The sequence below is a fragment of the Nycticebus coucang genome, chromosome 22 (assembly GCF_027406575.1).
Source record: "Nycticebus coucang isolate mNycCou1 chromosome 22, mNycCou1.pri, whole genome shotgun sequence".
NCBI lineage: Eukaryota > Metazoa > Chordata > Mammalia > Primates > Lorisidae > Nycticebus > Nycticebus coucang.
The window spans coordinates 6,385,349-6,527,719 of NC_069801.1; the positions used below are offsets into that span (position 1 = coordinate 6,385,349).

The 142,371-nt window shown below is 51.5% G+C and overlaps 1 protein-coding gene across 4 annotated transcripts; it reads left to right on the forward strand.

Moving 5' to 3' along the window:
* The first annotated feature begins 11,724 nt into the window (after positions 1-11,724).
* Positions 11,725-76,692, forward strand: SPSB1 (splA/ryanodine receptor domain and SOCS box containing 1). Of its 4 annotated transcripts, none has more exons than XM_053576144.1 (3): positions 11,725-11,931; positions 68,313-69,155; positions 76,288-76,692. In XM_053576144.1, the coding sequence occupies exons 2-3, from the start codon at positions 68,462-68,464 to the stop codon at positions 76,413-76,415; spliced, it is 822 nt and encodes a 273-aa protein (XP_053432119.1). In that variant the 5' UTR covers positions 11,725-11,931; positions 68,313-68,461; the 3' UTR covers positions 76,416-76,692. The 4 variants fall into 4 exon arrangements, with proteins under 4 accessions (XP_053432119.1, XP_053432117.1, XP_053432118.1 ...); XM_053576142.1 differs by having other exon boundaries at positions 11,725-11,903; XM_053576143.1 differs by lacking the exon at positions 11,725-11,931 and adding an exon at positions 42,363-43,569.
* The last annotated feature ends 65,679 nt before the right edge of the window (positions 76,693-142,371 follow it).

The window sequence follows — 142,371 nt, forward strand, 5'->3', positions numbered from 1 at the left end:
GCTCTGCAAACATCCTCCCCCAGCTGTAGAGCAAGGGCCAATGGCTCATCCCCACAGCCTCGCCACGAGGTCACAGCCGATGCTCCCCGAGTGCCTGTTGACTGAGTCAACGGCTGAATCAGAAACGGTTTGTCAGGGCTGCACTGGCCCCAGTGTGGGGTGCTGCCTGTGGGCGTCTCCTCTTCATGTGTTTTCTGTCAGCAGCAGCAGAGGCTGCAAGGTCCCCATGTCCAGCGGCTGCCAGCTCCTCGCTCTGCTCAAGCGCTGCCCACACAGCCCGGCTCTGGCTCACACAGGGCTCCTGCCAAGAGCAATTTCCTCTCAGACCAAGGCCTGTCCAAAACACGCCAGGGATGCTCAGCTCTGCCTGGGGCATATTTTCTGCCCTCTCTATAGGATGAAAGGAGCAAGGACACAGGGTCCCTGTTGTCCTTGGCCTTTAGAGGACACCTGGAAGGAGACAACACCTTGTAAGTGTGAGAGTTGGACTCTGAGTCAGAAAGGTCTGAGTTCAAATCCCAACCCTCCTGCTTAGCAGTGAATGGCCCAGGGCAATGCCACCTCTTTGAGCTCTACTGTCCTACTTTGGGAACTGGAATAATAAACCCTGCTTTCCGGAAAGGAGGCTTCATCGTGGTGCCCACAGTGAGCCAGCCAGGTGGTGGTCACGCACCCCCCCCACCCCACCCCAGATCTCAGTGAAAGAGACCCAGGGCTCCCTGCAGTGGTGCAGGCAGAGGGCAGAGGGCCGGGCTTGCATGTCCATGTGCCTGCAAGGCAGCCCCACCCATCCACCTGACACAGGGCTCTTGTGCCAGGGGCTTTGTCTTATATAAGGATAACCAAGACATGGCCTTGCACTCAGGCAATGACAGACAAGGAGTGTTCGCCTTGGAGTTGCAAATATCAAGGGAGAACTTGGGATGGGAACAGCAAGGCTGAGCAGAGACAGGTGGTTCTGCTGTACAGAGCATACGGGAAGCAGAGATCACCGTCAAGTTGACAGCTGAAAGGTAGACATTCAGTGAAGCCATGGACTGACTTCACATCACTCTCCAAGTATTTATTGCCCACCTACTGTGTGCCAGGCACTGCACTCGGTGATGGTGTGTGTGGACTGTAGGGCAGAGGAAGATGCCACTCCAGGGCCCCAGATCTGGTGGGGAAACAGACCAGCCCCCCGGACAATGGTAGCACCATGGGGCCAGGGCTGTGCTGGGCAGGGGGTGCTGTGGGAGCATCTAGTAGGGGCAGCCACCTGCCTTGGGGAGCAGCACAGAATGGGATTCCATCCTGGTGGAAGAGATGCTTCTGCTGGGAGAGGACGGATGAGAAAAGCTGTGTGGTGTGACATGGAGCCAGCCACCTGCCCTCTCCGGGCCTCAGTCTTATGACCCCCGAGCAAGGTGGAGCTGCCCTTTCAGGTTCTGAAAGCTCTGAGGGGATGTAACTCCTAAGCCAGCCCCAGGGGCTAAGATTTACTCCTACTTAAAGACCTGGAAGCCTGTTGGAAGCTCAGAGCTCTGTCAAAGTAGGAACTGTGGCTTGTGGGGGTGGATTTCTCAGCAGGGGCGCATGTCCAGAACCCCCAGCCTGGCCAGGGCCTGCTCAGTCATCTTCCTCTGCACTTGCAATGCCCGTGTGCCTGGGTCTTGCCATACGGCATGCTCACCACCCAAGGCAGAGCCCCACAGTCCCCTCCTCTGAGGAGCTTCTCTCTAGGCCTTTGCTGTCCTCTCCAGATGCCCCAGGAGCCAGAGTGACCCCTGAATTGCATGATCACCTGTGCACCTCACCGCAGTCAGCCCTGCTGGGTACAGAGGCCACTGAAGGCTGGACTCAGGCACACAGGCTGACGGTCCTGGAGCCAGCCCTGGCTTTAGGCACCCCAGATGCCGCTTCCAGACAGGGTTCAGCCCACTCCTGGTAAGTTCCAGCTGCCTGGGTGGTCCGGTATCAGAATGAAATCCAGAGGCCAGACGGAGCCCAGGTTCAAATTGCCACCAATTTCCTGAAAGTTCCTCTGGAGCTCCAGGCAAACCCACCAGTTGAGTGTGGAAAATAACAGACCCCTCACTTAAAACCAGATGTCAGTATCTGTCCTGAACCAGCCCAGGGAGACAGCAGAGGCCCCCCCACCCCTGCTCTCTCCCTTTCCTCCTCTACCTCCCCCTGTCCTCATTCTGCAGAGGCCACCACCCAGCCACACAGCAGACCCTCTGCAGAGGAAGCAACTTCTTAGCTGACACCTAAAAATATTGACTTGTGTTTTTCTTTAAATAGAAAGGAAATTCAGTAGCTCACTCCACCCCAGCACCACAACGTCTGGATTCTGAGTGGGCACCCTGGGGCCTCACCAAGACTCAGCTGCCCCCACCCAGAGCTACCAGCTGGGAAGGATGAGTGGTGTCAGGATGGAGGACAGGGTGGGGCTCGCCGCTCCTGAGAGGCGTCCTGGGAAGAGTGGCAGCAGAACTGAGCTGATAGCCCAAAGCACCATCCATCCAGAGAGGGATGGTCTCTGATCAGAGCACAGGGCTTCTCCGTGGCACATATAACCAGATAATCGGGGTTGGGACCTCCCATCAAACAAGGAAGGCAACAGGGAGGGGCTGCTGCTCAGCTACCAGGTCCTCACTCATCCTGGTGGAAGAGATGCTTCTGCTGGGAGATGAGAAAAACTGTGCTGTGTGACATGGGGCCAGCCGCCTCTCCTCTCTGGGCTGAACTTGCCTTCCCCCGCTTCCCTACTGGGCTGGGAGGGACAGTGAGAGTCAGTGGACAGTGGCTAAGGGCAGGAGCGTCTCCCTCTGGGGTGGGCACCACAGCTCTGAGTTCAGCCTGCGAGGAGGGGCTGCCAGGCCCAGCAACTCTTCTCCAACATCTCTGTGGCTGGCTTCATACTGGTCCTTGAGGAACACGGGGAAGAGCTGCCCCTGGGCCACCTGCAGCCAGGAGACCCTCTTGATGACAAACCACAACTGTATGATAGAAACTAGGGAGAGGCCCTGCACCCTGATGGGAGCTGTCTGCAAAGCAGATTCCTAGGGCAAAAGAGGCAAGAGAGACACCATGTATGGTGAGCAGCCCGGGGGTGGGGTACTTTTGGAATGAATGACCCTTTCTTGATTTGATTTACATTTTATTTTTTTATTTCCATCTTTTTTGTTTTGTTTTGTTTAGCAGGCCCAGGCTGGGTTTGAATCCACCACCCCTGGTGCTCGGGACTGGCGCTCTAACCACTGAGCAAGGGCACCCAGCCTCAATTTACATTTTAACTAAAATAATGCATGCTGTTACGGTATGTTTGTGTCCCTCAAGATGCATGTGTTGAAATCCTTACCCCTAAGGCGATGGTATAGGACGTGGGGTCTTTGGGAAGAGCATAGGTGCTGAGGTTGGAGCCCCCGTGATCAGATTTCGTGCTCTTGGGAAAGAGGCTCTAGAGAGACCCCTCGCCCTCCCACCAGACAATAAGCTGGCCCTCACCAGCTGGGGAATCTGCCAGCTTCTTCCTCTTGAATTTCCCAGCTCCCAGAACTGTGAGGAACAAGTGTCTGTTGTGTATAAGCCACTCGGTATATGGTGTTTTGGTATAGCAGCCTGAGTGGATGACAATACATACAAATCACTTTTTTTAATATCAGAGTGCAATAAGTAACCCCCCCTCCTGCTTTGCCATCTTCCCATACCCAGTTGTACCCCAGAGGTGACAACTTGCAATCTGTTTAGCCATTCTGATATTTACTGCCCTATTTCCCAGTTGCCTGCTTATTCTTTTGTTTTATAATTTTTTAATTTTTGACATTTATCCGGAGAGGGATAGTCTCTCATCAGAGCATGGAATGCCTTTGTGGCACATATAAACCAGAGGAGGAGAGACCACAATTTAGGCAACTTAGAATAATGGTTAAAATGCTGACTTTTCAGACAGACTAACTGGGTACAGGTTCTGCCATTTACTACCCTGTTTCCCCGAAAATAAGACAGCATCTTATTTTAAGGTGTGCTCCCAAAGATGTGCTAGGTCTTATTTTCAGGGGACGTCTTATCTTTCCTGTAATAGGTCTTATTTTCGGAGGATGTCTTATTTTCGGGGAAACAGGGTAGCAGGGCAGCCCTGATCAAGTCACTTTTCTCATCTGTGCCTCAGTTTTCTTATCTATAATATGGGATAGTAGTACCTGCACCGTAGGGCTCATGTAAGGATTAAAGGAGTTGACAATGTAAGTGCATATTCTGTGCCTGGAACATAATAAGCTCTCAGTTAAGTGTTGAGAGCTTATTATTATCTTCCATGTATGAGAGATGAGGCATAACACTCTTCTCCTGCCATCTTCATAATATAGTTATAAAACAATTTGGGGTTAAATCAATATTCATTGTGTAAATGTTGTTTATACATAATGACTATATAAATATCGTTCACAGCTGAGCCATGTAGTGTACTATGACTATATTTCCTTTCTGGTATTTCTGTCAATTCTGGTTATTCTATTTCTGTAATCCATTCCACAGTAATGGATTATTCTCCCTTGATGTAGGAGGTCACAATTTTGCTCTTGTAGTGTTAACCACCCAGTAGCTGTGAGTTGCTCACACATGGGTGCTAACAATGTGTGCCAACAGGAAGGTAAGGGAAGCACCCAGGGATCACTCGCAGGTCATGCCTATGGGGCCAGTGTTCCTGCAAAACCAGCTGGTTGTTGTCATGGTGATAACCTGAGCCAGGAGATGGGAAAGGCCTACGAGGAGCTTGCCACGGTGTTCTTCTGAGGTGTTCTATGTTCTCATCCCCATCTTGCAGGTGAGGGACCTAGGGCAAAGAACTAGAGGGTCCTCCTAACATCCTGGTCGACCTGGAATTCACTGCCAGCAGATGGAGACCTGAGCCTACTTGGCCTCCCGGCCTTCCTGTGAATCACCAGTAGAGCATAAATTATAATGGAAATAACAGACTCCTCTGGGGCTATGCTGAGAGCTCACTCTGGGGGAGGGGACTGCCCTATGTGACTTCTGGGTTTGCTGAGGTGTCAGTGGCACAGAGGGAGACTTCACACACATTTCTGTTTCTAGCCTTGGACTGCAAATCTAAAGTACTAAGGATAATTCCTGGCTTTTGTCACCTGCTGGTTTTGAGCCCTTGAGCAAGTCATTTAATGTCTTCATGCCTCAGTTTCCTTACTTGTTCATCAGGGATGTTTCTCAACCATCCCCTCTCCCCTCCAGTGTGCCGAAGTTGGAGGATTTGGTGATTTGAGGCTGCTCAGCTAAGGTTCCATACAGGTAAAGACAGTGTTAGCCCACCCCTGCCAGCCTTTGGGGAGGGATCTTAAAGTAACTTTCAGACCATGGGGACATCTGGTTCTCTTGTCACAAGGAGCAGAGGAGACAGTAGTCACTACTGGTATAGGGCAGGCTGGAGAACACATCACTCTTGGCTTTCAGCTCTCAGAGGCACAGCAGCCAGGGTGGATGGGCCATGCCTGGGAAAGGCGTGATTAGGGCAGAGCTGATGGGAGCTGTGAGGATGGTGAGCCAGAGGGAATTTTGTTTCAGAGTCCCCCTCTGTGGCCACTGGCAGGGTTAGCACCACTCACCCCACAGTGAAGGGGGCAGGAACCCTAAGTCTTTCCATGGGAACTGAACACTGACTTTTGCAGTGTGCCCTGCAGACACCTTCCTGAAGGTCACCTCCCGAGGCCAGGGGCCTGGGGTGTGTCCAACTTGTAAAGCATCCAGGACCCTCCTTCAGTTCCTCAGCTGCCCCCCAACCCACCCCGCCTGCTTCTGTTTGACTAAGTTTGCTCAAGCAAATGTCTCCATTTATTCAACAAATATTGATTGAGGTTGGCAAGAGATTAGATTATTAAGAAAATATTTACTCCCTCCCACCCCACACTGGGGCAGTCAGTGTTCTCCTCGGCCACCGGAAAGTGAGCACTGGAGACTCGGGCAGAGACTTAACATGCACTCACTCTCCTGGGCTTTCCTTCCTGACTCCCCTACAAGTACCAGGAGATGAACATCTCTACTGCCCCTTCAGCCCCAGCCTCAAGACAGCAAGCCAGGTCCCTGCAGCTCTGTAGCCCAGAGCACAGTTGCCTAGTCAAGCCCAGGGGGGCCAGCCGACCCCTGCCACCCTGCAGAAACGGGAGTGAGAATAGAGGACTGATTTGAAGCCACTGAGTTTGGGGTTGGTTTGGTTCTCAGCAATGGATATCTGATATGAGGGCCTCTATGTGTATTAATATGTACCAAGGGCTGAGGTAAGCTTTGGGGACTCAGTGGGAAGCAAACACAGATCCTCATGAAATGTACCAACTGGTAAGATGCAGATTCAGCAGAGAATCAGACAAGTGTAAAAATCACCCCATGTCAAGTGCAGTGAGGGAGGGGTCCACGGGAGCATGTGAAATAAGGGGAAATGGGCAAGTCAGACCTCCTACAGCCCATGGGCATGCTAAGATTTCTGGGCACTATTTTAAGAGCAAAGAGTGGGGGTCCATGTGAGATGTATGTACATTTTGCAATGGTCACTTCTGCTCCTTGTTAAGTGGGAAGAGATTGGAGGGGTCATGAATGCAGGGAGGTGGGTGAGGAGGCCTGGCAGTCATCACTCCCTGGTGAGGGGTGATGGTGACCTGTGTGGCCAAGGTCAAGATCAAGGCGTGGGCAAGACCATGCTGTTGCCCAGGGCTCTGGGAGTGGATCCTTCATTGCTACTTCCAGCATCTGATGGCTGCTGGCCATCCATGGTACTCTGTAGCTTGGAGGTGCATCACTCCAGTCTCTGCCTCCCTCACCACATCTGTGGGTTCTCCTTGCTGTGTCTCTGTCCCAATCATCCTCTTCTTATAAGGGTGTTTGTCATTGGATTAGGGCCTACCTAATGTGGAAAGATGCTATTTCCAAATAAGGTCACATTCACAGGTTCCAGGTGGACATGAATTCTAGGGGCACGCTATTTACCCCAGCGCAGTGTGGAATAGATAGAGGTAGACAAGGTGATGGGGGAGGGAGGGGGTTAATGGGTGAACACTGTTGGGAGTTGCTTAGGAGGTAAGATGCATGGAACATGGATCTGGGCCCACCTGTGATGCCTCCTCTTCTCTTGACTCTCCACCACCCCTCCACCTGACCACAGAGCCACTTCTTAGAGCTGGTGTCTGCTCACTTCCTGTCATGTGGTCAGGCTTGTCTCCAACTTGCACAGGTATTCTGTTTGGCAGTTATTGCCCATGACCCCTTCCAGGGGCTGGGAGAGCAGTACTTACCTTTTTCTTTGCCACTTTGGTGCTCCAGATGCCTGGGTTCTTAAGGGTCACACTCAATGTGAACTTGGCCAACATTCAGCTTGGGCTTTGAGTAGCTCTGGGTTCAAGTCCTGGCTCTACCACCTTACTGTCTTGGCAACTCTGGGAAATCTGCTTAACCCCTTTGTGTCTCAGCTTCCCCACTGTAAAATGGAAACAGTCATAGTACCTACCTCACAGGAGGGTCACACAGGCTAGTACCTGTAAAGCACAGAGCATGGTGGCTAGCACAGAGCAAACACTCGATAAATGTTAGCTTTAAAAACAATCTATTGTCATCATGTGGGTTTGAGTGCCTTAATTATTTCTTCTAATCTGATACCTATGGAGAAAAGGATTAACTGAAGAAAAATCCCTGTGCAGGCTCTGTGCAGCAGTGTGGTAGGACTGATGCTCCAAATCTGGGAGCAGTGAGGCAGAATGGGAGCTGATTCATTCTCTCTCCAAACTGGCCCCTAATGGGATCTACACTAATTTTGCAAGCTCCCAGCACAGAACAGGGCTTTCTGCTCACAATCAGTAAATGCTTACTGAATGAATGAGGCAGCTGGCCCAGTAGCTGGAGACTGGGGAATCCAAGACTGAGGATGGAGCAGAGAAGCTGGATCTGTAAGTTTGCACTCATTGCCAAGGTGTCCACCAAACCAGCAAGCACTACAGTGGGGGACATGCGGGAGAACTGTGTCCCTGACTATTCAAGGTCTCTGATCTGTTATTTGGGACAGAAAGGCAACCTTTCTACAATATTTTTAAATGTATAAGGACTTAAAGATAGAACTGAAGTCACTGAATACAGGTCTTCTCTCCTCCCCACCCCCCTTTCTAAGTTAAATAAAAATAGACCACAGAGCACATTTATATAAAATGGCTCTGTGTTAACACTATTATTATCTGAAATTGTCTCATTTATAGCTTATTATCGGTCACTCTCACTTAAATGGAAATTCTTTTAAGGCCAGGACCTAGTCCATTTTCTTTTTTTAACCACTCTCTCCAGCATACAGAACAGTACTGTTCAGTGTTTATACATTGGGGCTTAAAATTATGTAAGAATATATATAATACTCAAGATGTCCCATGGGAAAAAAATATACTGAGAGACTGTTAAAAACATCTGGTGAAGAATTAAGTACCAAAAATCACAGCTTGCTCACTAATACATGTATTTAACTGGAAGTGTTTTTGAAGAACTTTGCAATACTTATTGTCAGAAGACCAAAATAATATATTTATTAATTTCTTATCAAAGTAATAGGACATTTCCCCAAACCTAGTTATCACCCAGCATTTCATTTTAAACTACTGAAACTTCACTCAGCTCTTTTCCTTTATTCATGATCAGCAACGTCTGATAGAGCTATAGTGCAATCTCATAATCGGCCAGTAGGTGTCACTGTCTAACAATAGGTGATTTCATGTGACCGCCAAAACAGGTTAAGGCCAAAGAATTTGAAACGAATCAAGGTACTAATTAGTGAATGCTGTAAAATCAAAATTCTTAACATAAAAACTGCTCTACTTCAGTTTAATTCCATGAGATCAACATATCTTATTCTAGGGATGCATTGTGGGTCTAAATTTTAGTAAGATGCCTTAGTACTCTTTCTGTTCTGGTGTATTTTACTACAATTATACATTATGGATCCCATGCTTTTCGAGGAAACTGCCTTATTTTAGCATTCCCCCAAACCCTTTGATTTAATTCTAACACAATGCCTTGCACATGTTGTGCTCAATTAATGTTTCTTGAATGATTTCTCCCCCTTTCCAAATCTAGAGAAACATGTAGAGTTCTGCAGTTTAGAAAACAGAATCTGAACAAGGTTAAGTAACTTGTTCAAGGTCACACAGCTAGTGAATGGCAGAACTGGAGTTTGCATGAGGCTTGTCTAATTCCAAATCCTTTGCCCATTCACTCCACTCAGCAGAAGGGACTCAGAGAAGATGGAAGCCTAAGACACTTGTGAGGGCAGCAGGATTCTGCTTTAAGGGCCCAAAGGGTGTCCAAGACATCTGAAGACAGACTCAGAACTATTATTAGAAAAGTAGCCGATGCTAATTTGTTATCTAACAATTTCTCTTTGTCATGTTTCCTTAGACAGATTAAAGAAGTGAGCAAGTTGTACTCATGCAAGTGATGCAATGTCTGAGGGAGGTGGGGATAGAGTTGGAGAGATTGGGGGTGGCACCACTGGGAGCCCAAAGCCACCTCCCTACACATTTCTGTACATACTTGGTTTAAGACTCAAGTCAGTCTTCAAATTCCTGGATAGTGTTTATCAGTGAGTGTCAGGATGTTGCAAGATTATGTATCTTTTTCACAAACAATAGTATCAGCACTGATACAAAGAACCTGTGCCCTCCCGCACAGTCTGGCCTCTGGGATTGCTCAGCACCACTCTAGGCATCTGTGGACATGCATGCCCCGCTTTCCATATCCGCCTACCTGCTGAGTGTCCTGGAGGAGCAGAAGGCTCACTCCCCAGGGGTTCTTCGGGGGAATTTGGGTCAGCAGGATCTAATTATCCAACTGGTTCAGAGCTGAGATTTCGAGATTAATGCTGAAGGGGGATGAGGTAGGAGGGGTGCTGAAGACTTGTAATCGGAAGCTCTTTCAGAGCACTCAGATCTAAGGTGAGGTCTTCAGCTCCAAAGTAGCCCTTGCTGCTGAATGACAGGAAATGTGCCCCATTCTGCCCTGGGAGGTGATGCCTGGAGGAGTTCCCCTTAGGAAAGGTGACAGCACCATGGCCCCAGGTCCTGTGGCTCAGCACCAGCCCCATGAGAAGATGGCACTTGGAAAGGAACACACACACCTCCTGAATAGCACACCAACAAGGCTGCTCTTCCAATGGGGGGTGGGTGGGGGAGGAGGGATATGAGCCCATCAGAGGGACCTGTGATTTCATCATTAGGCTGCCCTGGAGTGTACCAGGAACAGGGAAAGATCTGTTACTGCTGTCCCAGAAGTTCCCACAGGTCTCCCAAGTGCCCTAACATGAACAGCAGTTCTCAAACCGCAGAGTGGCTTGGAGGTGCTCTTCAGAGCAGAAGCCCCCCTAGGTTGCTGACAGCGGCTGCCCATTTGACCAGCACCGGTTTGATGTTCCCACATCAAACTTGAACCTAGAATGTCAGAATGCCTGTTCAGACTCCCCTGCTCAGGGCAGTCAGTGGAGCCTCGTTTTATTCTGGGTTCAAAACAAAGCTAAACTGATTATCAGCACAGCGAGATGAGAAGACATTAAACTTTGTAATCGAACAGTCCAGTTGGGTTCCAAGCTCTGCTACAGCAAGTGTCTGGCCAGTCACCGCTTTCTTGCATTTACAATAACACCAGTCCTGCCCTGGTAGGGTTATGGTAAAGATTAACTAGGAAGCCACATTAGTACAACTTCTGAAGGAATACTAATTCCCCACCCCCTCTTTCGGGGGGCGCTACACACAGCAAGGAGTGTAAGCATATGAGATTTTGCTCTTAAAATCTTCACTGTCCCAGTGACGGCTCTGTTGGGAGCAGGGAGGGAAATTCCTTTGATGAGCTAGAGCCACAGGACACTATGAAAGTGCGCAGGGGTTAGCTGGGCGTTGTGGCGGGCGCCTGTAGTCCCAGCTACTCGGGAGGCTGAGGCAAGAAAGAGAATTGCGTAAGCCCAAGAGTTAGAGGTTGCTGTGAGCCGTGTGACGCCACGGCACTCTACCCGAGGGCGGTACAGTGAAACTCTGTCTCTACAAAAAAAAAAAAAAAAAAAAAGAAAGTGCGCAGGGGTTGAGGGGACCCGCCAGCCATCTCACAAGCCCTCTGGGAGGGGTTTCCTGGCACTGTGTATGTCCCAGGGATGCCTAGAGAGCCAGAGACCCCCGTCCCCATCGTCGTGGGCACAGGAATGTGTCGCGAGCGGCCCACGTGTGTCATTCCTGAGCCCCAACATCTGCAGAACTCGAGGCGATTGAGCGTTTCAGAGGAGGCAGGCGAGGCCTTGCTCCTGAGGTTACAGAACAATCCTCTCTCCCCACCCCTACTCCAAGGCTCGGCACCGCCGCAGACCTCCTGGGTTGCAACTCCGGCCTCTCGCCCGCGTTTCCCAAACACGCCCCTGGAGAGACCGAAGCTTCAGGCGGCAACACCAAGGCCGTGGTCTCCGGACACCAGGGCTGGAGACAGATCTCGGCCTCGGGCGCCCCAGGCGGCCTCCGGGAGAGGGCGGCGCCGGGCGATGAGGCGGACGAAGGGGGCGGCCCAGCAAGCGCCGGGCACGTGACGCGCCGCAGCCCCGGGCCCTGCCCGACCGCGCCCGCGCGCCCAAGCCCGGGGGCGGGGCGGGGCGGGGGGCGGGGCATTCGGCCCCGCCCACCGCGCTCCCCGCTCCTTTTTTTTTTTGCACTTTAAAGCCGTCGGTTGCTTTTTTCTTAGCACACAAGTCGCGCTCTGGCAGTCCGCGCGCTCCCAGCAGGAACCAGCTCCAGGCGCTGGCGCCGGGGCCGCGGGGAGGAGGCGACTTCGCTCCCTGCGGCGGGCGCGGCCCGGGCGCCCGATCGTCCTGGGCCGGGAGAGCGTCGGTGGCGGCGGCGGCCTCCCTGGGCGCGGTAGGCAGTGCCCGGCACCTGGGATCCGGTGGGTGTGGGTCTGGACGGGGTGGGCGCGGGGCCGGGGGCCGACGGAACAGGACGCGGGTATTGCGGCACTGGGGACCGAGTGGGTACCGTGGGCCGGGCACTGGGGGCCGGAGGGGCGTCGGGGCTGGGGACCCGGGGGGGCGGCGGGGCGCGGGGCGTGCGGCCCCTCCCGCGATGGCTCCGGGAGCCCTTCTTTCGCTCCTGTCCCGGGAGAGGCGGCAGGGCGCGGCCCAGCTCTGCTGCCGCTGCAGGCGCGAGCGGGTCCTGGCGGCTCCCGGGTCCCACCTGCGGGGGCGAGACGGGGCGGGAGGTCTGGGCGGCCGCGGAGACCGTCGCGCCCGCAATTGAGCCTTGGCGGCTCCTGACTCGCGGAGGGGCCCTGGGGCGCGTTGCAGCCCCAGCCGACTTTTGATGCCCTGGCCCTCCGGGGCGTTCCCGCGACTGTCCCCGCGGCCAAGGCAGCGTGACCCCACTCGGCTAAGTTAGTTTCGCTTTTCCCGCCGGTCGCGGTAGAGATTTGCAGCGCCGCCCGACGGGCCCCCTCCGACCTCCCCACCCAGCCTGCAGCGCCGCCCCCAGGGAGCCCGCCGGGCGACACCCGGGCGGCGCCGCCTTCCCCCAGCCCCGGAGCCGCGGCGGCTTCTCCCGGCAACCAAGCGAGAGCCCGAGTGTTATGTCAGAAAATCGATTAAAACAGGAAAACAAGAGCAGCCTGGCCCGTCCGTGGAACCGTGGGGTGGGTAACCCCGCACCCGGGGTGTGTGCGGGGACTTGGTAACTGTCTGGTTCAAGTTCAAGTGATGGACTGAACGGGAAAATCTCCCAGTGATGACTCCGTGGGCCGCTGCTGGTTTCCCAAGTTGTGCGTGTATCTTTGTGAATGTGTGCACAAGTGTGTTTCTGTGAGTGTATTCGTGTGGTTGTCTGTGTGTGTCTTGATGTGTGTCAGTGTGAGTCGGTGTATATGTGTGTCTGAGTGTGTGTGTATACTGTCTGCGGTAACTCAGCAGTGGGGCTGTTGCTTCCTGAGAATGCCTTAACTTGATTTCTTAGCTTGGTTCTCCAAAGCTGGCTGCGCTGGACCAGGGGCACCCAGAAGCTGGCCTCTGCTGTGCCAGCTGACAGCAGGCTCTCTCTCTCTTCCTCTCTCCCTTTCTCTGAAAATGAACTATGCAGTTTGGGGGTGAGTTGGCAGGGGCTGCTTCCTGAGTGAGTAATATTTAATTAAACACTTCAGCCCGTAGCATCAGAAACTGGTCATGAGTTGAGTTTTAACAGGTGTTGGCGGTAAAAATGCCATCCCCGGTGACTAAGGTTTGGTGTCCCTGGAAGAATTTCCTCTCTGGGGGCAGGACGGTTAGTGGGGTGTGGGGCCCACTACTCGACTCCATCCCTAGTTGTTGGACATGAGGAGAGCTCCAGGCTAGGATGAAGGCAGGGGGTTTCTCCTTCTCAAGCCATGTCTTCCTAAGGCTAGGTTGAGCATTAGTGGCACAGATGACCGTCTTTCCCCTGCAGAACTGTAGGGTCAGGGAAGCCCTATCTTGCTCACAGGGCATCCCTACCTTTCCTAGCAGAGGCCCAGAGAGTGTGGCTGACTTACCCAGATTGCACAGCCAGGGCTGTGGATCAGAGTCCTGGTTGTTGCTGTTGGTTACTGTACCGGCTCTGAGGTCATGGGCCAGGCACTTCATGTCTCCCCAGCTGTGAAGTGATGGGCCGGATTAGATCATTTTAAGCACTCCTCCTTTTCTCTTATAGCTCTTTTCTTCTTGGGAGCACTTTACCCAATAAATGGAATGAGCATGTGAGTGTGTGTGTGTGTGTGTGTGTTTGCAGACGGGAGGTGTGGAGTTGCCTAATGCAATAACCTTACAAGTCTTCCTTTTCTTTCCCAGCCTGGCTACTACCCTAGCAGCAGAGAAGACAAAAGTGGTAGCACTTAGGGCCTAGGGGCTCTGACCACCCGGGCAGGCAGCAAGCCTGTTGTCGGCTTCAGGGAGGTTGAGCGATAAGGAGAATCAGTGGATTTCTGGTCCTGCCTGGGGCCCTGGGTGATGTCACTTTGGAGCTGGGTGAGGCTGCGTTTCTTAGGCTGCTCTGGGGAGACTGGATCCACCCTTCAGTGGGTTTCTTGGGGCTGCTGCACAAAACTCACCCCCTTGGAATCAGCACAGATGTTTAATTTTCCAGCAGAGTTGGGGAGTGGGGTGGGGCCCAGCTAGTGGAAGCCAGCAAACCCCCCGCCCCAGACGTCATGCACGCTGTGCTCTCTGGCTGTGCCTGTTCCTCTCTAGCACCTACCCCCTCCTCCCGGGTGGATGGAAACTTGCCTGCAGATGCATTTTCGAATTTAGCAAAACCTCAGATTCTTACGGTGTGCATGAGTTTAGTTTGGGTATCTGGCACCAATTCTTCTTAAGAAATAGGTTATGACTGGGGTGTGTGAATCAATTTATCTTTTTGTTCTGAAATGTTTTATCAGATAGACACACAAAGGCAAGTCAAGGTGTGACTCAGTCTGCCTAGGAGTGCATAATCCTTTCCTCTCCCCACAACCTAGATTGATGAAATCCAGACTTAAAGGGCTTTGATTTGGACTTTCAATGTGGTGCTGTCCCCTCTCCCAGCTATCTGATAGCATCTTTCCCAGTCTAAAGTTCATGTATAGCCAGGTGGCAGTGCTGCTACGCGCTCTGAGGGTGTGACTTGTTTGAGTCCTAATCATAACAGTGGGGAACAGCTTCATGGTGCATGCTAGTACCCGGCTCTGATTTGCGTCCTTGACACATTCACTTTTACACGCTTCCTAAGAACCCTGGGAAGCAGATTCTCCCTCTACCCACATTCTCCCGTGGCTTAGAACAGGCAGGTGACTTATCCAGAGCCTTGCTGCTACCAAATCATGGAGCCAAAACCGGAATCTGGATTTGGCACCCAAACCCTTAACCAGCACACTTTGCCACCTCCCCTGCTGCAGCCTTTCCTTCAAGAAGCACGTGTTAATTTTTTTAATGAACATTTTTATTATTATGGAAAATGTCAAATATACACCAAAGTGGAAAGGACTAAATGAGCCTGCAGGTGTGCTCGCCAGTTTCAAGTGTCAGCACATGCATATATATGCGTATGCCCACAGGCTCGTGTACTTACACATGCACACACAAATACACATGTAAGATATTTGGTCATCTGGCACTACTTCCTAAGAAGCAGTTAAAGGAAGAATCAAGTGTCAGAGAGGTTGACTGTTACTCTGTGTGGGGATGAGAGTCCGGGTCATGAATCCTTTTCTGCCTCGGAGCTGCTCTGACTAAAGGAGATGGCAAAACCCAATGGCTCATTGGGGGATCTGGCTTGTTTCCACCCTCCCCATCCCAGAGACTTTGGGATGCCCTTGTATGTTTTGCATTTCAAAGATTCTGTTGGCTTGGCGCCTGTGACTCAAGTGACTAAGGTGCCAGTCACATACACCTGAGCTGGTGGGTTCGAATCCAGCCCAGGCCCGCCAAACAACAATGATGGCTACAACCAAAAAATAGCTGGTCATTGTGGCGGGCCACCTGTAGTCCCAGCTACTTGGGAGGCGGAGGCAGGAGAATCGCTTGAGCCAGGAGTTGAAGGTTGCTGTGAGTTGTGATGCTGTGGTGTGGTTCTCTCAATGCCACGGCACTCTACCCAGGGCAACAGCTTGAGGCACTGTCTCAAAAAAAAAAAAAAAGATTCTGTTTACTGGCTAGATGGTCGCTCACACCTCCTGTGGGAGACCAAGGTGGCAGGATCGCTTGAGGTCAAGAGTTCAAGACCAGTCTGAGCAAGAGTGAGACCCCCTCTCTACCAAAAATAGAAAAAATTCATCAGACATGGTAGCACATGCCTGTAGTCTCAGCTACTTGGGAGGCTGAGGCAGGAGGATCGCTTGAGCCCAGGAGTTTGAGGTTGTAGTGAGTTATGGTGATGCTCTCTACCCAGCAAGACTCTGTCTCAAAAAAAAAAAAAAAAAATGAGTCCGATGATCATGAGACACACCACATCAACAACAGGCTCGGGCTCTCTGCACCTCCTTTGGAGATGGGGAGAAAACCCACCAAGGCACAACCCGACTTTGCCTGCTATCAAGGTCTGGGCCTTATGCAAAGCAGGCTGGGATTTGTGGCAGGACTGAGCACTGGGGTGTGAGAATAGTTTGTCAACAAATATTAGCTTGGACCTAACCTCAAAACCAACCCTCTGGAATTCACCATGGTGGAGGAGTCTCGGGGCCTCTGCCACCCACGAGTGCCTCTTGGAAGATAGGGAAAATGGTGGGTGATTTGGGCCTATGGTGAAAAGATTGGGCTGTGAACCCCACATCCAGGAAAGGATTGCTGAGCAGGAATATGTGCTGAGGACTCAACAGGTGCCCCAGTGGTCAACATCCTTGCCAGATGGGCTGCATATAGCTTGGTTTGGGGGCCACTCTGATTGTAAAAACGCATGTTGGTATTGTGCACAGCCGTTTTTTTCCCCACCTGTGGTTGCTCACACCCTTTCCGAGGTGCCAGGGGTCTTCTCATGTCATCTTACAGGTGAGGCCTACAAAGTGTGACCCATGAGGAGGTGTGCTATACTCCAAAACAACTGCTTGAGTTTCCTGATTTGTACAAGCAGAAATCCAGAGAGCACACGTGGGAGTGGACACAAAGGGTGTGGGACAATGGCAGATGGAGTGTGAAGCTGGGTCAGGCTGGATTTCGTGGTGCAGCTCAGGGACTTAAGAAGGGACCTGGCAGTTTGGTTGGTGGCTGCATCGCCTCTGGTTTAACGTGGAGGAAGGGATTCAAAGGCTTAGGGAGACTGGAACACTAGAGTAGATTTGTCACTCAGAACTATTCACCCACACCGCAGGGGTAGAAGATGTGTATTTCCCACCAACACTTTGAGAATTGGATTGGTGAGGGGAGCCTGGCATCACTGAAGAGCTCAGACTGGTCTCCCTGAAGAGCTCAGACTGGACCTTACAGTGGGAACTGCAGTAACTCAACTAGAAACCTTAAATGTAAAGGCAATAATTGGATCAGGGGTGGCAGGGGCCAAGTGGCACAGGCAAGGAGGGTGTGGCCGCCATCACGGACAGCAGAGAGAAAGCAGCCGCAGAACTGTCTGCCCTGTGGCTCCATGGCGCCGGCTCGCTCATCACGCTGCTCCTGGAAGTGAAGTAAGTAGGAAACCTCTCCATTCTTACTTGGTCTGTATGAGCAGAAAACTTGCAGGCCAAGTGAACCAAAGCCTAACTTGAATCATAAAAACAGAGAGTCACAGCCCCTCACATTCCCACGTTCGAGCCAGTTCTCACCCCCTGAATGAAGGGGAGGCTGAGTCCCCTTGAAGAAGGACCCTGGGACACTTCTGAAAATATATACTGTTCCTCTTCTCCTGAAGGGACCTATGGCCTGTCACCAGGGTAATCATGCACTCCGGAAACTTATCAGACCTTTGGGGGCCTGCTGGATGCTGGCTCTGAAGTGACATTGATTCTAGGAGGCTCAAAACATCACTGTGGGCTCGCCCAGTCCTGGTCAGAGTAGGGGCTCATGGAGGACAGCTGATCAATGGAGTTTTATCTCAGGTCCCACTCACAGTGGGTCCAGTGGGTCCCCAACCCCATGCTGTGGTCATTTCTCTGGTTGCAGAGCACATGATTGGGGCACTTAGTAGCTGCCCACACTGATTCCCTGACCATTAGGGCAGGAAAGGCCAATGTAAATCACTTGAACTGTCTCTACCCAGGAAACAGCACATCAAAAGCAGCATCACATTCCTGGAGGGATTGCAGAGATTAGCACCACCAATCAAGGGCCTGAATGATGCAGGGTGATCATCCTGCCACATCCCCTCTCTGCTGTCCTATCTGGCCTATGTAGAAGACAGTGGACTATCAGAAGCTTAACCAAGTGGTGACTCCAGTTCTGGCTGCTGTACCAGATGTGGTTTCATCGTGTGGGCAAATGAACACATCTCCTGGTCCCTAGTATGCTGTTGTAGATGTAGCAAACACCATTTTCTCCATACCTGCCTATAAGGCCCACCGAAAGCCACTTGCTTTCAGCCGACAAGACTACGGGTTCACCTTCACTGCCCTGCCAGGGGTGTGTAGCATTCTCTAGTCCTGTGTCCTGAGTTTGCAGGACCTTTCTCTCCCACAAGATACCACACTGGTCCATTCCACTGATAACATGAGCTGAGTGGACCTAGTGAGCAAGAGGTAGTAACCACTCTGGACTTATTGCTAAAAAATTTGCATGTCAAAAGGTGGGAAGTAAATACTACTGGAAATTCAGGGCCTTCTACTTCAGTGAAATTTCTAGGGGTCCAGCAGAGTGGGGCATGTCAAGATCTCCCCTCTAAGGTAAAGGTTAAGTTGTTGCATTGGCCCCACCTACAACCAAGAAGAGGCCTCCGGGGGCTTAATCAGAGCTTGGAGGCAACACCTTCCTCATTTGGGTGTGTGACTCCAGCCCATTTACTGACTGATCGGAAAAGCTGCTGGTTTGGGGTGGGGTCTCTGCAGCAGATCCAGGCTGTGCCAGCTACTGTGCTTCTCGGGCTACATGCCCCATCAGACCCAGTGGTGCTTGAGGTTTCAGTGGTAGACAGGGGTGTCATTTGGAGCCTTTGGCAGTCCCCTGTAGGTGAATTGGAGTGTAGGCCTTGAAGATTTGGGAGCAAGGCCCTGCCATCATCTGCAAGTAACACTTCTCCTTTTTTTTTTTTTTTTTAGAGACAGAGTCTTACTTTGTTGCCCTCGGTAAAGTGCTGTGGGGTCACAGCAACCTCCAGCTCTTGGGCTTAGGCGATTCTCTTGCCTCAGCCTCCTGAGTAGCTGGGACTACAGGCGCCCACCACAATGCCCCGCTATATTTTTGTTGCAGTTTGGCCAGGGCCACGTTCGAACCCACCACCCTCGGTATATGGGGCTGGTGCCCTACTTACTGAGCCACAGGCACCACCCAACTCTTCTCCTTTTAAGAGAGAGCTCCCGGCCTGCTACTGTACCTAGAAACTGAATGTTAGAATGGGCCACCAAGTTACCATGCAACCTGAAGTGACCCTTCATGCTGTGAAGTGGGGCATCTATGCAGCACTCCTTCATCAAGTGGCCTGGGCCTGAGCAGGTGGCCCAAATGTCCATGGTTCCCACTGCTGCCTTCTCTCCCCCAGCATATACCTGTGGCCTCCTGGGGAGTGTTCCAGGGTCAGTTGATGGAGGAAGAGATGACTTGGGCCCGCTTTACAGATGGCTCTGTACCAAATGCCCACACCACCCCAAAGCAGACAGCCACAGCACTATAGCCCCTTTCTGGGACATCCTGGAAGGATGGTGGTAAAGGGTGGTCCTCCTGGGCAGAGCTTTGGGACGTGGCCCTGGTTGAAATGGCCAGATGAGCAATTCTCTATTGATTCATGGGCTGTACCCGTCGTTTAGCTGTATGGTCAAGGACTTGGAAGGAACATGATTAGAAGACTAGTGACAGATTTGGAGAAGAGGTATATGGATAGGCCTCTCTGAGTGCGCAAAGAATGTGAAGATATTTGTATCCCACGAGAATGCTCACCAAAGGGTGGCCTTAGCAGAGGAATTCTAACAGTCAGGTGGATAGGGTGGCCTGTGGTGTGGATACTGGTCAGCCTCTTTCCCCTGCCACACCTGTCATTGCCCACTGGTCTCCTGGCCACACTGGCTGGGGTGGCAAGGATGAAGATTGTGCCTGGGCTCAGAGCCATAGGCTCCCACTCACCAAGGCTGATCTGGCCGTGGCCACCCCTGTTGCCCAGGCTGCCAGCAGCAGAGACTGAGCTTCTGATGTGGCACCATTCTCTGGGGTGACCAGCTGGCTACCTGGTGGTGGGTCGGTTACATTAGGCCACTTCCCTCCTGGAAGGGGTAGTATTATGCCTGTACTGGAACAGACAATAACTCTGGCAGTGGATTTGCCTCCCTTGCGGTGCTTCTGCCAAAACTACCATCCGTGGTCTGCCATCATGGCATCCCACACAGCATTCCTCTGACCGAGGAGCTCACTTCACAGCCAAAGACATGCAGCAGCAGGCTCACACTCGCAGGATTTGCTGATCCTCCCATGTTCCCTAGCACCCTGCAGAGCTGGCTTGATGAAGTTGCAGCTACAGTGCCATCCAGATGGCAATGTCCACCAGGGCCGGGGCAGGGTGCTTGGGAGGGCTGTGTGTGCTTGGAATCTGCATCCGCAGTACAGTGCCATTTCCCCTGTAGCAGGATTCCCAGGCCCAGGAAGCAGGGGTGAAAGTGGGAGTGGCACCATCACCATCACCTGCAGTGACCTGCTAGTGACATCTTTGCTTCCTGTTCTCATGACTTTACGCTCTGCTGGCCTGGAGGTCTTGCTTCTGCCAAGAGATACAACAATAATACCACTGAGCCAGATGTTAAGATGCTACCTGGCTGCGTGGGGCTCCTCATGCCTCTAAGTCAGCAGGCCACGAGGGGAATAATGGTGTTGGCCCGGGTTACTGATGGGGCCTGCCAAGGGGAAACTGGGCTACTGCTCTACAGTGGAGGTCTGGAACGCAGGAGATCCCTCAGGGCAGATCGCTCAGTATTACCGTGCCCCGCGATTAAGTCAGTGGGAAATGACAACAGTCCAATCCAGGTAGGACTAAGAATGACTCAGATTCTTCAGGAATGAGCATTTGTGTCACTCTGCCACATAAAGAACCACAGTTGGCTGAGGTGCCCACTGCAGACAAAGGGAATCCAGAGTGGGCAGCAGGAGAGGGTAGTTATAAACACCAGCCTTGACCACATGACCACATTGACCACATGACCAGTTCCAGAAACATGGGCTGTACTTGCTGTGACTATTTCCTCCCTATTTGGTAAGAACATGGTTGGTGTATATCAATATGCATTAAGCAAGTATCTTGGTTTTCCCTCCGCTCTTATTTCTTACTATATAACATAAGATGTATTGAGCTTCTATCAGTATTTAAGTATGAATTTTACAGCAGAGTATGTAAGTTTTTTATTGTATACCTGATGGTGTGTGCTAGGCAGAATTGCGATGCTGTTATTATTTTTATTTGGAGATTAAGTATGGTTTAAGGAGATGCCCATGGGTGCCAGGTTGACAAGGGGAGGACTTGTGACAATGGATTTCGGATGTCCACTTGATCAGGATGCCCTGATGGCTGGTGAAGCATTAATTATTGTCAGGACTTTAGCACACATTGACCCTGTTCATCTTCTGAACGGGAGGGAGGCCCAGGTAGATTAGAATTATTAGGCTTCCCCCGTTGTCTCGAGCATGTTTTAGGAGGAGATTCGTGTTTGGTCAGTAGACCCAGTGGGGACGATCCACCCTCTGTGTGTGGGCACCACCCAGTTGGCTGGGGGCCTGGATAGAATAAAAAAGGCAGGGAAAAGGCAATTTCTTCTTTCTCTCCTGGAACTTGGATAACTTCTTCTCCTGTCTTTGGACATGAGAACTCCAGGCTCTGTGGCATTTAGATTCCAAGTCTTACCCCAGCAACCCCCTGGGCTGTCAGTCCTTAAGCCTCAGATTGAGAATTATACCATCTGCTTCCCTGGTTCTAAGGCTTTTGAACTTGACCTGAGCTGCTCTACGAGCATCTCTGGGTCTCCAGCTTGCAGAAAGCCTGTCATGGTACTTCTCAGCCACCATAATCACAAAACCAAAGCCCCTAATAAATCCCCTCTTGTTTATCTCACTGTAAGTTCTACCCGCCGTCTCTCCGGAGAACCCTGACTAAAACAGTCTTGGATGCCTTAAGAATCTGCCAGGAAGAAGGCTAGAGCCTGAAGGCCTGGGAGGCAGCAGACCCCTGCGGACTTTCCATTTGGGATGGATGCTGGCGGCATTTCCAAGATAGAGTGCACGTTGGGTGTGAGAGTATAAGGAGGGTAAGGAATTACAGACGTCTCCAAGGTTCCTAGCTTGTGTGGGGGTCATAGTGGATGGTGACCCTACAGAGAGGTCTAGACTGGGTACTTAGAGGTGCTTTGAACCTATTGCAAGTGTAAATGTTCCGAGTGAATGTGTCCAGATGGGAGCAAGGTGTGGGGCTCAAGAGAGAGGCTTAGGAGTTATTATGGATCATTTGCTAGTCATTCTTTCATTCAAACATTTATTGAGCGCCTACTATATGTAGCCAGTCTGCTGGTGCCGAGGATACACTCGCTCTCAGAGACCTCTCTGTTTAGTGGGAGAGACAGGCCTGTCTCTGGTGGTGATGTGCTCAGGGTCTCATGGGAACACTCATGCGGGGGGGGAGGGCAGTGGGCTGGTATGTGGCCGAGGTGGGCTGAAGAGGCAAGGGCACCTGCAGGCCTACAATGGGAGAGGGCTTGGTGCTTCAGAGAGCTTCCTTTGGCATGTTGGGGGAGAGAGGAGCGGTTTGGGGAATCGGAAGGCCAGCTGGATCATGATGCTCCTGCAGAGGGGCCACAACACCAGGACCCTGGCGGGGAACTCCTCAAGGCAAGGGCCGAGAGCCTCTCAGATGACTGCTTGTTCTTGGCCTTGGCCTTCCCTCTTCACAGCCCCGGGGCAGGACAGCCAAGTCCCTGGGTCTCCTTTGTGGTGATGGCACACCCTGCAGCCACTTGCTTAGCACTTTTGCACCCTACAGTTAGGTTTCTGGCATGGAGATCAGTACCCCACATCAGCACTGGAGGGATAGCCTCTTACCTTCTTAGCCCTGCCTGAGGGAGGAGGAGGAAGCTGTGGGAGGGGCATGGCCTGGGGTCAGTCCATGGTGGGGACAGCAGATATAGCCACCAGCCCAAGGCTGGCATGTGCAGGCTTCCAGGGGTGTGTGTGCTCAAAGTCATTCAGTCTTCACGATGTCAGTGATGAGGACCATCCCATTTTACAAATGAGAAAACCAGGCCAGTTCAGAGCCTCCCAGCCAGAGAAGGGAAGAGCTGGGAGCTGCTGGGTCTACGCCCTTAGCCACCGTTCCCTGCCACAGAGAAGGAAGGAAAAGGAAATGAGTGATCTGAGACGGGTCAGCAAAGCCATGTCCCCTGTGGCCTGATAAATTATATTCAGCGGGCAGGAGAGAGTCAGGAGTGTCCCCCATTGTGTATGGCTCAGTTTCCCCGAAAATAAGACATCCTCCGAAAATAAGACCTACTTACAGGAAAGATAAGACGTCTCCTGAAAATAAGACCTAGTGCATCTTTGGGAGCACACCTTAAAATAAGACACTATCTTATTTTCGGGGAAACGGGGTAGCTGTCTGATGTCAGTGGAGAGTGAGCAGAGTTGGCCCTGGGGGATCCCCGAACGCATGGATGTGCTCTGCCTGCACGTTAAGTATTTTTTTTTAATTGAGGTGAAAATCACATAATATGAAATGAGCCATTTAAAGTTGACAATTCAGTGGCATTTAGTACATTCGCAGTCCCTTCTATCTAGTTAAACATTTTCCTCACCCCAAAAGGAAACCCCGCAGCATCAGCCATCACTCCCGGCCCCTGGAAACCACCAATCTGCGTGCTGCCCGCACAGATTTGCTTATGAAAGTTTCATTTCATATAAGTGGAATCACACAATAGGTGGCCTCCTGGGCCTGGCTTCTGGCTAATTAAGTTTCATGTGGCGGTTTGAGCGTTTCCTAAGTGGAAGCTGGGTTTCCCTTCCTGGCTTAGTTATAGGCTGCTTGTAGGTGGGAAGAGTCAGATTCAAACAGCTTGTTTGAAAGTTTGGCCTCAATGGCAGACACCTGCCTCTTCACCATGTCCATTGCCTCAGAGACCCAGCCACCTCCCCTTGCAGCCAGTGATCTTTGTACTTACTTTTATTTTTTTCCATTGATCTTTTACAAATGAACTCCTGATGATGTCACCTCCCTACTGAAAGCCCTCCAACACTCAGGGTGAATTTCCAGACCTGCATTGTGGTTCGTGGGTCCACGCGACCTCATGCCAGGCCTATCTTGTGCCCGCCCAGCCCATCTCAAGCAGGGATGCAAGAAATGTCCCCAGGGGACCAGCTCTGAGGCAGGGGGTCCGTGACCCGAGCTTCTCCTTCTCTCCAGGGGCAGGAGCCATTTCCAGGCTTGGTTGCAGACAGAATTGCAATTTGCTGCTGCCTGCAAATCCTGCTGACCCATCTGGACCCAGAACTTCAGCTTTAGCAAAACCCTTTCTTTTCTCTTTTCCTTCTGGTATTTTCTAAGACCTGACTGTCAGGCCCTAAAGGGGGCAGACTGTCTCATTTGACCTGTGACTGAGAGCTTCCTGCTAAGGCTTTGGGGGCAGTGATGCAGTTGCCCTGACCCTTGTCAACTGGCAAATGTGCCACTTGCCCTACGCCTGGTCATGGGTACGCCAGCAGTGGGTCCTGCATGCTCAGAGTCCCTTGGAGCCATGGCGCCCTGACTGCGGCTGGTGGGGACAATTTGTAGAAAGGAGACTGGTGGGTTACTCCAGGCATGGTGGAAAAGCCAAGCTGTCTTCACCTGAGGGATCACAGGCCCCTTCATCGTTGGAATTCTGATGGATTCTGAATTCCTATCTTTTCCCTCCTGTGCCTGGGCCAGCATTTTGTTCTAGGCATCTCAAATCCCCTCTGCTCTGCTCTCAAAACAGTCTTAACCTTTATCCATAAAGTGCGTGCCACTTGCCCAGCATTTAGCCCTTTAAACGATCCTGCGATTTGGATCTCACCTCCTGGTTTACAGATGAGAAGAGGGAGCTTCAGAGAGGTTTTCTAAGTGGCAGGAGTTGGCCTGGTGGATGGTAGAAGGTGGCCCTGATTCCCCAACCTGTGTTCCTTTTCCGTGACTGTCCAGCACAGCCTGAGAGGTGTGCAGAGCAGCCCAGGGCCCCCGGAGGTCTGTGGCCCTGCAGGTGTGTGCTGGGAACATCAGCTGACTGCCAGGGGGCTGGGCTTGCTGTGTTGCCCAGGCTGGACTTGCCCAGATAAGAGAGGGCATGGACAGCCGTGTAGGACTGGTCAGGAGGGTTTGTCCCAGTCTCAGAGGTTCATGCTGGGGGTGCTAGGGAGGCCGCACAGCTGTAGAGCAGACAGGGTGTCAGATGCCAGTCCCCAGGTCATCAGTGGGTACAGGGAGTCCTCACGCCCTCTCCCACCCCATTCACCTCCAAAGTTGCTCCTGGAATGTGTGGCTAAGCTAGAATTGTTTTCTCTTGGTTCCCTGCTGCTCCATGCATTCAAATGTGGCAACTGAGCCCCAGCCAGTCTCCCCTAGGAGACCCGCGTTGACTCCCTGGTCCTTCTATCTGGGTGGCTGCCTTTGGGGTTCGCCCAGCCAGACCATCACCATCCTCTTCACGATTTGGCTGTGGGTCTGACTGAGGCACCAGGGGCTCTGGTGGAGGTTGGGGGGCTGCTGTGTTGCCCTGACTCTGTCCCCATGTGGGATCTGGTGAGGAGGCCCCTGTACCTGCTGGGGGAAGGCCACGGAGGACAGGGCCGGGCTGGGGTTGACCCCAGGAAACCGCCCTCAAATTGGAGATTAAGTAGGCGATTCAGAGAACAGCAGTTTTGGCGAAGGGCGAGACACCATGTCAAGGTCTTAAGGCGCCTGCCAGGATTTCTGGGGGATTTGGGAGTCAGAAGCTTATCCCGTAAATCCTCTGAAGATGGGTCCAGGAGGAGACCTACGAGCTTGTTTCCTTATCTGAGGGTCTTCTCTTCTCAGTTGGGAGGTTTTAAGAAAGCTCTAATGAGAAAAGTCGCCTTGCCTCTGTGAAGCTTAGAAGACTCATCCTAAGGGGACAATACCAGTATTCCATTTATTCTAATCCTCCATAAATTATATACATAAATAAATGTCAGGGCTCCTTTAAAAAGACTTCTTCGTCTTTGGAGAAAGACAATTTTTAAAAAGATAACCCCCCGCCACCCATCTTCGAGTGGCATCCTGTGAGCTGATTTTGAGCTGTTCTGCATGAACAGAGGCTTGTCTTCCCCCACCTCTTACCCTCCAGGCTCCCTGGGAGCCAAGCTTTCCTCACGCCCAGCCCGCGCTCGGGGTGTCTAGACAGCTCGGGATAAAGGTTTTTTTTTTTTCTTCTTTTTAAAAGAAATCTCTTCATCCTTGGGCCAGTAGTCCCTGAATGCCCGCTCTGTCCTGGCTGTCTCGGCCGAGTCCCGAACGATGACTGGGGTTTCTTTCTTCCTCCTAACGTGTCTCACTCGGCTGAGGCTTTGCTCTGCTGTCAGTGTTTATGTATATTTTTATAATGGAAAATTTCAAACACAGGCAAGAGCAGAGAGACTGATAACTTGAACCCCTCATCCCTGGCATCCACAATTATTTGCTCATCTCTCTAATGTGCATGGGACATCCTCTTTTCTGGAAAGATCAATCGGGATTACGGATAACTTTGGAGTCCTAGAAGGGGTCAAATGAGCTCTTGTGCTGTGGGTGGAAACTAACCCGGAATGCCTCATCCTCTGGACACTGCACTCCCTGGTCCCTCACTTCCTGCAGGGCCTCAGAAATGTGGAACACAGGCCATTTGGACCAGAGCAGTCCCACTCTTATCTGTTGGCTTTTTCCCCTCCAGAGACAGGGTCTTGCTGTGTTGCCCAGGCTGGACTTGAACTCCTGTTCTCAAGTGATCCTCCCGTCTCAGCCTCCTGAGTTGCTAGGACTACAGACTTAAACCACCATGCCCTGCTTTTTGGCTTTTTTTTTTTTTTTTTAAGTGAGTATGGGTTCCGTACAAGATTTAACTTTGCAGGGAAATGATATGAACTGTTGGGAATAAGTTTGGAGACCCCTCCCCTAGAGGCTGACTGTGAGAGGTTGTCTCCTACCCTTCCCTGCCTCTGCCGTCTCCCCACAATGCTTCTGGGACATGGGCAGGGATAGAGAAGGGTTACACCCAGGGCCTAGCAGGAAGCACCTGAGTGTTAGGCAGGAAGTGCCACGTTTTAGGTATTTAGGATGGGACCTCTATTTTCTTCTGGGAAGGTGGGTTTGGAGTGTCCTTGGAGAATAAGGTTTTTCTCTGTGCTCCTGAGCCATGCTTCAGTCCTCAACAGGTGGCAGAGCCTTGCTTAGACAAAGTAGAGAGATGGCTGGCTTTCTCCTCTTAAGCTGTGACTACGTGTTGAGATATGGGAGCACTCAGAGGCCGAGGTTTTCATCTTGGTGTAACTGTTTCCCCTGCCTCTTTCTCACTCTTTTTAAAATTAAGATAAAGCAGGTAGAACCCTACCTTTCTGAATGTTGCAGGCAGGGGGGTACCGTGACTTCTGGGCTCAGGGTGTACACAGGGGGAGCTAAGGCAGGATTCACATCCTTACTGAGGTATAACTTCACAGCTGCACAGTTCACCAGTTACAGACATGCACGGAGCTGATATTTAGTGTGCGGTGCAGTCAGCAGCCCTCAACCCCCTCCTGGAACTCCTTCCTTCCTGCCGTTTCCCACATGGGTGGCAGCTGTGAGGAGGGTGTGGTTGTCCTGAGTTCTGATAACGGCGCAGACAGGTGCTACCACGGAGGTTTCTTGGACAGCAGCTGATGAGCTGAATTTTGTGGCAATGTTATGTTGACTTATCTCATTAAAGTGGCACATTTTTGGAGAGCACCAGGGAGGCTGTCCAGGTAGGGTTTGGGACTGTGTGGGGATCTATGCATGTGTACCACCTCAACCCCATGTCCCCCCATTGGCTTTAGAAATGAGAGCAGTTGGCTCGGTGCCTGTAGCTCAGCGGCTAGGGTGCCAGCCACTTACACCAGAGCTGGCAGGTTCGAATCCAGCCTGGGGCTGCCAAACAGCAATAATAACTACAACCAAAAAATAGCCGGGCGTTGTGGCGGGCGCCTGTAATCTCAGCTACTTGGGAGGCTGAGGCAAGAAAATCGCTTAAGCCCAGGAGTTGGAGGTTGCTGTGAGCTGTGACACCACGGCACTCTACTGAGGGTGACATAGTGAGACTCTGTCTCAAAAAACAAAACAAAAACAAAAACAAAAAAGAAATGAGAGCAGTTCGCTTCGTGTTTACTGAGTGCTTGCTCAGAGCCCATTCACTCTAGGCGCTGTCCGTGCCTTATCTTGTTTACTGTGGCCCAGAGCCCCGTCGACTGGATGATTGTGCCCATTTTACAGATAGGAAAACCAAAGTTTAAAAAAAGGTCAAATAACTTGTCGAGGGTCACATAGCCAACAAGTGAAGCTGGACACAGTCGCAATCAATCTGCAGTCTGCACCACTGCCTGCATGGCCTCTGATGGGACAGGCTCCTGATCTGTGACGTGGGCACAGAGTGGCAGGCAGCAGGCCCCACAATGCCACATGGTGCGAATTCTGGGATGGGGTGAGCCTGGGCTGCTGTGGGGGGTAGGGCAGCTTTCTGATGGAGGGAAGCCTCAGTGTGGCAGAGGAGAGGGCCCGGGAGGGTCCCCAGGGAGGAGCATGTCCGGGCTGCCCACTGTTGTTTTGGTGGCCAGCCCTTAGCAGGTGCTTGGTGAAGGCTGAAGATATCACTAGAAAGGCAAGAAGGCAGCAGATCCTGAACCCTGTGCTTCCGTCAGGGGCACCAATTGGTTCTGGGCTTTGTGGCTAAGATCAACTACCGGAGTGATCAAGATGACTGGAAAGGGATCCAAATGGTCTAGTAAATTACATAAAGAATTTCAGAAAATGACAGCCTCGTTCCTGGGTGTCTCTTGGCCAAACTCAGACCTAAGTCTTTTTACATCATCTTATTTCTCTGAGAAAAATCAGCCTTAAACATTAGACTTTAATTGCCTTCCCAAGGGACATTTCCTGTGGATATTTCTAATGGCAAGTGGCCAAGGTCACTAAATAAAATTATGGTTTTGCTCCTACATAAAATTAGGGTTTTGAACTGGGTCACAAACTCAGATACCCCGAGAGGCTAGGAAGGGGCCAGAAATGAGGGCCACAGTCAGAGGAAGTCTATTGGGCAGGGGGAGGAGTATGGCCAAGCAGGACAGACGTGTCCTGTGTAAAGGAGTTGGCCTCTCTGGGCTGGAGGAGAGAGCCCATCAGCAGTATAATGTCCATTCCCCCTCCTCAAAAGAAGCCAAGAATTCAGACTTTTTAAATAGTTGTCAGATAATTCAAAAATAAGGCACTACTGGTTTAAAATAAAGTGTGAGGTGGAACTGCCCTCCCTGTAGAGATGAGGAGGTGAGAGGCCCCAGCCGCAGAGCCTAGGCCCCAGGGGCCTGGCTTGGACCTGGTACCTGGCCCACCACCCACCTCACTGTGGGTGAAAGAACAGGGCCGGAAACCATCTCAACAGATGCCACTGCTGCAAGAGACCCGGTGCTGGCTCTGAGAGACGGAGCCCTACGGCAGTCCCTCTGCCCACCTGGGCTGTCCAACAGCACACTGGCCATCGTCAAGAGTTGGCCTTGGGTGCCAGGCACAAAGGTCTTAGGTAGATGGTCTCTTGTGATCCTAACAACACAACACATGTTTCTGGCGGATTATCCCCATTTTACAGCTGAGGAAACAGCTGGAGAGGCTCAAGCGACATGGCAGGGTGGGACTCAATCAGAGTCTGATTCCTGAACCTGCTCCCACCCATTGAACAATTTGCACTCTGAGGCTCGCATCACCACCCTAACCCAGTGCCGGCCCACTTGCCCTTGGTGTGTGGCTGCTTTCTCATTTTGACCCACTCCGGGGCATCGCCTGCAACCCAAGGACAGCTGCGCGGAGAGCGATGGGGGCTGCGGGCGTACAGGCAGCCCCACCTACGGAGGGACTGCGCTGCTCACAAGGTTGCTGACTAATTCTCTTTGCAAACGGTTCAGTTTCACATGCTTGAGTTTCCAGTAACTATGTGGGTGGATTTGTTTCATTTAAGGGGAAAACAAAACAAAACAAAACATGGAGGGGGTTTTCTTTCCCAAGAAGAGGGCTCGCCAATTATGGGTTTAGCGTGTGCGGCTCCGGGCAGCCTGGTGCAGCTCTGCAGCCAGCGGGCTCTTGGCAGACGGGCTCCGAGGTAGAAATAGCTTAGTCATCTGCAAGCTGGGACCAGGTGCCGGAGATCAGGGAGGTGGAGGGACCGTGAAGGCACAGGGGCCACCAGGTCCTGCTGAGGGAACCACAGTTGCCCTGTGCTCTTTCTGGCTCAGCCTTGTCACAGACTATGCAGGGGGAGGGGAGCTGGGTGACAAGGAAGGTGCCAGGTGAGGCAACTGGCCTCACCCACTGTATGGTTCACAGGCACCCCCAGGCGACCTGGCCTGGCGAAGAGACACTTCCTGCTGGCTGAGCCACCTACTGCGGGCTGAGTCGAGGACAAGGTATGCTGAGACATGCTAGACTCTGCTGGGGAAGGGGTAGCAGACAGCTGCTGGGGGATGGGACCAGGGTGTGCATGTCATCCCACAGGCTCACCCAGTGACATTAGCACACTGGTTTGGTTCAAATCCAGACAAATAGGGCAGATGGGTGCTGGCGTAGGGCACGGTCCTGGAGGCTCTGAAGTGTCAGGCAGAGCCCCTCAGTGTGCTGGATGGTGAGGAGCTTGGGGAAGAGGCTGATCGATAGGGGACAAGGAGGGGACTCAGGATGTTACTTGTTAGCAGCAGGGATGGGAGTATTTCTATATCTTGGAGTCCGTCAGTTCCTCTGCCCAATGTGCAGACGCAGGTGGTCCATCTGCAATGTCTCTGGAGTGTCTACGTGGAGTGGCATGGTTCTTCAGGACAGCAGGTCCTGCTCTAGACAAAGCTGCCTGGGAAGCATTTGGTCTGGGTGGTGGGGGCTCCCAGCCTGGCTTGGGAGTCCAGGTGGCTGGAGTCCAGCTCTAGTATTTCCTGCCTCTGTGTAACCTCCTTCAGCCTCAGTTTTCCATCTGTGAAATGGGGGTATAACAGCACCCCGTGGGGCTGGGTGCAGTGCCTCACGCCTATAATCCCAACACTATGGGAGTCTGTGCTAGGAGGATTGCTGGAGGCCAAAAGTTCTTGACCAGCCTGGGCAACATAGCAAGACCCCAGCTCTACAAAAAAATGAAGAAATCAGCCAGGTGTTGTGGCAGGTGCCTGTAGTCCCAACTACTTGGAAGCTGAGGAAGGAGTGCTTGAGCTCAGGAATTGGTGGTTGCAGTGAGCTATGATGACATCACTGCACTTCAGCCTGGGTGACAGCATGAGACCCTGTCTTGATTTAAAAAAAAAAAAAAAAGAGTACCCTAACAATGGAATGAGGTGATACAGGCAGGCTGCTGTGCCCTCCTGATCACTGGGCCCCCAGGCCTGAGGCAGTGCATCACCCATGTACCTTCCTGCTCCAACATGGAAGCATTCCGTGGAATTTGCAATCTTGAATTCTGGCCATTGAGGGTATGTTTCACAAGCTATCTGGAAGGGAAGAGATAACTCACAAATAATATATTAGGCAGAGGTGATTAGATCCCAGAGGATTTTGATGGGGATCAGAGTTGACTCTCAGCAGGTGAATCTGAGAAGGCTTCATGGAAGAGGTGACCCTGAAGCTGGGCCTTAGGCTGGGTAAGAACTGGAGAGGGAGGAGGGAAGGGGAGGCAAGGAAGTCAGTGCAGGAAGGTGGTGTGCGCATTCAAGACCACCAGGAGCTTGGATGGTACCCGGCATATAGTAAGTGCTTAATAAGTGTCATCACCCAAATCAATGTGACTCCAGGATTTTCAGTTTGGGTATCTGGGAGAAGCGGGTGTATAGGCTTGGCAGAGATTTCTAGATAAGAAAAGACAGCACCAAAGCCATATGCAGGTGGTTTCCTGTGGCCAGGAGTTTATTAGTTTTATTTATTTATTTTTTTGAGCCTCTGCAGACCAATGGGTAGCTTAGGTGGGAGCTTTTTATTCTCCTTTGTCCAATTGGCTTTCATTCATTCCATGTTTGCTAAGGGCCCTGCGTGCCAGGCTCTGCCTGAGAGTTCCCCTCAGCCAGAGGAAGCTGAGTGGACAGCTACGGGCTTGGTGACAAACCTGGTGGGAACAGGAAGCAGCTGCCCTCACTCCCCTTCCTGGACAGGTTGGGGAAACACAGCAGCTGTTCTGGGAAGCTGCGATATGGGAAGAGATAACATTTCCCGTGGCCCAGGAGGGCGGGGTTGTGGGGTCCTGGCACAGGGTGAAGATGGGCTTGCACCTGGACACCTGGGGACAGAGTAGTGATAGGTCTTCCCCCAACTTGGGTCTCTGCCTGTCAGGGCATCCCTGGCTGTTCCTTCTCTCTGGCCTCTGCCTCCTTGCCCCTTCTCCCCAGCAGTGTGGACCTTGCCTAAGCCACAGCGTGCTGCCTTGGGAATGGGGACAGTGTCCTGTCCTACGGCCCACAAAGCACTCCTGCCATGTGCTTCTGTCCCCAAAGCCACCCTCCTGCCTCCACCCCAGGTGGCCAGTATCCAGGGAAGACCATGAGTTTTGGTGCTGCCTTCTGACCTGGATCCTGGACAAATTGCTCAGCCTCTTTGAGCCTCGGTTTGCATGTCTATGACAAAGGGTGTGTGGCTCATTGTGCGAATCTCACAAGTCTACCCGAAGGCAGGCAGTGTGGCCCCATGGGCAGTTGTTTGCATCATTCAGATGTGTGTTATTCCCACTCGACGATTTGGGCATCTCACACAGATCAAGGCCTCTGCCAGGCTCTGGACAATCTGCAGGATAAGTCAGGGTCCCTGTCTCCAAGGACTCACTACCCATGGCAGGTGACAGTCACTTCAGCTGCTGATCATAACATGGCCTGGCAAAGGAGAGTCCCTGCCCAGGAGCCCAGCCTACAGGGGTGTCCTGCAGTAAGTCCTAAGGAGGTGTAGAGCCTGGGAACCCGAAGGGCAACTTCTCAGGAGCTGCAGGCCAGTCAGTGTGTGGACATGTAAGCCACCTCAGCCACAGCCTGTCATTCACTGTGGCCATGGACCACACCCTGTCATTCACTGTGGCCATGGACCACACCAAGCCCCAGGGTTCTTCCTCCATCTTGGACTAGATGGCCCCACCGCTCACACCCCTCCTCAGGGCTTCTGGCCGGCTGCTGTTCCCCTCTGAAGCTATGGAGGAGGCAGGGTACCTGCTCAGGTCAGGCACTTGGTAAAGTCTCGCTGCCTGTGCCTGCATCTCACTGTGGCTGGGTTGAGTTATGGATGACACCAAGGATGCCACAGAAGGTCAAGCCAGCCTGCCGTAGCCCCAGTGAGGGCGGGGAACTGCAGGGCTGGCTGGGAAGGGGTTTGGGAGGCTGACTGAAGTGGCAGGGGGGCCTGGTCCTAGGAGCCTTCCAGGGAGCCCCCACATCTACATTTCTGTGGTTGCTGAGCTTCTTGACCTGCCACCCCCACTCCACGGCTGGCTTGAGGTGGGGAGCTGCCTCACTATCTTTCTTGTCCCCAAGCATCCAGGCCAGACCTCCTAGGAGGACCTTGGCTGGGCTTTGGTCCTGAGCTGGCCACCTGCCTACCTTATCTCTAGGGCCCTGGGATCAGAGGCAGGACCTCTCCTTCTCAAGGGGGTGAAGGGGAGCCCACACTTTCGAGTCCACTGAGTCAGGCGACCTCTGCTGTGCAGCTAGACTCGCCTGCTGCGGACAGGATCCAAGCCCCCGCTCCAGGGACTCCAGATATCTAGGTGTCTGTTCCTCACTGTCTCTAAACACCCTCCCCCCACTGTTTCTCTCTGCCTCCCTCCTAAATTTGCATGTAGACATATCCTTCTACAAATGTTTGCAGAGCACCCACTGTGTGCCAGGCATTGCTCTAGGCAGGGGGGAGCAGCTGGAGCAGGACAGACCACAGTGGGGTAACCAGCCATCACATCTCTTGGGCCTGGGTTGCCCCGGCCAGATGTCTTTAACTTCCAAGGGACTTCACTGTGCTCACCTTTTCTCCCTGTGCCCTACCCCAGGTAGGTGCAGATGCGGAGACCCCTGGAGGGCCAGGAGAACCCCTCTGGTCTTGGGGCTCCTCAGCATGCTGTTGTTGGGTGTGAATTGCTCATAGCATCTGACTTCTTGAAATGTGGAGAAATTTTGCAGGTCTGTCAGGCAAAGCAGCAGGCCCAGGTCACTGAGGAAGCTGGTGACACAGAGCCGGGCCTGCCCTGGGGGCATGTTAGAAGTCCCCACAGCACTGTGGGACTCCAGGTGCCAGCCTAGCACAGTGGGTCCTCAGGAGGAGTCTGGGAGGATGGGCGGGTGGATGAACAAGGGAGCTAGCCTCTTCCTGCATCTGTGACCCAATCAGCTCCTATTCCAGGGTGTCCAATGACTGTGTCTTTCTCTCCTTGAGGGCAAGGGCTCTGTCCACCTGGTCCTGCAGCCCCTGTGCCTAAGATAGAGTCTGGGATACAGTGTACAGGTTGGGTCTGTTGACATAAAACAAAGGACCAAATTAGCTGATCATCTTCTAGCTGTGCTAGATCATCTTCTATGGCCCACGATGGGGTCCTGAGTGCACCCCCAGCTTGCCACTCCCTGCTCAGGTCAACCACCACCTTCCTTTTGAAGGTGCTCTGGAGTGTGAGCTTTGTGTGTCTCGTGCCCTCATGGGGGACTTTTCATTTATGTCAATTGTGGTTTTGAGGCCACTAGCTGGGTTTGGTGGGATGGAGTTACAGTAAGGTGTGGTCACAGAAGGTTAGTGTGATGGGGAAGGGCCAATCCCCAGGCTCCAGTGGAAGATTCCCCCCATTCTTTTTTAAAATAAGCATCTACCTTCTTCTCTGCTCCCCCACATCACTGAACTCCTGAGTCTCTGACTCCCACTCCCCGGGCCCCGGCAGTGGCGGTGACCTTGCTGAGGATTCTGGCTGAAAAAGGCAGCCGTGTAATTACAGGTACTGGAAATAGTCCCATTTCCCTTTTAACCTTCTCCTTCTATTCCCGTAGAAAACGAAAACAACAACAAAAATCCCAAAAAAACATTCAGCTGAAAAAAAAGCTCTTAAACCATCTTAGTTTAGTCTGCAGAGGCGTCTGGGCGGTGGGCCGTATGCATTTGCATTCCTTTGGAGTGTCGGGTTTCTGGGTTAGTGGTACATGGAGGGGGAAGAAAGACCTCTGCACAAAGCCATGTGTGTGCACAGTGGAATTCCAAATATCTCGGATGGCACGGGGTGGGTGCCCGGCACCGGGGCCCATTCCTAGGAGACAGCAGATCTTGTGTGATTTGAGCTAAATTTGCCCTGACTTGCTAATTGTCACCGTGGCATCCGACAGGAGAGTTTCAGCAGCCAATAAATACTTCAGACCTTTAGTGAACACTTACTATGTGCTGAGGATTCGGCCAAAATTAGGTAAGAAGGAGTTTGAGAAACTCACGAGTAGGTAAGGGAGGTGGACACTGGGCAGCTCATTAATGCGGTATTTCATCACATCTGAGACCGCTGAAAATAAGGTTCGCCGTTTTTATATGGGCTGGTGATTGTCTCTGTCATGTGTTGGTGATTCTAGGATTCCAGCCCAATGGCAGAGAGGTTAAGATGCGAATTACGTGACCCTGAGTCAGTGAGAGACAGAGGATGGTGGACTGGTGGGAGTACCGCTGTGGTCACGGGGGAGGTCGTCCAGTGGCAGAGGGTATCTGAGTGGTGTTTTATGGGCAGAGTGGGGTTGGGGGGAAACCGCAGCAGCAATGTTAATACCAGTAAGTGCTGCTGACATGTGGCCCCTGTGGGCTTTCAATGCACCTCTAACCCTATGGGGGACAGCTGTGATGTTTTGTTTTATACATGGGCCAAGGCCGACCCAAGTGATGCATACCTGGGAATTGCACTGGGCAGGTGATTTAAATGCTTGTTCTCTCTGTGCTCCCATCCTGGAAGGGGCTTGGTTGGCTCTTTATTGACACCCCATATCCGTGGGACTGAGTCCCTTGAGACTCAGGCTTGCTCCTTCTGTGTCTTGGACCCATCTCTGTAGCTTCTCATTAGCCAGTGCTTAGTATATACCAGGCATCCTCAAATCATCCCAATGAGATGAGGTTATTATCCTCAGTTTTCAGACAGGAAAACTGAGCGTCATAGCCAGCAAAGGATCAGAGTTGGGATCGGAACCCAGAGTTGCCATCTCCAAGGCCCTGTGCCTGTCTCTCAGGTTTGCAAGAGTTTTGCGGAATCTCATTTGTCATTCCTGTCTGGAAAACTACCTGCTCACCTCCGATCTGTGTCACCTACTGAGCTCTTGGCAAGAGGGATTTAAAAGTCCTAATCTGATGGTGGTGAGATGTTTATTTATGAAGAGGGTCCAGGGCTCACAGCCCGTGAGTTTTCTTTAAACCTATGAGAAACAGAGTCATGGCCAGGCAGAAGGTGGAGGTGGACTGGGGAGAGTCTGCCTAAAGGGGACCATGGTTCATTCTGGGGAGGCCAAAACCACCTGCTGATTCTACCGTGGCTGAAAATTGGCAGACTATTCCAGAGGGTCCTGGGTCCCTGCCCACAGGTGGCAGGTGGCAGAGAAGGATGGTGGCCTGTGGGTTGGGCCTTGCTGTAACCACTCTGACAGTCAACGGGAGGGAGGCGCCCGTCATGGAGGGAAGCACCATATCAGGCCACCAGACACCTCCAGCCCCTCGCCTGCCCCACCCTTCCTGATGTGCTTCTCAGCCCCCTCCTTTTGTTGTCTGGCTGCGTCAGACGTCTGGGTTTGCAGGGAGGTTCCTGAATGGGCCTTAGAAATAGCTCACTCCCTTCCCGTGCCGCCAGCACTGACCCAGATGTGACCTTCCCCGTGGTGACAGTGTCTGGCTGTCACTCTTTGATGCTGGCACTGGACGGGCTGGGCGGCCAACTCTCCAGCTCTGGCCTTCGAGGACTTTGCTGCTTCAGCAGTCGCCTGCTGGACTCCCCTTCCCTCTGCCATGTTGGAAAGGGGAAACGCATTCAGCCTTCCCCACTCCCAGGAAGTGCCCCGGCTGAGCTGGCAGCTCTGAGTGTGGGGATGGAGCAGGCCAGTTCCTGCTGGGCCAAAGCCGGGTGGGGTGGGGGGTAGATCCATTGGTCTCTGTCTGCCCCTCTCGGCCCCCAGTCACTTCCCAGGGTGCTCAGCCTCCATACAATCCTGAGAATCACTGGGGATTTTCCACTCCTACCCTGGCCTGCATACAGAGCCGCCCCCCCAGGGCCTGTTGGCAGAGATCTCAGTGGGTCTCAGAAGATGCTCTGTGGAGCCCAGGCACCAAGGCTGACCCAAAGGCCAGAGGTCAGTGGTGGACCGTGTGTCTGCAAAGGGTAGCTTAATTGCACATAAGTAATTCAGATGTGAACAAAGTAGAAAACGACAAACACCAGACTGGGCACAGAGGCTCACACCTGTAATCCCTGCACTCTGAAAGGCTGAGACAGTTTATTGACCCGGCGGCTCACGCCTGTAATCTCAGCACTCTGGGAGACCAAGGTGGGTGGATTGATTGAGCTCAGGAGTTCTAAGCCAGCCTGAGCCTCAAGGAACAAAAAGACTGAGTCCCTGTATCTACTAAAAATAGAAAAATTAGCCAGATGTTGTGTTGGGCACCTGTAGTCCCAGCTACACAGAAGGCTGAGGCAAGAGAATTGCTTGAGCTCAAGAGTTTTAGGTTGCTGTGAGCTATGACACCACAGCACTCTATCCGGGGCATCAGAGTGAGACTCTATCTCATTAAAAATAAATAAAAGACAAAACAGCAGACCCATCTCCCTCCAAAGAGATGGTCTCTCCCACACACGGCTGCCCTTGTGTCTCTGGGCACTGAGAGCCATGTTGGGCAGGTTCTGGGGAGATGGCCTTTGCTGGTCCTCCAGGGGACGGGTCTCTGAGGCCTCAGTGAGGCAATGCCACATGCACACCATTGAAAATTGCTGCTAAATTTCTACTGTCACTGTCCATGATGGCAGGGCTATGCCACATGGGGGCCCGGAACCAGGGCTTTTCTCCTCCCTCCTTCCTCTCAGATCCTTTCTGTCCTGCAGGAAAGAGAAGCAGGGTACAGACCCCAAGGAGAGGGGTCACTTGCCATGATGCACACATGCCCTTGGCCACCCAAAATCCAGTTGCAGAATCCCTCCTCAGGGCATCTGGGTTGCTCAATCGTGATCACAATTCCCGGGTGTTTTAGACGGTGCCAGAGTTGGGAAGCTAATTGCTGGCAGATGATGCAGCTGGAATGGGCTCCAGGTGGGCAGGACTCTGTCCTTATCACCCTGGGGACCCACCGCAGTATAGACCTGGCATGTAGGAAGACTCACAACCACTGTGTCATCGATAAATTGCACCTCAGTTAGCTGCTGGGGTCATCCCATCCGTGGAATGGGAACAGCTCTGAGCCGTTCCACAGAGCTCCTGGTGCTCAATGCATGGAGGTCCTAAGTGAGGCTTTGATGAGGGTGTGGAGGTGCCTAGTGCTGGGGTGCACATCCTTTGCCATTCTACGTGGTGTCTCTCTGTGCCCAGCTTCGGTAGAGTCAGCTTGGAGGACTGTAGGTCCTGGACTCGGTGTACCCGACGAGGAGGCCGGCTCGGGCAGGGATGGGCCAGAGGCAAGACAAAAGCCTGGTTGTGCCCTCGGAGAAAACCCAAACCTGGGTTTCCCTGAGGCTGAAACTGCCAGTGCCCAGCCTGTCTTGTTCCCATAAAGGGGACTTTGTGTGTGGCTCCTGGTGGAGGAGGCGGCCAGCCAGCATCTCCTGGCGCCCAGACTCTCTGGGAATGGGCGTGACTGCCTCAGAGCCGCAACTCCCTGCGACGGTAACTCTCATGACCCCTGACTTCTGAGAGCCGACGCCAGGCCAGACGGTCGTGCTTAGGACAAGTCTGTTCTCCATGCCACGGGGTGGCGTGGTCTTATTGGATCCAGACCAGACACATTCTTTCTTGGAAGAGCGAGTGGGGTGGGAGAGCGAGATGCCTGGGCAGGCTGGCGGACGGGAGGTGCCTGGTGAGGGGTCTGTGCTGGGAAGCTCAGCCATCCTGCTGGCTGCGCCCCCTGAATGGATGGCCTGTGTGTGTGGACACGGCGTGGCAGCCCAGGATTCCCAGGGCTCGGCACAGAGGCGCTGATGGAGCCTCCTCTGCTCTCGTGCACCCTTGAGTTTCTCCCTGCGGGGGACACTGGGCTTCCAGGGGGAATCTGTGCTCTGTCACCCAGCTTGAGCTAATGGCCCTGCTTTGACCAGGGGCCAATGCTGCTCCCTGCTTTCCAGGTGCCAGCTGGCCCTGAGCATTTGGGATTGTTGGGCTGTGTAGTTCAGCTCTGGCCACACTGGGGACTAGTTCTCAAGGACTGAGAGGCGTGGAGGCCAGGCGTGTGGCAAGGGAGCTTTGGATCCAGCAGGGGAGCTTCTGCCGCAGGTCAGGGACAGACAAATGGATGGCTGACTGCCCCTCCAGGAAGGAGGCATGGTTGGAGAGCCCTAGGCCCTGCTTCCATGGGAAGGGTGTTTCTGTGGAGCATGGTGGCGTGGGCAGGTAGCATCATGGAGCAGAAAGAGTTGCTCATTGATTCAACAAGTGTTTATTGAGCACTTACTATGTGCCAGGTACTGTGCCACGCTCTGTCTAAGTCACAGGGTGAGCAAGACTAAGCCCCTGCCCCCATGGAGCAGGTATTCTTACAGGACGACGAGTCTTAAGCAGACAACCAATTGAACATCATTGCAAAGTGCCAAGGAAATGTGCAGAGCAGAGCACAAGGGCAGGAGAGCTGGGCGCAGGGACATTTGCTATCTTAAGTAGGATGGCTGGGAAAGGCCATAATGGTGTAGTGACCTCTGCACAGAGCCCTGAGGAAAGTGGGAGAAAAGCCTCCTGGGCACTCAGGCCCAGTGTACCCAGAGCCAGGCAGAGGCCTTGGGAAATGCAAAGCCCCTGGGGCAGGAGCTGAGCATGTACCAGGGACAGCCAGAGGCTGCAAGGAAGGAGAAAGGGCAGTGGAGGGGAGAGGAGGTGACAGCGGCAGGTCTGGGGGTCACCGTAACTACTGGCTCTTCCTCAAGTGGGGCCCCAGGGAAGGCTGGGCAGAGGAGGGATGAGAGTCCACTGGGGATTGAGACTGGGCAGGAAGGACGCCGCTGCGGTCACAAGGTGCCAGGGGCTGGTGCCGGACCCCGGGGAAGAAGCAGTGAGGTGATGAGGGCGGCCCGATCCTGGATAGATTAAAGGCAGGCCTGACCAGGTGCGCTCCTGGATAGGCTTGGGTTTCTGCCCCATAACTTGCACCTTGAAGGAGGGGGCTTCCCTCTGGGCATTTATCTGGCATCTACCATGTGCCAGGCTCTTGGCCTCCTTCCAGCAGGAAGACAGGTACGAAAATCAATGGTCATAACGTATCTCCTGCTGGGCCAAGCCCACTCGGGGACGGGGACTCTGGGGCTCAGCACACATTTGAGGGCGACTAATGGAAAGAATGCACAGGCACAGAGCAGCTTATCTGAATGAGGCTGAGCAGAGGTCAGAAGACTTTCCAGAGGGAACCAGAGCCCTGTTTCAAAGGCTCCGTGGGACACATCTTGATAAGGGAGCAAGGACATTCCAGGGAAGAAGCTGAACAAAGAAGCGGTGTCTTTAGAAAGCTTGACTTGCTGCTGGTTTAGGACTCTTCCAGTTGCAAGGGCCAAAAAATCTAGTCCAAACATGCTTAAACAAAAAAGAGCCTGGTTTGCTGAACTGTAAATAGCTGAAAAGTCAAGGGGTTTCAGGCATAGCTGAATCCAGGGGCTCAAACCCTGGCATCAGCAATCATGCGTCTTTCTCTGTTTAAGCTTGTGGGGGGTTTTTGTTTTGATTTTTTTTCTTCTTGGCCCCTTTCTCAGGATGTCATTTAAGTGAAAGTCCCAGGATTTGGCTGTTATTGGTCCTATCTCCTCACCGTCTGGGGGGGGGGGTATGTGACATTCCAACTGAGGTCATGCCTTCCCCCTGGAGAAGAGGGTTATCCTCAAAATCAGAATTGAGGTGCATCACCAGAAGGAGACCAACCAGGTTTGGGGGCAAAGGAGCCCTGAGATTCGTGAAGGGACACTGTATTTTCATAGGGTGGTTGTGTGTCTTGTTGGGGGAGGGCAATAGCAGGGATGGGGTGGGGAATGAGGCTGGAAAGGCAGAGCCAGGTCATAAAACGCCTTTATGTGCAAGAGTCCAAGGTTGTTCTGCAGGTGGCCAGTGCTAGTGGTAGGTAAGCAGGGTGTATTTCTAGAAGCAGTCAGTTGCCCAGTAAGGCCGCCTTTCCCTTGGGTGGCCCTGCCTCCTGAGCTGGCACTAAGTTCCCTGCGGTTGAATTTTTTTCTCCATAAAAACTCGAGGGGAAGCTGCAGCCAGGTCCCAATATCTGCCCGGAGTCTTCCTCAGGAGCAGAGAAGAAGCTGGTTCCTGCACCCCCAGGTTCTGTCAGGATCAAATGTCATCATGGTGAGGAGGGGTGGTCAGCCCAATAGTGTCCTGGGGCCTAAGTCCAGGACAGAATGTCCTGGGTCCTGGCCAGAAAGACTATGGGGTCCATGAGGTCAGAGTGACCTGGCGCCCTCCACCTCCTTTACGCTGACTGTCCCTAGAAGCGTGGCTGATAGAACGTTCTCAGTGGGGCTGAGTTTACCCTTCTCTGCCTTTGGTTGATTGGGCCTTTGGTGCTCCTCAGAACACTTCTTGAGTAAAAGAGTCACCCTGTGGGACGTTTGGAAAAATCTGAGTTTATTCTCAACATCACCCCAGGGCTGGACATGTCACTTTTCCTAGCCCCAGGCCCTCTGTGGGGTGGACACTTTTGTGGGTCACTGACCCTGTGGAAGTACTTGGAGCCACCTGGAGTGACCACAGAAAAGTCGGTGGGTGGTATCCAAGCAGTTGTTCCAAACTGCCCCTGGCACAATGGCCAAAGCCATGACCAGAAGGGATATGGTGGTGGAGGGTGGACCTTGCTATCCCCCAGTTTGCTGTCTGCATGAGGCTGAATGTTCTCCCTGATGGGTGGGCTGGCCCAGGAGGCTGGTAGCCCAGAGCTGGGAGCTGGGTCCATGAACCTGAGAAGCTGGGACTCCCACAGGCCCTGTGGCAGCTGCCAGGCCCAGCTTCCCGAGGGAGCCGCTGGGGCAGAGTCCTCCTTGCTCAGCTGCCTCTGGAGCTAAATAAACCCCAGCCCTATCCCCAGCCGGACAGACGTGGTAAGCCCGACTGTTTCCAAGGGGCTTTCCTTGTTCCCGTAGTTTAGTCTACACTGGTTTAGTTTGAGAGACTTATTGCCTCTGAGTCAAAACACAAAAATCCCCCTGGATGCACCATGGTGTTTGCTGCCAGAGGAGCATCTGGTGCCTTCTCTGGGGTGGCGGGGGGGGGGGTGTCCCTAATCCTTCCTTTCCTGGGTGCAGCCCTCATCCAGTCCTCCAGGTCAGGGAGGCACCCAAGACCCCCAGTCGCCCCCACCTCAGGACCTTTGCTTTGTGGCGGGTGCTCTGCCAGGGTCTCTCGGGGATGAGATGAACACCCCGCCATGCCTGAGTGCAGTGCAGTTGAGCCTCCCAGGGTGATCCTTTAAGCCAACAGCCTCCAGAGTAGCCACTTGTGGGACGGCCCACTGGGGTGTCGGGAGAAATCACTAGTTTTATTTTTCTCTCATCTGATTTCATTTCTATTTGTTCACCTTCTGTTGATTTGGATGCGTATCATATGCACATCTTTCACAGGATCTTTGCCTCCAAGGTGATTGCCAGGCAGGTGGATAACCAGGAAGGGATGGCAACTGCTAGAAGTGAGGTTTGTAAAGGGAGGGGGTGCCTCAGGGGGTCCAGGGAAGGCTGAGTGGGGGAGTGCGGGGCTTGGGGCAGGCAGGCAGACAGCAGGTGTCAGCGCTGGTCTGTGCTCTGGGCACAACTTATCTTCCCACAGTGCACGGAGGCGGCGGAGCCTGCTGGACTGGACTCTTGGCAGAGTTTGGGAGAGAGGTTTGGCCCCTGTTTCTCCAGTGATAGACACCATTTCTTAAGGTCTCAACCAAGGGTCAGCCAACTTTAGGGGCCAGATTGTAAATATTTAGGCTTTGTGGACCATACAGTGTCTGCTGTAGCTACTCTGCTCTGCCCTTGTGGCATGAAAGCAGCCACACACAATTTGTAAGCAATGAGCCTGGCTGTGTGCCAATAAAACTTTATTTACAACAATAAGAGGCTTCGTTTGGCCCATAGGCCATAATTTACCTAACCCTGGTCTAGATTTGGATGGGCCCCGATGGCATTCAGAACCAGTTTCCCACCAAAGTGTAAGCCCCCGATCTTGGATTCATGAATGGGGTGCTCTAGTCAGACTATACCATGGGAGACTTGAGGGGCAGAGTGTGGACCCCACAGAGGATTTGTATAGCTGGAGCAGGTAGGCAAACAGCCCCTTACGCCAGATGGGGAAACATCTCAGCTCTCCAGCACTCTGTACACCCCCCTACCTTTAGTGCCATATAAACACGGCCGTGGGGGAGGATTCTGTACTGGAGCCAAGGGAGGAGGCAGGCCCAGCTTGTCACAGCAGCTGAGCCAAAAGAGATTCAGAGGCCCTCCAAACTGGTGTCCCTCAGCACATTGTGAAAAGATAAGCTTCGGGAAGAATGTCCCCTTCTCTTCAAGTTTGGGAACTGCTAAAATTAAACAGAACCCACAAGCTTCTGTCCTGCAGGACTTCTCAGAGCCTTTAAGGTAGGCTTCGTGACTCTCTAGGAGGGGATATAATATTTCCTTAAACTGAGAAATAATTTTCAGGTGCTTAAGAATCTGTTGCACTCACTTTGGGGGAGAACGGATCTCCACTGCCTCCTCTTGTGGCTGAGGGGTTCATGGTAGGTGGGGGGGGATGAAGCTGGAGAAGGAGGCACAGGTGATATCCTGAGTGGGTGGACAGTGCGATCAGTCACTCATCTCTGGAAGGCAGTGATGGAGAGCTCAGGGGAGGTGATGCAGGGCGGCAGGTAGGAGGACCTGAGGAAGGCAGGGCGGGGAAGGGCGTTTCGGGAGAAGGCTCTGACCCTAGGCAGAAGTTAGTGCTGGAGTCCAGGATCTTGGCCTTGGATGAACAACAGGTGGGACCACCGTCAGGCTGGGCGGATGGTAGGCTCTGCTCTGGTGTGGACGTGTTAGGGGCAGCTGGAGAGAATATTCCGTGGGTAGCGTAACTCTATAACATTTTATTTCCCAAACTTTGATGCTATGAAACTCTTGGAATCTTTTCGGGGACTGAGTCCTGGAGTCCAGGGAGGGAAATTGCCATGGATGGTGGGACAGTTAGTTCAGAGTGGCCCAGGAGGGGTGGCCACATGTTTTGCACAGAGGAAAAGGGAAACCTGACCCTCTGAGTGGGTCTCATAATGCAATTCCGGGAACACAAGGAGTCTCTTCTCATAGACGTTTGTTGCACATTAGCAGCTTAAATAATTGCTAGGTGCGTGATCATGGTGAGGAATCGGAATGATGCACAGTGTGTAAACACCAGGAGTACAAACTGCCTGGCTCCCGCCACCCAGGGAGACACACTAACATTCTGACAGCCAACCTCGTCCTGGGGGCACACATGCAGGTTCCGAAGTTTACACAGACACATTTTGTCTGCCACCTCCCTTCTCCCTCCCGCTCCATCCCAAACCCGTGCTAACCTGGAGTGTGTTCTTCTGAACTTGTTTTAAAAATTGTGGTGAAATCCACATACATATAAAATTCACCATTGACTGTTACTATATAGGTCATAGTGTTAGGTACATTGCTGGATCATATGATAATTGTATTTTGGATGGTTTTAGGAGCCACCATACTGTTTTCCATAGTGACTATACCATTTTGCATTCCTACCAACAGTGCACAAGGGTTCCAATTTCTCCACATCCTTGCCAACACTTGTAATTTTCTTTCTTTTTATTTCAGACTTTTGTAAAAAACATAAACCTTTTATTGAAGGACATTACTCCCAGAATAGTTCCACACCTCCCTACCAGCCCTGGCATATATGTACGTATCTGTGAGGATGCCATTATTTTATTATTATTATTCTACCCTGCTCTGTTCCCTAAATTCCCTGGAAGTGTCTCCAGGCTCACTGATATGGTTCTTTTAATTTCTGGCTAATGGTACAGACATAACAGAGCCATCCACCTGCGTGACCTTCCACCGATGACAATACACTTCATTTGGAGTTGCAGAAAACGGCCACTTCTCTGTGATAAACATCCTTTTATGGACATCCTTCTGTGACCTGGTGCTTAGTCTTAGGGGCTCAAGTACCCAGGAGTGGAATTGCTGGGTCAGTTGCCTGATTTTTTTCCCCCCAGAGATATGTGATTCAGAGTCTCCCAGCCACTCGGGCCCTCATTCCTCCCCTATCCCCATCAGGAGACGTCATCTCTATTATCAACCCACCAGCAGAAATCTGGGAGGGTGCAAAATAATGTGTGATTATGTCCCTCTGTCTACTTGGGAGGTTGAGCATCTTTGCATATGTGCTTATTTGCTGTTTGCATTTACTATTTGACTATCATGCAATAAAAGGATCCAAAACCTATGCGACAGACTGTTCACAGTTGTTCATTTTGAGTGTTGAAAATATGTGACTCTTTTGTACATGTTTGAACTACAAATTTTCAAGATTAAAAAAATATATATCTCAATGAAAGTGTTTTAGGAAGATTAGTTTGAGTGGGCTGGGGTCACAGAGGGAGACCAGTTTGGAGATTCTCACAGCAGCCTTGCAAGTGATAATGACTTGAGCAGGAAGAGTGAAGGCGGCTTTGAGCGATGATGGGGGCAGGGTGGGAATTTACAACATTCTGCACTGAGGTTTGAATCTGGAACGCTGGGAGGGAACTTTTGAGTCTCTGCGGGGTGGGGGGTGAGTGGTGGACAGGTCAAGTTCAAGAGAAGACACTTTCTGCCACAGCACAGGAGCCAAGGAGGGGGCATGTGGAGGAAGGGACCCTGGAGAATAGGTGTGAAGGGCAGGAAGAAGAATGGGCAGAGGAGGTGGGAGGTGCCTCGTAGTACACCGTCACCAAGACTACGGAGCCTTCCAAGTCAAGGACATGGTTGGTTATTTTCAGACATGGCTGAGAGGTAAAGAGGATGCTTTTTTTAGGCCTGTTCAATGTATCGATTAGAAGGCCATGACTTTGGAAGAGCAGTTTCCCTACAGGGGCTGTTTCTGCAGCCTGAGTGCGTGGAGGGTGACAGGGGCCACAGGAAGTGTGTTAGTGGCAGCAGGAGAGGACATTGGCCATGTGCGATATTGGTACCCCAGGCTCTGTCTCGGGCTCTGGGACGCATTCTTGGGTTCAACACTCTTCACCAGCAAGTGTGGGCTGTGCCAGGCGCCACCAATCCCCAGGTGTCTGAGAATCGGCCTCCCAGATTCACGGTCCATGGGGGAAATGGCCACAAACTCGGAAAGCACCTTCCTCCGAGAACCTCTGTCTACCCAGTTCAGCGTCTGCTCCTAGAGCAGACCCCAGGGAGCGGCAGACACATGAGTCATTTCCTGGACAGCAACCTGTCCCCGCGTCTTAGCCGTTTTAGGTTGGTCTTTTCTACATTTATCTTCTTTTTCAAGTCCACTTCTATTTCCTGCCAGTCTGTCTCTGTGTCAGCTCTGTGAAGCACCCGCTGGGAGCGGTAGCTTGTGAGTGCACCACACCACGTCGCCGGCCCTGGGAAGAGGGCGGCCTCGTTTCTATTCTAACTGAAAAGAAAGGAGGTTGGCAAAGAGGCCCAAGGAGCCCAGTAGCCAGACCAACGGTGACATTCTCCTCTGCTGGGCAGTCCTTCCCTTCAGCTGGGCTCCTGGGGAGAGAGCTCGGTCAAGGGATAGACAGCTTCGGAGGTGGCTTAAAGAGGCAGACAGGGCAAGGCCAGGTGGAGCAGCTGCCGCTCTTAGCTTTTTTTTAGCATTTGTTCCCCTTACCATCAGGTTAGAAAGACTCAACTCCTCTTTCATCACTTAATTTCTCTATGCCTCAGGTTTTTCTTCCTTTAATTTCATATAAAACAAAGCATTTTTTTTTATCGTGGCAAGTAAACATAGCACACAGTTTACCATCTTCGAACCATTTTTTTTAGCGACAGAGTCTCACTTTATCATCCTCAGTAGAGTGCCGTGACGTCATAGCTCACAACCACCTCCAACTCCTGGGCATAGGCGATTCTCTTGCCTCCACCTCCCGAGTAGCTGGGATCATAGGTGCCCGCCTCAATGCCCGGCTATTTTTTGTTGCAGTTTGGCTGGGGCCGGGTTTGAACCCACCACCCTCGGTATATGAGGCCGACGCCTTACCCACTGAGCCACAGGCGCCGCCCTTAGAACCATTTTTAAGAGTTCAGTTGACTCGCAGTAAGTACACTGATAATGTTGCACAGCCATCACTGTTATCCATCTCCAGAGATTTTTTATCTTCCCCAACAGAAACTATCCCTGTTAACCACTAACTCCCTGTTCTAACTTGCCCCAGGCCCTGGCAACCACCATTCTACTTCCTGTCTCTGAATCCGATTCCTCCGGGAACCTCACATGAATGGAATCGTACACTATTTATCTTGTGATTGGCTTATTGCATTTTGCATAATGTCCTCAGGGTTTGTCTGTGTTGTGGCAAGTGTCAGAATCCCTTCCTTTTTAAGGCTGAGTAATATTCCAATGCACGCACAGACCACATGCTGTTTATCCATTCTTCTGTCAATGGACATCGGGTTGGCCATTGTGAATAGTGCTGCTGTGAATGTGGCTGTACCAATATCCGTTCAAGACCCTGCTTTCCCCACATGCAGATGGTGGCCTGGGTGCAGAGAGAAGGGAACACTTTTGTACTCTTGCTGGGATTGCAAACTAATATAACCTTTCTGGAAAGAAGTATGGAGAATCCTCAAAGAGCTAAAAGTAGACCTTCCATTTGATCCAGCAATCTTGCTGCCAGGTATCTACCCCCAAGAAAAAAAATCATTTATCTTAAGGACATTTGCACTTGAATGTTTACAGCAGCTCAATTCACAATTGGAAAGATCTGAAAACAACCCAAGTGCCCGTCAACCCATGAATGGATTAATAAACTGTGGTATATGTATACCATGAAATGCTATTCAGACATTAAAAAGATGGAGTCTCGGCCTGGCACCTGTAGCTTAGCAGCTAGGGCACCGGCCGCATACACTGGGGCTGGTGGGTTCCAACCTGGTCAGGGTCTGCCCAACAACAATGACAACTACAACAAGAAAATAGCCAGGCATTGTGGTGGGCGCCTATAGTCCCAGCTACTTGGGAGGCTGAGGCAAGAGAATCACTTGAGTCTAAGAGTTTGAGGTTGCTGTGAGCTGTGATGCTACGGCACTCTACTGAGGGTGACATAGTGAGACTCTGTCTCCAAAAAAAAATTAATAATAATAAATGGAGTCATTTACCTGGATGGAGTTGGAGAGCTCCTCCTAAGTATCTCAAGGATGGAAAAACAAGCACCCCAGGTACTCAGTACTTATGTGAAACCAGTAGACAAACAACTACACACCCACACAAGAGGAAAAACACAATTAAATTCAAGAAGAGCGGAAGGAGCTCAGTAAGCCCCACCTAACGAGTACATGACACACCTTCTGGCTGAAGGACCCAACTACAACTCAGAACTTTTCCTAACAAACCGCAAACAATGTAACCTAATCTTACGTACCCTTAAATTACTCCGAAATAAAAAAATAAAGACCCTGCTTTCAATTCATTTGGGGGTGTACCCCAGAAATAGAATTGCTGGATCATATAGTAATTCTGGCTTGACTTATTTGAGGAACCATAATACCGTTATCTACAGGAGCTATACCATTTTACAGAATGAAGCATTTTGATTGGGTGATCTTTTTTTTTAAACTGTTTATTTTTTATTTTTTTTATTTTTTTGAGACAGAGCCTCAAGCTGACGCCCTGGGTAGAGTGCTGTGGTATCACAACTCACAGCAACCTTCATCTTCTCGGCTTAAGTGATTCTCTTGCCTCAGCTTCCCAAGTAGCTGGGACTAGAGGCGCCCGCCACAATGCCCAGCTATTTTTGGTTGTAGCTGTCATTGTTGTTTGGCAGGCCTAGGCTGGATTCGAACCCACCAGCTCTGGTGTATGTGGCTGGCGTATCTTTCTGCCTTAAAAGAATGTTGTGGTTCTGGCTCCGTGCCCATAGCTCAGTGGTTAGGACGCTGGCCACATATACCAAGGCAGGTGGGTATGAACCCGGCCCAGACCTGCTAAACAACAATGACAACTACAATAAAAAAATAGCCAGGCATTATGGCAGCCTCCCAGCTTCTTGGGAGGCTGAGGTAAGAGAATTGCTTAAGCCCGAGAGTTTGAGGTTACTGTGAGTTGTGATGCCCTGGCACTCTACTGAGGGCAACATAGTGAGACTCTGTCACAAAAAAAAAATGTTGTGGTTCTTTGGTCAGTGGCTGGAAGATGATGTTTGAAGTTAAGATTTGAACATTTGATGTCCTGTGAATAGCCATCACCTAACCCATTAACGTATGCCAAATAGAATGTGTTTGGCCGTGCCACACACACAGTAGGAGCCCTGCGAGCATCATTTGAGGACCTATCATGTGCAGAGAGCTGTTAGAATCTTCATGAGCATTCATAACCTCTTTGATTCCCTCTGCATTCTTCCAGAACAAGCATTTTTTGCTCTTCTCTTTCTGCAGATGAGAAATGAACAATGCTTTTTGGTGCGGTTAGTTCCGAGTGTTATTTCTTGGGCTGTTAGCTCCCTTCACATTTTCTGTACACCTAAAAAACCATTTCTAATTCTCCTTTCCTAGCCCTTTCCCCAACTCCCCAAAGCGAAAGAAAGAAGGAAAGAGAGAGGAGTGGAGGATTATCAGCCCCAGGACTCAAAGACGTGTCCAGGAGCAGGAGGCCCCCAGCTCTGTGTGCTGGTTAGTGAGGACGGGACTCGAGGCTGACTCCAGCAGACCCCTCACTTTGGGGCAATGAAAAGGCATCGGTTGCTGTGTTTGTGAAACCACTGCCCTTTTCATGAGGTAGTGAAGCTGTCGTTACTCTGTGCAAAGAAGGCAACATTAGCTTTCCATCTCCATTTCTAGTTCTTTCTGCTTTCCCATCTCAGGGGGCTGCCCCCACAGCACCAGGTCTGAACTTGCTGCTGTGGCATGCAAGGCCCTGGACCTCTGGCTGCAGACCATGTTTCTAGTTCTCTATGTCTCTCTCTCTCTCTCTCTCTCTCATTATGGCCCTGAATGCTCCAGCCAACCTCTCCATCAGTTCTGCTTGTTGTCCTGGCATGGGATGAGATGTTGAGAAGGCTAAATGGGGGCTGAGGGGCTTTCTGGAGGTTTCTGGCTGGTTGTCCTAGAAATGTTCCATTTACATTCCCAGCACATCAAGGTCAAGATCGGAGATTAACTCATAGTAGTAACCAGCCACTTGATCTTCCCTGTCCCTCATAACTGGGTCAGAGGGAAGGCAGGCTTGGGCCCCAAAGTCCCTCTAAAGACAAACAAGGACTATAGCCAAGACAGGAGGGTGGCAGTGGGCTCCTCCACCACCCAGAGCAGTCCCCTCCCTGTCCCTCACCTCCCAGGAGGACAGTGGCCCCCTGGCCTGTGCCTTGTGGAGCTGCCACTGCTGCTGTGGCACCATTACTGCCCCCAACCCCTGAAGAGCAGGGCCCAGGCAGGCCCCTCGCACTGGGCCAGCAGCCAGTCTGCCTGGTCAGTGAGGTTATTGGCTTTTTTTAACTCCAAGAGCTCCCTGGTTTAGAAATAGGAAACCCCCTGTGGGGAGATTGAAGAGCTGCACCCCAACCTTCCTCCCCACCCTGGCCCTGCACCCCAGCCCTCTGGCAGCTCTTCCCACCTCCAGTTGTGAGCACTGAGCCCCGGGCCTTGCTCAGGGTCAGGCCCCCAGATCTGCTGCCAATAGCAGTTTCGGCTGTGGAGTCCCTGGTGGGAACGGGCCTCCACCCTCCCTGCCTCCCGTTCACGTGCCTCCGTCCCTCCTCCCTTTCTCACTCTGCTCCTCTCTCCTGGGAGGTCTGTGCAGCCAAGGCAGCGTCTTCCTAGCCGAAAACCAGCGTGGCTCCAGTAAGGCTCAGGAGAAACTGGCCCAAGTGTGCCTTTAGGGATGGGGCGAAGTTAAGGGGGTGACAGATGTCCTAGGGGCTCCTCCTGTGTGTGGGTGAGGGGACAGAGGAGGATGCTGCCACCTTTCCAGTGAGGTACAAGGAAGAGCCAGCCGTGGCTTAAATCAGTGCCTGGAAGACAGGAGAGCTCAGAAGGGGGCGGGGCCAACACCTGTCCCTGCAGGGGGCAAACTTGGAGGGGGCTGGGGGTGGGGCTAGGGCGTGTCAGTCAGCCCCTCCCTAGCCCGGTTCCACTCAGTATTATCCCCAGCATCTGCTCATTGGGATCTTAGGACGCAGGTAAGGCACTGGGAGCTCTCTGAGGGGTGCCCCTGCACCAGCAGACCCCATTCCCAGGGAGGAGGTGTGTGGCTCTCTGGGGGTTCCAGGTATGCTCAGACAGGCTGTGCCCCGCAGGACAGCACTTGGGGGATGGCACAGCTGGGTGCTGTCCTGGCCTCTCTCCAGCCAGCACAAGCCAGAGCCTGAGGGAGAGGGTTTGCTCCCTTGTTGGAGAGTTTCTGTTCCTTGAAAGGTCAAGTTGCTTGGGGACCAGAGAGTTGGTCACAGCTGGAAGAGGGCTTGGGAAAGGGCTGAGGGACAGTGCTATCGTGGAGTCTGCCACCATGGAACCCACTGAGGTCTCCAGTGACACCCTTTTGAGGTCTTATGCAGGTGCCACCTCTGCACAGCTTGGGGCCCCTTGTAGTTCTCAGAACTTGACTTCATGCCTGTGAAACATGGATGGTGCCTCTGGCTTGGCTTCTCCAGAGTCCTGGGGTTCCTGCATGGCTTTGCTCTGCTTCCCTGAACAGAATGAGGGAGGGTGTCCGGGTCTCAGGAGGGGCGCAGCAGAAGGAAGGGGACCAGTTAGGGACAGGCCTCCCCTCCACTCTGGAGGGCTTTTAAAAAGCGCTGATTACCTCGTAATTGTTCCCAGCAGTGAGGCGGGAGTCTGGACCCGGGAGCGGCCTCCAGTGTTTGTTTTGCCTTCCGTGTTCTCCCGGCCAGTGGTAACCAAGGGCCGCTTCCCCTTGGTGACGGCGGAGCTCGCGCCGGCCAGGGCCAATCCAGCCCGGGCAGGGCAGGCCTGGGGGACCCTGCAGGGAAGGCGCCCTGCTGCCGGGCACCACCGTGCTGCCTTCCATCATCTTCAGTTCTCCCCCCGTGGTGAGGACCCACAAGCTGGCTCTCTCCCTAGGCACTTGCCTGGAACATTCCAGAACTCTGGATCCTCTGGTAGGTGTCTGGGAGACTGTGAGGACACTGGCCCTCCGCATGTAGGCAGGTCTCAGGCAGGGGTGTAGACTTCAGCTGGGACTTGGCAGCGACTGACTGCTGGTCTAGGTTCTGGCAGGTAACTCTGGGGGGCAGTTTGGAGCAGAAGGAGATGTGTTCCAAGACAGCCGCAGTCGTGGAGACCAACCAGGGAGGGCTCCGCGACAGAGGGGGCCTGGGGAGACAAGCTCCTTGTCAGGAGGGGTTGATTGAAGTGAAAAGAACGTCATTGTAACAGGTGTGGCTCCTGGGGACGGGCAGTGCCGGAGTGGAAACCGTGTCTATGGGATACTTGGGGAAGTCACGGAAGCCAAGAGGGCTGGCTTGTCAGGGGCTTAGAGGGTGGACAGTGGGGAACCCATGAGGAACTGTGAGCAGAGGAGGGGCCTCAGAGTGGGAGGCCATGTCCTTTGGATTCCCAGACCCCCGAAGTTGTAGAGTTTCTAGAAGGTCTGCAAGGGAACCAACAACTCTGTTCATGTGTCCTCCTGCCCTCTTGCTGACGCATGTTTTCCTCTAAGCCTCTCACCTCGGGGAGGACCCCCTCTGAAGCCCCCACCCCTGTGGGTGCATGGGTCACCTGGGGATCTGGTGCCAATGCCATTGCAGGCAGTAGGCTGGGTGGGGACTGAGACCCTGCATTTCCAGCCAGTTCCCAGGTGATGCAGCCGCTGTGCGGGCTGCCCTGGGTGTCAGGTGCAGGGCCCCCTGGGCAAACTGTTCCCTCGCTTCTTGAGGGGCTGTTCTTGAGAAAGGAGACAGACTGCCCCACGTGCAGGTCCTGGCCCTGTCTGGCTTTCTGTTTGGGGGCCTGGAACAGGGTTGCCGTCCATCAGGAGAGGTGAGGTATGTGGGGCCGGGGCCGCTGGTGAAGCCCTACTTTCACACAGACTCCTGCCACCAGCCCAGCTGCCGATACTATTAGAGCTCAGTGATTCATTGTTGTGTGTTCAAGGCGAGGCGTTGTGTTACAGAAATGCGGGTCCCAGGGGCTTGTTTTGCTGGCAGGTCTTGCTGCCTCAGCAGAAAAGAGGAGCGTTTGATATGGGAACAGAGATCGGGATAGCCTTGGAAACACTCAGCGTGCTGGATGGAGAGGGCCCGGAGAGGGCCCAGAGAGGGCCGTGGCCCTCCTGCATCTGCGGAAACGGGCCACAGCAGTGGGGGCGGGGAGGGGTCCCCACTCCCGGGTCTGTGGGCTGAGTTGCCAGCTTGCACTGTGATGTGCCAGGCCCTTCCCTGCCACTGAGGGGCATGGGATGTGTCCATCCTTTGCTAGCCTTCCCACCCAAGAAGGTAACAAGCCGCTGTTTTCATTTTATGAAAAAGTCGACGTGCAGGGCAGAGGAAAACCCTTTCTGGACGTGGCCTGTCCCATGCTGCAAAGCAAAGTGCACTGGCCATCCTCACGTGTCTGGGGCGCGGCAGGAGCCAGCCCTGGGCCTGCTTTTCTTTCCGAGGCTGGGCTGGCTTTGCCAGGACAAGCAAATGGCTTCGCTCTTGTTCCTTCCTCCCTCAGCCCTGATTGCCATCCTGGTAGGGTCCATTAAATGGATATTGAGCCAATTTCCCTTTTTTTCACTTCCCCCTTTTCCGTTCTCAAAATGTGATAAAGGGAACAGAGTCACCCCAGATCCAAGTTGCTTTCCTGAGAAACTACGCTGTGCACTCAGGTCCCAGCCACCTGGGCTCAGAGAAAGCCGATGGCGGGGTACACCCACCTCTCCCCATCCCGACACTGCAGACCTCCTGCCACAGCTGCCACCCCCTTCTCTGGGCCACGGTTGCTGGGGGAGGCACCAAGGAGGAGTCCAAAGCATCAGGGAAAGGCAGCCTTGGCTTCACAGCACCTGAGAGCTTCCGGAAAAGCTTGCGATGTGGCCACAGAATTAAGTGACAGGTACCCCAAAACACTTGTTCTTTGCTGAGCCTGCTGAGTTTGGGGCAGGAAGTGGGTTTTAGGATCTGCAAGGCGGCTGCATTCCACCCCTGGGAGACAATGAGATACCCACTTCTCAGAAAACCGACCCTTCCTTCCCTCCACCTTTTCTTCCTCCTTTCCCCTCACACCACTAAATTACAAATACGTTGCCGGTGCTGGGTGTTTATCACACGCTGCGCTTTCTGGGGAATCCTCATTTAATCTCTAAGTAAGCCAGCGAGACTGAACTATCATCACCCCTATTTCAATGGGTGAAGAACCTGAGGATCAGAGAGGTTAGGAAACTTGCTCAAGGTCACTTAGCTTGTAAAGCTGAAGTTTAAAGTTTAGGCCCTGATGCCCCAACTCCAGCCTGCACATGTCGTTTCTGCCTTTGTAGGTGCTTGGTAAATGGGTGCCTTCATTGATCCTGTTTCAGTTCTAAGAAGTCTTAAACAGAGGCAGTTGACCTACCCATAAGAGGATCCCAAAGGGGCAGGCTGGGTCCCTGAGGTCACTATGGCCCACCCAGGCATGTTTTGCAGGTTTGGAAACTGGACCCTCCCCCACCCCAATGTATTCAATGCTGATGCAGTTTAGAGGTATCCACCAAACTCACGGGAGACTGATGTATAAACCTAGAAAAACTGTTCACACACAGAAGAGTGACCTGAGAGAAAGATTTGCATTCACTCTAAAGGTGACAAATGGGAGGTGCAGAGCCAGAGCTCAGGGAAATCAACAAGGGGCCCTGAGGACTCATGCCTCAAGTATCTCTGTTGTCACCATAGGGATATACCTTAAAGAGCTGGAGTCCTTGGGCCTATGGGTTAGGCTGCCATCTACCTGAGCTGCCATCTTCCTGGGTCCTAAGTCTGTACCACACCTTTCTGAAGCAGCACTTTCCTTTAAGCGAGTGATAACATCACAGTTGGGTGATAGCTACTTCTGGCTACATTCTGGGTCCTGCTGCTTCAGCCTACCCTAGTCCCCAGCTGGTCTGCCTCCACTCTGGCTGCGGACAGCTTGTTCTTAGCACTGCAGCGGGAGAGATGCTGTTAGATAGAAAGTTGGACCTGGTCCTCTGCCTGCTCAAAGCCCTCCGCTGGTTTCTCCTCGCACTGAACATAAAAGCCAAAGTCCTTACTGTTGCCCACAGGGCTTGCTATGCCCTACCCTCTGCCTGTCACTCACCCTATCTCCCACAGCCTCTTCCTCCTTCTGCTCCTGTCACAGGGCCTCTCTGTTGTTCTTCTGCCTCAGGGCCTTTGCACATCCTGCCTCGAATATTCACATGCTTTTCTCTCCCCCTCCCAGGTCTCTGTCCATACTTGGCTGCATGAGGGAAGCCTGCCCTCACCCCCCTCTTATGTCACTTGCCCTGTCCTCATTGTTTCATTTTCCTTTGACACATTAGGTATTTATTCATTCATCACTTGTATATTGGGCAGCTACTGCGTACCACACACTGTTCTAGGCACTGGGGCAACCACAGTGCACACACAGCAGATGAGCACAGCAGTTGCATCCACTTTTCAAATGACTGTGTTTTCTGCCTGCCCCATTGGACTGCAAACCCTATGAGGGCAGCAAGTTCTTCCTGTTCTGTGTATATAGTAGGTGCCTAGTAAGTACTTTTGAAATCAGTTCCAAACCTGAGGCACGTCATTTGGACTTGAGTGTTTGCTGTGTGTTCATCAGCTAAGCATTTACAGACAATCCCTCTGGTTCAGTCACTTCTGCCAGTGACAGACTACAGGTGCTGTCTCATCTATTTGGTTCGTTCTTACCAGTTCCACTTAGGGACAATGTTTTCTGGCAGTTTAGGGGGAGCCCTAGTCTTCTTCACTGAACACGGACCGTGGATAGTCTCTGTTTTTGAACTGTTTAGCCTCACTGCGGCACTCAGGGACTAAGATGCAAAGGAAGGATTGAGAAGCCGTGCTATCCGTCTCAGGGCTCAGCAGATTCTCGTGGGATGGGTGAGTAAGCCACTCAAGCACAGTCCTGCTGGCCAACCTGCCATGTTTCATGTGAACACAGCTGGCTAGAAAAGGATCTGTGGATAAGGGTGGCACCTGGCAGATGACACCTGGGTCGTACCAGGTCTGTGCATGTGAGCCTCGGGATAATGCAGAAACTCAACCCCTTCCAAGAGGTTTTCTTGTGGCAACAAGTCCAGTTCAACTGTGCATTAACCCGGGACCTCCTGGTCATGGGCAGAAGCTCTGTGGTGTGGCATCCTAGTGGCAGCCAGGCCCTGACGTCATCAGCAGGGGCTCTAGCAGGATCACAGTGTCTGGGATGGTTTCCTGATGTCAGGAAGTAGGGCCTTTGCCATTTGGAGCCGCTGCAGGATATCGACCTGCTCTGCGAGAAAGTGGTGACCCAGGAATCCAAGTGCGTCTCTCCCTCCTCATCCTGACTCGTTCCCAGAGGGGGGAGCGTTTTGATGAGTGACCCTGGACATGGGTTCTCCCACATCCTCCCGCCAGCAGGGCCTGAGCGTGTGCTGGTCACCCCTCCCCAGACTGCAGTGGGGGCACAGGCACGGAGACAGAGGTACACATTCCAGATTCCTCCAGAGAAACTTGATCTACAGGTGCTGTCTCAAGGCAGCGAGGGCTGCCAAACCACAGCTCTGTGCTTTTTCCTTTGGAGAAAAGAAAGGGGAGGGAGATCTGGATTGCTGCAATTCTGCTCTCGAAGGCTCTCCACTCCCCACATCTGAACGTCATTAGCCATGTCCTTGTGCATAACCCTGGCTAACAAGCCCAGCCCAGTCGGCCAGGTCTCCCGAAGCTGCTTGCCTCTCTGCTCTACTCTCCCCTACACCCACCTCCTGTCCACGTGGACTTTGGAAGGGTGGACATTTTTCATCCATTTATGTTCATTTTGTTTCTTGATTATGTTTCTATTTATGGAGGTAAAATACACATTCACCTTTTTTTTGTTTTGAGACAGAGCCTCAAGCTGTCGCCCTGGGTAGAGTGCTGTGGCATCTCAGCTCACAGCAACCTCCAACTCCTGGGCTTAAGTGCTACCTTGAGCTACAGGTGCCGAGCCCACATTCACCTTTTTAAAAACACAATCCAGGGCGGTGCCTGTGGCTCAGTCGGTAAGGCGCCGGCCCCATATACTGAGGGTGACGGGTTCAAACCCGGCCCCAGCCAAACTGCAACCAAAAAATAGCCGGGTGTTGTGGTGGGCGCCTGTAGTCCCAGCTACTCGGGAGGCTGAGGCAAGAGAATCGCTTAAGCCCTGGAGTTGGAGGTTGCTGTGAGCTGTGTGAAGCCACGGCACTCTACCGAGGGCCATAAAATGAGACTCTGTCTCTACAAAAAAAAAAAAAAAAAAAAACACAATCCAGTGGCATTGACAATGTTGTAGAACCACCACCTTGGTCTTGCCAAAAAATATTTTCATTACCCCTAAAAGAGGTTCAATCCCAAAACATTTCATCACCCCCCAGAGATCCTCCTCCCTCCCGCCCCCCAGTAACCACCGGTCTGCTACCTCTATGGATTTGCATACCTGGCTGTTTTGCTGCAGTGTGACCTTTTCTACCTGGCTTCTTTCAGTTATCGTGGTCTTTGAGGTTCAACCCCGTTGTAGCATGTACCCGTGCTGTCTTCATTTTTATAGTATTCCGTTGTGTGTGTGCACCACAGCTTGTTTATTCATTCATCCATCAATGGGCATTTGGGTTCATCTGTTTATATTTTTGTAACAATTACAAAACATCAGTGGAGAAGTTTAAAAAGGAGAACTCAAAAGCTCATCAATCTAAAGCCAGCAACATTTTCATTTTTCTGGGTTCCTTTCTACCTCTATCCCCCTGTGTGCTGGTTTAATATTTTCTAGGTTTTAGTCTCCGGGCAGATACAATTGTGTCCTTCGTTCCGCTTAACATAGGGAACCTTCTTCGTTGCCTCTTGTACAGAGATCTATTCCCCTAACATTTTTGACAGCTGAGTAATGAGAGGTTGGACAATTAAGTTCACAAATTCATCGTAGAAAAAGTGCTACCTATCTCTTTGCTGAATAGCACTACGGTCATTTTCAAGGTACTCCCCTCGGGAGGTTATGCACTGACACCAGTACTTTGTCCTCCCTTCAAAGCAATTTTTCTAGGATGAGTTTATGAACTTAATTGTCATACCTCATGTGACCACAGCTCTGATGGCCATTCCAGAAAAAAAGTTAGAGTCCCATTGCCCTCAGCCTAGCTCACCATAACCTCAGATTTCTGGGCTCAAGCAGTCCTCCTGCTTCAGCCTCCTGAGTAGCTGGACTATAGGTGCCCACCACCATGCCCAGCTCATTTTTCTATTTTTAGTAGAGAAAGGGTCTCACTCTTGCTCAGGCTGGTCTCGAACTCCTGAGCTCAAGCGATCCACCTGCCTCGGCCTCCCAGAGTGCTAGGATTACAGGTGTGAGCCACCACGCTCCACCGTATTGAGATTTCTTATGAGCATGTGTAACGTGAAATATTTCCTATCAAAATAGAACAAGAAATTTATTTAAAAATATGGTATAAGTATAATCCTTGCAGTTTTCATTTAAGATGGATCTGAGATTCTAAACTGTTGAGATAATTTCTTTAAACCATTGGTTCTGAAACTTTAGCATCATCCGAATCCCCTGGAGGGCTCATTAGAACACAGGCTGCTGGGCCCCACCCTGAGTTTCTAATTCAGAAGGTCTGGTGGGGCCAAGAGTTTGCATTTTAGCAGTTCCCAGGTGGTGCTGATGTTGCTGGTCTGGGACTCCACATTGAGAACCACTACTGTAAACCTGATTACAGGAGAACGTCCCTGCAGGCCCTTCCCCCTCTGGGAAATTTACAAGCCAGCTGCCCCTGCTTCTGACCTAAAGGGCCTTCCTGTCTCTCACTCCCCTCTGCTGGCCTGGCAACTGGGGAGGACCGGAGTCTGCCTTAGCATTCCCTGGCTGAGCACTCTCCTGTACTTGGCATTCAAGATCCCCATGCTCTTAGGTGTCCTCTTGTGTTAAGGAGTGGCAGGAAGAGTGCAGGGAGCATTGTGTATTAAGCTCCTACTGTGTGCCCACTAATGCACCAGCTGCCTTAGCCAGCTGATTCTACGTTGAATTCTTGAGCTCCACCCTCTTCCTCTTCTTACACCCTTGATGGTTTGAGAGCATCGACCTGGGTCTGCAGGTGGGACAAGTGGACCCCAGACCCCTCTAATCCCCTGCACAGGTGAGAGGGTAGCCCCTCGAAATTGACGGGAATTGATGCTTCCTGAGGCCTTAGATTCTCTCCTGGTCACTGTCCTGCTCATTATCCCTGGAGGGACATGGGGGTGACCCAAGGCCCACTCCCAGAGGTGACTTTTGCCAGTTGGCACATCCCACAGAAAGAGGTCTAAGCATCACCTACTCCCATTTGGGCCACCTTGATGGAGGGAAATGGAAGATCTAGGCCTTCTGCGGGAACAGCCTCCCTTCAGAGTCTCCTGGGGAAGTGAAATCACAGCCAGGGCCACCGGACTCACCCTGTCCTCCGCCTTCCTGGGCAGCTGGGGGACAAGGAATAGCCACAGTCTCTGAGCCTTTCTCTGGGGTGCACTAGAGGTGGTCACAGGGTTGCTCTCAGGCCACCCTCTGCTCTTTGGGGCACCCCCACTCCCTTGTGGACCAGGCAGCCCAGTTTGTGACAGACACCCACAACCCAGGCTGGGTGTCATGTGTGATCCACAGACTTTGTCCCCACAAAGGTGCATCTGCCATGGTCTGGGTAACCTTTTGGGAAGGTCACTGTCACCAGGGTCCCTCCGAGAACAGGCTTCTCTTCTGAGCGAGGCAAGGCCCATTGTTCTCCCCACCCTGCCGAGGTTCCAGCCGAGGTTGACTTCGTTTTCAGTCTCTGTATGAATGTGATGCCGGTTTCCCAGGGCCAGGGCTCAACTGCTTTGAGCCCTTTCCGAAAGTGCTGTGAGTAATCTGGGTCCTTCCGTAGGTGTTTAGCAGGTACGCTTTTGGTCTTTTGAGGTCAGAGGCTAGAGCTCTGGACCATGTGGGATTTTCTCTCCAAAATCGCTTGTCAGAATTTTCCAGAAGAGTCCAAATCCCTTTTGTTGCTTCTAAGGGCTCCGACCTATTTTTATATCCCTGCTTAAGATATTCCTCCTCAAGTGGGCAGTTGGGGTGGGGAGTGGTAGCCACATGTCACAAGTCCTGCTGATGGTGGCACCTTCGCCAGGGGACGATGGCCTGGCTTGGTGCTCCAATCACTGAGCCTGGCCGAGCAGGCTGTGGGGAGCACGGAGCCCTAATGTGCAGGCAGAGCCCAGGTGGCTGCTCTACCAGGCTGCAGAGCCTGCATTCTTATATCACGACAGATTGCTTAGGGCACGTTTCTCTTGCAAAATCCTGGGCTGCAACCACCTGTGTGTGAGTCTGGGAGGTGGAGGGAGGGGACGGATGTGATCTTCAGGTGAAAGGAGGCTTTATAAATAGGTCACCTTGTTCCACATCCTGAATTTCATTCTTTCCCCACATTGGGTCAAAACAATGGTGTTACTGTTCTGGAGTCAGTCAGACACACCGTGGGGGAGCTGAGCTTACAGGGCTCGGGGTGCGTCTGCCATCCTGGCGACCCCCCCCCCCCGTGTGTCACCTACCTGCCCCCACCATCCATTTGTACTTTGGACATGTCTTCAACAGAGAGTAGTGCTCCTTCAAAACACCTTTTCTTATTAACACAAAAGGGTCCTTTTCAGTGGAAGTGGGGCTCCAGGGCCAGCTGATCGGGAAGCACTTTAGGGGAAGATGGGGTCTACAGGGTTATGGCTTTAACTGAAGGGATATCATTGGGTTTCAGGCAGGTGCCATGCAGGGCCTGCTCTCTGGGCCCTCCTTCCTCACTCCCACCTCTTCCCCAGAGTGGGTCTGCTGGGCCGTCTGTCTTCCTAACGGGGCAGGTTGTCTGGCCTTTGCCAAGGGCAGAACCACTGTACAGCCACCTCCTGGGTGGGCTTGGGGATGGAATAGCTGGTTCTCTTCTTGTGTTTTGGACCAGCAGAGACAGACAGTAGCCCTATTTTCACTGAGCAAATTAAAATTTGTGGTTTCCAAGCAGGGTGATTGGGAGTCTTAGGAGCAAATCATTATAGAAATAATGTCCCTCTTTGAGACGGCCCCAGAGTTTTCCCAAGCATTATTGTCCTTTATTTTAAATACCCTTCTGTCCATTATGAACCCTTAGCCTGTATCTTCATGGGCAAAGCATTCAGGACCATCTTGCTCCTGCTTCTGCTTTATTAAGAGTAAAAGTGGAGACCATTAGCAGCTGCTTTGGGGACAACTTGTTCTTGAGAATCTAGTGTGTTAAATCAGGTCTCTAAGCTTTCGATTCCCTTTTTTTTAATGTGCTTAAAAATTTTTTTTAGTTCCCTGGGCAGCGCCTGTGGCTCAACTGAGTAGGGCGCTGGCCCCATATGCCAGAGGTGGTGGGTTCAAATCCAGCCCCGGCCAAAAACTGCAAAAAAAAAAAATATTTTTTTTTTTTAAGATCCAAATGTAACAGAGTTTTAAAAAATTATTTTATTTTATTTTTTTGAGACAGAGTCTCACGATGTTGCCCTGGGTAGAGTGCTATGGCGTCACAGCTCACAGCAACCTCAAACTCTTGGGCTTAAGTGATTCTCTTGCCTCAGCCTCCCAAGTAGCTGGGACTACAGGCACTTGCCATAACGCCCGGCTATTTTTATTTTTTATTTTTTGTAGTTGTCGTTGTTTAGCAGGCCTGGGCCAGGTGTATGTGGCTGGCGCCCTAACCACTGAGCGATGGGCACCAAGCTTTAACAATTTTTCAATTCTAAAGTATGTAGAATGAGCACCCATTTCCTCCCATCCCACTCTCCAGGATTAACCATGGTGACAGTTCTGGTGTTTATTCTTTTAGATCAGTATTTTTCAACCTTTTTTTATCTCAGCACACCTGAAGCTATAAACTCCTGCCGCACACTAAAATTATGTTGATCAAAAAAGAAAAAAAGAGTAAAAGAAAGAATAGCCTTACATGTGCTTTGAACATCTTCTGAAAATAACTGAATTAATGCTCTTTTAACAATTTTCACGGGACACCACAGTGTTCTATACCTCTCTGTGCACCTGCCAACCGAGAAGCACGCACAGAGAGGAGCTTCAAATACTGTCCTTTCAGCAACGGGATATCGTTCTGCAATTTGCTTTTGTAGCATTGTGCTGCATTTTATGTTGTGTCAGCACATCCAGGGGCTGCCTCCTCTCCAAGGGCTGCATGTTCCCCTGAGTTGCCAGGGTGACACTCATGCCACCTGAGCTGCTTCATCCACATGTCCCATGCAAGACTGCAGGGTTTCGTAGACAAGACCCCAGGACAGGCAATTGCTGGTTGACTGCTGGGCATTTTGCACCTGTGTGGGGACTGCCATGTCGCACTGCATGCCAGGAAGGTTGTCCCAGTTCGGGGTCTGTCTGCCTTTCTCTACAAGCACCCCCACCTGTGCAGAGTGGCCTTTCCCTGCATCCTTGCCAGGCCCAAGCCTTTTTTTAAGCGCGTGCATCCTGCAGGGCTGTCTGGTCCTTCTCTCACAGACAGTGCTCTGCCCAGCTTCACTTTTCCCTAACAGCAGGTGTATCCAGCAGGCGTCCTCCAGACACGTGCCCATCTGTCTCTCCTACCTCTTCAGGGAGAACGGCTATCTTAGATCATGAAATGCTTTGGGTTGACAGGTGCCCTTCTCCTGTCCCAGGTGTAGGACCCCACACCATGCACTTTGGGGTGCTTTTGAGTCTCCCCAGCCTCTGGGCTCCCTCTGCACCTGCCGATTCATATTTTGGCTGCTCCCTCCCCCCACCTGGAGGGGCCCCTGAAACTGTAGGGAAGTTGGTTTGTGGGGTTCTTTTCTTCCTCCCTGGGGAGCTCTGTGGCCCCTGGCAAATCCTGTCCAAAGCAGGCCATCCTCTTATGAAAGCAATGCTGGTCCCTGGACCCTGTGCAAAGACCCCTTTAAGAGGCCAGCCATGGGAGGAGGCACCCCTGGGCGGTCTCCTCTGCTCAGAGCCTAGGCTGTCACCTGGCTTCCATTATGACATGTGGCTTTGGTGGGTGTTTGGAGCCCAAAGACACCCCAACCCTGTGAATACTATTGGGGACACTAGGTTTTGAGGGCCTTTGCCCCTTACAGAGCCTAAGAGATATCTCCTTTAGGGCGGCGCCGGTCCCATATGCCAGAGGTGGCGGGTTCAAGCCCAGCCCCGGCCAAAAATAAAAAAAAATAAAAAAAAAAAAAAGAGATATCTCCTTTTACCCTGGTGAGGGTTACGTGTGTGTAGCAGGAGTCAGGGACAGGGTTAAATGAAGCTAAACCACAGAGCTCAGTGTCATCTGGCGTGTCCGCAGACATCCCTCACCTGAGAGCTTTTGATCTGATCTACTCTGTTTTTAATAAGTACAGAATCCAAAAGGCCTTGCCAAGCTTGGTGTGTTTATGTGTGTGTGCCCGTCTAGGCACTGTTCATGGAGCCAGCGTCCAAAGCCGATGTCCTGCTCTCTGGCCCTGGGGTCCTGGCTGTGGCTCTTTCTTCTGTCCATTTCATGCTCCTCTCTGCTTCCCCTACACCAGCCACACCCCCACATCTTGTGTGTGAGATACGAAGCTCCCACCATGGGCCTGGATTTGACCTTGGGTACGGATCCTCCTCTCTCTATCCCCACCCAAGTGTGGCTAGCTGCAGGCAGAGCTGTGCCAGGCCAGGGCAGGGTGAAGTGAGTGGGAGGAGGGCCGCTGAGCTGTGACCAGAGGAGCAGAGGAACATGGAGTGGGAATGGGCTGAGGCCTGGGTGCCTCCACCATGGACGCTCAGCAGCACCCGCAAATTCGATGACCAACAGTGAGGTGGCAGCTTGCCTGCCATCCCTGAGGAGGAAGCTCCCCCAGGCACGTCCCGAGCACACACACACCCCCAACGGCCTGCGATCCCGCCACCAGCATTGCCTCTTAGGCCCCAAGCAAGATGCAGCTCTATTTCGTGACCCTCAGTCGGGTCAAGAAGGTCCTTCCCCTCATAAGCTCTCAGCCCAACCTTCTGTGGTGACTTTCTACCTTGTCCCTTCTTGATCTTTACTTTAATCTTATTTTACCTGTAGAAAAATGTTGCTGGAGGTTCCCAGCTCAGCATGACTGGCCATCTCCCCACAGCTCCTGTGGGAAGGATGGTCCTGTGGTTACACACGCACACACATATATATGTGTGCATGCTTGAACACACACGTATACACACACTTGCATGTATATGCATAACACCACACTCACATCGACACACACACACACACACACACACACACACACACACACATGTTCTTTCTCCCGGTTGAAATATTCACCCTGCTGCCCCCGAGGCTGTGATGTGGGTAACTGCCCCCACCGAGCACTTGAACCCCCTGCCACCTGCCAGAGTCTTGCTTGTGTACGCCACAGCCCTTTTCCAGGGGTATCCTTGATCTTTGCAAAGGATCAGGCACTGGGACCCTACCTGTGATGATTGGCCCACACAGCCCTGAGGACTGAGGACAGTGGGAACTGTTCATTGTTTGGGGCAACCAGAGTTTGGCAGGGCAAGAGTGGTACAAACCAGGAATTTGTCTCGGGGTTGGCTTGAGAGACATGAGGAGGAACGGACAGATGCAGGCTTGGGGACCCAGTAGCTAATGTGGGAGGGTGCTTTCTGGAAAGGGAAACTTCCAATAAGGGGGGAAGAGCAGGTGCCGCTGGCCAGGGCACTGCCTGGACTGTCACGCCTCTGTCCTGCTCGTTAGCCATGGCTATGCATGTGGGGATGTGTTTGCATGTGTCCACATGGAGGAATGCGTGCATGGGACTGGTGGGTGGTGGCAGTGGCCCAGGGTCACCCCTGTCCTCTGCTGTCCGGTTCCATCCTCTCGGTCACTATACAACCATGTCCTTCACACCCTTGGTGGCTTTGCTTTTCCTGAGCCGGAACAAGGGTTGATTCCTCCCACCTCTTGGAGACTCACCAACCACTTGCTCAGCAGTCCCAGGCCTTGAGGCTCCCATGGCCCCTCAAGGCCCCACAAGGGGCATTTGCATTTGCCTCTCAGACTGCAAGAAAAGAAGGTGGTCCCAAGGCCAGGACCTCTCCTGGTCTCCTGCCTGAAGTTTGGACCTAGTGATACCTGTCTTAGTCCAGTGCCTGTCACTCAGCACCTGAAGGAGTGCACCCTCCTCCATCCTGAGCACCATATCCAGGCATTTTGGTGATAAATGTTAGCAGCTTTGCACGGGTTAGAACAGAGTTCAGCAAACTATGGCTCCTGAGCCAAATCTGTTTTTATAAATAAAGTTTTATTGAAACATACCCATGCCTGTTCATTTATGTATATTCCAGAATAGTTACTATCTGGTGCTTTACAGAACAAGTTTGCTCATGCCTGGCTTAGAAAGGACCTTAAACTTCTGCTCTAGCCCAGCCTTCTAAGCACTTGAGTCTTGGCCCAAAGATAGAATCCATCTTTAGGGCCAGGTCATGATCTGGAAGACTAGAGGATGGAGATTTTTGTTCAGTGAATAGAGCACAATCTAGAAAAATAGAAACAAAAGTAAAAATGCCAGTTCTGCCAGACCCTCTGTGGAACATTGTCTCCATTGAGTGTTAAGCCTGGGATACACAGGTGGCACCACCTTACAGATGAGCAAACAGAAGCTTAAGAGAGCAAACGGTATGTCTTGGTCAGTGGCTCAAGTCACTGTTGTGGTGTGTGAACTTGAGAGCCCCAGGAATAGGTTGAGGAGCCCCCACCACCAGCCTGCAGCCCCAGGGAAGGTGGTAAGTGGAGGAGTGCCTGGGGGACTTGCAGGAAGGGTGGATCTGAGCAGCCACATTTAAAAATAGAAGGCAGAGGGCATCTGGATGGCCTTGGTGTCCATGCACAGCAAGGAGGTGGCTAGGTGTGGACAACAGGAAGCTGAGGAGAAGGAACTGTCCTCGTTAGCCATAGCCAGGGCACAGGGTGGGTGACAGATGAGTCAGAGTGTCCCTGGGGTCACCACAGACACCAGGCGGTGACTCAGATGGCAAAAAGGCCCAGAAATGGCCAAGTGGGTGGCCCACATCCCTTGGCTAGGCCTTGGAGTGCCCTTGTGAGGGAGTCACCCCACAATGCTGTTGGCACCTTTACTTGCCAGCCCTGCCTTCTCTCAAATCCTCCCTCCCACCGTGGGAGTCGGCTGCTGCCATGCCCAGCCTCTCCAAGAGGGGCCTCCATCTCTGACATATCCCACATGGGGGTGGGTGTAGGAAGGGAAGACGCACCATGCAGGATTGATGTCAGTGCACCTGCTGGGCCTCCATGAGCTGCCCAGACAGTGGACACTCCACGTTGAAGTGATGCCATCATTTCTGCTGGCTCTTTCTGAGGCCGCACCGACCTTGCTTCCTTGAGATTCCTCCTGACATCAATCTTATGCCTGCTGCAGCCTTCACAGGACTGTCTTCAGTGGAGTCAACATGCAGGGCACTTACCTAGCTCAGGCAGTGGAGAGGTGAACTACAGGCCAGCCTGTTCTTATAAATAAAGTTTTATTGGGACATGGCCATGCTCATGTATTTCTATATCATTTGTGGCTACTTCCATGCTGCAATAGCAGAGCTGGAGAGTTGTAGAGACCCTCTGGCCCTCAGAGCCCAAGATATTTGCTATCTAGCTCTTTACAGAGAAAGTCTGCTGATCTCTGGTCTAGCTGAAAGAGGAGCTCTCTGTACGTCGAGGCCCAGTTTATTGGCATGAAAACTCTCCTTCTCTCACACCTCATCACCCCTTCCCCCTGACCCCACTCTCCCTGTTAAGGCCTTCTCCATCTGCACCACCCCCTGCCAGTATTGGGAGGACCTGTCCCCTCCTCCCCTGTCCTCTCCCACCTCCCCCACCACTGTATCTCCTTTCCCCTCCCCCAGCCTTCTCACTTTTCCCACCTGTTCCCCTATGTGTAGAGAAGGTGGATTTTCCATGACAGATGACATCCTGGGGGAAAAGGTCCCTCTCATGGTGACCATAGAGCTGGCAGAGAGGCTACGGGATGCTTCGAAGTAAGAAGCAGTAAAATGAACTCTCTTAGAAAGTTAATTCCCTTCTTGCTCTCCCAAGGAGCGGTTCCCTGCCTCATGAATGCTGAGGTTGGGAGCCACCTTGAACCAGCCTTCCCATAGCTCAGAGAGGTGCTCAAATGGAAGTGGAGGAGATGAGGGGGTTCAGAGAAGGCTGCGGCCATAACATACCAGACCCCTAGAGCCATGGGTACCCCCTCAGCAGGGCACAGAGGGGGTCCTGGAGGTTGGGGGGCTTCTGGGAGAGGAGATGGGACTGAAAACTCAGGATTAGGGTTCCCCTAGGGAGATCCAGGACGTGAGGTGATGGTGTCCACAGACCTTTCCAGAACCAGGACAGCACTCTGCCTCCCCCTGCTGCAGAGGGACACCTCAGCTCTGCCCTGGCTTTGCAGACATGAGGAACTAGGAGTCCCAGCTTGTCTCTGAAGAAAGGAGTGTGCCTCTGAAATGAGGGGAGCTCTCTGTCTCACCCGAGACAGGAGAAAGCTGGGGTTTGTGTCTTTAACAGCCTCTCGGGGCCCCACTTCCCCTCCAAACTGCCAGGCAGGGGCTCACGCCTCCCTCAGCTTTAACCAAGAAAATGCCCGCTGCATCATGCTGATTCCAGCTTCAGTGGCATCGTGGCCTTCTGCCCCATAGAACCCCAATGAGCCATTTTGTGGGTGTCAGCTTTCTGTCACTGTTCGCACAGGTGAGAATGACACCTGGCCCCCAAGCCTGCCCCTCCATGAAGACCACCAAGTGGACAGACAGCCCCTTTCCTTTGTGGCAGTGTAGCCATGAGGACGGAGGGACATTTCATGCTGTGCATAGGCTCCCGCCTGCCCGGATCAGGTGTGGCAGGAGCTCCGGCATTGGCCACTGAGATGTGTGGTGCGGTCAGATCAGCCTTGTCCTCCTGGGTAACCTCCCACTTCATCCTGCAGCCCGCTCACCGGCCTCCTGTTTCTCTTTCCATCCGTTAGGCCATACTGGACGCTCCACAGTGCGCAGAGGTCTCCTAGCAACCTCCCTTAGGAGTTCTCTCCAGCCCCAACTAGGAAGCTGGAGACGAGGCCCTGAGATTGATGAGTTTGACTTGGGAGCCGCTGAGAAGCTGAAACCAGGGCCGAACATGGGTCAGAAGGTCACTGGAGGGATCAAGACTGTGGACATGCGAGACCCCACGTACCGGCCCCTAAAGCAGGAGCTCCAGGGCCTGGATTACTGCAAGCCCACCCGGCTGGACCTGCTGCTGGACATGCCCCCCGTGACCTACGATGTGCAGCTGCGGCACTCGTGGAACAATGATGACCGCTCGCTCAACGTCTTTGTGAAGGAGGATGACAAGCTCATCTTCCACCGGCACCCGGTGGCCCAGAGCACAGATGCAATCAGGGGCAAAGTCGGGTACACGCGCGGGCTGCACGTGTGGCAGATCACGTGGGCCATGAGGCAGCGGGGCACGCACGCCGTGGTGGGGGTGGCAACGGCCGATGCCCCCCTGCACTCCGTTGGGTACACGACCCTCGTGGGGAATAACCACGAGTCCTGGGGCTGGGACTTGGGGCGTAACCGCCTCTACCACGACGGCAAGAACCAGCCAAGTAAAACATACCCAGCCTTTCTGGAGCCGGATGAGACGTTCATCGTCCCTGACTCCTTCCTGGTGGCCCTGGACATGGACGACGGGACCCTGAGCTTCATTGTGGATGGACAGTACATGGGAGTAGCTTTTCGGGGACTCAAGGGCAAAAAACTGTATCCTATAGTGAGTGCCGTCTGGGGCCACTGTGAGATCCGCATGCGCTACTTGAACGGACTGGATCGTAAGTGTCCCCTGTGCTGTCAGTCATTGGAATTAAAGTGTCTTTAAGTAGATATCCCAATGTATTCTGACCCTCAAAGGCAACTTTTGCCTACATCTGATTAAGGGATTCTAGCCAGTCTACTAGATGACCTGGCTATGACTCCTGAGTGCATAGAGGGTGAGTGAGGAATGGACAGATGGATGAATGAGTGTTTGGGTGGATGGATGGATAGATGAATGGAAAGGATGGATGAGTGGATGGATAAATGAATGAATGGATGGATGAGTGGATGGATGGATGGATGAGTAGATAGATGAGTGGGTGGATGGATGAGTGGATGGATGAATGAGTTTATGAATGAGTAGATGGATGGATGGATGGATGAGTGAATGGATAGATGGATGGATGGATGAGTGGATGGATGGATGGATGGATGGATGGATGGATGGATGGATGGATGGATGGATGAGTGGATGGATGGATGGATGGATGGATGGATGAGTGGATGGATGGATGGATGGATGAGTAGATGGATGAGTGGATGGATGGATGGATGGATGGATGGGTAGATAGATGAGTGGGTGGATGGATGGATGGATGGATGGAAAGGATGGATGAGTGGATGGATAAATGAATGAATGAATGGATGAGTAGATGGATGGATGGATGAGTAGATAGATGAGTGGGTGGATGAATGGTCTTTTTCTCTGGTTGACCTGCCTCCAGGTTTGATCTGTAGTTGATCAAACTCTAGCCCAGCAGCCAGTCTATGATTGAGCCAGGTTTGCAGCCTTGGGGATACAAGGGCTTCTCAGATAAATGAAAGCCAATGACCTCTCACTCATTAGATAGGCTTAGGGTCCTTTCTCTCCTGCTGTTGGAGGCTTCTGAGTGGGCTCCTTTGGGACATGGTCCGGAGAGGGGCTGTTCAGTCACATTCCCAGGAGACTGTTTGGGAGGAGCACTTGGATTAGAAACAGGCTTAGTCAGCATCTATTTCTACCTGTCCTTTGAAAGGGGAGTGGCCTTTCACAGTGCAGTGGCACTGTGCTGGCATGGGAGTGGAAGGCTCCCAGTTGCCCAGGTGGGAGCCTGTGATAGCAGGAGGTCCTGGTGCTGTAGAATTGTCCACCTCATGTTCACCCTCCTTCCCATTGCTCCCTGCCTCTCCCCTTCCCCTTCTTCTCCCCTCTTCAACCTTCAAATGATACTGGAGAAACGTTCAGGGCGTCAGCATGAGTGAACACTTAAGCATTTCTCTTTGGAAGCTTCTATGTCCCTCTTTCTCTGCTCTGGCTGTCACTGGGTATGGGGGGACACCAGTGACACCAATGGTAATGACAGGAGCTGACAGCTGCACAGGGCATCTCATGCAGGTTCCCAGGGATGCTTGGTCCTCACCTGTGCAGCCCAGCACCCCTAGGTCATGGGGTTCCTGCCTGTGTCTCTCTGTGCCCTCCCCTCTTCCTAGATGGGACACCAGCCATTGGATTTAGCTCCCCCACCCCCCAGTCTAGTATGACTTCACTAGAGCTGAGCACATTTGCAAAGATCCTTTTTTTTTTTTCTTTACCCTACCCTACTCTCTCCTTCCCTTCCCTTCCCTTCCCTTTTCTTTTTCTTTCCAAGACTGAGTCTTGCTCTGTCACCCCAGGTCAAGAGCATTGGTGTCATCATAGCTCACAGCAACCTCAAACTCCTCCGTTCAAGTGATCCTCCTGCCTCAGCCTCCCAAGTAGCTGGGACTACAGGTGCCTGCCACAGTGCCCAGCTAGTTTTTCTATTTTTCATAGAGATAGAATCTTGCTCTTGCTCAGGCTGGTCTTGAACTCCTGACTTCAAACAATCTTCCTACCTTGGCCTCCCAAGGTGCTAGGATTGTAGGTGTGAGCCACTGTGCATGACCTAAAGACCCTATTTCCAAATGAGCCTCCAGGTGAACATGTAAGGGGGGGCAGCACCACTCAACCTGCTATGGAGACAGCAAGTGAAGACCACACACACGAGGCTGTTCTCTCCCCACACTAGCGCTCCCTTATGTCACCCCTACGAACGGTGGGGTGCCCACTGGCTGAGGTAAAAGGCTGCCTAATCCTCCATCCCAGGAGCCCTTGCTTTGCCTTCAAGGCAGACAAGCAAGGGGAATGGTAAGGTGAGACCTAGTCCCATCGTCTACCCAGGGAACAGGGCATGGTGGGCAGAAGCTCTGGCCAGGCCTGGCTAGATTCATCTAATTGGTGTCAGGCCTATGTCAGGCTTTGCTGTCGCCATTCGGGATGTGGTTTTGCTGCCTGGGATGTCTGGAAAGTCATTGGTGTCCCCCCCATACCCAGGTATGATCTCAGCAGAGAGCAGCTATTTGTAGAGAGAGTCAGCCCGAGGCAGCCTAAGTCGCCTAGCACATGCGCCCTTCCTGGGATCTTCAGAGAGCCCAAGCCATCCTGTGAGCCCAGTTTCCTGCATGCCAGGGAGACTTTCCCCAGCAACATCCCTGCTAGTATGCTGGGCCGTGGGCTGGGCATGCCGGGCCAGAAGCAAAGGCAGTGAGTTTTCAGCCATCTCTGACTACAGCCCATTTGCTGTTTCCTCCTGAGACCCCTGAGCTTAGGCTACAACCAGGGGTGCTGCTGTGTCTTTTCTGGGGGGAAGGGTGGAGATGGCCATTGCTGAGGGGGGAGGCAGGGGCCAAGTATGGCCCCCAGGCCTGCCCATTACCCTCCCTTGTGATGCAGAAGGAAAAGGCCATTTGCAAGCAATAGGCTGGCCATCACTCCAGGGGGACCCCTGACTTCATGGGTCCTCCTGCCCCACCCCCATGCTTCTAATGGAGTCTCCCACCAAAGATGGATCTTCCCTGTGTTCACCATTTAGAAAGTCCTCCTCTGACAGCTCCTGCTGAGCTTGGTGTGGTTTGTCAGGGTTCAGGGCTCAGGGAGGAATCAGCTCTTTCCCTTAGGAGGGAAGTGGGGTGCCCCACCCTGGTGGTAGTTCCTTCTGCATCTGGCTGGGCTGTGGGAGGAGCCTCTCATCAAGGAGACTGATCACCCTGCCCTGCCAGGGGTTTCCTTCTGCAGTGGGAGGCCATGGGAGGAAGGGGTGTTGTTCTAGACCTTTCCCCGAGGAAGCCTGGTCCTATGAGGACAGCAGAGTCAGACTCAGAGTCAGGGGGACAGGAGACAGCAGGTGTCTGCACCACCTGGGAGGACCTCAGGCCTCCTCCCCTACCTGACAAGGACAAGGGGTTGATGTTTTGTTTGGCTCTTTTTTTTTTTTTTTTTAAACTGCTTAAGGTAAAGGGAAAACATACACACATCCCTCGATGACCATCCCTCCCCATAACATTCTAGAATCTATTTCATGGAGACTCTAAGCTGCTCGTAGGAGTCAGCACAGGCCAGCATGACATCCACACAGGTGATCAGCATGCACATGGCTGAATCCGGGGCATTTCCTGACCCCACAGACCTGCCACTTGCTCATTTGGCCTCTGATGTGAGTGGAGAGCCACATTCTTGAGGCCTGCATTGGGTTGAAATCTCTCTCAGAACTGCAGGAGTCATGGGCTGGGGCTTTAGGCTGTACCTATTCAATTAGGGCCGCCAGGTCACTGTTTCTCATGGAAATGCAGAAGTCTGCAAGAACTATTCCAGTTCCTCAACCTTTTGCTCCTAGAAATACCACCTGATTTACTTCCTGATTTCTTAGCGCACATTTAGCATCACCCCCTCTCTCATTCATATGAATTATTTAAATGAATGAGTGCCTCAGCTTCCCAGGGATGGGCATAGTGGTCAGAGGTCCTGGACAACACAACCGGCACTCACTAGCTTGGTAGCATTTCATTGGGCACCTGGGTTTGTGTGTGGAACCGGATGCAAAGACCACAACCCCGAGTCTGAAGTACTGAGGTGGGGGAGACCTTCGCGGGGGTCCTAGTAGTAACCAATCAAAATGAATGGGATGGACATTTTTCCATGGCACAGTGCCCCGTCTATTTCTGTGGCCAGTGCGTTCCCTAGCCTCTGGAAAGCAATCAGAGTGTGGCCCTGTGCACCACCATTTTCCTCCTATCAGGGTGGTGTGACCTGTTTGTGTACTAATGTCCAGAGAATAGACCCGTCCATGGGCTGCTAGGGTGACTCTGGTCACATCACCACAGCCATTAGAGGCCACCTCTGCAACCAGTCTTAGAAGATGCCAGGACCAGGCAGTGCAAAGGCCTCCTCTGAGAACTGCTGTCAGCAGGGATGGGATGAGGTCATGGTCGAGCCTCAGCCCTTTGGAGGCCTTGGCTCTCAGACCTTGGACCCCTTGACTTTCACCTCCCTGAGACTATGTTCCCATAGGTAGGTCAGGGCCACCGTTTCTGCCAGGCACACAGTGGGCACCACGTGGACCATGGCTGCCCTGAGTGCTATAGTGTCAGCCCCCTGAAGTGAGGGGCTGGGTGACACAGGGCTTGCCCAGGCCTCTAAGATTTCTTCATGAGGACATCAGAACTAGACCTGGAACCAACCCATCAGGCCGAGAGGGTGGTGATGGAGCTCCCTAACAGCCCCCACTGTGACAGCCTGGCTCATGGGCCACATTCCGTGGTTCTTGGTGCTTTCTCAAGTGCTGTCCAGCCCACAGGGGAGTCTTCTCCACCTTTAAGATGTGGGCTGATCCTTGTCCTCCAGGGAGGGAGCTGGGGCAGTGCAGGCCCTTTGGCCCAGAAGAAGGCAGATGCCAGAGAGCTCCTGAGCAGAGACAACACAGCCCAGGGTCCCCCTATCAGGCAGAAGGGCCACTTGTCCACAGCCAAGTTGTTTCTGGCTGTAAGGATCTTAGCTGGACAGAACCTCAGGGGAGAATCTGATCCAGATTCCTCACCTTACAGATGGGGAAATTGAGGCTCAGACAGGGGGAGTGATCTGCTCTAGGTCAGACTGCAGTGCAGGGCAGACATGTTGAGCCAGGCCTGGAGTCCAGGGGGCAGCCCTGCCCCATCCCCTGGGGGTCTGTGGGATCCTTGACCCAAAAGGACCGGGGTCACGCAGTTCCTCCTCCTGCCTCCAAGCAGGCTTCCTCTTAACCAGCCTAAGCTGTCCCTAAAAGGCCCCATTTCAAAACTTTCCATTAAAAATATTTACCCTTTTAGGCCGAGCATAGTGGCTCATGCCTGTAACCCTAGCACTCTGGAAGGCTGAGGCAGGAGAATTGCTTGAGCTCACGAGTTCAAAACCAGCCTGAGCAAAGGCGAGACCCCATCTCTACTAAAAATAGAAAAATGAGCTGGGCATTGTGGTGGGTGCATGTAGTCCCAGCTACTGGGGAGGCTGAGGTAAGAGGATTGCTTAAGCCCAGGAGTTTGAGGCTGCTGGGAGCTGTGATGACACCATTCTAGCCTGGGCAACAGATTGAGGATCTGTCTCAAAAAAAAAAAAAAAATTCTACCCTCCTTTCAGTCCCTTCTCCGCCACCTGTGTCTGTCACTGTTCATGGGGGATGATGACACTTGTCCCTTTTTTAAGGCCTGGAATTTAGTGAATGTATGATCCAGCCCAAGGTTCATTCTTTTTTTAATAACAAGTTTATTGAGCTATAATTCACATTCCATACAACCATACAATTCACCCTTTTAAAGTGTTCAATGCAGTGGCTCTTCCAGTAGTGAGAATTGTGCAACCATCACTACGATCAAGGTTAGAATATTTTTATCAGCCCCCAAAGAAACCCTGTACCCATTGGCAGTTACTCCCCATTTACCCCCAATTCCTACCCCAACAGCCATGAGATTTGATTTTTAGTAATTGAGTTTTTTAAATGCTGTTTTTTAATATTTTTGAGACACATTGATGAATTTTAAAGAACTTTAATCCACTTTTTACCAGTGAAGTAGGGTTTGGGGTTTGTGTGCGTCTGACCTTTTTCTTGCTTACAAAGGGTCTCAAAGTCTAGGGAGACCGTGAAATCATTCATTTGAGCCCTTCCCATCTCCAAACACTGTAGGGTGGTCCTAGCAGTTTCAGGTGTGCCCACCTGTAAGTGGCTTCTGGGAAGAAGGCAGAGAGAGGTCAGGGCTGGGGAGGCAGTGTGGGCAGCCCCCAGGGCGCTTGGAAGCCTTGGAAGGTGTGATTTTCGGAGTCTTGAAATCTGGAGCTGAGAGTTCATCTGAGTCGCAGGCTGAATGAACAGAGCCTCCTTTGTAGGAAGGCAGGGCCCAGGCCCTCTGGGGACACAGGACCGAGGTGCCCTGCAGGCTGCAGCGAGGAGCCACTCTCTAGGGCTGGGCCTGAGGCCACCCTGTAGTGAGCCCCCTGGCCGGGATGCCCCATGGTTCTCGGAGCAGCCTTGGGCAGTCAGGGATGGGGGGAGGCTGGGCTGGCATTTCCATCCCCCCAGCCCGGACTCTCAGCTTAGCTGTCCAGCAGACAGAAACACTGGGCTTTCCCCAGGTTGGTGTAGCACCTACATGGCACTGCCAAGCTGTCGGGCCGTCCAGGCCTGTCACCTGTGACTCTGGGCTAGCGTTTCTTACATTTCACTGGCAGCATGTTTGGTGGGCAGGGCCATGGACACTGGGCCCAAGCAGCTGGATTCACATCTCCACTGTTAGCCCTGGCAATTAGGTGTCCCCTCTGTGTCTAAGCTGTAAAAGAGATGAGACCAGTCCCTGAGAGAAGTTGGTAACCCAGAATGACTCCCTTCCTAAAGCCCATGTGAGTTCAGGGCTGCGGGGGTGCCCTGGAGAGCTTTTCCCACGTTCCTGGTCCATATGGGCAGAGAGGAAGTGGGGAAGAGTGGGACATCCCAGGGCAAATCCTAGCTCTGGCTTCTGCCAGTGGCACGCCCTGGGCAAGAGATTTAGACTGTGTCCCCAGCATCCTTACCTGTAAAATGGTCATGGCACGTCTCTGTGACTATTAAATCCTTCCTAAGAAGGCTGCAGAGGGCTTACCACGGTACCCAGTCCAGAGCGGGGCTGTCTGTGTTAGCTCTTCATATGAATTCAAAATGAAAAATCAAACTGTTGAATTTTTAGTTGCCTCTTCATTTATCAGAATGACTATTACTCAGTGGTGGTGATGGCCCCGTGGTGAGTGTGCTTTGCTGCAAGCCTGCCCGCACTGTGCTGACCTGCCGTTCTCTCTCTCTCGGTTTCCCCCAGCCGAGCCGCTGCCACTCATGGACCTCTGCCGCCGCTCCGTGCGCCTGGCCCTGGGGAAGGAGCGGCTGGGGGAGATCCACACGCTGCCGCTGCCCGCATCCCTCAAGGCCTACCTCCTCTACCAGTGACGCGCTCCCGGGGACCGCCAGCGCGACAGCCACCTGGTGCCAACACACTGAGCCGCCGGCCACTGGGGCCACCGCACCCCGCGCCTCCGACCAGCGTCCCCAGGCAGCCGTGGGCAGAAGTTCTGCTCTTACTCTCCACCTGCCTGGCTGCTCCGCCACACCAGGACCTAGGGCGACACAGGCTCCTCTTCCCATTCCTGACACTGGCAGAAGGCAGTGTCCCTGCATGCCGTCAACAACACTCCTTGACAAGATACACCGAGAATAAACGTCTACGCTGAGCTCCCGTCTGCTCTCCGAGTGGAATGTGAACTCCCCACACCTCCAGGAGAAGGCGGGGGCCACCTGGGGGTCCCAAGGTCGTGCCACCACTCTGAGAGCAGGTACCAAGAGTGCTAACCGGTGCTTAGACAAGGCCATGGGTGCCCAGCCCAGCGGGGCCGTGCCACGGCAGATGAAGCTCAGGACATCAGAAACTCACCACGGACACCAAGGCAGAAACTAAGTTGGACCTTCCACGGGCAAACAAGCACCCAGCATCCATCCCAGCTGCCGGTGCCCCTGTACCCTGTATTTATTCTTTTAACAATAACAAAAGCCATTTATTTATTCCATTTAGAAAGGAAACGTTTCAGTCACTTCTCTCTCTGGCTGTGTTCCGTTGCTTCCCTCCCATCTGTACCCTCCTTGGGACGTGTGTGACTCACCTGTCCTCCCTGGACCTTGCCTGTGGCACACGCACGCGGGCACAGGCACAAGGGTGTCTTTGTTTGGGTCCCCTGAACTGCAGTTTCCAGAGGGCTCTGCTCCGAGTTCCCGAGTGGGGCCCTCAGGGAGAATTAGCCTCACGTGCAATATGGTGTCTTAGGGAGCCCCCGGAAAGGGTGGTGGCAGTCCCCCTTGTCTGTGGGTGGCCACTTACCTCTCATACATCTTTGCACATGGTAGCATTTTTTTCGTCTTCTACGGAATTTTTTGTGTGGGTTTCATTTCGCTTTTGCTTTTCTGACTGAAATTTCCCAAGTGCATCCTTAGAAACTCTGGGTGTGTCTCAAGATCCCCACAACTGAGAAGGGATGGGGAGTGGATCTCTGTCCCCCAAAAAGCCATTGGCAGGGCAGGACAGGGGTGATCGGGGACAGAGAATCTAGCATCACAGAAGCCAGGACAGGTCTTTTCTTGGCACCTTGAGGGGGAGCAGCCCCAGGTCTTCATGACTCCCACAGAGCCTCAAGAAAGGTGGCGTGGGCCACCAGCAAAAGAGCAATGCCCTGTCCCCAGCACCTCCCCCAGGAGCATCCCCCCAGCCCCTGCTACCCCCTTCACCATTTTCCTTGATCTTGAAGTCAGCTCTCCGAGTCTGGCTCATCTCTGTCTGCACAGGTACAATAAATGACTTTATTTGCTTAAAATGTTTAATATATACACACATATATATATATATTTGTCCTTAAGAATTATGTTTTAAACAGCTGCTATAAGGTACCTTTTGAACAAAAAGAAAAAAAAAAGATCTCTTCCAGTGGAGTATATTTTTTAAAGCACAAAATTGGTGCCAAGACTGGATGAGAAATGTAAATGACCTTCTTGTTATTCTGAGGGGTTTTTTCCCCCCCTTTGTGGGCAGGGGACCTTACCTGTAAGACTGCAGGGATGTCCCTTGCCCCTGCTTCAGGGTGGATCACATTCTAATGAGGGAGGGAGCTTAGCACCTTGACCCAGCCGGCCCCAGGGATGCCGTCAGATGAATCACGAGCTCTCTCCCTGTCTACCACCCTGAGTCTCCAGGGCCCGAGACCCCACCTTTCTTTCCTATTAGCCCAGAGCCTTATGGCTTGTACAGTTTTGAAACTCCCGTTCTATTTTATGATGGTTGATAATAGTCAGTAATCTAATAAATAAAGGAAAGTTTTTAAAATATAAAACCACTTTGGAGTCCCTCCTTTGTGCCGACCCCTCCTGGGTCTCTCCAGCTCCACAGCCTAGTTTTCAGCAGATGACGGGCTGACCACCTGCCACCCATTGGCAGAGGGTGACATGCCAGGTGAAGGAGGGGTCCTGGAAGGATGACATGAGAATATCGCCATCCCCTCGTCAGAGGGTAAACCTGAAAGTCCCTCTAAGGGACCTTGCTAGGAGAAAGTGGCCATGCTCATTAGGGACTGCCTCTGGTTCCTCTGTGCAGTTACAAAGCTTGAGTTGACCCAGGGCTCTCTAGGAGCAGAGTGTGAGCCACTGTGAGTGTCCATGGAGCCCAGGCTCTGGGCACTTGGGGAAAGGGTCAGCCCTTTGTGTCCCTGGTCCCAAGTGTGCAGTGATGCTTAAAGAGCCTTGAATGAGTGAACCCCTTCTTCTAGCTGCTGTAGGAGGGCCCCCAGCAGAAAGGACAGGAAATCCTGGCTTATTCAGAGGATCAACAAGTGATAAAATGAACAGTCAAGAAATTTACTAAATGTGACCCTATGCCGTGACAAGTTTCCAAACCATCAGCAAGAGCACATTCAGCTTGTGGTAGGGATGTTTCCTTCTAAAAAGGCAGGATCTAGTGGTGGCGTGGAAAGTGCCTGGTTTGGCTTGGCACCTATAGCTCAGCAGCTAGGGCTCCAGCCACATATACCGGAGCTGGTGAGTTCAAACCTGGCCCCAGCCTGCCAAACAATGACAACTACAACCAAAAAATAGCCAGGCGCCTGTAGTCTCAGCTACTTGGGAGGCTGAGGCAAGAGAATCGCTTAAGCCCAAGAGTTTGAAGCTGCTGTGAGCTGTGATGCCACCGCCCTCTACTGAGAGTGACATAATGAGACTCTTGTCTCAAAAAAAAAAAGAAGAGTGCCTGGTTTGAGGGCCCAAAGTCCCATCCCTCCCTTTTTTTTTTTTTTTTTTTTTGTAGAGACAGAGTCTCACTGTACCGCCCTCAGGTAGAGTGCCGTGGCGTCACACGGCTCACAGCAACCTCCAACTCTTGGGCTTATGCAATTCTCCTGCCTCAGCCTCCCGAGCAGCTGGGACTACAGGCGCCCGCCACAACACCTGGCCATTTTTTGGTTGCAGTTTGGCCGGGGCTGGGCCTGAACCCGCCACCCTCGGCATATGGGGCTGGCGCCCTACTCACTGAGCCACAAGAGCATCCTAGCCAGCTGTCCTCAGACCACCTCTCTCAGCAGCACCTGGGAGAGGTTGTTAAAATTTAGATTCCAGGGTCCCACCTGAATAGGACCAAGTCAACATTTCTGGGGCCAGGCCCAAGAACCTGCATATTCCCAAACTCCTCCAAGTAACCTTGCCTAAGAGAGTTTGAACACCAGCGTTGGTGACTGTGTCAGCTCTTTCTCTCACAAAGTTGCTAGGTAAAAGGAAATCATTGCCACGTATTGGTGGGTTGGCCTAGCAAGGAGCACACAGACTCCTGAGTCAGGCCTGGGTTCAAATACAGGCTTTGTGGCCTTAGACATAAGGACAGGCCTCCAAAAATGACAGTTGTCATGATGCCTATCTCCCAAGAGGGAGCCAGGGTCAGAGGAGGCTCCCAGAACAGGACCTGGTATCTTTGAAAGAATGCAAACAAATGCACTTCTGGAAAATGGCAGTTGCTGGATTGGGACTTAGTCTTTGAGGAGGGACCTAATATCTCTAAACTAACCTCCTGATAAATGTCCTTTTTCCCCAGGTGAAGTCTCCAAAGGTCAAAGTAGGTACTGGGAAGAGGGTCCCCTGGGTGCTTTTCCCAGACACAGTGGCGGGGGATCTGAAATTATTTTTAGGTTGGGGTTCATGTCTGGGTTGAAGTTGCAACTCCTCCTTCCTTTGAAGGGGGCAGCAGGGGAGTAGTGGGGTCAGGTTTTGGGGTGGGGGGCACAGGGAAAATCAGGGCCTTTGTGCTGCCTGGAGACTTCTGGGGGAGCAGGGTTGTGTGCTGAAGGGAGCAGTATTAATAAAACCATCTGTGCAGACTTGGCCCATGTGGTTGTAATTAATCCCCTGCCTTTAAGCAGGTAGCAGACTCTCAGGGCCTGGCCATAGATGGGAAGAGCCGTCCCACCCCACCCTGCTGCACACAACCTCCCTCCTGCCTTCCCCTGCTCCTAGGCGGGATGAGGAATGTGGACTTTACTGAACCATAAACTATGCCGGGGGAGCTGGGGAGGGGGCCGAAGACAGAGCCATTAGTTCATGCTCCAGTCCAGACACCCAAACATGGTTGGATTCCAGCTGCAAGGAATATTTGAAATAAATGAGCTGCCCAGGGCCAGGAGTTTGCTGTGTTTTCTGTATGGGGCCATGGCAACCAAGGAGGAAATCGTGAGCTAGGGATTGGGCTCTAGAATCAACAAATGATGTCCTGGCCGAGCAAATCCAGAGGAAGCCACTCATGGCTCTCCTAGGGTTTCTCAGACTCGGCTGCTGGCGGGCAGGACGCGCCCAACCATCCTCCTGGCGCACTTAGACCTCCCTGTCCTCTTCTGTGCTCTGATTTTTTTTTTTTTTTTTTGTAAGAAAAAAGAAAACTAACTCTTCTCTAGAACCTTTCTTCTTGGGCCAGAAAATAGCTGCTGCTGTTGCTGCCAGTCTGATAATGATTTTCCTGGGCAGAGGAATATTGTCAGTGGAAAAGCCCGGGCTGGGGGCAGCTGGCCAGGCAGAAGGTACCCCTGACCTTGTGCTGGGTCTGCCTTCCTGCTCAGACCAGCTTGCAGCCTCCTCTGGGTCTTTTCTAGGGAGAAAAGGCAAAGATCTCCCCCAGCTCCCTGATGGCATTCAAGCTGTCCCCAAAGATGCATCCTACGAACACAGATCAGTAACAGGACCTCACTCGGGGTTTCCAATTGGAGTTCACAGATGCATCCCCTGCATCTGAATCATCAGGGTAACTGGGGACAGGAGGGAGAAGCAAAGAAAGACCCTCCCACAGGTCCATCCCCTCTGGAGCTCTCGTGGAGTTTCCCCAGGACCTCAGCACAGCATCGGGACAAGGGCATCCACCCAGGACCGTGCCTCTCCCCAGACCATGCCTCCCCACAGCCTAAGAAACATTCCATTCCCCCTCCCACCTTTGAAACATTCCATTCCCCCCTGGGCCCCACCTTTGAAAGATTTTTTCAGCCTTGCTGATCCTAAGGCTTCTGAAATCCACAGGTGGAGTAAACGCCAGCTGAGGAGCAAGGGACTCTTGGCTTCCAGTCTGGTCCACATGTTGGGGCTTCACGGCTGAGAAGGGGCCTGGGCTTGGGGTCAGCCTCCTTGCCTTACTGCTCAGGGGCCCTGCAGTCTCCATCTGCGAAATGGGAACGGCACCTTCCTCCCTGGTGCCACTGGTCTCAATCCAGTGAGTTCCCACCCTTCCCTTAATGCACACATCAAACTCACCGTTATAAAGTGTGCACTTCAGTGGTGGTTTGTACATTCCTAGTGCCATGTAGCCATCCCCTCCATCTAGTTACAAAACATCCAGAGGGACCCCACACCCAGTGAAGGGCCACTCCCGTCTCCCCCTCCCCCCAGCCCCTGGCAACCACCCATCTACTTTGGGTCCTGCTGGATCTGCCTAATCTGGACACTTCACAGTCAGTGGGACGGAACAAGCAGAGCCTTCCGTGTCTGGCTGCTTTCACTTTCAGTTGGCTCTTTTAGGAGAGGTGTCCCAGACGCCCTCCCCCATTACTTCCCTATGTCTTCATTTCCTCAACTGTCAAGTGCAAAGAATATTTCCTCTTGTCAGGACTGTTGTGAGGATTGAGTGAGCCATGTCTAGTGGTAGAAAGTGACTAATAAAAACAACTGGTGCAATGCCTCCCCGCTCCCTGGGCACCCAGGACCCTAGCTTATGCTCCTAAGAAGCCGTCTTGTCTGTGAACCACCTTTCCTAGGAGGGCATCTCTCAGGGACATGGACTGGGTCTAGGAACTTTAGTCTCTCTTGATAGTCCTGGGTAGTTTGATACCCAGCGGTAGCAGACAGCAGGGGGTAGGAGCTTGCTCAGCCAATCTGATCTTGTTTCCACATTGTGTTAATTTCCCTGGGGCCGCCACAACCAAGTATCACCAAGTGGGTGACCTGAAACAACACACAGTTACTGTCTCACAGCTCTGGAGGACAGAAGTCCAAACTCAAGGAGTGGGCTGAGCTGGGCTCCCTCTCGAGGCTCTCACGGAGGGCCATTTTCTGCCTCCTCCAGCTTCTGGTGGCTCTGGGTATTCCGTGGCTTATGGCCACATCACTCCAGTCTCTGCCTCTGTCTTCACATGGCCTCCTCTCCTCTGTGTCTCAGTGTCCTTATGAGAACACAGGTCATTGGGTTTAGGGCCCACACAGATCATCCAGGATTATTTCAACCTGAGATCCCTCATGATATCTGCTAAGACCCTTTTTCCGAATAAGCTCACATCCCAGGATGAGGCCACGGACATATTTCACAGGGCCACCATGCAATACACCACACACACTTTACTCCTGGGGGGGCCAAAGACCAGGGAATGATGCAGGTGGGAAACAGAGTCCAGCGCCAGGCCTGTGGTCGGTGGGTGCTGCCAGGCAGGCCAGGCTTCCCATTGTCAGTAATGATGCACCATCCTCCTCCTGCCCTGGCCCCTTACACGCAGTCTCATAAGACCAGATTTGCTCTAGAATTGATCGATGTTCTGCAAGGTGAGTGCCCTGGGTTTGCTTGGAAGCCACAGGGCCAAGCCTAGGCCAAACCTGTTAAGGACAGAGGAGTTGGATTGTCTCTCTTGATCACCCCGCCCCTGCCCTCCTGCAGTAAGTAGGTTTCAGGCCTAGAAAGGGTGGGCATTGCTCAGGGGGCACTGGAAAGGGAGCTGCGCCTCAGACGTTGCGTCCCGAGTGCCAACCTCCCCACGGAGTCTCAGCGTCTCCCTGCCACTTTTGTAGCAAGGGCTGCCCTGAGTTGATCGTACAAGGAAATGGAATGTGAACCCCGGGCTATTTAAAGAACAAGAGAGATGGGGGCCCTGGCGGGGGCCCAGCCAAGCAGGGGTGCCTCGGGTAGGCACAGGGCTCGTCTGTGCACATGGCTTGATTTACAGGAGGGCCGCAAGCAACTCCAGCTTCAGACAGAGAACTATTTGAAGCAGCTGCCAGATGTTGTGTCTGAGTTGGGTTTTTACAACTTGCTTACTGGTTAGCAGCCTGCCTCCCGCCAGAGTTCAGCTTACCCCAGCGGGTTCAGGGCCCTGGCACTGGCCCATAGGCCTCTGCTGAGCAGCCTCGCTGCTCCCTCCACTCAGGCCGAGCCTGTTCTCCCTCCAGTAGAACCAGGGTGGGACTCTGATTTCCAAAGCTTCCACCCTACCAGAACAGCAGTGTGGCCCTGATTTGGGGATGTCTTTCAGGCACCCTAAAATTGTTTTGGAATGTTTTGTCTGAGCTCACTGCTGGACCCTCTGGGAAGGGCAGAGACTTCACAGCTTTGCAATGAGGCACCCCTTAGAGCAGACTCCAACATACCAGGGCTATCCCCAAGCACTTGTACGTAGCATGGAAGGTGAGCTAGAGACTGACGATCCTGTTCTTCTATCCTGGTCACTCCTGTTCACGTTGTTTTGGCCGTAGGAGACCAGGGTTGGGACTACATCTCAGCCAAGAGCTTCTGAAAGGTTCCCAGCTCTCTGGAAATCCCAGTTAATCAGGGAAGTCCCAGGGAGGCACCAGTGGGACCATCCTGTGGATAGAGGCCACTGTGTCAAACCAGGTCAACCCTATCACAGTGGGCAGGGCTGTTCTAGCACAAGATTGTTGGGGTTCACTTAGAGTTGGGGGGTGTTTCTCAGCCTCTCCCCCCACTGCTGGAAGGGCCACATGGCAAGAGGCACATGACTCAGCTCACTTCCTGAGGCCACTTGGAATGGACTTCTCAGAAGGTTGCTCTGGGGCAGGAGGGGTGACCAGGGAAGGGGGCAGGGCAGGCGAGGCAGGCGGGGGAGGTTGTGTAATTAATCTTGTTGCATGTGAGAATGCACTTGTGTCCGTCCAGGAATCCCGAATGCGCCAAAGTGGACAGAGTGTTCAGTCCCCTCCTGAAAGCGCCAGAAATGTTTTGTCCACTGGGAAGGAAAACATCCTCTGCTTGTGCGCTAGAATTTGGCTCTGCCCTGCGGGAGACGCCTCAGCTGGCCTGTGTGGGAGCAGAGGGGCCTGTAGGCTGCTGAGCCGGGGGTGGGAGGGGTGCAGCCAGCCCAGGGGACCCTGCCTCCGTGAGGTGCAACCCATCAAGCCTGCATGCTTGGCAGTCCTGAGGAACTCCACTTTTTGCGCCCCCGCTCCCGGCCCCCAGCCCCTGGTCCCTTTTTCTGCTTCTGAATCCAACAGAAAATCAGAAAGAGGAAAAGATCACAAGCCCTTTCCCTGGAGCCCAGAAAAGGTTGTGGAATTTGGAAAGTGCCCAGGCTGGCCCACTGCAGGGGTGACACTGTGGCAGCCTGCACAAGCTCACACAGATCCAGGTCAGGAGCTCTGGGGGTTGGACTCAGAACACCAGCTGCCGCCACAACTGTGGACCAGTTGCCTCCTTGGGGAGCCTCTACTTTCTCTTCCACGATGTGGGAGTGATAATGCCTTCCAGCCAAGCTCATTGTGTTTTGAAGATTACAAGAAGCCAGGTGTAGGCAATGCACTGAGCGGCGGCAAAGCCCACACATGCCCAGGGTCTTATTACTATAATATTTACTTATGGGAAAGCGCAAAAGATAAGTGTCCTAGAAATGCCTCCCCGTCTCAGAGAGACCACTCCCTCTGGCCCAGTAGCTTCTCCTCCTGGGTCTCCTGCAGCCATCCCTGGAAGCTAGGTCCTGCCTCTAGCCATTTCCCACACCTAGCTTCCCAGAAGGATGAGCTAAGGGTGTTCCAGAGGGAAGCCACGAGGCTGAGGCAGTAGCCCAACCCAGATTCACCTTTGAAGGACGGGCCCTGGAGGACAACCTGGCCATCTATGAGACAAGCAAAAACTTTGGGGCAAGTTCCTGTAGGGGTGGGAGTAGAAGTGCTGATGCATACCCATAGCCTCTGTCATCACCTTTGGCAAACATATCTTGACTCCCGCGCTGTGCCAGATACATGTGGATACTAAGATTCAGACTCAGCAAACAAGGAGTCATCTGCGTGGGCCCAGACCAGCAAGTGCAGGAGATGGGGCTTCAAGTGATACAGAGGAGGGAGCAATGGACTCTGCTAAGCAAGCAGGACAGGAATGCCCTAGCAGGATGGATAGGAGTTTGCCAGGGAAAGAAAGTGAGTGTATTTTTCTGGGTTCCCCCATAAAATGAGGGCCTCGTCAGATGAATCTTTTTGTAAGATACTGAGAACAGTAACATTCATGTAGTATCATTTAAGGGTTGGGTGGATACAGTAATAATATGTCATCTAAGGCCACTGCCTCTCTGCCTCCCATGGGCAGTGCCTGAAGGAACCTTAAACCCAGAACTTCAGGAATTCGGGGTCACTTATTCTGTTTGTGTGCAGAGGTCCTTCCGCCTCTAGGCAGCTCCTGGTCCAGGCTCTGAATTCCCACTGGGTGCTCCAGTTTTGAAATCCACCGGCAGTCTGTGTTCTGAGTGCTTTCCCTGGAGAGGCCTGCCCCAGCCTCTCGTGAGAAGAGACTGGGCCGCTCTGGGTGGCTCTATCAGTTCTGGCCTTTGGTGTCTCATTTTCCTGGGATCAGGCTGCTCACAGTCCACTCAGCACAGTGCAGACAGCCAGCCCAGGAGTGTCCCTGTGCCTGACGACCGGCCCTTGGGGCACTCTGGGGGTGAGAGTGGGTCAGCCCAACAATACTGTTGTCACATAATGGAGCCTAGTGGGGGAGACACAGGCCTGGGACCCCTAGGCTCCTGAGTGGCCATGAGCACATTGAGACTGCCTTCCTCCTAAAATTGTTTCCTGGGCAGGAGCCCAGGGGAGCTGGGGTTCACTCCTCTTAAGGATGATAGGTTTAGAAAAGAATTCTGGTAGAAGACCCTGACCCCAGGTGGACAAAGGCTGCAGCTCCGCCATGGATTTGAGATCCTAGGAAAATGCCCCCATTGCGCGGAGCCGCCATACACCCCACACACACACACACCATGTGGGCATGATCAGATTTTCTAGCTCTTAACAATAAGGCAGTCCTGACAACCACCCGGGGCCAGCAAAAGCACTTTGTGTACGTGAATGAGTGGAGCCCCTTGACCCACCCTATGGCGGGTGCCTCTGTGACTGCAGAGGCTCAGAGAGGCTCATTCGCTTATGCTAGGTCCACAGCCAGAAGGTGGTGAGGCTGTTGGTGAAACTTAAAACCAGATCCCCGGCACCCAGCTTGTGCCCCATGCTGCCTGCCTCCCTGGGTGAGTCCGGGGCCCCTTGCAGAAGGTCAGGGCTTCTTGAGAACTGGCAGTCTTGTTCTCAATCATTCAATGGGCACTCCCCTTGCTCCATGAAGAGCACTGTGTTGAGCCCTGAGTGTGGCCCCTGGCAACAGAGTGAGCTCTGCCCTTGGGGTCTCCTGCCACCAGAATGACCAGGTCTGACCAGGTCAGTGTCCCTCTCTGTCTGCCCAGGGCTGTGTCTACACAGAAGCCTTAAACTGCAGCTGCTTTGTCCCTTGGGAAGAGCTGGGTCAAGGCCACCCTCGCTGCCTTCTTTCCTTTCCTTTCCCAGGAATTGACATTTCTGTTTGGAGCTGAGGCCCTGATCCCCTGAGAAAGCTTAACGGAGAGGGGGACTTCCCAGCCACCCTCCCACTCTTGCTCATGCAGTCAGCAAACATTCTGGGCTCATCCACCCCAGGTCAGGTTCAGTGCCAGGCTCTGAAGTTTGGAAGAGGAAAAGTGAGTGACTGAAGAACCAGTGAGCTGATAACATTTGCGGACACAGAGAAAGCCCCCACAAGGTGCCAGAACTTTCTTAACCGTTTGCCTTTTATCCACACCACCCCGAGATGGAGGTTCCATGTTCATGCCCACTTTACATATGGGGACACTGAGGCTCAGGGCAGCCAAGCACATTGCCCAAGGTCACCTAGATAAAAGGGCCAGGCCCTAGTCAAGGCTCTCACACACACTGTGCTCAGATTCCCCGGCCCAGGGAGGGAGTGAAGGTGACACCCAGTCACTATAGCCTGTGGGCTTCCAGGACCCTGACCCAGGGCTCAGGCCACCAGGGCTTCCCCGAGTGGGGACGTCTGAAATGGGTGTTGGGGCAGGAGGCCCAGGCAGAGCAGGTGGGGCAGCCAGTGGGGGGCCTGAGGAAGGGAGGGTGGTTCAGATGTCCTCTTTTCTCTCCCAGGCGCCAGGCAGCCCTCTAACTAGGAAGGCCATCATTTTGGGTGCCTTTGAGATCAGATAATTCAGTAGTCTCCAGGATTTCACTTGGCGACCCAGTCTGTGTTTTCATGTCTGTCTGAAAGCCTCTTGAAGACAAGCCTGAGTTGCTGCCAGGTGTGTTATAATGCTCCATACAGATTCGTAGATTGATTGAGCCAAAGAAGGAACAAATGGACAGACCAATGAACAAACAGGGTATAAATGAGAAGCCAGGACATGTGACTCCTCGGTCAATCACCCAGGGCCTGGCTCCCCTGTGGGACTCAAACAACTGGGATGACCAGCAATGGCCATAATACCAAGGGCAGAAGCTTGAAGAGAGGGCAATGGCCGCCTGCCCTGGCTCCCCAGCCCAGAGGAGACTGAGTTTTCAGAGCGCAAGCTGTTCCAAGTGGACCACATCAGACAGGTGGCCACTCTGTCCCCTCCTGCAGCTGCTCTCTCATGGAGGAGTCCTACAGCCTCCCACATGCATTTCATCTCTGCCTACAGGGCACTGGCAGGGCCCTGCTTGCTTTTTTTGGGCCACATCTCTCCTCGTTTTCCCTGAAAACATTTCTATATCCCAAACACATAAGGACAGTTAACCTAGTTGGGGTTACCTTGGTCTTCCTAGCCTAGTGTCGGTTCCCAGCTTATTTTTATGAGCTGTTTAATCTGCACACTGTCCTCTGTTCTCAATAAATGGGGCTGCGCATTCCAGGATGGCCTCGAATGATAACACCAGCTGTCTAGACGGAGGCCGGCCCACTGACACTATCATAAATAAAAATAGCTTTGTGATCCAGTCTCTCTCCAGAGCCCAGGGAGGGGCCAGCAGACTCCCCGCGGGCTGGCTGCACCACAGGACAGGGCTTGTCTGGTCTCCCTGCCTGGCCCTGCCCCCGACCCATGCCTGGGGGAGCCCAGCAGACCCCACCTTGCCTATGGGCAAGAGGGAGGAGGCAAGGGAGTTGCAGGGGTCACTGGGTTGCATGTTGCCCAAGGGTCCACCCCTCCTCTGTCCTCCCTGCTCCATGCGGCCTGCCATGCAAAGCTGCTTGGGCAGTGGACACCCAAGCAGTCAGTTAGTGGTTTAACTTTGGACGCTAAAGGTTCTGGCCCACTGTTCCTGAACTTGGACCTGGGCTGGGAGGGGCTGCAAGATCCAGGCCCAGAACCACTTGGGGTTTACCAGAGAGAAAAGGAGATTGGCCCAAAAAACAAAGGCCCATGGTCAGAGATTCCGACCACTCACCCCCCCTTCCATCATCAATTTGATCCAAGTGCCCCTCTCTCCCTCCATGCCTTGGTCCCTGGTCTGTCCTCTACTTGCTCCTTGAACGCTGAGTCCAGTCTGTCCAGGGGAGCTGGATGAGGATGGCCTCAAGTCTGAGAGCAGCAGGTAGGAGAAGGGACCTTGGGGTGTCCCCTGAGTGTGGTGGGCACAGCACTGCTGCACACATCATGCGGGTGTGCCAGGTTGTGTAGGCACCTCCCCGAGTGTGTCCACACCAGTGTGGGGATCACATAAAGGGAGCTTGTTACTGCAGGCCTCAGCCACACGCCCGAGTCTCCACACTCACCCACACAGGTTCACGTAAATCGGTTTGCATCTGCAATGAGAATAGTGCCCTTGTAGGCTAAGTACTCTTGTGCAATACACTATGTGAACACCTGTAGAAGACAGCACAGTGCCACTTCCCTTCTCTTCCTCCAGACCCAGTTGGATTGAGTCTCTGGAACAAAACACCTGACTCCTTTTTGGGTCAGCAGAGTTATCATTTTGACCTTTTATATGGGCTGGGGGACCCCAGGGGCTAGTGAGTGAGCAGGAGATTTACAAAGAACAAGGAGGATTCTTTAAGATGGAACCCAGCCAAGGTTGGGGGGTGGGGCTGTGGACCGGATTTGACAATGACATATATGTCAGCACCAGCACAGTGCCTGGCACACAGCAGGTGGCCCACAAGCAGAGTGGAGCTTTTGTTTTCATGATGCATGACCTGGGGCTTAGGTCCCCATCCTTCAGGCTTCAAATCCAGTGCTCCCACCCCGATGGAACCCAACAAACCCATGCTGGCTCCCAGCCCTTCTGCCTCACAGAGCCGGGCCCTCGGGAGTCGAGCCAGAGAGAAATGGGGACCCTGGCATTACAGGTGCACACCATGACACACCTGGGTCCTCTCCCAGCTCCCAGAGCAACAGCCGGGGAGGAAGCCTGAGTATTTCTGTTGGGATCCCTGTTGGCCTTTTTTGATCTAAATGGCATCTTTAGGCTGGAATGTTCCGTGAGTGGTTTCCAAAATCATGTCAAGCAGATCTGCGATGGAGAGGGACCATCCCCCACGTCCTGATGGCTGCAGACAGGCCCCTGCTGAGGTCATTTCAGAAGAAGGGGCCTCTGCAGGCCTTCGTAAGAGGCTGCAAGCACCTGAGAGGCTTTTCTCCTCCCCTCTTTCTCTCCCCTCACACCAACAGAGCACACAAAAGCAGAAGAAAACCTCTCTGTCCCAAGCACCCAGTAGTAATAACAACTGTTGTGAAGGAGAATAAGTGAGAACCTCCCTGTAGCCCCTCTGAGACACAAAGTGACGCTGCATGCCGCCCTGGGGCCAGGGGTGCCCTCACCGTCTGGCCACTCCCTTCACTCCCACCCCAGAAGGCCTCTTTCTATCCCAGCTATAAGGCAGGGAGTTGGATAAACTCCGAGGAGGCCTGAGGGACTTGCCGGGCAAGGAGGGGGTGAGGCAGGAAAGGGCTCATCCTTTTGGACATTTGCAAACACATCTGTCTTGCAGACACCTGTATACGTGGGTGGGAAAGAGAGTCAGAAAGGGAGGGCTGGGCGGGAACGGGCTGGCTGGGGCTGAATAAATGCCACAGGAGGTGACAGGCTGCTGTCTGGTCCTGCGCCCAGGGAGGGGTCCATGGGACAAGGGTGCTCCATCAGCAGGTGCGGTGGGCACCTCCCCAGGGCCAGGAACCCCAGGGAAGGACAGAGGTGAAGGTGGCCCACCTAGAGAGGACAGGGCCCAGGCAGGATGAGTCCCAAAGGTCTGTGACCGTTGCCCCCTCAGTTCCCAACACACGGGGGGACATAAAACAAAACCAGAAGGGGAGCATGAAGAAGAGACCAGAACATTCAGCGCTCCAGCCAGGCCTGCACACTTTGGGTTGGAAAGTGACCGAAAACCTGGGAGTCATGGGCCAGGACAGAGCGATCTGACCCAGCACAGCAAGATCAAGCCCCTCCAGATGTGCCACAAACGGGCTGCGGAGGCTATGACTTAATGACTGCTTCTGTGCCCCAGAAGCTCCTGTCTCATCTAGTGCTCACAGCCCTTCTCTGAGGTCCGAGGTCTGTCCTCAGTTTACAGAGGAGGAAAGGTTTGACCACCATGTGACTCGTAGCTGGCAGCAGCCAGGGCCAGATTCAGACAGAGACTGCTGTGATTCCGAGCCAGAGCTGTCTCCTCGGCCTCCCCGCATCCTGCACTGCCTGGCACTGTGTTGACACAAAATGAGTCTATTTAGTGTGCGATCTGGAATAAACAGGGCCCTCCCTGCCTCACTCCCGAGTTTAACTCTCCTCTCTCGTACATCGGCCGCTCAAACAAGCATTTGTTGAGGACACGCTGAGGGTGACAAGCCCAGCATTAGACCAGCGGCCATGGCTTTCTGCGCCTCCAACCTGGCTGGGGACAAGTTGATCAGAAAGGAGACGAAAAGGCGACGTTCAAAGATGGGACCTAATCGTAGAGCCAAGGGTCCACTCTCATTGTTGGAGACAAGGCTCAGAGGCTGGGACTTCAGATGTGGACTCAACTCCTGCTGAATTTCCCCTGGGGCCTGGGCAATCTTCTCGCAACCAAAGTTCCATTACAGCCTCTCAAGAAAAGGACAGCATTGGGCGGCGCCTGTGGCTCAAGGAGTAGGGCGCCGGTCCCATATGCCGGAGGTGGCGGGTTCAAACCCAGCCCCGGCCAAAAAAAAAAGAAAAGGACAGCATTGGCTCAGCATCCGTAGCTCAGTGGTTAGGGCACTGGCCACATACACCAGGGCTGGCAGGTTCGAACCCAGCCTGGGCCAGCTAAACAACAATGACAACTACAACCAAAAAAATAGCTGGGCATTGTGGCAGGCACCTGTAGTCCCAGCTACTTGGGAGGCTGAAGCAAGAGAATCACTTAAGCCCAAGAGTTTGAGGTTGCTGTGAGCTGTGACACTACAGCACTCTACCAAGGGCGACATAGTGAGACTCTGTCTCAAAAAAAAGAAAAGAAAAGAAAAAGGCAGCAGGCCACCCTTCCACAGCAGAAAAAACTGAGGCCCAGAAGGTGACAGGCTGGCCCGAGGCCACATAGCTGGAGTGTGGTAGCTGGGGTTCCATAGATCCTTTGTAGGGAGCAGTCAGGGAGATCTGGGGCCACAGTGCCTGAAGCTGAAAGGGCACATTTTGTAATAGCAGCCCAGCCAGCCAGGGTCCAGCTGAGTCATCTGTCCCTTGGAAGGTTTAAGGCAGTGTTTTTCAACCTTTTTAATCTCACAGCACACTTGAACCCATAGTTAAACTTTTGCAGCACACTTAAATTATGTTGATCAAGAAAGAGTTTAAAAAAGGAATATATTTACTGTGCTTTGAATGGCTTCCGAAAACAATTTAATTAATGATCTTTAAAAATGTTCATGGCACACCAGTTGAAAATCACTGTTTAAGGTGCTAACATCCTGGGGACCAAGCTCATGGTAGGGGCTGTGCCTTCTCCGTCTGACACACAACATCCAAGCCCTTGCTCCCTCTCCCCAAGCCTCCTCTGACTTCCCCTCCCCCGCCCTGGACCGCTGGCCTGGGAGGAGCCACGCACTGGTCCTTGGCCACCCCTCCCTCGGCCGCACCTGACCAGTGAAACCTCCAACACCTTCCCCACCAAGCTGAGCCCTTGAGCCCAGGCCACACCTGCTCTTTCCAGAGTCCTCGGTAGGGAATGACCGGCTGGTCAGGCAGACCAACCCACCAGCATCCTCCCTGAGCTCTCTGCAGGCACTTCGGGAAGGAAGCTCTCTTTCTTCCAGGAACCTGGAGCTGGCAGGACCATAGCCTGGAGACCTGGGATGCAGAGTGAGGGAGGAGACGTGCCCATCTCACCATATTGCATCTGAATCCTCAGGCTGGGCCACCCCCAGGGACTTTTGAGGCAACATGAGCCAATAAATTCTCTCTTTTGCTGGCACTGAGCTTCTATCAACAGGAATCTAGAACCGTCCATGTGCTCTGAAATCGCACTTCTCCATTTTGTTTTCCCACGGAAAACGTGCGTGCAGGAACCACTCAGATTTTCATGGAAGCAAAATTGTCCAGGGAGCAGAATGATTCACTGTCACCCCCAGCAAACACTGAGTTGGCTGTCTCTGAGACATGAGCAAGGCCGACGGCGGTAGGTGATTCCTACACGGCTGGTTGGGACTCCCCTTTCCCTCCCACCTGATCTCAATACAAATGGCTGCGGGTGACATTAGGACAAGGCTCTTGGTGGGTTTTGTATTAACCTGGATGGAAGTGGAATACATTATTCTCAGTAAAGCATCACAAGAATGGAGAAAAAAAAAAAAAAAGGCTCTTGGTGGGTGTGAGTGACAGAGTGACATGTCAAGCTGGGTTAAGCAAAATGGAGGTTTTAGTGTTTTATGTATCAACAGTGTTCTGGATTAGCTTGACAGGGGTCAACAGGGGTGGACACCTGTCACCTCTCTTGGCTCGGGGGTCCCTGTTTTTCTCTGTGGGCTCCATCTTGAGGTGGGCTGTCACCCTGTGTTGGCCAGATGGCCCCTAGCTCCTTCAGACTCCCATTGACCCTCAGCCGCCCCAGAGAGACGCCTCTTCGAATGGTCACATGCTCCACCCCAGGGGGAGTGGGTGGCACGGTCAGCTCTACCCAAACCCAGGGCTGAGAGTAGACGGTGGCGGGGGGGTGGTGGCCCTGAAGGAAGCTGATACCAGGAAGGGCAGACAAGAGGACAGGTGGCCCCCAGTGAGTTTCCTGTGGCTCCTGTAACAAACAGCCACAATGTTGATGGTGTGAAACAGCACAGCTGTGTCAGCCTATACTTCTAGAGTCCAGAAGTGCTGGAAACAATGTGTCAGCCAGGCTGGCTCCTTCAGGAGGATCAGAGGGAAACCTGTCCCCTGGCATTTTGCAGCTTGGAGAACCCCTGCATTCCCTGGCTTGGGGCCCCATCCTCCATCTTCAAGGCCAGCAGAACAGTAGCATCTTCCATCTCTCTTCCTTTATCTCTGGCTCCATCTCTCTGTGTGTCTCTGTCTTTCTGCCTCTCTCCTACGTGTGTCTCTCTCATCTCTGTCTCCCTGTCTCTGACCCTCATGCCTTTCTCTTTAAGGAATCACATTAGGACCACCTGGATAATCCAGGCTTATCTCCCCATCTGAAGGTCCTTAACCTAATCACACCTGCAATCCCTTTTGCCATGTAAATCTCTTCAGAGAGCCATTGCTCTGTCCACCACATCCCCTCTAAGAATTAGCCTTATACCTGCCTTAATGGCAAAATACTCGGCCATCTCTCAGAGGACGAGTTTGACCCCTGCAATTGAGACCTTTGACCTACATACGCAGGTTGAGCGCTCAGTCCCACGGCAGACAGACAACCTTCCCTCAAAAGCACCAGCAGGGGTCCTCAAACTTTTTAAACAGGGGGCCAGTTCACTGTCCCTCAGACCATTGGAGGGCCGGACTATAGTTAAAAAAAAACAACCTATGAACAAATTCCTATGCACACTGCACATATCTTATTTTGAAGTAAAAAAACAAAACGGGAACAAATACAATCACACCGCCTCATGTGGCCCGTTGGCCGTAGTTTGAGGACCCCTGCACCAGAGGGTGGAGGCTCAGAAGCCTGGCAGCCAGAGGTAAGGGCTCACTATGTCCTCACGGATCACTGCCCCAGCTCTCCAGGAAATCATAGGAAGATGAGACGGGGGTGGGGTGGGGGGGGAGAATCCCTGGTGAGGAGGGAGAGAATTCCACTCGCATGGGCTCTTGGGACAGAATTCCAGATCTAATAAGAGCTTTAAGACTTTTTTTAAGGCAAATGTGGAATAGTGGAATCTGAGACAAGTCACCCTTCCCAGAGTTAGCACCTACAGGATTGGCTCCCCTCACTCAGAGACCTGGCCTCAGGCCATCAGCAGAATCCTGGCTTCCCACCCCTGGACAGTTCAGGCCTTGGCACAGGTGCAGTTGACAAGGGACTGGGCCCTGCTGGACACATCCTAGGACAGTCTCAGAAATCCCTATGCAGAGGAAAGAAAGGAAAATGCTGCCCTGAAAGAATGCCTGGCGGGGGGGCCGTCCCCAAGGCTGGCTGCCGTGCCACCTCCCACTTCCACAAAAGCCACCCCATAAAAGCCCAGGTTCCCCTGAATCCTGGTAAATGGGACTCCACGGGACTGAGGCTTCCCATGCCTTAATCGCTAGGTGTGGGCAGGACACTTGTGGAGAAGCACCACCCTGCGGGTCTGGGCTGGTCTCCTGCAGGCTCGTTCAGACCTCAGGATCCTCAACCCAGGTCTTCATGGCCCAGTAGCAGGAGAGACTTAAAATTACTTTTCAGTAAAGTCGGTGATGGCTCAGATGCCACCCAGTGCACAATGTGCAAGCCCAGGCCCTGCGGCAGCGACTCAATTGGCAGGAGCCTCTGGCCACCACCCACCAGCCACACCCTTGGGCAAGCCAGGTTTTTCCTGAGTGGAAGCAGGGTTCAGACCCCGTGTGCCCTGCAGGCCATCCGGGTCCCATAGGAAAGGTGGGGAATTCTGGCCCACAGCCGGGTGGGGATGAAAGAGGATGCTGAGACGCTTCCAGGCTGTTTCTCCACCCTCCTGAGTCACACGGGAATGTGAGACCAGGAGGCAGGTGGGGGGTGGGGGGCAGGGCCTTTACACAGCCTCTGCCAGGAGCACAGTGGGGGCTGGGGCAGGAGGAGAGAGGACGGCTGGGAAGAGGCTGTGGAGAGGATACAGCTGCAGCCTCAGGCCCAGACACCACTTCCTCTCCCCCAGCCCGCCCTCCTTTCCAGGGATGTGGCCCACCAAAGACCTCATCCCCTGGAAACACTGGCAGGCCCCACCCACAAGGAGCAGAGACCTTGGGCGCCCCATCCCCGGCTGGTCCCAGGGACTCGCATCCCTCCAATCTCCCGCCCTGCAGCAGCTCCTGAATGCACCGTGGCTTCTAGATGGTAACCTTCTCTTTCCTTCTATGCCCGACAACCCCAGCGAGCCAGGCACACAGTTGGGACTCAGTAAATGCCAGTTTCCTCTCCTTGGCAGCACCATACAGAGCCTAAGCCCCCATTTAGGACATATGCAAATTAGTAATGACTAATTAGCAAGAGCCAGGTTGCCTCCCCAGGAAGAGGCAGCTGAGGACCAGCCAGGGCTGCCTTGTGCTAGGGGGTCCCTGCCCTGCCAGCCCAGGGTGCTGATGCAGACTGCCTGTGCCTGCACCCCGAGGCCACCATTGAAATTCCACTTTCTGGGAGGATCCCAGCTGTCAGTCCCATCCTCAGGTTGCCCTGGCTTGCCAGGTGTCTTCATCTGCTATTTGGTACTCAAGCAAGCTGAGCTGTGCCTGAATAGGTAGCTGGTAGCTCGGCCCACCTGCACCTGGAGGGGGGCCCAGGGAGCACTTTGAAGTCCCTGCCTCAGCTGACAGCCCTTCCCTCTGGCCTCTGGCCTCCCACCAGGGAATCCCACTGCTTCTGGTATGGACAAACACCCCCAAGGCTCAGAACAGAATAGCCATCTTTCCAGAAAATGTCCAGCCAGGCCCAACCCTGCTGGAAGCCACAGCATGCAGTCTCTGGGGTTGGGACCATGGCTTTCTGCAAACCGACATGACCTTTTGGGTGGAGGATGGGAGCCAGAAGACATCAGGGTGCCCCACCCAGGACCCAGGTCCTGGCCACTCTCACACAGGCCAGGATGAGGAGAAGCTAAGGAGAAATTCAGTGGCAGCTGCTCCCCTTGCACCCAGGACTAGAGGTCGGACAGCTGGGATTAGTCAGAGATTCCGAGTTGAGTTGGGTCCTTGGCCAGCCCAACCATGGGGACCTTCTCCAAGTGGAAACCTCGGCCTGGGCTTGGCTAGAGTTGGCTTATAAGCTGGAATCAGCCCCGTCCACCTGGCTGGAGATGTTGATGGCCCAGGCCACGCCAGCCTCTCTGGGTTCATAGGCAGAAGGAGCTCAGCCCTGACACCTCTGGCTCCTGCAGGAGGAGCTGGGGCCTAGTGATTCCAGAAGGGTTTCAGCACCTCTTATTCAGCTATCTAGCAGACCTCCCTGGACCCTGCTCCATGCCAAGCCATGGTGAGTGCTGAGATACAGGGATAGGCAAAACTCAGTCCCTACCCTAGAGGAATTCCCAGACAGGCAAGTCAAATAACGGACACATAGTGTGTTTACACCCAGAGAAGCCCAAAGAAGCTGGGCCTTGCAGAAGCAGGAACTGGGCCCGGCAGACCAGGTTTGCAGGAAGGGGGCAAGGATGCTGCAGAGGATTCTGTCAGTAGGGGTCTTTCATCCAGCAGTGCCTTCCTAGCACCCACAGAGTGCCAGCCTGCTCCCCAAAGCTGCTAACTCTATGGTCTGGGCAGCCAGTGGCTGCAGCTCACCTGCCCAGCCCTCAGCCTGAGGAAGTGACTCGGCACCCAAGATCTTGCAGACTGGGTCCCAGGAGAGCCCACAGGAAAGAGTTTGTAAGTTTTATGGCTACTGAAGTATGGCTTGAGCCTGAGGAGGGCGCAGGCCAAGCTTGCCAGTCCTAATTAGAGGACTGGGCTCTTTGCAGTGGCCCAGGGAGCCGCGGGCTTCACCAGGTTTGCAGAGCAGCCAGCTCGGTTTTGCACAACATCTCCCAGAAACCAGGGCCACTTTAATGGGGTGGGGAGAGGGGGTGTGGGAGTCAGTGTGGGTGGCAGCCAGCCTGGCTGAACAGTCTGGACTCACTCTTGCCATCATCCCCTCTGGGGGTTGCCCCCACCATCAGTAGGCTGGCCTTGGGGGACACAGACCCTGCAGGAGACTGGAGGCAACTTGCCCTCTCCCAGCCCCTGGCAGCACTGAAGATCCCCTTTTGGGGGGACCTAAAGGGACTGAAGACACAGCCTGGTTCTGTGCATTATTTTCCTGCTTCAGCTCGCTCTGGGCGAGCATTCCAGAACCAGAGAAGGACCAGTGAGTATCCAGGCCCAGAATGGAGACAGTGCCAGAACTCAGCAGGTGCTCACTAGCAAACTCCGTGCCTAAAACCTGCCTGGCATACAGGGAGGTGCACAGTCCACATGGTGAACAGAGGAAGGAATGAAGTTGGTCGTTGACCCTGCAGTGAGTTGCAGAAAGCAGGTAGCCTGTATCTGCAATGCCTGACACGGGACCCAAGGTTGCCAGGGCTTGGCAGCACCAGCCCCGCCAGGGTCCCTGCCCTCATCCTGGGGGTTGGAGGTGCAGCAGAGGGCTGGTCAGACAGTACGAGTCTGGCCTTTGAGTGCTATTCCCGGCAGTTCCTCTGATTCACGGCTGTCCCAGGAGCAGTCGTGGCTGTGTCAATAAATATTGGTGACTCTGAATGACCTCTCCGTCTCGCAGGGCTGCTGGCTCTTCCTGCCTCTCCAAAGACCCTGTCTGGGCTGCTGTTATTGCAGCCAGCACATGACACTTCATGCCAGGGCCAGGGCCTTGGGGAGCAAATGACCCCAGCAAGCCGATAACCCAGAAGGCGTTTTCTGCATGCTGGCTCTGCCTTTTCGTTCTACCCAGAACTCCTCAGACCTTCTGAAAACTCATGACCCTGGGTGCAGAGGGGGAGGCAACACTGGAGGCCCTGACTCAGGGAGAGCTGGAAAGGAACCCACTTTTGACCCTGCCCTTCCCCCCACACCCCACCTGCACATCCCTTGCCCCCCTTCTCTGTTAAAAAAGGATGCTATCACGTCTCAGACTATCACAACCCACCAGGCAAAGACAAGCTGTCTTTTCTCCTTCCGTGGTTCACACTTTCCAGGCCTAAGATCCAGTGAAAGTTTGAATTAAAAGTATTTCCACCCTGGGCTGGGAGCCGAGGCGGGGGCCTGTAGTCCCAGCTACTTGGGAGGCTGAGGTGGGAGGATCACTTGAGCCCGGGAGTTCAAAGCTACAGTGAGCTATGAGCTGGAGCATTGTCCTCCAGCCTGAGCAGCAGAAACTTCATCTTGAAAAAAAAACACAAATTTTTTAAAATTTGAAATATATTTCCTCAGCTGCACAAGCTGCCCACCTCCTTGACTAGGCAGCAGATTTTATCATGAAAGGAAAGGATAGTTATGAGCAAGCAGGATTTGTGTCATCTCCTCAATTCTACTTCAAAAAATATTTTTATTGCATGCTTTGTATGTGCCAGGCCCTCTAGAGAGGTGGGGGTTGCCACCAAACCAAGCCAGGCTCAGTCCTGCCCTCAAAGCACTTGCAGTTGAGAGGGAAAGGGGATTGTTCAACAAGTCTCCCCACAGAGCAGGTCTGGAGCTTTGCGGGTGGAGGAGTTTGGGTACTGCTGGAGGGATTAACAGAGGGTAAAGGGGCGTGTGGTCAAATACCTTGTGTGATTGTTCTTCTCCCCCCCACCCCTTTTTTCTGGCTCTGTCACCAGGCTGGAGTGCCATGACATCACTGTGGCTCATGACATCCTCAAACTCCTAGGCTCAAGAGATCTTCCTGCCTCAGCCCACTGACTAGATAGGATTACAGGTGTGTGCCAATGTGCCTGGCTAATATTTTTTTATTTTTCGTAGAGGTGGGGTCTCTCTATGTTGTCCAGGCTGGTCTCAAGCAATCCTCTTGCCCCAGCCTCCCAAAGTGCTGGGAGGAACCTGTGTGAAAGCAAAATAAGGACAATGGCTGATTGTGGGTTACATGTTACCTGGTATCCCTGCATTAGAAGGTGTAAAAATGGACTTAGGCCATGCAAGAGGCTGTCCTTGATCTTGGAAGGTACTTCCGGAAACCCTGAGAAGCAGAGTATCATGTTGTCTGCATATGGTGTTTGTGTATTTGGGTTAAGGAGGAGGTAAGCACCTGCAGGCTGAGTAGGAAGGAGCTGAGAAAAGCAGGGAGAAGAGCGTGCCTGGACAGAGGGCAGCTGGCAGAGGCCCAGGCTCAAGGGCTGCTGCTGGAGACCAGGTTGGGGGAAGGGCCCACAGGTCCTAGGAAGTTGCTCCAGTTAGTAATGAGCAGGCCGTGAAGGCTTACCTGCACCTGGAAGGGGCGGTGAGCATGGGGAGAATCAGGAGAGGTGTGGGGGTCGCGTCCACAGGGCTAGTCCCAGCTTGTATGTGGGGAGACAGGGAGGGAGAGGGGAGGGAACCCCTGCTCTCTGGCATGAGATCTGGGAGAACAGAGGTGCCACTCTCAGAGGCGGGAAACTCGTGGAGAAGCAGATTTGAAGTGGGAGAAGGTCACCGAGTGTCAGACGCGTCTGGGGCTGTGGCTATCTCGATGGCAGTCCCAGGAATTTGAAGTTGCAGCTAAGTGAGAAACCAGAGCTCTGTCCTTATTTGGCCATGCCAGCCACACGTGCTGGGCACCACAGAGGTAGAACCTGGGGAGGACAGACAGAAATGATGTCCCCATCTACCGTCCATGCATTTCCCTAGCTTCCTCGCCATCTGCCCTGGAGAGACATATCAAGGCTTTGTGTATCATGACAGTCCCTTGCCATGAGTCAGGATTCAGCAATGCCATCCACCCCCTGTCACAAGTTGGGATAGGAGGTGATTTCTCAGGACTCAGCTGAAAGAAAGCCACACGGTCTGGCCTGGGTATCTCTGCCCCATCATGTCTTGTTCACTCATCTTTAGGGGAAATTCAGTGGCTTGGCCTGGTGGGGCTATCACAGGGATGTTCGGTGTCAGCCCCTTACCTGTAGGCTAAGTGCGTTTTGCCATCATTTAGTCATTTAGCACATAATTATTGAGCACCTACTGTGTTCCAGGTATCATTATAGATGCTGGGGAGATAACAGTAAACAAAAGTCCAGTCTTTGGTAGCAACAACTTATAATTGTCATAAATAATTATTATCTGATGAAGGCGGCGCCTGTGGCTCAAGGAGTAGGGCACCAGTCCCATATACTGAGGGTGGTGAGTTCAAACCTGGCCCCAGTCAAAAACTGCAAAAAATTAATAATTATTGTTATTATTATTATCTGATGATATAATATATAATAACCTATACGCGATGGTCATGCCTGCTGTTTACTGAGTATTCAGTACACACCAGGCACTGTGCCTACTGCTCCACCTTCACAAACACCTGTGTGTTGTATTAATATCCCTGTTTGCAGATGGGACAACAAGAACTCAGAGAAGGAAGCTAAATGCCTGGCCAAGGTTATGGCTTATAAATGTCAGGGTTAGAGTTTGAACTCAGACCTGGGGCCTGTGCTCCTAATTCTCAGCCTGCAGCTTCCCAGGGGCTCAGCTCCCTCTTTGGTGGGTGGGAGTTACAGAGTTTGAGGCCAGATCCTGTTCAGGTTCAGTTCTGCTCTCAGGGATGTGACACCACTACTTCCCTGTGTCCTCTGGATCCTGGGCTCGCGTGTGTGTGGCTCTAACCTCTGGTCCCTGCTTTTGTGCTAGGCCCAGCCCACCATGCTAGCAGCTACTTCAGCCAGAGCGATGGCTGGAGAGAGGGGGGGTGTTGGCCCAGGGACCAGTGCAGGCAGGTGTGGGCAGTGTAGAGTTGCCAAATGTTGTTCAGGACAGACTCATACTAAGAAGGAATTTGTTGATTGTCTGAAATTCAAATTTAACTGGGTAACCTGTTTTTACTTGTTAATCTAGCTACCTTAGGGGTAGAGGTGCAGAACATTTGGGGGGGATTCTGGCTAGGAGAAGCCATGAGAAGGGGTTTTGAATGAAGTACCGCAGAAAGAGCATTCTCAGACTTCCAGAATCTTTCATCCCTCCCTCCTCTGCACGAGTTCAGGTGTGAGCTTCCTGTCTCCTGATCGCTTTCATTCAACCAACATGTGCTTACGTGCTTAACTGGTGAGTCAAGTCTAAAGTTCACTGTTTATAATGGCCCTGTGACGTGTCTTCCCAATCAGGCCCATTTGTTCCTGCACCTGCTGTCACCCCACCACCAGCACCAGCACTGACTCCAGCCATGCTCTTAAGTTTCCAGGACCCGTTTTATCTTGCTCTCCACTTTGGCTCTTGTCTGGAAGCCCTCCCTGACAGCCCGGACCATCTCGCTGCACCCTGAACTTATTTCATCTTCACATTTATTATGCTGTATTGCAGCTGTTCCTGGACTTTGGGAGGGTCCTGGCCTGGGTGCCCTCTCCTGAGGCACCTACACACGCATACATGCAGATAGATACATGCCTGTGTGCACACACACACACTCCAGAAGGCTTACAAACATTCCCCTCCTAAGCTCATTCCTAGACTCATCTCAGTAAAAGAGATAGCTCCTTTTTTTTTGTACTTTGAGACAGAGTCTCACTCTGTCACCCTTGGTAGACCACTATGGCTTCATCACAGCTCACAGCAACCTCAAACTCTTGAGCTTAGGCGATCCTTCTGCCTCAGCCTTCCGAGTAGCTGGGGCTACATGTGCCAGCCATGATGCACGGCAAGTTTTTCTATTTTTAGTAAATATGGGTCTCACTCTCGCTCAGGCTAGTCTCAAACTTTTGTGCTCAAGCAGTCCACCTGCCTCAACCTCCCAGAATGCTAAGGATTACAGGCATGAGCCATTGAGCCCAGCCTAATAGCTCATATGACTAATAAGTGCAGTTCTAACATGAGGGGTGACTGACATTTTCATTTACATTAATATTAATGAGTAAGGACAAGTGAGACAATAAAGATGTACACTTGGACTTCTGTATGTGTGGGTTTCACACTCATGAACTCAACCAATCATGTATCTAATAGATTCATTTGAAAAAAAGCACATGTTCACATCTATACTGAACATGCACAGACATTTTGGGGTCATTATTCCTTAACTAATACAGTATAACAACTATTTACATAGCATTTACATTGCATTAGGTATTATAAGTAATCTAGAGATGATGTAAAATACATGGCAGGATGTGTGTGGACCACATGCAAATAGGACAGTTTTCTATAAGGGAATTGGGCATCCATGAATTTTGGTGTCCCCAGGGCATCCTGGAACCAGTCTCCCCACCATCCCCCACCAGGAATGACTGTATTTTGGAATTTCACATTTTTGCTAAACTGGATAACAGTTTTTGAATCCCGGAGGAATATGTCCTTATTTTTTGTGCTATTCACAATGTAATGGCTAGAGGTACAACTTACTTTTGACTTTAATCTGCAATATTAACATTTTCTCCCTTACTCTCTTAAATCTAGAAAATCAACAAAACAAAGTTGGGCGGCGCCTGTGGCTCAGTCGGTAAGGCGCAGGCCCCATATACTGAGGGTGGTGGGTTCAAACCCGGCCCCGGCTGAACTGCAACCAAAAAATAGCTGGGCATTGTGGCGGGCGCCTGTAGTCCCAGCTGCTCGGGAGGCTGAGGCAGGAGAATTGCTTGAGCCCAGGAGTTGGAGGTTGCTGTGAGCTGTGTGATGCCATGGCACTCTACCCAGGGCCATAGAGTGAGACTCTGTCTCTACAAAAAAAAAAAACAATAAAGTTATCCCTGACTTAGAGCACTTGCTGATTTCTGCGGTGTAAATATTCCCAGCACAGCTGATTTCAGGGAACCACCATGACCTTATCAAACGCGGAGCTGAGAAGAGATTCTGATTGGCCACTGTGCAAGTGCAATAGTTGCCCATAAAGAACCTCGAGAGCATTGGCAACAGTAAGATGTAATTAAACAATTAGGAAGGGATCTGTAGTGAGTATTTATACCTTTTTTAATTCTAAGTTTTTTAAGTTTATAGATCTTAATTGTTACTGATGGCTGTTTAACAACTGGCTAAAAAAAAATTCCTGAAAATTTAACAATCAACTCTGGTCCTGGTGAGCCCCAGTGTGCTCACTGGGGGAAGGCGGGGGCTCACGTCTTATTCCCCTACAATCTACAGGAAGGTTTTACTATCCCTAATCTAGAAATCAGGAAGCTGAGGTCCATGGCCACTCAGCAAGGCCTTGATCCAAGGATGGTCTACTGCTGAGAGGATTTTAGTCCTGCACACAGTACTTGCATTGGGCCAGGTGACCAGAGATGGAATCCCAAGGGTGTTTGTGGATTTGTTGTGTCAGGAAACAGTTAACATACTTCTTGACCAGTTTGGTCTGGCCTCCAGATATCACAGCCATGGCATGTACAATCCACTAGAACAAAGTTACAACAGAAAGCCTTCAAAAGAAGACAGCGTGGTGGCAGAAAGCCCCTTGACCAGGACACCACCACAACACGGTATCTGGGCATCTGCAGTAGCACTCTGTCAGTTGACCACCCAAGGGGCTTCAAACCGGTCAACATACAGAAACGGTCAACACAAGCAACGAGGCCTGTTATGTAGGAGCCATACATGTGTGCGTGTCTGGTCTATAAAAATTAAAGAGGTGGTCAGTGTAGGGAGGTGGTCAGCTATGGAGGTCCTACTATATTTCTAAAACTAGGAACCAAATCTCCACGTCTAAAATGCTCTGGACAAAAATAGTTTAGAATTATGGGGCTAGGCCTCAGGGTTTCTCAACGTTAAGATGATTGACACGTGGAGCTGGATAGTTCTTTTCTATGCTGGGAGAGGGGAAGGCTAACCTGTGCATGGAAGAATGTTTAGCAGCTTCCCTGGCCTCTACCTGCTAGATGCCAGGAGCATTCTTCCCTAGTCCAAGGGATGACAAACAAAAATATTCCAAGGGGCAGGCATCATGGCTCACACCTGTAATCCCAGCACTTTGGGAGGCTGAGAAGGGAGGATCACTTGAGGCTGAAAGTTCAAAACCAGTGTGGGCAATATGACAAGACCTTGTCTCTACAAAAAATGTTTTTTAAAACTTAGCTAAGCATGGTGGTGCACGGCTGTAATCCAAGCTGCTCGGGAGGCTGAGGCAGGAGAATCACTTGAACACAGGAGTTTGAGGCTGCAGTGAGCTCTGATTGCACCATTGCCCTCTTGCACTCCAGCCTGGGCAACCAATGAGACTTTGTCTCAAACAAACAAACTAAAAAGTCTCCAGACATTGCAAAATGTTCCTTTCTGTGAGAGGAGGGTGAAATTGCCCCAAGTTAAGAGCCATCAGGCTCAGGAAAGAAGGGGCAGAGAAAAGCCCAACCCAGGGTGGACACATTGAGGGCACAGACTGATGAATGGGTTACGTGTGCTCTTGGCCCCAGAGTTGGCCTTGGACGCTGGCTAAGTAGTGGGGTTTAGCATGTGTAGGAGGACCCAGAGAGCTCTTGGAGCCAGCAAAACACACTCTGACTGGTTTGCCAGCCTTGAGACTCAAAGTCTGGACTTTTTCCAGAAAGGCAGCCTTCGGGATCTGTGAGAGTGAGGCCTAGAACTGCAGGCCTCTTTCAGACAAGTACTCATTGCTTTGCTCACTCTGTCTTCCATGAATTTAGCAGATGTTGAGCCTGCCATGTTGGCACTGCCAGGTGCTGGGGACACACAGGTGACAGAGTTGGAGAGGCTGCCCTCTGTTCCTCATCTGTCTACCCTGCAGGAACAAAAGCTCCAAAACAGCAAGAATGTTGGCTTCTGCACAGCCCACAATAGGTGTTTGTTTTTATTTATTTATGTTTTAGGTTGTAGTTGTCATTGTTGTTTGAACCTGCCAGCTCCAATGTATGTGGCTGGCACCGTAGCCACTGAGCTACAAGGGCCGAGCCCCACAATACGTTTTTAATGTACAGTTGACCCTAAATAACACAGGCTTGAATTGCGGGTCCCCACTTCCACTCAGGACAGCAGACTAGCCCTCCTCTTCCTCCTCCCTCTGAGCCTACCCATTGCGAGGACCAGGAGGATGAAGACTTTTATGATGAACCACTTCCACTTAAAAAATAGTAATACTATACTTTGTCTTTCTTATGATTTTCTTAGTAACATTGTCTTTTGTCTAGATTACTGTATTATAAGAATACAGCATAGAATATGTATGCAAAACATGTGTTATGTTATTGGTAAGCGTTTCAGTCAACAGAAAGCTGTGAGTAAAGTTGTTGGGGAGTCAAAACTTACATCGTAATTTTCAATCATTCAAGAGATCAATGCCGGCTTGGCATCCACAGCTCAGTGAGTAGCTGAACATACAACAAAGCTGGTGGGTTCGAGCCCAGCTCAGGCCTGCCAAGCAACAATGTCAACTGCAACCAAAAAATAACCAGGTGTTGTGGCAGGTGCCTATAGTCCCAGCTACTCAGGAGGCTGAGGCAAAAGAATCACTTAAGCTCAAGAGTTTGAGGTTGCCGAGAGCTGTGAGCTATGATGGCACAGCACTCCACCAAGGGTGATATAGTGAGACTCTGTCTAAAAAAAAAAGAGAGAGATCAATGCCATTAACCCTGGCATTGTTCAAAGGTCAACTGTATACAGTAAGTTGTTACTTAATGTCTTTGATAAGTTCTTAGAAACTGTGACTCTAAGTGACATATAATAAAAGTAATTTTACAATCGGGTAATTGATTTAAGCAAGAATTAACTTTCTGGTGGCGCCTGGGCCTGCCAAACAATTACAACTACAACCAAAAAAATAGCCGAGCATTATGGCAGGTGCTGGTAGTCCCAGCTACTTGGGAGGCTGAGGCAAGAGAATCGCTTAAGCCCAGGAGTTGGAGGTTGCTGTGAGCTGTGCCACCACAGTACTCTAACCAGGACGATAGCTTGAGGCTCTGTCTCAAAAAAAAAAAAAGAATTAACTTCCTGCAGCATATTTTTGGTAATAAAAAACGTCATCAAACTTCTTTTTATTAATTTTTTAAAATTTCAGAACATTATAGGGGTACAAACATTATGATTACATAATCTGCTTTTGTACATTTTAAGTCAAAGTTATAAGTGTACCCTTCACCCAGAATATGTGCACTGCACCAGTTAGATGTGAATTTATTCTTTTTTTTTTTTTTTTTTTTGTAGAGACAGAGTCTCACTTTATCGCCCTTGGTAGAGTGTCGTGGCATCACAGCTCACAGCAACCTCCAGCTCCTGGGCTTAGGTGATTCTCTTGCCTCAGCCTCCCCAGTAGCTGGGACTACAGGCGCCCGCCACAACGCCCGGCTATTTTCTGTTACAGTTTGGCCGGGGCCGGGTTTGAACCCGCCACCCTCGGCATATGGGGCCGGCGCCCTACTCACTGAGCCACAGGCGCCGCCAGATGTGAATTTATTCTACCCTTTCCCCCTACCACTTATTTGATGTCCTTTGGTTTTTACTTCCATATATTCACATAAGTGTTGATCAACTAGTTCCAATTTAGTGTTGAGTACGTGTGGTGTTTGTTTTTCCAGCCCTGTATCAGATTTATAGCATGAGACCCCGTACTGAAGGTTGTCTATTTATTCTGTGGACTGTGTCCTTGGCTATGCACAAACCTGCTAATTTGATCAGATCCCATTTATTTTTCTTGTTACTGTGGTTGTTTGGGGGATCTTTATAAATTATTTGCTGAGGCTAATGTCTATCAGTTTTCCAACTTTTTCCCTAGAATTCTTACAGTTTCATGCCTTAGGTTTAGGTCTGCTATCCGGTGTGAATTAATTTCTGTGAGTGGTGAAAAGTGCAGATCCTGTTTCAGTGTTGTATATGTGGCTATCCAATTTTCCCAGAACCACTGATTGAATAGGGATTATTTTCCCCAACGTATGTTTTGTCTGCTCTTTCAAAGATCAAATGGCAATATGAGGATGATCTTATAACTGGGTTCTCTGTTCTGTTCCATTGGTCTCTGTTTCTGTTCCAGTACCAAGCTGTTTTGATTACTATAGCCTTGTAGCATAGCTTAAACTCTGGTAAGGTGATGCCTCCTGATGTGTTCTTATTACATAAGATTGGATTGGCTATTTAGAGGTCTTTTCCAGTTCCATACAAAGTGTAGAACAATTCTTTCTCGGCCCAACAAAAGGCCTGGCATCTGGATACTTTCCAAATCCATTTCCTTCTCTTCAACTCAGTTCAAGTTGTGGGGAGCTGCATCTACTTTGGGGAGACAGAGACAGGAGTTCCCCAGAGCTAAATAGGCTCCAACAGTTGCTAGGGCTGTCTCTTGCTCTCTTGCCTCAAAAGAAGTTACTCCTACCCATGAAGACCCAGGCTGCTCCCTGATGCTTCCAGCAGTTGTGGGATGCCATTCCACTGGGGTGTTGATGTGCCCACCCAGGGACGCCAAAATCGGTTTCTGAAATCTAGGCACTTGTCCCTAAAGCCATATCAAAAAACAGAGACAAGCAATTGGAGGAGAAGGAAAGAGAAATTGATTACTTTGTTCGCAAAGGAAGAAAATGGTAGACTAGCATCTCAAAATACAAATACCTCCAAACTTCTAAACAAATATTCAAAACACTCATAATATCAGACATTGAAACAAGTGTGAGTTATGGATACATTTAAGAAAGATTAATAAAACAGGTAATATAACCCATGTATTCCAGTTCAAGATCACACCTACATTCAATTCATCCAATGTGCACGTCTTTGGAATGTGGGAGGAAACTGGAGTACCCAAAGAAATCCACACATACGTGGGGAGAGTATACAAACTGCACACATAGTGTTTAATATACTTTTGACCCTTGAGCAACAGTTTCGAACCTTGGGGGCCCATTTATACATGAATTTTCAATTTTTTTGATCCATGTTATACGTAAACAATGTTATTCAAGGAACCTGTTATACCTCCCATCTGTTGAATGGAGGAATAGGAGGTAGGAATTCTCAACCTAACTGGGGGCAGAGGAAGGGGTCAGATACAGAAATAGATGGTTATATGGAGCCACGGAAGGCTTATGGACACCTGGACTGAATACCACACAATTGGTAGGAGTTAGACGGCTAAAAGCACAGTGAAGGGCAAGCCAGACAGAAGGAACCGTAGGTATGAAGATGTTCAGCATTGCTGGCTGAGTGTATGAGCTTCCTATTGCTGATGTAACAAATAACAAAAACCAAGTGGCTGTCTGATAGTGCTGGAGGTCAGAAGTCCAAACTCCATCTTACTGCACTAAGATCAAGGTGTCAGGAGAGCTGTGTTCCTCTTGGAGGCTTTAGCAGAGGATCCATCGACGTGCCTGTTCCAGCTACTGCAGTCCACCTGCGCTCCCCACAACATGACCCTTTCCTTGATTCTCACTGTCCTCTTATCCCTCTGTCACATCTTCTTTTCTGATTCTGATCCTCCTGCCTCAACTCCTATAAGGATCCTAGAGATTACACTGAGCCCACCTAGATAATCTCACGGTCCTTCACTCTAATCATAGCTGCAAAATCCCTTTTGCCATGTAAGGTAACATATTCACAGGTTCTGGGGACTCGAATGTAGACATCTTGGGAGAGCCATCATTCTGTCTGCCACACTGAGTTCAGCCAAAGAGAAGCTTGTGTGTGTGAGGTGTGTGAATGTGGATGTTCCAAGGATTTGGGGATCCCTGAGGATGCAGAATGAATCTGAGCTCAAGCCATGGAAGACCTTGTGTGAAAAATCAACTCTAACTGCTTCCCCTGAGGAAACTGGAGCCATAGCCACCAGGGGAGAATAGTAGCAATAAACCCCATGGACTTGTTTTTCACTTAAAAGTGCCAGTAATCCAATTCATAGTAATGTAAGGGGACTGGGAAAGTCTACTAGCTTGTATCTGAAAAGTTCAAAGAGCCAGTTTCAGGTACATGAAGATCCAGGAGTCCACCTGATGTCATCAAGTCTCTTTCTCCACAGCTCCAAGATGTCGTCTCTATCAGCAGAGCATGAGAGTCTCCTGAAACTCAAGGCTGGCCATCCTTCCGGCTCAGTGACCCCACCCACAACAAAGAGCAAGCAGCAGCCCAGCAACTCTGGAAGGAGTGCCTGGGAGTATTCTGATTGGCCAACTCGGATCACTGTGCTACTTTCCAAGCCAATTACTGCAGTCAGAAATGTAAGTGGATATGCTGATTGGTGAGCTCTGAGCCAATCAGAAGAGGCCTCTCAGGAGGAGAGGAAGGTAGGGCCTTGGCAATGCAGTGACCAGTTTTGGGGTGCCAGTCGGAGTGGACCAGCCGTGTCCGCTGGCTGTCCCTCTTAGCAATAGCGCCACACATCCTACCAGATCACTACCAGCCCCTGAGGAAAATTTGAATGACCCTCTCCTTTTAAAAGTGCCATCTCAATCTAAAGGAAATGCTTAATGGATTAGAGGAAATGTTGCTAAAGAAGGTTCTACCTGTGGCTCAAAGGGGTAGGGCGCTGGCCCCATATGCCAGAGGTGGTGCGTTCAAACCCAGCCCTGGCAAAAAAAAAGAAGATTCACTTAAACTCCAACCCAGCAGGTGCAGCAATTGGCAGGCCGCAGACCATCTGCTTCTGCTCAGGGGGAGACAGGCAGCGGGACTCGGTGCTTGAAGTCTGAAGCAAGGGTTGAGGGACAGGGTGACATAGATTTCCTTGGGGGAAAAAAGGCACATAATCTGTCCAGGCATGGTAGCTCACATCTGTAATCCTAACACTCTGGGAGGCTGAGGCAGGAGGATTGCTTGAGGGTAGGAGTTCAAGACCAGCCTGAGCAATATAGCAAGACCCCCATCTCTAAAAAAATTTAAAAAATTAGTCAGGTGCAGTGGTGTGTGGCTTTAGTCCCAGCTACTTGGGAAGCTAAGGCAGGAGGATCACTTGAGCCCGGGATGCAGCAAGCTATGATGATGCCACTGCACTCTACCCAGGCCACAGAGCAAGAACCTAGCTCAAAAGAAAAAAAAAACATATTTTGCACACAGTGGGTATTTACATGCTCTTTGGGTAGATTTAGGCATTTATAGAGTGGAACAAAATAATTCTTCCCATCGTAACAAAATAAAAGTGTGGCCATATTTTTGTACCCCATCCCCTTGGGGCTTCAGAAGAGCATCTGCCCCACAGGTCTTCTGAAGTGTGTCTGGGTGCCAGGCTCCATGCTGGGCACTACAGCAGATGCAAGACAGTGGTTTCTGGGTGCCCGTCTCTCCTCCACCCACACCTGCCCTAACCATCCCAGCCCCCCTGCCCTGTCCTCACTCTGACCCAGCAGGGAAGGCCTAGCCGGCCTGACCTGTTTTGCCTTCTAAGTGGAAACAAGCTAGATGAAGGAAAAAGTCAGCTCTAGGCTGAACCCGGTGACCCTCTCACTCAAGTTCACCTCTGAGACAGAAATGCGGCTGTGGTTATCAGAAAGCTGCTGAGAAGTCAGGATGGTGAGGTGGGGGTGGGGGGTGGGGAATAGAAGTTCTGAATCACAGAAGTTTATACAGGGGGACAGATGTGGCCAGGGTGAGGCTGGTGTAGGCAGGCCAGGCAGTTCCTAGGAAGAACTTGGAGCCCCCTCTGGGAGGGGTGAGCTGGCCTTGCCCACAGAGGTGAATGAGTCAGCAGCCCTAGAGGGCCTCTTGAGTCCTGCCTGCAGATTCTCAGGGCCAGGATGGTGCAGCCCTGGCAGAGCCCTGCAGCAGGTTTCCCCACTTGGGCAGGGCGAGGCAGGACAGGGCCCAGCAGGCCTGGCCCTACCAAACCTCCAAGCTAAATCTGCTGTTGATGGGGCCACCCCTGGAACCCAAATGGAAAATCCCTCACCTATGGCCAACAACTGCCAAAACCACTTGAAAGGGGCAAATGCCCCACAAGTTAGGGGGTTTAGACTTTGGAAAGGTCAGGGTTAATGAGCAGATTGGTTGCTTTGAGATCCCTGGAAAGGTGGGCTGGGGAAGTTGGGCCCAGGGTCATCAGGGGCCAGCAGCTTTTGCCCCATGAGCCAGGGGCAGTGATCTAACTCTTCCCAGATCTGCAGGGAACTTCCAGGGAACTGGGACCTCTAAGCCTGGAGAGAACCCGTCCAAAATTCCTTGGGATTTTTCTTCCCTGGTCAAAAGAGTATCTATTTATAGATGTGGAAATATGCATGGAGAAAGGACTGGAAGGAAATACGTGAAATGTTAGCATGTTTATTTTCTTCTCCTTATGTGCATTATTTAACAAAAAAAAAAACCCTTTGACTTTCAAGATAAGAAAAAAGATATTTTTAAAGTATAATTAATCTTGATATGTCATTCATGTCTGTTACAGAAAAGTAGAAAGGAAAAATTAGAAATCATCTATAGTACTGTTAATCATGAACATTTTGCTATTTCTCCTATGCAGACTTGGAAGTTGAGCTTTTTTTTTTTTTTTTTTTTTGTAGAGACAGAGTTTCACTTTATAGCCCTCCGTAGAGTGCCGTGGTGTCACACAGCTCACAGCAACCTCCAACTCCTGGGCTTAGGCGATTCTCCTGCCCTCCCGAGTAGCTGGAACTACAGGCGCCCGCCACAACGCCCGGCTATTTTTTTGTTGCAGTTTGGCCAGGGCTGGGTTTGAACCTGCCACCCTCGGTATATGGGGCCGGCGCCCTGCTCACTGAGCCACAGGCGCCGCCCTGAGCTTTTTTTCTTAACATGGCTATAATCATGCTGTATTTTACAGTATAACAAAACTTTCTATGTTACCTCAAAGTCATCATAACCATCTTTTTCTATGTCCACCTAATATTATCCAGTAGATGATACCATTATTCATTTAGCCATTCTCCCATTTGGGGATATGCGTACATATGGGTGATTTCCAATTCTTCGCTGTTATAGATAACATCTTTGTATGGAATATTTTGTGAACATCTTTGTATGGATTTTTTTTTTCATTTTTTGAGATTATCTTAAATTCTTATATTTCTAGATGAAATATGAAAGGATGCCACATGATAAACAAGAATGTGAACTTGAACCCAAGTTAGCCTAAGTCCAAATTCCCCGTCATTAAAAGAAAAATGGATAGAGGGCTGGGTGGGATCTCTCCTGCCTCTAACTTCCTGCTCATACACATGGCTTTGACTGTCAGCTGTGTATATAGATTGTGGTCCAGTCCTGGCCCCACTAGACAGGGGAGTGAAGAGCCACATGAGACTCCCCACCTGAGGGCCTTGGCCCATGGAGGGAGGAGCCCCTTGTACCAGGGTGGGAACACTTCTCAAAGGACGTAAAGCATGAAGCATAAGCTGTGTTTTCAGAGATGGGCCAGGCTCCTGCCAGCTGGGTAAAGGAAGGCAGGGTAGGGCAGGGGGCACCTATGGGGCTGGTAGTAAGGGCCCACCTGGAGGCACTCAGAAGGCGACAAACAGTGAGATGCAGGCTGGTGGTGCAACAGGTCAGTTCCCAGCAGGTACGTGTTTAACTCACCCCCCAGTACATTCTGGGGACATGAGACAAGGTCCTCCCCACTCTTATTTTTCAGGGTCTTGGAATATTTCCAAAATGACATCAGCTTTCACTCATCCCAGCCCATGACGTTTCACCTTCCCCACCCCTGTCTCCCACCCCACCTTCCCTAGCCTCCCTCAGCTACTCCCTTCCTGCTTCCCATTTTTTTCTGCGGAGACACCAGGGAAGGATGTCTCCCTGGTGAGGGATGAGTGACTTCCTCTTGGGACAGCCAGACACAGCAGCAGCCAACATGTCCTGCCTGAAACAGAGAGGGAGCAGAACCCCCCCACACACACACCTGTGCACTCATACATTTGCACACTCACATTCACTCCTACATCATCATGTGCTCACACACACACTCTCACACCTCCAGCCACTCAGAGTGGCCCTTCCCTTCTTGACCCACACAGACAAGTAAAAGGAAGAGAAACTCTTGGTCCCCCAGGAGTGGCTGGCTGGCAAGGAGCCAAAGGTCTCTCCAAAGGGGCACGGGTGCCCAGCGTCAAATGGGGGCCTCTGAGCATCCACCTCCCGCAGTAGCTGCAGACCCTGCCTCAACCCTCACTCCCTCCCTGGAGGCAAGGCAGGGTGGTACAATTAGGGACATAAGCTGAGAAGAAAGACTCAGGCCCAAGTCACAGTGCCAGCACACGAGACCTCCCTAGACTGGAATCTGAACCTCAGTTTCTCCATCTATGGGGAGCACCTCTACCATGGAAGGGCTGAGCAATCATGTGATATAATACATATGTGCTTGCTAAGTGCTGAGCACCCCAAGTGCCACACATGTCACACATGAACACTTCACAAATGGAAGAGCCTACGCATTGTGAGTACTGGAGGACCTCAGATGTCTAGCCGAAGCATCGGAGGTCTAAACAAAGCCTCCTGGAGTTTATTCTTGTTCTAGAGTAGTCCATGGTATAATTCCATTGTCTGAGAAAAGCTCCCTTCCAAAAATAACTGTCACCTCACGCTACCCTGCTCCCGCCTGGCCCCACTCCCAGCAGAATAGCTTCTGGGGCCTTGGGACATTAAGCAACCTGTGGCCACTCTCTGCGACCCGCAGACATCGTAGCCCAAACCCAGTAGGCCAAGGGCCCACCCAGCTTCCTGCCAGTCAGAGAAACACCCAGACACTCATCCACAAACTGGGGCAGCTTCCTGAGACCCCTCACCTCCCTACCACCTGCCAGCCGTGGTCAACTTCCTGCCGCCTGGGTGGTTTGATAGCATTTTGCAGCCCTTTGCTAGCTCTCAGCTCTGTTTCTTTGTTGGAACTTCTCAGGGCCTTTTTCCCTCTTCCCCATCATCCCCTCTCTCCCCAGCCCTCAGGCTACATGCTGCCCCTCCCCTTCCAGGCCTCAGAGCCCCTTAGCTTTGTCTTCCCACTGAGCCCACTGGTCTCCCTGCTTTTTCCACCCATGTCCCAGGCCACTCCCTAGCTGGCACTCACCCCATGCTCCTCCTGCCACATCTCAGGATGGAACCAGCCTCTCCTAACTGTCTGTACAGCCTCTACCTTTGGCCCCTTCCCCACCTCCAGTCCCCCACCCACTGTGTCCCTGTTATCTCTACCTGTCCATCCACTCACATCACCCAATCAGACCAAACCAACTTTTCTGGACTCCACCTAAAATCTCAAAAAGGGCCCTTTCCGGGAGCAGACTCTTGGCAGACCACAGGAATGGGATAATTCCAAAGGAAGCTTCAGGAGACCAGAGTGAACTGGGTATAGGAGCACCTGTGTCCACCCTGCAGGAGATCTGAATAGCCGTGTCATCTCTTACTGACCCTGCACTCCCTCTCTTTGGGGCCAGGCAGGCATCTGAGAGGCACATGTGGGACAGACTGGGCAGAGCCATGGCCTGACATGGAACAGTGTACTTGCCACCCTGGGAGTGGTGCCCACAGACAGGGATGCTTCATGTGCCCAGCCACTCCTGCAGAGCTGTGAGCTAGTCCCAGGCTGACCTTGCCCCTGGCAGCTGGGCTACCCAGCTCTGGCACCAGCTGTTGCCCCAGGCCCTGAGGGTGGGGTGGGTATATGTTCATCAGTTGGGAAGACTCTGCCCTGGCCATGGTACTCAGAGGGCTCCTGTCCTGGCAGGAGGCATTTAAAATTCATCTTGCTGAGAATGGCTTACCTAGTTTGGAACTAGGTGTGTGATGAGTGTGAATTGGGTGCCACTGGGTGAGCGAGATAAATGCAGCTGTCTTTGCTCTGCACACTGTGCTAGCAGAGAGCCAGGGCTGGGGGCAGGTAGACCTGTGTTTGAGGCCCAGCAAGGCAAGTAACTTGACCTCCCTGAGCTTCATCTTCCTCATCTGCAGGGTGAGGATTATCAGAGAATTTTCCTCCTGGATTGTGAAAATTAAACAAGTTCAAGCTTGCAGAGCCAGGCGTGGGGTATGTGGCTTCATGGGGGAGCAGTAGTGGTAGCTGCTGTTGTCACCATTTCACAACTACATTTAGACCTCAGCTGGCAGTGCAGGTGTGGTGCCCAGCACCTAGGCGTGCCCCTAAGCAATCTTGGGGAGGGGACAGTAGGCCAGCAGCTGCAGAGTCCTAAGCCAGGACCAAGCAGTAGGGATTAAGGACTCAGCCCAAGATAGGATTTCCCCTTCTTTGCAACATGGAACACACCTTCTCCCCAGACCCCAGAGAAAGAGACATGGATTAATATCACGTTAGTTTCACCTTCTTCTCAAAGGAGGCCAGGCCAGGCCACAAAACCTTTTCTGGGCCTCCCTTTTGCATTGTTGGGAATTGTCACTCTACAAGGCTGTTGTCATTGGACAAAGGATAATGGTACAGGGCGTGAATGGGGGAGAACACTGAACTTCAGCTTGGGAGGATTCTACTTCTCCCACTTGCAAGGGGGCCGAATTTCCTTCCTCCCTCTGTTTCATCGCCAAGAAGTCCCAGGTGTTAAGAATGTGGGTGGATAAAAATCACCACACAGGTTGAAGCAGGTACTGGTTGATGGTGGGGGTGGCAAAACAATCCTATTTTCAAATTTTGCTTTCCCACCTGGGCCTTGACTTGGCAGAAATACATATGGAAAGACCACTCCCCCAAAACCCACACCCCCAAGTCTATTTTCTTATTTTTATTTTATTTTTGAGACAGAGTCTCACTTGGTCACCCTCAGTAGAGTCATGTGGTGTCACAGTTCATTACAGCAACCTCAAATTCTTGAGCTCAAGCCATTCTCTTACCGTAGCCTCTCAAGTAGCTGGGACTATAGGCATCCGCCACAATGCCCCGCTATTTTTTTATTTTTTTAAAGACGGGGTCTTGCTCTAGCTCAGGCTGGTCTCAAACTTGTCAGCTCAGGCAATCCACCTGCCTCAGCCTCCTAGAATGCTGGGATTACAGGCGTGAGCCACTGTGACTGGCTATTTTTTAATATTTCTAACAACTTTACTGAGATATAATTTACTTACATGCACTTAAAGTCTACAACTCAGTGAGCTGTACCCGATGTATATGTCCATGAAACCACCACCACGATCAAGGTAAAGCCAAATCTATTTAATTGACTTCCTATGGGTGATTCTTTTGTTTTATTCATGGTATTTTTATTGACAGGAGACAAGAACTCACACTGCCTAGGTAAAGAAAGAGGAATGGTAATTTGTGTAATTAGAGAGTCCAGGAATATAACAGCTTCAGGTATGGCAGGATCCAGGAGTTCAGACAATGTAGATGCCCATTCTCACCTCTCTCAATCAAATTCTCGCCCTGTGGCTGGAAAGATGGCTGCTGATAGGCCCAGACTAATACCCTCTCTATTTAGCAATGCCAAAGAAAAGAAACAGTCTGCTCTGACAGCCTCTAGCTCCGATAGGGCATCTTTGAGTTACGTGCCCATCCCCAGAAGGGGCAGAATCAGCACCAGCAATGTGCTTGTGAGAGCTGAGTGTACTCATCTCTCCCCAGCTCCACAGTGAAATCATGTCTCAGGGATGTCATTGGCAGCTTGAAACTGGCCAGGATGAGATACCATGGAAATTGGCAAATGTTTCTTCACCCTACCCCTACAGCCAGCTGTTAAACACTTATGCACACCCCTGAGTCAGCCTTAGCTAAACCAATGGAATCAGTTCCCTGAGGGAAGAAGAAATGTTCTGTCCCAGACAAGGGGGGAGTGGAGGCTAGTCAGAGGAACCCACTCTGATGAATGCATAGCTGCCTAGGCAATCTCAGAAATCCTCCAGGAATTCTCCCAGCCCCAGCCCCCAAGGGGACATAACCAGGCCAAGGCTGAACCCACTGCAGAGAGCATCTAGCCAATATGGAGTCTTCCAGAAGGGCCCAGGCTTTGCTTGTCCCTGACAACCCACCTCCCTCCCCCAACCACACCCCAAGCCCCAACCACTGCCAGTTACATTCTATGGAAAATTGAAGAACTTTCTAAGCCTGGCTGCTTTCTGCAAAGCCATCCCAGCAATCCTAGACCCATGATTTTCAACTTGTTCAGCTATTTTAAAACAACCCTCTCAAAGCAGCCCAGAAATGGGGGCTGTGGCTTGATTTGAGGTTAAACAAATAAGTGCCACTCACCCACCAACGCTCTAGGAATGAAAGATTTCTTAAGGCAAATTCCCAAGCTGTGTGCTCCAGAAAAATTGCTGTCCCAAATTGCTGGGTTGCAATCCAGTGTTCCAGAGATATTTGAGTTGTTTTCAGCTGCACAGAGATGGTGGTGTGGGCAGCCAGGCATACCACCTCGGCCGCTCCTCTGCTCAGCCCTACCTGGGTTTCCTCAGTCACATCAGCCTCCCATCTCAGGGCCCCCAGAAGCCTTGGAGCTCTTGGAGCATTTTTTGGTCTGATGGGAAATGGCTCCTCTCCATCTTGGGGGCCAGGGTCAGATTGCTGCCTGTTTCAGGCACGCTGCTTTTCTTCCCATGTTTTGAGGATAGGCAAGAGTGAGAAAAAGGAAAAAAAAAGAAAAAGAAAAACCCCACATTCTCAAACAAATAAAAACTCTGCTGCACAAAAAAGTTGAGCTTCTCTGGATGTGAGGTACAGAACCAACCCAACAGAGGAATCTTCCTTCCCTTTCTCTCTGGGAGACATTGGTCTTTATGCCTCAGCTGCAAATCTGCACCAAGAGTTTTCAGATCTCCTACTCTAAGAAGTTTCCTGCGGTAGAAACAATGATGCTCACCAAACATGCCATTTCTTTCCCTAACGTCCCAGCTGTGTCACATGCCTAGTTTTGGCCAATGAAATTAAGCAGAAGTGATGTGTGTCATTTCCAGGCCAAGGTAGTAAAAGGCCTGTGCCCCACATTTTCCCAGCTGCTGCAGCTATGCAGGGTGTATTCTCCCAGATGGTGCAGCTACGGGCGGCTGAGCTTCTGTCAGCTGGGTCCCTGTGTGAGTGTATGGAGGAGAACTGCCTGCCAACCTGCTAAGACACAGAGTGTGAATGAGAAATAAGGTTTCGTTGTGCTCAGCCACTGAGACCTGGGGGATGCTTGTTACTGCAGCATTGCCTGGCACATGCTGACTGATCCAAGCTCCTGACACTCTGGTTTACTCTGCCATGTTGTTCACCAGAAGAGACCAATGCATATGAGACAGAAAACAACACTTCCTTCCCCTCTGGCCAACAGCCTTCAGGCCAAATAGTGCTCAGGAGCTTATATCCGGAGCCCAAAGATGTAAGGACTTGGAGACTTGGGCCTGGGTCTGGTTTTCCTTTGTGTTCCTGCACAGAGATGGTGGTGAGGCTGAGCACAAGCATAAAAGCTGTACTCCCTCACATTCCAAGGCATTTAATGGGGCATGAAGCACGTTCATGGGTGATGCCCCATGAAGTGGATGGGATAGAGTTAATCCCATTTTAAAGATGAGAACATTGAAGCTCAGAAGGACTAAGTCCAAGGTTGAATGACCAATTAGAAATACTTGAACCCAGGTCTTGTGTCTCTTGCCACAATACCAATAATTCTCAAAATGTAGCTCAGAGACACTGAGCCAGGGCCCAGGGATCTGCATCTTGAAAACTCCCAGGCAATCATTATGCTAAGTTTGAGAATCTTTGCTCCAAACTGCTGCCTCCTGCCATGGGCTCAGCTGCATACAGTGGCAGAGGAGGAAGCCACCAACAGAGTGACAGGATTTGAGGGGTACAGGGAAGGACCACCTTCCCAACTAAGCAACCAATAAAAAATGTCCCCCCCGCCAGACTGCTCTTTGCACCCGAAATTCTCCCAAAAGGGGTCATTTCTTCAGGTTAAAATACAAATAGTCCTAGAACACATGAGACCTTTTCATGAATTAATTTAGGTTGTTCTCAGTGAGGAACAACCTAAATGTCTCTAAGAAGTCACTCTGCAAGGTTAGCTTTGCAGGGAAACGTGACTCAAGAATCAAGACCTTGATCTGAAAAAGCAAAGTGATCTGGGGGGTTGCAGGTGCAATCTCGGACAGCAGGAAGAGGCTGAGCATCATGGGATGGGGTGAAGGATGCCAAAGAGGCGGGGAAATGCAGCTGGGGGAGGCAGTTAAACTGCACACACCAGAAAGAGTCAGAAAGATCTGGAGTTAAATCGTAGCATTTTATATAATCTGTGCAGATGTCACTTCCCATCTCTGTGCCTCAGTTTTCTCATCTGTAAAATAGGGCTAATATCAAAACCTACTATGGGTAGGTTGTTGTAAGAATCCAACACATCTGTGTGTGGAACAGTCAACATTTTCTGATCCTTGGCCACATGCCTGCAGCCGTGCTAAGTGCCTCACATGTATTATTCACCTGTTTAATCTTCACCACTGTGATAACCTAAGGTTCAGTTATTATTTTACCCATTTTATTATATAAATGAGGAAAGGGAGGCCCAGAGAGGTGAGTAACGTGCCCAAGTTTGCACAGCTAATAAGTGTCAGAGTCAACATAGGAATGTAGTTGGTCAGAGGCAATGGCCCTAATGGCTACATTGAATTGCAGGTACCTCATCTCATAGGGAAAGTCACAGTTGCAGGAGGGCTGACGGCTAGAGCTCAGGGAAGGGGTCCCTTATCCAAGCCCAAATGCAGACTGCACAGTAGCCATGATTATTAAGGTCACTACTAAGCTAAAGGGTGAGGCCACCCTCTGCCTGTCTCCCTCCTGTCCCCAAGACACTGACCCTCCTCCATACCCAGAGAAGTACACTGGGCACCATATTCCTGAGCTCACAGACCCTGGAGTGGCCCTAGCCCCTTCTCTCAGTATCCCCCCACAATGGGCACCAACCTAAAAACAGCACTCTTGCTACATGGCTCCACCAGACAGCTGTCCTGGGCTCAGTGTTTTGGTTGTTCCTGGTTTTATCTTGTTAGCTTTTTAGTGTATCTCCTTAAATAAACTGCAGTGTTGCAAGGAGAAAAGGGAACCCAGCATGTACTGAGCAGTTTCTATGAGTAAGACTCTATCAAGGAAATCCATGCATAGTGGCTCGTTGGGCCTTCATAACTTGGTGAAGCAGGTATTAATGTCTTCATTTTACAGGCGAAGAAAGCAGGCCCAGAGAGGCAGATGACTTGCTCAAAATCACACAGCACATCAGCAGCACAGTGCTATTTCAGATGCTTGTCTGTTTGAATCCAAAACTGCTTACAAGAAGTGATGCTCAGGTGGGACTTTTATCCTTAGCCCCTGAAGATGAAGTTCGCTGTTTTTCAATCACCCTTCACATGCGAAATTTTTGAGTGGCAGCTCCGTGCCAGGCACTGGATTGGAGACTATAGCAACCTGACCTCAGCTTCATTCTGTTCAGCAGGGATGGTGGTCTTTATTAATAGCATATTTGGACACATTTCCATAGCCCCCAGGTTCTGTAAGGGCCAGCTTATCAGCCCAGGGGCTACTCCTTGAGGACAAGGGAATTCAGGCTCTTCCTTGGAGAATCCAACTCTGAGTGAGTGCTTCAGGAAACTTCTAAGCTGCCAGGTTTCCATGTAGCTGATCATCAGAGCTGGGGAGGGGGAGTCAGGAGGAGAGGTTTCCCGTCAGCCCAGCTTTGTCTCTCACATGAGCCCGAGGCAGACAAACCACAACCACAGACTCGACCAGCTGTGGAAGCATCAAACAGGAAACCCAGGACATCTGGTGCTCCACTTCCTCTGAAGGCTGTGCAAGTCTGGGTGTGTGTGTGTGTGTCCGCCTGTATGCATGTCTGTTTTCTCTCCCACTGTTGGTTAATGAGACTCGGATGCAGACAGGGTTGGAAACCACAGGCCTTGTGGTGACAAAGAAGCCAGACACTGGTTCCCTAACCCTTACAGTGCACTGTCCCTCCTCAGACAATAACCCAGGATCTGACAAGTCTCACAGGCCACCTACCAACACCTGGCCCATGGCCAGCTTCAGGTCACCATGCAATTAAAGAAATTAATTTCTTTTCCTTTTGGATTTTGATGGTTTTAGAGGCATTGTTTGGGGCTGGGGTGGAAGGGCTCCCTTACATATAACTTGGCCTCAGCATACAGATCCACAAAAAGCAGATGAAAACTGCTATTAAAATAATTTGAGGAAAATGTGTGGATGACCATTAAGGCCATGTGCTGGTCAGGGTGCTGCTTTCCCACTGGTGGTAGTGTCATTTGCATAAGGAGTGAGAAAGTTTTTCTTTTTCATTCTTCCAAAGGGAAGAAATGTAAGGAAGTGGACAGAAAAGGCTCCCCAAGCTGTAGCATTTGGCTTAACTCTCATATTACCCCTAGGAGATGGGCATTAGTGTGTCCACTTTTATAGATCATGAAATTGATGTGCAGGGGGGTTGGTAACTCACCTAAGATCACATAGCAAGGAGGAGAGGGTCAAGATTCAAATTCAAATCAATTCCCAGCCTCATGCTAGATCTTAGATCACATTTCATTCTTTCAATGAAGATTAATGATGTTCAAATAAACGTTTCTTGAATTAATGAAATGTGCTACCATGAATGGCAGGGATGTCCGTCTCACTGTAACCCCAGAGCTCAACACAGTAACCAGCATGGAGTGAGTGCTTAATCAATGTCAGTGAATTAATAAGTAATTGAGCAATGGGATTCTAAGTTTTATAACAGTGACATTTCATTTTCCTGGAGATCATTTACTTAGCAAAGTCAAATGTCTGGATCCTGGCTAAAACTGTGATAGAACTACAAGAAGTCAACAGAAGTTACAGGTCCTAGCATGTGAAACGTTCAAATACTTGATTCATAGCCCAACTTCTCAGGTGCTTATCGGAGTCTGGTTAAGCTTACTTGACAAGCAGGGTTAAAAAGCATAGTTACTGATCTTCCCAGAGCATAACATTTAGAAGCATCAGTTTAGAAAGGAGACGATCTGCTGAAGGAAGCTTGCTGGCAACAGCAATCTGGGAGTTCAACTAGCATTTTAGGACCGAGATGCAAAGAGGAACTCGCCAGGAGAGGTGAGACACGGCAAGATTAAGTGAATAGTCTGATCCTCGGATACCTGCCCAAAAGGTGACTCTGAGAAAGACGGTAGCATCTCCGGTGAGTTCTCTGGCTATGATTAAAGGTACATTAGTAAGAGCTGGCAAACCTCAAGCGCTACTCCAGTTTACAAACTTGCAGCAAACTGAGATGGCACATGCGCAGTGTCTAAGGTCGTGGTCCTTTTCATACCTGCAGCTCTGCAGAGCGTTCCCTAAGGCGGGGCTTACGTCACGCAAGCGCTGCTAGTGCGTGACGTCATCCAACGGCGCCACCCACTGTTCCGAAGCTTTGAACCCGGACTGGCAAAGGCGTTGCTGTAGGGACGGCTCGCACCCCCGAGACGGGATTGGAGGAGAACTGGTCAGCTGACATCGGTGAGGTTTCGAAAGCGCGCGGGAGGTTCTCTTAGGGTTATAACCAAAGATCAATTCGAGGGGCTTTTTTTTTTTTTTTTTTTCTGCAGTTTTCGGCCGGGGCTGGGCTTGAACCCGCCACCTTCGGCATATGGGGCCGGCGCCCTACTCCTTTGAGCCACAGGCGCCGCCCAATTCGAGAGACTTTTTGACCTAAGGTACTAAATAGCGGGTGGCCCAGTTAGAGTAGAAATTCAGACTGCCCTAGATTGGATTTCGTGTAAGGCAAAAGGCCCAGTTAGACTTGAACTTATCACTTAAGTAATGGTGGGGAAAGGAGTCCGTAAAAGACTGGTGCCAGCTTAATTCCTATTTAAAAGGTGAGAACATTGAAGCTCAGGACTAAGTCCAAAGTCAAATGGCTGATTAGAAATACTTGAACCTAGGTGTGTCTCTTGCCACAACACCAATACTTTTCAAAATGTAGTTCAGAGACAGAGCCAGGGCCCAGGGATCTGCATTTTGAAAATTACCTAGGCAATCATTATGCTAAGTTTGATAACCCTTGCTCCATACGGCTGCCTCCTGCCATTGGCTCAGCTGCATACAGTGGCAGCGAAGGAAGCCACCAACAGAGTGATAGGATTTGAGGGGTACAGGGAAAGATCACCTTCCCAACTAAAGCAACCAATAAAAAAATGTCTCCCCTGCCAGACTGCTCTTTGCACCTGAAATTCTCCCAAAAGGGGTCATTTCTTCAGGTTAAATTAAGACAGTCCTAGAACACGTGAGACCTTTTAATGAATTAACTCAATTTAACTCCTTTTTGAGCCTCAATTTCTTCTCAAAGAGATCAGCCCATCAGCATACAAATACGTTATTTCTCCCTTCCTAAAAAAATCCTTCCGTGGCTCCAGCTCCCACCCCATCTCTCATTTTCTGAACATCATAACTTCTTGAAATAATTGATCTTATTTGTCCATCTCTGTGTTCCCACTCTTTGTAGAACCCTCCCTCCCTGGGAACACTCTCAATCTCCTCCCACTCAACTTAACTTGATCTATTTGCAACCTTTAATACAGTTTATTACCCTCTCCTCCGTGAAACTTTCTTTACTCTGCTTTTGGGACTGCACACACTTGAGTTTTTCCTCCAACCCCAGCCCCTCCTTATCTGTCTCGTTTGCTACCTCCTCTTTCCCCTGACCTCTAAATGTAGCAGTGGCCCCAGCACTGGCTCCTTGGACTTCTCTCTCTTGTCATTTAATCTCTTCATGAGCTCATCCAGTTTCATGGCTTTAAAGACCATCTATATGGTAATGAGGGGTACAGGGAATCCTTTTACCAATAGCCCAGGACTCGTCCATCTGAGAAAATGACATCTCAATCTTTCTGGTTTCTCAGACTCCAAATCTTGAGTTCTCCTTCACTCCACATCCAATCGGTCAGCAAAATCTCCACTGACAACATCTTAGACCAAGCCTCCACCATCTTTCACTTGGGTTATTGTAACTGCCTCCTAACTATTCCCCCTTCGGCCCCCTTTAACCTTCTCCCCCATCAGTCTATGTTCACATAACAACCTGAGTAATTATGTTAAAAGTCAAATTATGGGCCAGGTGCAGTGACTTACTCCTGTAATCCTAGAACTTTGGGAGGCTGAGGCAGGTGCATTGCTTGAGCTCATGAATTCAAGACCAGCCTGAGCAAGAGCAAAATGCTGTCTCTAAAAAATATCTGGGTGCTGTGGTGAGTGCCTGTAGCCCCAGATACTTGGGAGGCTGAGACAAGAGGATCACTTAACCCCAAGAGTTGAGGTTACTGTGAGCTATGAGCCCACCACACTCTACCTAGGGTGATATGAGATTTTGTCTCAAAAAAAAAAACAAAAAGGCCTCTGACCTGATTTTAAATTGCAAATCAGACTTCCCCAAGCCCACGTTCCCACTCCCTTTTTTTTGCCCACTACATGTATCACAGTCTAATATACTATTTAATTTACTTCTTCATCTTATTTTATGTCCCTCTCCACATGAAGGCAGGGACTTGTCTGTTTAGTCATTGCTGTATCCCCAATTCCTAGATAGAACCTGGTACACTGTCAGTGCTCAATAAGTACCTGTGGGGAGATTGTTTGCATTTCAAAATCAGAGGGTTAAGCAATGGTTTAGAGCCAGAGCTTTAGAAAAGCCTTGAGTTATACTCTTCCTTTGCTACTCAGCTGCTTCGTGGTCTTCAAGAAATTTATTTAACCTTCCTGATCCTGTTTCTTCATATTTAATATTGTCAAAATAATACCTCAGCCTACCATTCATCAATATTGCACACCTCCCTACATGTCCAGCAAGCAATGTGCTAGCTGCTGGAGATGCAGTAGAGAACCTGGAGTCTACACACTGAGGAAGGGGCTGCAGACAACAGCCATGTATTTACCCATCTAGTGATTCGTCATGAATTGTGATAACTGTGATGAAGGGAAAGTAGGTAGTGCTGAAGAGGCAGAATGGGGAAGAGTTTCCCTGAGAGAGTGCCTGCTTTCTTTTCTTTTCTTTTCTTTTCTTTCTTGGCAGAGTATCTCACTGTGTTGCCTCAGTCTAGAGTACCTTGTGGTCACAGCTCACAGCAACCTCAAACTCTTGCCTCAGCCTCCTGAGTAACTGGGACTACGGGTGTCCACCACAATGCCCAGTAGTTTTTCTGTTTTTAGTAGAGATAGGGTCTCACTCTTGCCCAGGCTGGTCTCAAATTCCTGAGCTCAAGCGATTCACCCACCTCAACCTTTTCAGAGTGCCGGGCTTATATGCATAAGCCACCACGCCTGGCCAGTGAGTGACTTCTTAACTGTCGGTATCTGCTCAGTCTATCATAACAAAATGCCACAGACAGGGAGCTGTCAACAGCAGACATTTATTTTCTCACAGTTCTGGAGGCCAGAAGTTTAAGCTCAAGGTGTCAGGAGGTTTGGTTTTTCCTATGCCCTCTCTCCTTGACTTGCAGGTGGCTGCCTCCCTGCTGTGTCCTCACTTGGTCCTCCTTGTATGTATGCACACACTGCAGTGTCTCTCAAGTGTCCTAATCCCTTATAAGGAAAGATACCGGTCGCACTGGATTAGGGCCCACTCGTATAGCTCCGTTTTAACATAATCACCTTGTTAAAGGCCCTGTGTCCCAATACAGTCACTTTCTGATGTACTAAGGGTTAGGACTTCAACATGCAAATTGGGAAGGGCACAATCCAGCTTATAACATTAAGATCCAAAGAATGCATAGAAAGGAGAGATGAGACAAGGGGCAGCTTCCAGGCAAAGGAGAGGCTATGTACAGAAGTCCTACGGCTGGAAGGAGTGTGACAAGTTAGAGGACGTGGAAGCCTATGTGGCTTGTGTCTCCGTGGCAGACGCACTATTGGAAGCTGGGGTGGGGAGCAGCTCCTGTGGGCTGGGCCTTGGGGGCCACCTAGGGCTGGTTTGGGGAGTGATGTGATGCGAACATCACAGGAAAAGATTACTCTGCCACACATGGGTTGGAAGGAGGCTTCCCTGGCTCCAGAGTTGGGGTGATGAGGAGGACTCTGTAACACAGTTAGTGGCACCTCACCCACAGTCAGGGCTCCATAAAGGGTCACGGATGAATGCTTTTCATAATGGGCACCTGACATGGTTGATGGGAGGACTGAATGAAAAAGAGGCCCAGAAGGGCTCAATAGACGGGAGCAATAAGCAAATGTAAGAGAGCAGTAAGGAGAAGCATCCAAAAGTACTGAATACTCCATATCAGGGCGCTGACACAGACACGTGAGACTGCTACTTGTAAAAAGAAACTTTTAGGTGGGACTAATGCAAAAGAGAAGAGACGCAGAGAGAGGACTGAGACCCTGGCCCTGCACATCTGTTTTCTGGAAGCCCAACTCCAGTGGAAATGGTTTGAGAGCAGCACTCATCTTTTATTTCTTTTCTTCAGATTCAGCTAAAAGCTTCCCTCAGCTTGGCGTCGGGGTACTGATGCTCGATGGGAAAGATTTGGGGCCAGGGCGAGGGACGGGGGTCACCTCCTGCAGCCTCTCAGTAAGAGTGTTGGGCAGTGGGAAGCTTTCTCATTTTTATGTCTGAAATCCAGTGTCTGGAAGTGGAACCTGACGTGAACATCCCCCTCTCTTCAACTTGAGTGGTGATTCTACCTTTTGTTGGTTTAATGTAGCGAAGATTCAGTGGCACTTTGCATGGATATTATCCCAGTGGCTAAAGAGCTCCGACTGTCCTCCACATCGCTGACAGAGGGCCATCTTCCAGTAATTGGGAATGTACAAGGCAGCCCATCTTAATTTTGAACAGAGTTGTTTGTTAGAATCTGCTCTGTAATATAAGCCAAATCTATCCTGCTAAGTCCTGGCCTGGCCTTCGGAAGCTACACAGAACCTGATTCCTCCTCTTTATGGCATCAAATATTTGACAGTATTTGTGTGGTACCCTTCTGGGGCCACCAAGTCATCTGTTCCCAAACTGAACACTCCACCCCACACAAAAATTGTTTTCTTAACCATGCTTTTATGAATATCCTTGTGCATAAATCTTTTCATATTTGCCTTTGGATACATTTGCATGAATGAAAATTTTGGGACAAAGTTTGTGCTGTATTATTTCCAGATTACCCTCCAGAAGGGTGATTTTGCTTATACGCCCACAAGTGGTTTACAAGAGAGCCTGTTTCCCCACACCCTAGCCACCAACGTGGGGAATTTTCATTCTTTTAATCATTGCCCATCTGATAGGGGAAAATGTTTATCTCATAGTTGCTTTAATTTGCATTTCTTTGATTACGGGTGAGATTGGACATGTTTTCCAACCACATCCTATACTTTTGCAATCGAGTTTTGGAGCTAAATGCAGGACCTTACATGTATTCCAGTTAAATTTTATCTTGTTGGACTCGACCAATCATTCCTTCCTATTGAGATAATTTTGGATCCTGATTCTGCGATTCCAATGCACCGGCCTTTCTTCCCAGACTGCTGTTATTTTCATAGTTGATAAGTGGTTATCTTTGGATTTATCAGAGTTGTTGATAGAATGTTAAAGAGTTCAGGGCCAAGGACAGAACTGCTAGGCATACCAATAGGGGATGCCTGAGATGACACTGTCCCATCTACTGTGACAGTTTCACCTCACCATGCCCTGGGGAGTCACAAGAGCCTTCACTTGGGACACAGGGCCTGGGCACTGATCCCAGCCCTGACCTTGAACAAGTAGCATTACCTTTCCTGGAGATCTACTTTAATCTCTAACAGCCTTTTTGTCACTGTCCATAAGGATTTCATGAGAAACAGCCAAATCATTATTACAAGTCATGGCACTGTGATAAAGTGTTCGCCCCACTCACTAATCTGGAACTATCACAAAGACATCCCTTTGAGAATTGGTGTTGACCCTGATGATCACCCCTTCCACATGCTAGCCGACCATTTGTTTGATGCTTTGCTCCAGAATCTTGCCCAGGGCCAACACTAGGCTCAGAGGCCTTTAATGTTTATCCAATTCATAAATTTTTTAAATGTTGGGCATTAGCCTCTATTTTCCATGATTCCTCAAAGACATCAGAAGTGCTCGCCAATCCCTGCCAACACTCTCTGGTTCTGTCGGCCGGCTTTGGTTTTCTTCCTTACCAGGAAGGAGTAAGTCACTGAGAAACCTCTTCTCCTTTGGGTGTTGACAGCTGGCAGGTGCTGGGAGGAGGGCTCATTAGGAGCTGAGACCACTTTGGAAGGAAACAGGGAGAATGGCTTAGCTCGAGGGGAGAAAGGCCTTTGTGAGACTGACGCGTGGCAGCCTCAGAAGCCATGAGCTGAAGAAACAGCTTCCCTGGTCCTGCAGGGCCCGTAGGCCTGCGTCATTCTCTCCAACTCTGGGCACAATAAGGAAAACAAGCATCAACGGAATCGTCTGCAGATAAAGGGACAGCACACATGGCACCATTCTCTGAGCTACTTCAACATCAAAGTCAGGCAAGACTATTCTAAGGGAGGAACAGTAAACATGACCCTCCTATAACAGATAAACAAATTAAAAGAGAAATTGGGTAACAGATTTAAGTAGGGTGGTACATTGGTCATAACCCTGGTCACCTGGCTTCTTATCACCATGCCTGGAATGTAGTTGTTAATTTACGCTTTATAAATTTCTTGGAGTTTGATGTACAAATGGCCACTCCTTGTTGTCCGTTCTTACTCGTTAAGACTAATAATAATAGTAATGATGATAACAAGGGCTGCTGTGGTTTGAATAATGGTATCGCCTCCAAAATTCATGCATCAATTATTCATGTTGCACTTAATCCCTATGCTGGTGGTAATGGGAGGTAGGATCTTCTGAGAGGTGATTAGATGCCTTTTTTAAGAGATAGGCACTCTGGGAGATGCCAGTGGCTCAAGGAGTAGGGTGCCAGTCCATATGCCAGAGGTGGTGGGTTCAAACCCAGCCCCGGCCAAAAACCACAAAAAAAAAAAAAAAAAGAGATAGGTGTTCTCTCTCTCAACCCAGGGAGAGTACAGTGGCATCCATAATAACTCACAGTAGCCTCAAACTCCTGGGCTCAAGCAATCCTCTTGCCTCGGTCTCCTGAGTAACTGGGACAATAGGTGTGTGCCAATTTGCACAGCTAATTTTGTGTGTGTGTGTGTTGGAGACAGGGTCTCACTCTGTTGCCCAGGCTAGTCTTGAACTCCTGGCCTCATGCAGTCCTTCTCCCACAGCTCTAGATTACAGCCGTGAGCCCTGGTACCTGGCTGTGTGCCTTTTTTTGTAAAAAGTCTCAAGGCAGTGAGTTCGGCCCTCTTGGCCTCTGGCCTCCTGGGAGGTTACAGTCAGCAGGCCCTCACCAGGTGCCAGGCACCTGCACCTACATGATGGCTCATCACTGAATTCTGGGAAATAAATGCCTATTGTTTGAAAATTGCCCAGTCTACGGTTATGTTAGAGCAGCACAAACAGACTAAAGCAAAGGCTAATCCCCACTGAGCTCTCGTCGTGTTCTCAGCACCCGGGTAAGGTAAGTGAGGAAATCTGCATAGATGAGGAAATTATGGCACAGAAGAGAGGTTGAGCAACCTGCCCAAGGGTTGGAACCCGGGCTGGAGCCGAATGGCAGCATTCTGCTGGTTCTGTAAGTAAATGAAAATTAGAAAGGCATAGTTGGAAATTATCTCTTCCCCAGATTGTGAAACCGCATCGCAAACAGTGTTGTCAGCTACCGCAGAGTGACAAACTAACTCCTTCCCTCCTGAGCGAGCTGTGTGAAAGGAAGGAGTGAGAAGAGAGGAGAAGCCAAGGGAGTGGGGCCCCGTAACCAGGTGCACAGCCGCTGAGGAGTCCCCAGGGCGCCATGAAACATGCAGTGAGTGTCTGTGACCGCAGGGACCCGCACACTAATTCCAGGACCCGAGATTCTCACCAGGATTGTGTCATGAGACAGGGCCTTGCCGCACAGCCCCCACCCCGGGAACAGGATTACGAGGCTGAGTGCGGTTACTGTTGGCACCAAGCGCCACCGATGTGGCCAGGACTGGGCGCCAACCCTCGGATTCCCAATATTGTCTTCCAGTTGCTAGACTACGCTGCTTTCCAGTACATTATTTGGAATATAAAAACTAAAATGTAAGTAAAGCATTTTAATACAAATAACTTCAACCGCAACAAGGCAACTGGCTTCTGATTAAGTTGGCAAGAAGAGGTAATGAACTCACTCCGATTGACATATTTAGAGGTTCTCTTGCCAAATCCAATTGGCAGCTTCATAATTATGGAAACGTCCATGTTATTTCCACTCAGCCAGGGTTAGGCCTTCTGGTGTCTGATTCAATGTTTACTTCATGAATGAGGTCAGTCCCCAGCGCAGCTGGGGTTTCAGCAGAGCCATTGGAGCTGCTGGTCAGCAGACAGCGTTCCCACTGGAACTTGATCCCGTTTGTCAGGACTTCCAGGGCAGCCTTCTCCCGGCCCCCCAGGTCAGCTGCCCTCCCTGGCGTTTTCCAGACCCTGGCTCTTCTCACTGCTCCCTGTGGAAGCGGCATGCTGCAGCCACAACCAAATTTCCCATGGCACGGCAGTCCCTCCTTCAAACTGCCCACTAGGTACCGCAACACCTCACTCCTGGGCTACCCCCTCATGAACTTCAAACTGCCAGGAAACAGGGTATGGTTTTGTTAAAAAAAAAAGTATGTATTCCGGGATGGCTCCACTTGTGTGGTATGAGAGTGACTCAGAGTGCCATGGAAGCCACCTCCAAAGGTAAAGATGTCCCACAGGCCAGAGTGTCCTCTCAGCCAACTCCCCACACAGGCAAAAACAAAAAAGTTTACAAGGGCTCAAAACACCTAAAGAACACACATTTATGGAGTCACATTCTCTGGGTTCACAGAAGTTCCTGGGGAACAGGGCAGAGGGGAAAGGTGACACTCCACAGCCGTGACAGGGACTTAGCTCCAAGTGACCAGAAGCAGCAAAGGGCTGAAGTGCCATTGACCTGTCTGCCCACATCCTGAGCCGTTCATCGGGACAATGGCAGTGAGAGCGTGTGGCCGAGGTCTGAAGTGGCTCCTTATCTCAGCTCTGGCAGCAATTTCTTTATCTTAGCATGATAAGGTCATAGGAGGCTAAGGGACAGCGATTTGGTCTGGATCCCAAATAATCCTGGACATCATATGCTGTGACGGTTTTACCTAAGAAAATCTGGAAAGTGCCATGAGGATGCGGGGGTCCTAGTAGGAGATGGGTTAGGCTCTAGAGCAAAGGCAGGTTCAGTAAGAAAGCTTCTCTCCCCCACATTGATGAGCCAGAGTTCATCAGCTAGGTCTCCTAACAGGAGGACGACGAGACCAATGGCCATTGGTATAAACGCAAGGTCAGGCTGACATGGAGCGGGTCCAGCCCAGGTGTAGAGGGGTGAGCTCTGTCTTCTTTCACCTCAACAGAATGAAAAGGTTGTCATTTTAGGATGAAGCCTCCATGCTCTCTTAGCTAAAAGGTCGGTCCACTTGCCATAGGAAGTTTTAGAACATCTCTCCTCACTTGAGGGTGGGCATACCACGGGGCCCGCTGTGCAATCTCAGTCACAGATCACCTCTCTGTGTTGCTTCTCCTGGAGCCCAACAACCTGCCTGAGACCCAGGAAGCTCCATCTGCTGCTCCTGTTACTCATCGCAAGGCGGATGATCTTGCATCAATCTGTACAGCCTGCTTTATCTAACACCGTTGCTGCTGTATCATCTTACAGTCTTTAAGATGATCTTTTCCTTTGAATATGCTTCTGGAATTTTTTGAAGGTCTCACCTCCCAACACCTCTGCATGAACTTTGGGGGACCCAATCAAACCTTAGCAGGCTCTAAACACAGTTCTTTCCTTCACTTTCTCTGTGAAGGCTGTGCCCTCTGCTGTGCCCTCTCTCATGGCCGTGCCCTCTGCCCACTCTGTGTCTGATGCTGGTACACACCAGACGCATCCAGCTTAGGGCCATGGGACATGTCACTCCCTCCAGCGGGAACTGTCTCCCGAGTCCACACAGCTCCCTCCCTTCCTTCCTCCCCATGTTTACTCACCTGCCCCTTAGCAGTGAGGCTGTCCTGGCCACCCTCTTTCCCACATGTCCCCCTTGCACCCCGCTTTCCCCTAGCTTTTATCCCCATCTAAAGTTGACAGGCACAGCAGCTTGCTCCTGTAATCCCAGCACTTTCAGAGGCCAAGACAGAAGGATCACTATGCTAAGCCTGGGCAACATAGAGAGACTCCATCTCTACAGAAAATTTAGTAGTTAGCCAGGTGTGTGGCACTTTCCCATAGTCCTAGCTACTCAGGAGGCCAAGGTGGGAGGGTCATTTGAGCCCAGGAATTCAAGCTGCCGTGAGCTATGATCATGCCACTGCACTCCAGCCTAGGTGACAAAGCAAGACCCTATGTCTAAAATAAGTAAATAAAATAAAACAGCACATGTTACTTGTCTTTTTCCTCATCTGCCTCCCCCATTAGAGTGACAGCTTTACAGCCAGTGCCCAGAACAGTGCCTGGCACGTCCACTCAGAAGTGTCTGTTGAGTCACACTGTACACCTTTTAAGAGCCTATCAGGGGTCCTCAAACTGCGGCCCGCGGGCCACATGAGGCAGTGTGATTGTATTTGTTCCCATTTTGTTTTTTTACTTCAAAATTAGATATGTGCACTGTGCATAGGAATGTGTTTATAGTTGTTTTTTTAAAACTATAGTCCAGCCCTCCAACGGTCTGAGGGACAGTGAATTGGCCCCCTGTTTAAAAAGTTTGAGGACAGGGCTGCGCCTGTGGCTCAAGGAGTAGGGTACTGGTCCCATATGCCAGAGGTGGCGGGTTCATATCCAGCCCTGGCCCAAAACTGCAAAAAAAATGTTTGAGGATGCCAGGTGCTGCATGCTTTTGCAAACATTTCCCCAGTGATTGAGGAATTCACTCAAGGGAACCGTTGTGTCTTCTAATTCCTAGGGGAGATTTGAGCAGCTGGGCAAATGCTGTATCACCTTCCTCTCCTCACTGCCCCTCTGGTTTCACACACTGACGAGGGGACGAGGGGTTGCCCCTATAGCACAGGGAGAGCCTTCTGTGACCGAGGGTTGCAGGTGTTTGGGGCCAGTTGGTGCTCCCTTTCTGTGAGCTCCTAAGGGAGAAATGCATTTGAAATGCTGTCACCCTCCCCTGGTCGTTGACAGAGCTGTTTAACTGGCGGAGTTGTTATCGGAGGCAACCCCACGCAGGCAGGCAGTGCGTCACACTGGCTTTCCAGAGAGAGCTGGTGCCCAAGCGGCTGGAGAAAGGACAGCCGCCTGAGTCAGCAGCCCAACTGGAAAGTCTGTGTAAGGGACACCTGGAGGAAGTGGGCCCTCCGTCACCTCCTCCACCCAGCTGTCACCCGTGGTGTTCACTCAGCCCGCAGGGGGTCTCCCCAGCTTCTCAGCCCAGAGACATAACAGGGCTCATGCTTTCAAAAATCAGAACCTCTTTTCTTTCATCTCTTTTGAAAAAGTCTTTAGAGAACTTGTAAGTGACCCTAAAGTACCCTCTCTATTCCTGTTTGAAGGGAAAATATTTCCAGATCAGAGAGAGCAGTCTGCAGTGCCAAGACCTGGCCTAGGTGAATACCCGATTATGCCTCCTTCACATGAGCCAGTCACAGACACAGAAGTGAACCGTAAGCAAAGTCATTGCCAATCGAGAATTTTAAATTACCTAAACCTATCAAGTATTTTGAAATCAAACTTTCCACATTTTCGAGGGTTTGATGTCATAAAATTCCCACGTATGACTGCATTTTGAAAAACAGTCATTGTGTGTCTTTTGGAATGTGAAAGGCTTAGCATATAACTTAGAAGATAAACTCCCCAACTGGAAGTTTGAGATATGCAGACAGAAGGGGCCCCTGAGCTGTGGATTTGCTACAGTGAACTTGGTGTTAGACTGCCCCGGAACTGTCTGCAAGTTAAATGTTAGTCTTCCAAAAAGAGCGGAGACCTCTGAGTGCCAGGCATTGTTATTCTAAATGGAGTATAGGCAGGTTCCTATTTAAAACCTCCACGCCTGGTACTTGGGCATTTCTTGTTTTCCAAAGGATACCCTCTTTCCCTCGGATTCTTTTCCACTGCCCTCTTTCCCATGGTCATCTGGTTTAACCCAGTCTTCTGGCATGAAGAGAAAGACATTTATGAAAGTCATTATGAACACAGCAGGGAGGCTGTGGCATTTCACCTTCGTGGACACAAAACAGCCAGGGAAACAGTGCTGGGGTGGGGAGGGGAGAGGCTGGGGCGATGGAGGGAAGAGTGTCCCTGTCGTCAGGATAAAGGGAAGGCAGGTGCTCAGAGTGGCACCTTCACAGACTGCTCCAGAGAGGCCCTGGATGGCCCTGGGTCCCAGGTTGCCTACTCTAAAGCAAACTCCAGATCTGTCACCATTAGTTGCCTCTGGGTGAGAGGAACTCCAGAGAGGAAGGAGAATTTGGGGGGTGGTGAAGAGAGGCTAGAAATGGGGACATGGAGAAATAAGCAGAAAAGCATTCTAAAGAGGGGACTAAGACGGGGCCCAGGAAACACGGCCACAGTTCCTGTTACCTGCTAGGTCCAAACCCATCTTCATCACCTTGATTATAAGGGAGAAACGGCCAGGCTAAGATAGTCCAGGTAGGATCGTAAAGCAGCTCACCACTGACCTTCCAGGTCTTCCTCCCCTCCCCCTTCCTTCTCTCCCCTCCTCCTCCCCTTCCAGTTTTCTATCCCCACTCTCCTTCCAGCCTCATCCCTCCACGAGGGCACAGCCACTCTCAAAGGTGCAGAGGTGCAGGAGCCACTCTAAATGACACTGGCAGGGACAGAAGGGCACTGGGGCCAGCCCCGAGTCAGCTGTTGTGTAGAGGAGCTTTTTCAAGGAAGCTTTGCAGATAGGAGGACGGGACATTGGACAGACAGGAACAGAGAAATTCCAGAAATTTTTCACGTGCAAGCAGATATTTCCTTTGAGACTTTCTAGACTAAATGCTACGCCCTGTGTCTGAGAGGACAGGGTGTAACTGACCTGGAAGCATGAGCTCAGGAGCCTGTGGCCACCCTGGGGGGAGGCCTTGAGTGGATGTCAGGGCCACTCTCCCTCTGACTGACACAGCGACACCTGTTTCAGACATGGAGGCAGATAGCTGGGCGTTGTGGTGGGCACCTGTAGTCCCAGCTACTGGGGAGGCTGAGGCAAGAGAATCGCCTAAGCCCAAGAGCTGGAGGTTGCTGTGAGCTGTGACGCCACACCACTCTACCAAGGGCGACAAAGTGAGATTCAGACATGGAGGCAGAGCTTGGGAATGAAATGAGCTGTGCTTCTAAGATAAATACACCCAAGCCTCTCTAGGAACCCATTTCCATTCATGCATACATATTTACTTAAACTGATTTTATTTTTTAGAGCAGTTTTAGTTCATGATGAAATTAAACCAAAAGTATAGAGTTCCCACATATGTCCCGGCCCCCAGACCCACAGCCTCCTCTGTCAACAACCTGCCCAGAGCGTACAGTTCTCACAGTGAGGAACACACTTCGGTTTACATTGGGCTTTAATGGATAATGACCTATATCCACCATCATAGTATCACTGCCCTGAAAATCCTCTGTGCACTGCCTGGTCATCCCTCTCTCTTCCCCAAACCCCTGACCATCACTGATTTTTTTTTTTTTTTTTTTTTTTTTGAGACAGTCTTGCCCTGTTGCTCCAATGTCAAACTCCTGGACTCAAAACAATCCTCCTGCCTCAGCCTCTGGAGTAGCTGGGACTAGAGGCGCCTGCCACACACCTGGCTAATTTTTCTATTTTTTAGTAGAGAAGGGGTCTCATGCTTGCTCAGGCTGGTCTTGAACTCCTGAGCTCAAGGAATCCTCCTGCCTCAGCCTCCCAGAGTGCCAGGATTATAGGAGTGAGCCACCACTCCTGGCCACTACCGATCTCTTTCTTGCCTTTTCTAAATTTTCTTTTCTTTTTTCTTTTCTTTTCTTGTTTGTTTGTTTTTTTTTTTCTTTGAGACAGAGCCTCAAGCTGTCGCCTTGGGTAGAGTGCCATGGCATCACAGCTCACACAACCTCCAACTCCTCGGCTTAAGCGAGTCTCCTGCCTCCGCCTCCCAAGTAGCTGGGACTACAGGCGCCCACCACAATGCCTGGCTATTTTTTGGTTGCAGCCATCATTGTTGTTTGGCAGGCCCAGGCTGTATTTGAACCCTCCAGCTCAGGTGTATGTGGCTGGTGCCTTAGCCACTTGAGCCGAGCCCAGATTTTCACATAGTGAAAATCATATGCAATGTAGCCTTTTCAGATCTGCTTCTTCCACTTAATAATATGGATTTGTTTCCTCCACTGCCTGACAGCTCGTGTCCACTGAACATTGTTCCATTGTCTGAATATAGTCGTTTGCACATATTTTTAAGAAGCCAGATTCTTTAATGGGGGTGACATAATTTATTAGTGTCTTGTACTATGATGAAACTTATAATAAAATGAAATAACTATTTGGCTTAAGAAGGACAACCTCTCAGCCCTATTAATATGAAGGCTGTTATGATCCTTCTGGTCATAGTAAGTAAACTGAGGCACAGAGTGAGCCCAGCTTACCCATGAGAGATAAGTCAGTGATGTGAGATCCAGAGAAAGAATACAGGAGTCTATTACAAACATCCCAGATGTCTGCTCTCTTGCAGATCAGAGCATCACGTACAAGCTTCCCTTTTTTAATATTTTGGGCCTACATATATGGGGAGGGGGCAGACCTTCATTTCCTGCCCTAAAGGTAACCCTGGAAAAGGGCTCTCTCCCTTCCACCTCCTGGCACACTCTTTTTCTCCTCTCAGTCTTCCTTTCACTAGGGAGGAGGAGCTGCTCACCCAAGGACCTGGGCCCACTCAGAGCACCCACTCATCCTCCCCTCTGGGTGGCCTGGTCCACTCTCCGCCTGGCTGGCACAAGGTCATCAGTATGTCCATTTCAGCAGTGTGAGCCCACTCACCTGAAGACAGGAGGCAAGCAGCTTGAGGAAAATAATAATGCTGGCTGGGCACAGTGGCTCACCCCTCTAACCCTAGCACTCTGGATCACCTGAGCTCAGAAGTTCAGGACCAGCCTGAGCAAGGGTGAGACCCCATCTCTACCAAAAATAGAAAGACTAGCCAGGCATCATGGTGCACACCTATAGTCTCAGCTACTCAGGAGGCTGAGGGAAGTGGATCACTTGAGCCCAAGAGTTTGAGGTTGCTGCGAGCTATGATGACATCACAGTACCCAGGGCAACAAAGACTGTCTCAAAAATAATAATAATAAATCAGTACACTGAACCCCATAAATGCATCAATGTATACAGTTATGATTTAATAAAAATAATTAATAAAACAATAATGCTGACATTCCAATCAGTCTTTCTAACTCCTGCCTCAGGCTGGTTTTCCTAATTTAGGTGGGGAGGAGATTCCTCCCAAACCTAACAGTATCATCATAAATAGCTTATAAAAAGACCTTTACCAGCCAGATCTTTGCCAGGGCCAGGGAATCTCCACAACCCCTGAGTCTGCTGACTTAGAAGATATTTGGGGCTAGAAGGACAAGTGTAGTGAATGGAAGTAGAAACTTACATTCCAAGCATTGAACTAGCCTAAAGGTATGGCCAGCTGGCTTTCAGGGAATCATTTGGTCCCTTAAAGAAATTTAACTCAAAACCTAATTTTAGAGCAGAAATTCAACTACCTACAGTCTGTAAAATTCTCTCCCGAAAGATCTACACAGAAACAACTGCAAGCTAAGTTAAATTTCCATAAAAGAAAAACAGTAAGGCTACAGCCAATTTTTGGTCAGGTGTTGCAAAGACCCTCCCTCCTCTTCCATCCTGACGGTTTGCTAAGTTTTCACACCTTGATGTGGGTCCCTTTATACGAAGCTCACTTTGTAATACCTGAATTTTCTTGAGCCAAGGTTGAAATTCCACCTCAACAATATCAACCACAACAGTGAGAAGTATGAATGTGTATGTTCCTGCCTGCGTCGGGGAGCATGCGAGAACAGGCTGAGTGAGTGTGGAGCCCGAGTGCCTGTCTGCTGTGTGCCGTCTACTCAGAAGGCAGGGTTCACCGTGTCAGCCCATGGATGGTATTTAGTAGCGTGGAGGCAGGTGGTGATGATGATGGGAAAGCTTTTCCTGGGGAACAGTCCCCACGTTTGTTCACGAGGGCTGCCTGTGGTGCAGACACTGTTGCTAGACCAACACTTTGCTGTTCCTGGCTCCGTCCTCCCATGTCCAGCCAACACCCCCCACCTGGTTCTGCCAAAGGGCACCTGCCTGGATGGCTTCTGGAGCCTTCTAGAAGAGGTTTTGCGTCTCTTCTATGAGACAGCTAGGACTGGCGATGCTCCTTTCAACATGGGCAGGATCCCTGGTGTGACAATAGTCACTCACAACCACCAGGAGACCAGCAACTCTAATGCCACTAGCAGCCTGGTGCACAAAGGCTTTCCACCTGCCAGACCTCTCTCCCCAGGTGAATGGTAATTAGGACACTGGAGGGCTGCGCCTGTGGCTCAGTGAGTAGGGCACTGGCTCCATATACTGAGGGTGGCGGGTTCAAACTCGGCCCCGGCCAAACTGCAACAAAAAAATAGCTGGGTGTTGTGGCAGGCGCCTGTAGTCCCAGCTACTTGGAAGGCTGAGGCAAGAGAATCGCCTAAGCCTAAGAGCTGGAGGTTGCTGTGAGCTGTGATGCCATAGCACTCTACTGAGGGGGACAAAGTAAGACTGTGTCTCTAAAAAAAAAAAAAAAAATTAGGACACTGGAAAAGACAAGGACATCAGTCAGCCAAAGGAGGCAGCTGTGCTGTTGAAACTCTCTGCTGCCTACTATTTTCAGCTGATGTAAATGGACGAGAGTTAAAGACCGATTCTGTTTCGATTCTGGTGAAGTTCCCAACGCAGAGAACAATCCAGTAAGTGCCAAGTACTCCCATGTTCCAAAGGGAGGTGCTAGACCTGCTCAGTGGGGCCTGCAAAGATGTCCTGAGAACCTGAAAACACCTGCAGGGGGGAGGGTGCCGAGGCCCAGAGCCACAGACCAGAGGTGAGAGCCGTGATTTCCTCAGAAAGAGCTGGACGGGACTTTCCTGCCCACTCACCCCACCAGAGGCGGAGGGGGCTAGTGAGAATGGTTCGAGGAAGTTCATTCAGTCCTTTCCCAGAGCTGACAGACACACCCAGGAGCTTGGGAACCAGGTAACTGGTGTCTGTCACTTGCCTGAGAATCTTAAAGGGAAAGAGCCCTGAAGTCAGAACAAGGGAAGGTGGCTGCATTGGGTACAGTGCCCCACCCAGTGTTTAGGGGGACAAAGGATGCATGTGTGTTTCCCACAGACCAGCTGTGGGCCATCAGAAGGAGCTGCCCACAAAGGAGAACAGGCTAAGCACAGAAGCCAAGGTACCTGCTGATGAGGTTGTCCTCACCCCCTCAGGTGACCAATTCCCCACTATGAGAAGTCTCCGAGGAACACCAGAGCCCCTAACAGGAGAAAAAGTCAGCTTGAAACATTTGTCACTGCCAAAGACAGCAGTGGGGGGGGGTGTGCTGATGTGGGCACCGTCACCACCTCCCACCTCATCCTCCTCTAGGATTAGCAGCAGCCCAGGAGTGGAAAGGAGGCAGGTAGGCAGGAAAGGTGGGGGCAGGGAAGGTACATGGAGAAAGCCCCCTGCCTGTCTCCTCCCCAGGACTGGGCATGGCCTGTGATGCCTGCTGTGGCTTTGTAGTTCCAAGTAGAGCCTGAGTGTTTCCCAGGCATCTTCTCCCAGACTCCACTTTCTATGCAAATTCAAGAGCAAAAATACTATGGGGAATTTAGGCCTCCGGTTTGTTAAGTAGCTTCTAAACAAACAAACAAAACAAATAGGAAGTAGCTTCTGGCCTGGCAGGGTGGCTCATGGCCTACAATTCTAGCACTCTGGGAGGACGAGGCAGGAGGATCCCTTGAGCTCAGTTTGAGACCAGCCTGAGCAAGAGCGAAACTCTGTCTCTAAAGATAGCCGGGCTTTGTGGTGAGCACCTGTGGTCCCAGCTACTCAGGAGACCGAGGAAGAAGGATCTCTTGAGCCCAGGAGTTTGAGGTTGCTGTGAACTAGACTGACACCAGGGCGCTCCAGCCTGGGCAAACAGAGTGAGACTTCATCTCAAAAAAAAAAAAAAAAAAAAAAGCTTCAAGCAGCACAAAGCTACATGTTTCCTTTTTAAATATGCACAAAAGCAACTCCTTCCCCTGTCATTTCCCACCCACAAGAACCTGCTGGGACTGGGAGCCTTGGTGCAAATCGGGCTCCAAGCTGTGTCCCCACCAGTGAGAGGTAAGTCGGATCTTTGCACCAGACAACATGTTGAAAACCACCAGGCCAAAGTTCCCTGTCTCCTTCAAATTCCCAGAAATACTGTGGTGGTTTCTGAGCCCACGTGGGAAGTGTCGTCAGCCTGTGTCTAGAGGTGCGAGAAGAGGGAGATTGGGCAATTTCTGCAGGTTCGATCCTGCCCTCACCTCGCCTGGGGCTGGCGCTTTCCAAGTTCTCTTGGCCCCTGTGCCAAGACAGGGGAAGCCCAGCCAGGATATTTATAGCCTTGGTACATGGCTGGGCAGCAAATAGCAGCAGATGTTTTCTGATACGGGCAAAGGAGGCCATTTATACTGGGAGGCGGATGGAAAGTAGCCTGACAGGAGCCTGCAGCCATAGTCCGTGTCCCTGGTGTTCCCTGGATCACTGGGTGACAACATTCCTCATCTTCTCTGCCTAGACAATTCAGCAGACTCAAACTGAGGGCCAGGCACTGGATGGGCACTGAGATGAATCAGATGAGAAGGGACAACATCACGAAAACAATTATTGACAATCTGACCCATCCCTGCAGGCTGAGCGCCCCTGGGAACAAGGGAACAGCCAGCACAATGGAGGCTGCTGGGCCTGGGGACTAGTGGGAGAGCAAGGGGACAGAGTGGTCAGGGAGAGCCTCCAGCCCAGTGACCACTCACCTGGCCTTGAAGGACAGGCAGGAGAGGTCCAGGTGAGAGGGGCAGAAGGAAGAAGGACGGACCTGGCAGCTTTGCAGCCTGCCTGACACATCCTGGGAACATCATCAAGGAACCAGATGTGGCGAGAGGGCAGGTCAGAGGAAAAGGCTGGACAGGCGTGCAGGCGTGCATTCATGAAGACTCGGGTGGGAGGAGCCAGCAAAGATCTCTAAGGTGCATGGAACTCTCAATCCAGAACGTGAAGGAAACTGTGGGTCTACATCAGGCCTCAGCTATGTTCCCAGTGTCCTGCAGCACCATGCCTGGCACACAGTTGGTGCATCATTACTGCTTGCTGAAGGAGCAGACTCTCCTTGTGACGTCCCTCTAACAACACGGTCACTCACATCACTAAGCATGGCAGGTCTTCCTAAGGGGCCTGACCCTAGAATAGATCCAGGCAAATTGCTGAGGCTAGATGGAAGCTGCGGAGTCCTCCAGAGGGCTCAGTCCTACCTCAGACACTGTGGCAAGTCCCAGCCCTCCCAAGCTTTCCTTACCTGGCCACCGCCTGCCCCGGTGTTTTCTGCCCTGTCCCTGCCTCTGGTCCCATGCCTGTGGCTCTACCTCCTTTCCAGCACTGACTGAGTAGGGGTGCAAGTGAAGCCAGAAAAGCAGCCTGCAAGATGGGGTCTGAGAAGCTCAGCTGAGACAGCACAGCTACGGTTTATCTCTGGATACCCCAAGGAGGGAGTCACACACAGACAATAGGTATTGTGATATTGGTAGAGTAAAGGTTACTTTGATGATGTGATGTTTTCTTTGACGATTCTGTTAGATATTTTGTTAAAGTGAAAAT

Bases quoted from the DNA above. Each gene is read 5' to 3' on its own strand.
- SPSB1 (XM_053576144.1), top strand. From the start codon at position 68,462: ATGGGTCAGAAGGTCACTGGAGGGATCAAGACTGTGGACATGCGAGAC. The intron at 69,156-76,287 runs GTAAGTGTCCCC...GGTTTCCCCCAG, and splicing joins CTACTTGAACGGACTGGATC to CCGAGCCGCTGCCACTCATG.